The following is a 124,478-nucleotide window of genomic DNA, read 5'->3' on the forward strand; positions in this document are numbered from 1 at the left end:
CGTGAGGATTGTGAAAGCAATAAGAACCGATTGAGGGCGGTAGGATAAGAAAAGAAAAATAAAAAATTACCGCCGGGAAAAGCGAGTAAAAGCAAAGAGTGAGAACAATAAAACCAGCCCGCAAAATGCATTATCGTTTGCGTGAATTAGTCATGTAATGAGCACAAACATGTGGAAGGACAGAATGTTACCAGCAGTGCCGCAGGTGTAGCCGACTTAGTAGGCAGGTCTTCGGGTGTATACATACCACCGAATCCATAATTTGTAACGTGTGCATAAACCGTTCACTACTCGTTAGGCTATATTTGACATTTTTCCATCCTTTGTCCGAAAAGTTCTAGGAATTCAATCGAAACGGGGCAAGCATCGTACCCACGTGTGAGGTAAAATGGGCTTTACCGGTCGCAAGTGAAATTAAATTATATTCTTATTCATAACGACTAGTGGTAAACTATTCCTACGAAATGGTGCATAATGATGTAGTGGAGAGATGTGCGTGCAGCAGTGTAACTAAACCAGCTTTTCAGTTTAATGCATTGAATCTTTCTTCCTACAGATATCCGAAAGGAATGTATTGGCAGGAGACAGGAAACGTTGCACTTTTTCGTTTCGGATGGGTTGGAGGGAAAAACGGTCCACGTTTTAGCTATATATCGGAGTTTTATTTCCTTTCGCGTTTCCATACCCTTACACGTCTATATATTTGCTGCCGTGAGATGGTGTTATGTATATGTATATATATATATTTTTTCTTGCTCTTGTATAACCGAAGCATGGATATAGATTAGCTATTCTGATTTTCATCCGGACAAGACATCATGAAGCGTTTGCGATGCAATTAGCGAGTAACTAATGCTATAACTAAATAAAACGAAACTCAACAACTCAACTAGGATTATGATAAAGATTTTAATATTTACAATAAATAGAAAACCGCATGTGAAGTACCGCGAACCACGTTTTACGATCTGTGCGAAGGAGAAAACCGATAAAAACAGTAAATTCACGAAGGCCACTCTAAAGCTCAAACCAATAATTGAAAACGTGAAATCTGAAGGGAGGATGTACAACAATAGTCGAACAGTTCATCATTCGAAACAAGGGAATAAGGCCGACGAAAATTGTTAAATGAAGTGAAGATGAGTGAATGTGTGACGTTGTGGTGGCAGCTGCACTATTTCGTATTGTTTAAATATTGCATAGACGCACGTTTACAAACAGTTGGAAGCTACAATGGTGTAAGCACATGCTTAAGCGCTCCTGCGTACAAATCCGATCGAACACCTCCTTTGCCAACAATGCCGGTTCACCCATTGTCAACCATCTGTTGGTTATAGTTTCAAAACTAACTGCTTCGAGACCCATGCGCTTGCTAACCGCAGCAATATAGGAAAAATGGAAAATTACTTTGTTCCCCGTGGGGTCCTTGGTGTATCCGATTAGTCCTACAGGGGTTACCACATCGTAAAGGGTTTGTTTGGTTGCTAGCGGTGCTTTTCCACACCGGGATCCTGTGGGACAATGCTATAGGGAGCTAATTTTAAAACATTACCAAAATATACACAACAAACTAATTGCTGTTGTTGTTCTGCTTTCGACCGGTTCTAAATCGCATTAATTCTAATTCACTGCGGCGCATAAAAAATAAAAATCATCTTCCGTCTACGTCCCATAAGTACATTCCCCAGCACGATTGTTCCAACCGCCCTAAAATGTTGCCCTTCCATGCTCTAGCAATAGGATCTCCAATCTACGGTTCGCAAAGTGTTCATAGTTCAAGTTAAAATTATAATATTCATAGCTCATAGTGTCTAGTGGATCCTTTGTACAAAGTAATTTCGATTATCCTCTAACCATTGTGAAAATTATGGAGCGAAAGCGCACTTTGAAGGGAACTTTCGAAATAATGATGACATTGCACGCGAGTGGTCTGAAGTATGAAATTTTCATGAATGCAGTTGTAGATACACAAAATTTGGAGATCCCTGCTCTAGCAAAAAGTTAAAAAAAATATAATAACAACGGTAGCCAACATCTGCTCGGGTAGGGTTGTCTAGTTCCTATACTCACTATACTATCGTTCACACTCACAAATTGTACGAAGCATTTACTGGCGTTGGGTTTGGTTTCTGAGTTTTGTAGCTGTCCGTTCCTTTCCACATACACACGGGTGTCTATGCTGCTGTGTTGCAAAAGCGATCAATATTTGTAATAATATAATTCTCTATCCTTCACGTTCCTTCAGAAGATACCGATGAAATTCAGATCGAATTTTTACCATTTCTATCCCTAGCAGTAGTTCATTGTTCTGACTCTATCGTGCTATACGTTTGGTAGCGCAGTACTTTTACCGCTCTAAAACGGGGGTAAAATAATTCCCTTATAACCGACGTTTAAATCCTCGTTTCCCCACAAATTCACTCTTCAAACCGATCTGAAATCTGGACCGGTACTCGAGACAAAATTGATGGCCATACATAGGATAAAGTCGCCGTGAGCTCTGGCAAGGATTTGTTTTTTAATTTAAAAGAGCGAACATTTACACTGAGATAGATAGATCCACGTCACGTGTTTGTGATGTAATACAGTAAGAAGGAATAAATGTTGATTCTAAGACTGCCATTGGCTCCCAAATCCAGGGTAGTAATGAACCACACGTGATCACGGCCACACGCAGAAAAGTCGTCCCTGGTGCGCATCTTGGATGGCTCAAGGGTATCGACTGATCTGAACGGTGACCCAGATAAGCCCGAAGCTGGAAGAACGTAGATGTTGAACACATCTGCCACGCGTCTTTGCTTCTTCCGTCTACTGGTGGCCTCGCGTAAAGCTAGCCGTGCCTGCTTAGCCTAATCTAACCGAATGTGATGTCCGGTCACTCTGATTCACTCGCCGTGTAAGTCCGTTAACTACGATCTGTGGCTGCCTGTGGACGCAGCTCAGTACTCCCATCACCCACGATCGAGGAGACTGATCCGTGGCGCGATTGGGTTCGTGGTTTCAGCGACTTTAGCTGCGTTGTGCCGTTGTACTGCACCGCCACATCTCCACAGCTGCTGAGCGGGTGGTTATCAAAGGGCACAAGGGGCCGGTATTCGGCGACCATCGGTGTCGTAGAAGGTGCGTGTAGTTGCGGACTGATCGGGGTGGCTATGCCACTGTCATCGCTGTTACCTCCTAGTGCCCTCGAACCTGATGACGGCAGTCCAACTCCTGCACCTGTAGCGATGGAGCCCGCGTGCTCCGGACTGGTGCTGTTACACTCGTCCAGTTTATGCAGCCAAAGGCTGGCACGCTGCTGGCGGATCTGCGTGAATGAGTTCTGGAAGTAGGATTGCTTCTTCTTCGTCGGCGTGCCGGCGCCGTCCGATTCGTTCGCCTCTTCCAGCACGTTCAAGGCTAGCCCGAGGTTGCTGTTGAACGAGATCGACTTGCCAATCTTGCGGTCTACGAATATTGGCGAGCGTTTTTTCTGATGTTGGGCAGCCGCCAACTGGTGCTGCTGTTGCTGTTGCTGGATTTCTTGCACCTGCTGCAGGATGCGACAGACGTCGTTTGGCAGAACGTAGTCCGACCGGGTGTCGACGGTTTGTTCGATGAACCGCACCAACGTGTGGACGGTGTTCTCGAGCGTCTGCACTTGCGTCTGAAGCGACTGGATCTGATCCTGCTGCACGAGGCGCGTCTTCTCCAGCTGCATTAGGCTGGACTGGGCGAACTGGAGCTGCGTATCGAGCTGCTGGTGTTTCACCTTCAGCCGATTGTAGCTTTCTCGGTGATGGTTCTGTGAGGTCATTTCCTCTTTCAGCACATTATATTCGACCTGGTATTCGATCAGCTGACGCGAGAAATCGGACCGGCACACATTCCGAAAAACCTTCTCCATAACGTCGGCATCGTTTTTGGGGATTACGTTCTTCAGGTAGTTCATGATGTCCTCGAAGTTATCGCGCTGCAGAAGCGGTTCCTTGTGCGCCTCCAGCAGGGCGATTGCGCATCGGAATATGACGTCGAATGATTCGAGGAACAGCAGATCGAACACGCGCACGACGAATCCCAGCGGGAAGTGCGAACTGAACACGGTCAGTATCCAGGGGGCAGCGTACAGTGTTGGCGAGATTTCATGCTGATCGAACCAGTCGTACAGCTCCGGGATGTGGTCTTTTAGCAGGCGGGAGAGCTGGTACAGCTGCAGCTGGAACTGCTTCATATCCGGCAGATATTTGGCACGCATTTGCCGCCGGAACATAAGGTGCTTCAGCAGCTCGAATGCATCGCTTTCTTCGAGCTAACAAGAGAACAAGAGATATTAGAGGTTAGCGAGCTCTTCTCAACGGTGATTACCTTCGCACAGCCACTACTTACATGTAACAACAAGACGGCACAAATAAATCCCAACCCTTGGCAGTAGCCTAGTTCCGGGTCGAGGATGGAGTACGCCTTTAGTAGGTTGAACAGCGACAACTGTCCCACTCCTAGCGCATCCTTATAGTACTTGTGATCCGGGAATGTCCGTCCTGTTGTGCGTGGGGAAAAAGGGTGTTATTAGTTACCCGCAGGTCGTTATCTTCACGTGGCTTCAAAATTTCAACTTACCTAAATCGATGAAGATGGCGTGCTGGTGCTCGGTCAAATTCTTCAGCAGCACATGGTACGGGGTGTTAAAGTTTGGAAAGTTTGTCGTATCGATCGGTGCGGGATGGTGTTGAGCGTGCTGCTCGGCCAGATACATCCAAATTTCACCCCGTCTGGACCGGGGTACCCCGTTCTTTATTGCCTGATACAAAAGTGCCTGGTTTGCTCGTGTTGTGGGTCCACCACTCTTGTCCAAAAGGGTATCCCACTGTTCTGCTGATCGCTTATCGCACACTGTTATCTCATCGTACTCCAGCTTGACACGCCGGATCTCGTTTGATTTGATCTCATTCTGACGCGCCTGCAAATGAGCATTCTCCTTGTCCATGCGGTTGAGTATGATCGTCTGCTTAATGCCGACACGCCAAAGCTCACGTAGCTCTTCCCGGGTACGCTTCTTGGCCGGTGGACCGTTCGAGCGTAGCGGTGACATGTACTCTTCCGAACCGGATTTCATGTTCTTCGACGGTGTTACGACACGGTGTAGCATCGCCTGGCGCCAGGAGCCCGCATGACTTTGATCCCGTGGACTGTTGCCCACCTTGATGAAGCTGAAACGCAACCAAACACGTTAAGCTCGGTTAAGCTGATCCAGTTACGCATTTACGCCTTCTACTTACATATCCATCATGGGAGACTTCAGTTGGGGAGTCGTTCCACTGCCAAGATCTGAGCTTTTGCGGCTCATGGAGGGACTCGACCCGATGGTGGATGCTCTTGCACGCGTTACCGGCTCCAAATTGCCGTCTTTCAGTTCACCAACCGAGGCCGAATCCTTGAGCCCACCGCCGGCCAAGAAATCGTCCCGACTGGTACGTCGCTTCAGCAGGTGATCGAACGAGCTGGTCAGTGATCGTTTCGCCTTCATGAAGATGCCACTCCCGCCGAGGTACTGGTTTAGGAACTCCGTCCTGTTCTCGACCGTATCGTGCACGTGGCGCTGCTGCTTTGACTCGCAGTGTGCCCTCAGCAACATCATCAGGAACTGGTTCTGCTCACCGATGCTGTGTCCGGCGGCTTCTTCCGCTCCGTGGTACTTCTCCATCAGCAGCCGCTGCTCGTCGTCCGTGAGCGTCGTGTCGATCCGCTTGAAGATCATGTACTGCGTTTTCTTGTCGCTTAGGCCTTCGGTGTCGGTGCACAGCTTGTGATACCACAGCATCGGACAGTGATCGCAGGAGAATATCTGCGCAGCCGCCTTGTCCTTCTGTTTCTGCTCTGAGCAAGCGATAAAAGCTTGCGATATTGCCACCACAATGTCATCCGCTACCTGTTCCGACTGGCACTTAAACACGTACCCGATGTAGCCATCATTGTTCACGTCCCGGCAAATGATACCGAAATGGTCCGCATTCTTTTGACCCTGGGCGCAACTGGCCACATCTCGGAAGCCTTTGTGCAGTAGCACTTGCTTACGATCGGGACTGATCAGTCGCAGATCTGTCTGTCCGATCAGAAACACCATCGTTCGGTTCTGCTCGACCACCGGTATTGATCCGATCGATGCCGAACGATCACGTCGCACTGGAGCGCTATTGTTGCCAGCCGAAAGCCAAAGTAAAGAAGGAAAAGCATTCGATTAGCACAAAGTCGAGGTGAGTTAAAAGCTGTCGGTACATGCAAAAGTAAATCCACTTTACTGAACTATACATTGACCTGAAGGACTTGCAAAACTATACACTAAACGATGATGTTGTTAGTTTAGATTGAATGCAAGATGTACAATTAAGGACACAGTCCGTGGCGTAAGGCATATGCTGAGGAAAATTGCACGGTACATAACTTGAGAGTACAACAGAATTGATCATAATATGAATATTTTTGTAAAAAAAACTCAGTAATGCAAAATGTGACACAACAACAACAACCAGCTACCGGGTAAATGAAACAGTTAAACGAGTTACAGAATAATAGTATAACAACACCATACGATGGAGATGAGAAATGAACTGAGTTTAGAGTAAATTAAACAAAAGCTGTACGTAAGATATTTCTATGGTATATACAAAACTGTGATGATTTGTGTTCAGTAAACAATGATAATCGAACGAAAACGTTTCGAACTAGTAATCAGCGGCACTAGAAGCAGTTTGTTACGGCAAACATTGGGACGCATCATCACCGCCAATGGACGTTCATACTCCATACGAGTTCCGTACATGCAAATCAACCATCATCGAAGCGCAACTGATCGAACTAATATGTAGCAACGGTGAATTCGAATGACTCGGGCCGCACTTACTCCTCGTCTTGGGGTGACGACGACTTGCTCTCTTTGGTTGATACTGCTGCGATTGATAGCAATGGCGGCTGTGGTTGATTTTGTTCCTGCTGTTGCTGTTGTTGTTGCTGTTGCTGCTGCTCTTTGGTGAAGTTTTCCTCAGCTTGAAGCGAGCCTTCTTCGTTGCCCGACGCAGTGCTTTCCCGCACGGAACCATCCTCGCTGGATATACGAATGTAAACGGGATGTAGATGGGTTAGGAAGGAAATGAGTGCCACCAAATGAGTGTGGTTGTGTGTGTGTGTGTGTATGTGTGATGATTGATTAGAGAGGCGACCTGGTTGGTGTGCACACGTGAGGGTTCTAGCATATCTCCACCCCACCACCCCCAAACACCAACATCTCGCTTTAAAGACGAGTTACTTGAGAGCTAATGGATGACCGTGATCTTAGGTGACCTCTCGTTGACTTCGCAGATCTCCACAACGTGCACGCTCTAGGCTGCTGCCGCGGCCACTTCTAATTGCAACCACACGCACACTATCACTCCAAGAAGGTTGCGAATGCCCCGCACCGGTTTCACTTACATTTTCCGCGTCGGAAGATCGAACTGGCTCATTCGGCGTCCCTGGAAGACTTCGGGCGGGTCGTCAGTTGTCGGTGGCGTTACCTCATTGCTCCTGTCCTCGCCTTCTGTATCGGTTGCTGGTTCTCCTCCTACCGGTGTGCTTTGCTGCAGGAACCAAACAACACACACACATACGTCATCGTCAGATTTACAGACTCACCGTCATCAGTTACTCCCTCAGACGCTCGTGACACAAAGGGAGGACTACATACCTTCTTCGTAGCTTCCTGCTGCTGGCGCAGCTTTTCCGCATCGTACGCCTTGAACTTGGGCAACGCGTCATCGATGAAGGTGTACGGGACGCGTTTGTGCGACACCTTGATCTTGCCGACGTACAGCACCTCGAAAAACTGCGAGTTGTTGGCGGAGATGTCCGGCAGCGAGGACAGGCTAGACGAGATGCTGCTACTACCGGCACCTCCTGCTGGGATGTTTCCTCCACTGGCCGAATGATTTAACCCACCCGAGTAGCTCTTGGACGTGGCCAATCGATTCGATCCCGCACCAACACCCACAGGACCACCATTCTGGTACTGTTGCTGATGAATCTGATGGTGTTGTTGCTGCTGTTGATACGCCAACGTGGGGCTGCTATCGTGCTGCGCGTGCCGCATCTGTTCCGACAGCTTCAAGTTGGAGGCCGGCGTCGAATGGATGCCCTGGTTGCGTAGGGCTTTCTGCAGATCGTTCTGATTCGCACTGGACGAGACGATACTCTGCGGTATGCTGCCAACCGAACCACCTCCGATCGTGGCAGGATCACGCATTTGCTGGATCAGTTCAGCCATCTGTAACGGGATGCAGGAGTACGGGAATGATCAGGAACAAAGAAATTACCAATTGACACACGGACACCCACAAATACACTCATGGAACGTGCGCATGTGTGTGGTGAAAAGTGGTAATAAATGCGAGTGGGCAATATTCGCGATCGCGACACCAAAGATCGCTCACGATCGAAGCTGCTGCTCGTACCGACCAGCACACGATACTGCATCAGATAGTTAAGTGCGAACCACAGGTTTGTCGTTTAATTAACGTACTCTCTCTCTCTCTCTCTCTGCCGCACCTGATTCGTTCGAACCCTTTCGGGATCGCTACAACGGACTCAAACACACGGTACGCATGCACGTGTGGATTGCATCGAAATGCAAGTGAGTGCACACGTCACAACAGCGCGCCCATTGTCAGGGCGGTGTTTTATGGCTTTTGTGTCGGGGTTGACGATGCATCACAAAACCACACACAGCCTGCAGTTGGAGGGCGGCAACTGATGCAATGGAGTCTCGTAACCTTAGCCGCCTTGACACGTGCGCTTGTATGGTCACTATTTTCGTGTGTTTCGGACGCTAAGTTGCTGAAGTTGATGGTTAGTTTTCGTTAGTGAGATCGATAAGACTGAACCGTTGGTGGGGGACTCTGTGTTTGGTTGGTGTTTTTTGGTGCAAAAGATTTACGCATCTCGGCAGGGCATTGGGTTTATTTATAACCCCGCACGGAAGCGCACCTCGATGACACGTATAATTGACGCTCTAATGCGATCGTACAGGGGTTTGTGTTTGCTTTTTACTCGCTAACCAAACAGCCCGGGGTAGTAGCAAAAAAAGAGACGGCTAATTGTGCCGTTCGATAGTGCCGGATGGAACAACAACGTTGTGACGCATCGCGAAAGGGGTGGATAATGATATATTGGAAGGGCGATGTTTACTCTTCACCACGCGCAGAAGGACGTTGGAAGTGAATGGTTTTTGTTTTCAAAGTTCAAACTTTGCAGCCGTCCAAAATGCGCACGTTTCCAAAACATGATTTGTTTAGATGCAGCTGAAGCGAAGTCGATCAGGTGGGAGGACTTGTGAATGACTTATGATGTTCTAAAAATAAGGAAAGCAAATTCAAAGCTGAGCTCTACCAACTTTTGTTGAACCTTCGTTAAAGGAGGTGTTGAACATCCCTTTATTCCCTCTATTAAACTCGTTTATGCATGTAACCGATTCAAACATTCGTTTGTGAGCGCATTCACTAAGTCTCACATCTTCAAAGCCTATTCACGAAAAACGAGACCATGTAGGAAGACATAAAAAAAAGCGTTCCCTCTACGGACGGAAACAACGAAAATAGCTAAAATTGAAGCCTCCCGCTTGAAAGGTAGCGATCTAAGATTTCGTTTAAAACAAAAGCTACATCGTCTTCATCCCATCTTTCCACGAAAAGCTGAAACCGGCAATAGCCCAGACACGACAATTCCCCCCCCCCCCCCCGTTTCTGAAGCAGTTTCATAGAATTGCCGCGTCTTTTGCGCTTCCGAGCGTAAAATGAACACGTTCGCCACGTTGAAGCGAGATTGGGAAGGATCCCTGTCTGCAACCGGTTCCGGGGCGTGATGATGCGAATCATAAAAACGAAAATCCTGCAACCATATTGCTGCTAGAGTGGGGAAAATAATGGCTCTTTCCCAGATGAACGTTTGCAAGGGTGAAAGGTAAAACCAATCCCCACGCACACCGGTTTCGGGAAGCAAGGACTCCACTTTCTGGCAATGCGTTTGAGCCCGTCGGTGTGTATCGGTACGCCAACGACACCGTTGCAGGCGAAATGAATGGTTGTGATTTAATTACACTAAATTGAATTTCCATTGCTCGCACCTCGAGCATGGTGGTGTCATCTATTCACCACACGCGCAGTAGCAGCGATTTATCATCGTTCTTTGTGGGGTTTGGTCGTACCAAGCGCTTGGCATTTTGAGTGGGAAATAACGAACAGAAATTTGAGTGAATATGCAAAATCGCATTGCGCAGAGGTTTTGGTACAAGTGATGTATTTAAGGAACAAATAATATGTTCAGAACTAGTCGATTAAACCAAGTGTGGATGATGAAGATGTTCTAGTGAAGTGTTTTCAGCTTTAGTTTGCTCAAAAAAGTCCCTAAACCTTCAGCAATCAAGCAAGCTTCATTCAACCATATATCCCACACCCCATTGGCCTGACCGCGGTGGTCGTTCGCTTCTTTTAATAACCACACTACGACGAACGGTTGAGAGATTATGCTGTTCCAACCCCATCAACCCTTGCATACCCGTAACGAACCATTCGCTCTTGGTTGGTTGGAGAGAGAGAGAGAGAGAGAGAGAGCGAAAAAAATCGCTTTTTAAAGTTTTGCCATCATGAAAACTTTTCCACATGGCATGCAGGAGCTCCCGGGTTTTCACGCAGCGACTCAATTGGGTTCCTTCATTTCCACATAACCCACCGGAACCGTCCCCCCCCCCCCTTCACGCCACGAAAAGAACCCCACCCCCGCAGGTGGATGAAGCACAAGGGGAAATTAAATTCCTGTTTTGCGTTGATATCGTTCATTTGATTTTGCCATTTTGCCCTGGGACGGTTGCCACCGTCACCGCCGGTGCCGGTTATGTGACACTCCGAGCACTGGCGATCTGTTCCGTTCCCAGCCGTTGTGTCGAAGCACTGCAAACACCGTATTCGTCCTTGCAATGGACGGAACCCCGTACCGGGTTGTCGCCTACGACCTCCGGGGTGGGAAGATGTTAAATAAAAACGGTTTATTTTTAGCCATTCGGGAAGCTTTCATCATCTCCGAGATGGACGAGGGTTATTGGGATGACCCGGAAGTCCTCGAGCACACCAGCGTTGGATAGTGTGTGGGTCCTTCACGAAGCGAGAGAGGCTTTTGCACCTACGCCTGTTCGAGGGAAGCTTCACCGGATTTGTGCCGAGATTTCCGAGCCACCCAGCCTACCTTCAGCCCGAGACGAAATAAATTTACTGGTTCTGCATGCATTACCGCTGCCGGTCAATATTGAATATATTACGCCGAACACGGGACGACGGGTTCGGATCAAAGTGCCGGGGGAGAGGGTCCTTTTTTAGTAACACCTTTCACACAGGTAGTAGTGCCGTGGTGCTGGCGTTGACCTCAATTAGGAACCGGCCGGGCTAATGGTCATATTAGGCTAGTACGATGATGAAGGTGAAATTACACATTGCGATGGCTGCAAGAAGCGACAGTAGGGAAAACCGAGCGAAAGGAACATTTCGCTCGAGCCGAATGAAAAGTAGTTTTTTGTTTTTTAATGGCACTCGCTTGTTTGATCAAAACCAGGTCGCGCGCAATCATCACTGGTGAGGTCATTTTTCAGTGCAACGCGGTGCAATATTTAGGTAAATACATTTCGAAAAGAGCCGTGGGTAATCTTTGTGCGATTATGCTTAATTTGAGGTCACAATCGGTGTACATACAGCGAGTGTATAGAGCAAATTAAAAGACGATTGAGCATTCAGAGGTAGAGAATGGAAATCGCAAACTTGTTTTAAATTTTTAATCGAATATGAACACAAACTCTGTTTAAAACAGCGACCCGTTATTACAACAAAATGAACAGCATTAATCGATTCGCCCCAAACAATGGTTATACTTTGCTATGGGTATTTTATTAATCCCTACTCTTCTTATCGGCAAGCGTCCCCGGCGGATTTAATTTGCTGGGGAAAAAAGCTTCTGCAATAACACACACACAAAAAAAACAAGCTGTCAACTTTTTCCATTACCTTCGGGGAATGAGGCCGCTCGCGATTATTCATTTTCCCTCTCCATAGCGTTCGAAGAACAGGCATTAATTAGAAAAAAATATTGACATAAAAACCCGGCCCTTTTTGCTACTGGTTGACCCATCGGGTACGGATCCTTGCCCGTCGATAGGCATCTCGAAAGATTTGCATTCTTTTTTGCTATCGCGAGGCATTTTTTATGCCTTTTGTTGTCACCGGGAAGCATGTCGAGTGATTTAAATATTAATCACACTCTCTGCACAGGCGCAGTTCCTACGGGTAAGTGCATGCTACAGATTCGATAAGCGTACTGAATGCGTGCCTGTGGGCAGGTTTGTGCGAATGGTAAATGTTATACTGATGAATCATATCAACCCCACGACGAAGGCGCCTTTTGACGGACGGACCTGCTTCGAAGACGATCGATTTGGGCTTGCCTTGTCTCCTGTGGGCCGCGTGATTGAGCATCTTTCGAAACGGCTCTCGTACATGCTTCCCAGGCATGGTTCGCACGGTTCCTCGAATCGGTGGTCATTAAATTGAGATTTACAATTCGGAAACCATCTGAATGGAGTCCCGCTCAAGCTTCCAGCTCAAGTGTGAAGCGAAAATCACCCTTAGAAAACGTCCTTCCACTCACAGACCGGGAAGGTGAGAGATCATTATTTTTAGATCGAACACAATTTCGACCATCGTGTTGGAGTTGTTTTAGTGGTGTTGGGTCTCTCTCTCTTTCACTGAAGGAGTGTGAGTCAACATACGCGGTGATGACAGGTTTATTCAGCTTTATTTATTCTCCTCTGCTCGACACTCGAAGGATCAATAAAATCGTCCTTTTCCACTCTCGCGCATTCTTGCGCAACCTGCTCGGAATGGGAAGAATGCAAGCATGCCACTAGAATTGGAATGCTTCAGGTTATTGAGAAACAAAACGCACCGTCAGAGTCACATAATCGTTTGCTACGTTCCACGTTCGTCCGTCCGGCTGGAACGTGTAATTATTATCAACTGCCCATTCCGGCGTAAGCGAACGTGCGCCGATAGGTCGGAACGCTGAGGGAAGCCAATTTTCGTGGCCATATAATAATTGGCAATGCTTTTGATCACATATTTTCAATCCAACATCTGGCCAAAATTCACCATTTTCTGAGAAAACATTAATGACACATTCTAAAACTGAACACTTCGTGGACATTTTTACAGTGAATTTTCCCGTGAATGAAATTAACAGAAGAAAAACTCGCAAACATTGCATGGAAGCTTTAATCTCTCACAAATTGGCGGGGATTTTCCGACTTCATTTATCCAACAAAATGTCGTACATCGCGCCAGTGAAACGAACTTCCTAACGCCAACGATCGTTCGAGCAGCTCGTCAGCTGCTCGTTGGTCCCGGTATTGGTGGCAACCGTCACGTTCCGGTGTTGCTACGTGGTGGTGTACGTATCAGGGGTCTCCGTACGGAGACAGCCAGGCACCGGCGACCGCACGGTTGGAGCCCATAATCCTTAATTTCGTTCGTTTGGACGTTTCCGACCCGACTGGCTGTTTATGTGCGCACCTACCGTTTGCGTTTGTCCAAATTGCATTTCGGGCTGTGAGCGAAGGATTAGGTGAATTTTCAGCCACCGTTTACCACCGAACCATTCCTGGGGGACCGGAAAATGGTGGGTTTCCCGCGGTATATAATAGCTTCCCTCGAAAAACCGGCTCTAATGAGCGAGCGTGAACAGCGGCAACGGCAACGCGTGAATTCTCTGTGTGTTGTATGCTGAATGGGCTGGCTGAGCAGTTTGAAAAGCATTATGGATATAAGGATTCGTAGCTGGAATTGTCCGCTCGAAACGGGCTCGAAATACAACGCCCGGCTCGACGTTTTGTCTAATGGGATAGAAGAAAAATTGCTTCAGGAGTGAGCAGCGAGTGCCTAGCGCCCGGCCGACGCTTGACTGACACGTTCTTAATGAAGGTGTTTTTCATATTGCTTTTTTTTTGTACTGTCTGGCACGAGTGATATGATAACTTTCACCGTCTGGGTGGCATGAGTAGGCGCATGATAAGGGTTAATAATATACTTCCGAGGGCGCCCATTGCCCATTGAAACAGCTTGAAAGCGTAAGCGAATAAAATATATATAGCTGCTAATTGAAACGTGAAGCAATTATTCTTCCAAACACCAGACAAATTATAACAACGAATTGAAAGGAATGGATGGAGCACGGCATGGGAAATCTAGCACATTGATGCTTTTATTTTTGCAACAACCATACCACATCCGGAATCGCTTACTCATTAGTATCCTTTCGGACATTCATTAGCTTTCAAGGTAGCCGAGGGCGTTCGGTCAATCACACCGTTCGGATATGCCTCGTGCAGATTAATGCAGATTAATTTATATATATGCGGCTGGCTGCCGACGAGCCGGAAGTTCCTCGTCATCTCCTCTTCACCACAACTCACCGAGAGGCGTATCGGTGAAAGATAAATTGGATGCGATAAAGGTAGCACCCTTGCTGTACCCAAGAGGGTTCATTTTAGGTATTTTTTTTTCGTACTTCATCAACCACACAATACCTTGCGCGCGCGCACACACGTACGATCGGGAATCGTAAAGTGTTACTATTTTTGTTTCGTTTTTTTTTTCTGCACAATACTGATGTTTGGGTCTCGCTCGTGGGATGCGGGATACCAATCATCTTTGATCATAGCCCGGATAAGACACGTATGAGGACGTGCGTGAATAGCGGGAAAAAAAGGTAACCTACAAGAAAGCAGAAAAAAGAACGTAACCACATCGGAGACCGGAGTTTTGCACATCCGCTCGGCTCACCGGTGCTTGAGAGCTAGAGGTCATGAATAAATTATACCGTTTTTCGGTGTTTGATCGTCACCCCGCGGGATACAACGCTCGCCGATGCCGTTGTCTCGCGTTCTGTTGGTGGATTCTTGCCCGGAAACATAAAATAAAACGGAATCAGCACAAAACGCGCCGCGAAGAAACCACGCAAACGAATGAAACGAACAGGAAACTCCGCTATAATAGCGAAATGAGTAGCAGAACGATTTGCAAAACGGTACCGTGCCCTCGATGCCAACCTTCGAGTAGACGATCTCTCAGACGCTCGACCCGTGGCCGCAGGGAGATGAGCTTTATTGCCTCGAACCGTGCGGTTTGGCGAAGGATACCGCAGTGCGCGATTACACTCATCGATTGTGGCCTAATATAGTTCGTTCGATTGCTGGCCATCGATGGGAACCGCTATTTTCTTCGTTTTGAGTAGCGTGGTTTTGCACCGATGGAGGCGCCTGGTGGCGTGTCGATGGAGGCGCCTGGTGGCGTGTCGATGGAGACACCTGGTGGCGTGTCGATGAAGACGCACACACCCACATTATCGTAAGGGCAGCTACTTACGTTTTTCTTCATCCGATAGGACGAAGCATCACTCCAGGAGGTAACCATGACGTTGTCCTTGCACACTGGTAGGGTAAACATTTTCTGGAAGGCTCTATCTTTTACCGGTCACTAGCTGATTGGAACAGGATCACCTCCTCACACACACACACGCACGCACGCTATCACCCAACTGTAAACGGTCACTGAGAGCGGACTACTGTGGGACTCAATCAGTCCCAATTGTTACCACTTAAGCGCAACACACGCTTGCACACGGGTGGCGCTTGCGTCCACACCGAGTTCCGATCCCCACGGTGGACGGAGCCAATTTTTATTGATTTGTTTACTCCGTCACGAATCGGTGCTCGGTCCTGCACGGTCGCCTTTCTATTGCACTTGATTTGTTGGGGCTTCCCTCGTGGCTGACTTGCACTGTGCCGGTCGTCCCGACGCCCGGTTCTCCGGTGGCTTCAATTGGTCTTCTCCACTATGTAGCCGGCTTTGGCCACCGAAGCAATGGTTTTTTTTGTTTGTATTCGGTGCGAAACGCTTCAAAGTCGCCACCAATCGATCAACGCAACCTATCCGACTGTGAGTGGCTAGAGCCTTGGCAAAGGTAATGGTTGAGAAATATTCCACCGCACCGAAATGGTTACCGGTACACTACAACACACTGAAGCAAAACAAACGCTGTGAAGCAAACAATCTCGAACATATCCGATTTGAGCAACACGCATCCAGAGATTGGCATCGTGGCGTTCGAGCAAACCGGTCGAGCGGCGAAACGTTGGCCTGATTTGATTGGCTTGTTTAAAAATAATCCCACCGTCGGGCCGTGTGCCGTCTTTCGGCGTGAAAGAAAGGCGACAGAAAATAGCCAAACACACACACACACACACACACACACAGAGATGCAGGGAAAAAAACTCTCTGCTCTCTTAGCACGTCCACCGAACTGGGGACCGTTGTTACATTGTTTTTTTGGGGTGGATTGGAAAAATCGAGAAAAAAGCGAACGATTGAAACCTTTTTAAAGGTTGCAGACGTCCGTCGTAGCACTTCCGAAAGTGGAGTGAATCAAAGGTCCTACAGGAGGCGACAATCGATCACACCTCGTGCGATCGTATTCGAATGCGCTCTTCATCAAATCACCACTCAAACAACGACCAAGCTTTGGGTGCGCATTTCCCAACCGGAAGGCCAATCAAACCAGCAAGCCATGCATGCCGCAGATACGATGGGCAAAAGGGATGGTTTCGTAATGGCGGGTGACACCGAGACCACTGTCTCAAGGGCGAGCTCACAACGACGGTCAACACCGACGTGATACGAAACGCACTTAGCGTGATTAGTTTTATCCTCGTTGCGGCAACTCACACAGCTCATTATCGTCACACTTTACCGTCGCCATCGGAGCTTTTCCACAATAGGGGTTGGCTTTCTTTTTCTTCTTCTCTCGTATATGCCGCCACTCTCCGGAAGCGGTCCGTTCCGTTCCGATTAAAATGGCTTTCCGGCACGCCCGCACTCGCACAATTGCACCGGAAGTGTGCGGCGTCCTGTGTAAACGCTGTGCCGAGCTGCTCAGCTGAAGGACGGTTGCGTTGCCTACTGGGCCTTTTCCGAACGAATCTGGGGTAACAATTTTCCGACTGTTTCGGTTTCGACCTTTCCGTCGGTCACGTTTTGCCGCAACCGATGTGCTGGCGGCGATGGGAAACTTTCGACTAACACTCGCCCGATCTGCATACGGGTGAGCGATCGTAAACCATTCGGCCATCTGTCAAACCGCCGCTAGTGTGGGTTTTCGTGGTCGTACGGCATCGCATGCACACCGTGGCACAGGACCAACGTATTTCGCGCGCGCCATCATGCGCTGACTGCGTGTGTTGCAAACATCGCGCACTCTGCTTTGTTGGACGATCGATGCTGCCCGAGGGAAGCGGGAAAACACGAACAAGCTGGTGGGAGGAACTTGTGTTTACGTGTTGTGGGGTTTTTATTTGCGGTGCTGGTTCGTTTTTTCTTTCCCCGTTTTTGTATCACAAGCACCGATTGCATCCCATGCCGTCAAATAGACGACGTGAGACGAATATGAGCAAGCTTCCATTTAACACGATCTCACCACGACTCGACTACGGGACCGAGGGAGAATTGTGTTGCGCTGGTAAGGACTCCTTACGAGCGTATGCACACAAAGCCATGTAAAATGTTCAAAACGTGGGTTGAAGTAAAGACAGATAAGGTGGCGAAAGAAAAAATCAATCTTCGGTTCTTTTACAGCGTGACGAAAATAGAGTGCTTTATCTGCAAGATGCATTTTCCGAGCCATGGGTGTATGCGAGAGTCATTTTCGGCGCAGTATCCATTCCCTTTAATTGCGGGAAATCACTTTCAGCCTGTTGCACGACACGCTGCTGCACCAATGGTGCATCGGCACGGAATGCAGACTGCATTTATCCACTTCTTTTCATGTAGCATCATTTTTCGTTAGTTGGTTAGCGTGATGGTATCAACAAACGCTAGCTATTGTATTTGTTAGTTGTTGTGAATATCATGTAGAGTAAATTTTTCTTGTTTTTTCTTCGTTTCAATAAACATTGCACATGTTGTTGTTATCTCCGCAACAATAGTTGACCTCATGAAAGGTAAGGTAAGAACAGGTTCTGTGAGTTTATGAAGTTAAGAAAAAATTTACCAGTAAATCCATTCTAGGCTTGCTCAAATAACAACAGAGCAGCAAGTTAATCCTACCCGTGTTGCAAACTGTGTACCCAACTAGATTTCATAGCGCAAAAACTAATCTCCATGATGGTACAAAGATAGCGAAGATCCAGCGACGTGACTGCTCTTGGGTTCATTTGCAGTTTGCTACCGTTAGTGAGCAACCTAGCCCCTATTTGAGGCTAAACTTCAGCGAGAGCCCGAGGGCGCTGTGAAGGTAGCGAAAAATTACACCTTTCCAAGCATTTTAAAGCAACCCAGACCAAGCTCCGTTGTATCCTCGCACCAAAAGGACACGACAGTGTGGCTTTATGGCATCAATTGAAGCGAACAATCAAGATCGTTCTAGTTCGCTATCACGCTGCGTGAACAGTCACCAGCCGGAGGACACGAAACGGGGGTCGTCTCCCAGTAGACCGACGGTCAGATTTCGCGTAACGTTTGCAAAGTATCGCGGTGTATCCTCTCGCTCGTGCTTCCCACCGAGGGGGGGCTTCTAAAACGTTCAGTCACGCAGAGGCGAATTAGCTTTTCTTTCCTCCATCCATGAACGTAGGAACGGTGCGTCATGCATAGGCTCACGGCATGCGCCAAAAATCACGCTCCCGAAACCACTTCAGCCAGCCACCCGGGGGTCGGGTTTCGTTCTTTCGGCCACTCCTTGAACGGGAGAGTTGCTGTAACACACTAGCACCCATAGCAGTTGCTGGCGCACCGCAGCAGGACTTGCTGGTCCGCTTTGTGGACGTCCTGCATGCACGAAACAGCTGGAAGTTGAGCAGCCCCAGGATGGAACAGGGAAGTCACGCGAAGTCATGAACTGGGTTTCGTGCCGATTGACATTTTTGGTGAATTTGTCGGTTGGTTGGCCAACCGGCACGCCGCGCGCCATGTAGTCGGCAGATAAGCGAGATACAGCCAAGCACAGGTGCACTTGCCGGGAGAATAGGCCATTTTGGCGTTGAAAATCGTTCAGTATCATTTTATAAATGACTGCCCATTCTTCATAATCACCGTAAATCTGTGCTGCAAATGCGCTACAAGACTAGAAAGCAAACGAAGAGTCTTCGATAGCAACATTAGATTGCGGATCCTTTGCCCTCTAGCGGACACTAGCTGAATTAGCGATAATGAGTCCGTGACGGTCACCCTGAGAACGAGGGCTGCCTTAATTCAAACCACACGCTGCTATAGGGTTACTCGGCCTTGAGATATCGATGGCAAAACATGCCGAAAAGCATCACCCTTTGGGCTCTGTTTACGGAAATGGCCCTGTTTACCAACCATTTTGTGATAAAGCCATTCACTGGAGAATGTCAGCTGGCAAAACAGCGGCGTGTTTGTGACAGCTCGACCAGCTGGGAGTGAGAAAGAGAGATAAACACGCCTAATGAGATAATTACCATACGAATCGTCTCTAATGAACGTTGGAGGACGCTTCATCCTCAAACCTACAACAATCCGCCTGATGTACCATTAACACCTGGGTCGCATTCCATCGCAAACCGTCCGGTCAACGAACCATCCCAGGTATGTACATTTGTACGCCCCCAATCGGCCAACGAGTTCCGCATAACAGGCACACCAAATAAACCTCAATGTGAACGACGAATCCTGGAATAGGTGCGTGCCATTGCGTTGATAAGTCCTTGCCTCCACCGGGACAACGCAACAGGCCACAGACATTGACCTTCTTCCCGGTCAGCCGGCCAGGTGCGTGGGCACCCTTGGCAGGCAAGAATTAGGAGCTCGTGGTTGAGGAACGTGTTTCAGGGTACTAGCAGGGAGATTACGTACACAACTGGTGCCAGTGTAAGCAGTTTTATGAGCGTATATTAATCATGGTTTGAAGCTTGAACAACGTTATAACGTTTGTTCGTTGTTGAATCGATAGCGAACTTGGTATGGGAAATTTATTAACAGTTCTAGCAAGAATTCTGTAGTGAATCCTGGGCGTTGAACATGTGATAAAAAATATCCAATCAAATAACGCAGTCCCTTTAACATGGACTACACCTCCATTACATTCAAATTATTTGCCCATTTAGTTGCACCTACCTGTTCGTGCTTTTCACATTCGTAGAAGTGTATGTGCAGCAGCGGATCCTGTGGGTTTTTCAGCAGATACACCAGTCCAAACTCGGGCCCGAAGATTTCCGCAACACTATCATTACCGATCGTGATCGGTTGCGGCCGAGTGCTGGTCGCTTTCGGGATGAGAAAATCAGCGTTCTTTTTGCCTTTTTCCTGCTTCACGATCACCCTGTGCATAAGACGGGGTGGTAAGTACAATGTAGACAGCGAAATACCCGTTGGGCGGTGGGAAGACTTACCTGCAGTACCCGAGGATGTATTTAAGCTTGTGTTCGAATTGCAGCTCAAAGTCCGTGTTGTATGCGGCCAGTACACCGTCCTCTACGCCAACCGATAGCTGAAGAAAAGAACATACAAAAAAACACCGTAGAAAGAAACATACGTTAGTGCAGAAAAGAGATACTGAGGCGAAACGCGATTCCCCCTGGCACGGGCCCAAGAAACGATAAATCTCGATAAACTCCTAACGAACTCCTGTCGTGATGGGTGTAGGCTCTCCCACCCTCAAACTATGGTCGAGCAGACTTGCGGGAGTCCCTTCACATGCGCGCGAATTCAATGTGGCAATTGCGAGTGGACGTATCGATAGCATGGCCAGTCAGAAGCAATTTGCCCGGCTCTGTGATGTGGTGTTAATGACAGTCGATTGGGTGCACTTTGGAATGGCCAATCTCGAGCTTATCGCTTCTGCTTTTTCCACCTCTACCCACTACGCTACTGCTGGACTACGTTTCTATTTCTGTAAGCTAGTCTACAAATAAAATGGCTGGCGTACTTGGATATGTTCTATGTTTTATGCCGATCCTGATGGACCTCGTATCTATAGCACTGATCACGACCACTCTAATTGAGAGGTAGATCATCTAATTGAATTTGAGCTAAGCTATATTCACGATCTAGTGTCCATATCTAGTGAGCTAGCGATCTGAATAGTTTTAATACGTAATCTTCCTGCCGGATCATAACCTCAAAAAACCGAAGTAAATCGATCCCAGGCTCACTGTACAAGACAAAACGCAATGAATGTAGCAAAGCATTAGTAACACTAAACCAGGAAGGATGTACATGTCATAAATCCGACACATGTCACTGGCATACACCTGACATCTGTATAATAAACTTTGCTAAATCCTCAACCAACTCTACCCATATTGTATCTCGTCGTACGACGTGGTGTACGGCGCATAAAGTTCTTCCTTCACTTGCTCTCACCAGAGTTACACGCTTCGATGCGTCTCCAAGTTGGGAAGTTTAATTTTAAGTGACTTTTACAGCCCCACAGCCGTTCGTCTCCACACGAGTCCGTAGCTACCTTTCAGGGATCTTCCCACCGGCAACGTTCCCATCTCGCTCAGGGAGGCTAATCCACTGGAAAAGTTTATGGATACGAGCTGCAATAAAGTGTGCAAGGGTCGCATGGTAAGCGGCCAAGGTCCTGAGACGAAGCAGTCATTTCTTAGCTCTGAGCAGCTCGAATGCTGAGTGCTCCTTAGAAACCGGTACCGGGGGTTTTTCATCGCATTGGCGAGCCATCGCTAAATGCTTTGCTAGTAACACTCCTGTGCTCGCCATACGCTATACAATCGATAACGAGGACATTTGCGGCGAACAACATTCTTTTCTTTGCCTCAGACCGGATGGTCTATCCCGCCTACGTCGAAACACCATGCTCCATCCTAGTCCATCCGACGAGAAAATGAGCGAAAAATGCCCACTCGAGCAAGAACCGGACAGATATCCTGAGCACCCGAGCAAAACGCCTTCCGGACGACTCGGTCGGAATCCTAACGACACTAGCGTCAACCCAGCGGCGCTAATTGGAGACGGGACGGAATCCTTCCGGCCCCGGATGATGTGCCGTGTCTCGATAACGGACGAAAGTGTGAACGAGCCTTCTCCACCGGTGGTACAGAAAGGCACTTCGGGTGTTTGCCGGCGTTGGCAAGTGGTGGGATTCGTTTTTCGCCGGACGGCCCATTCCGGCCAGGAGCACTCCCAGGAGGACAATAAATCCGCTCACTTCAAAGGCATCGGTTCGAAAGCCTTTCTGGATGGTATCCGTCGGTTTTCTTGCCGTAGCAAATGGCTTTTGGGCCCGAGCGACATCAAGCGGATGCGAGGCAGATGAGGAGATGAGGAACTTTTTTCTCCAATTCTCGGTGAACGGATGTAAATGGATTTTTTTTTATTCTGGGTCGACAATCAACATTGCAAGAAATGCGGTCGGAAGCTTAAGGATGCGAATTGAAAACAGCAAAATGTTTTATTCCCATCACAAAGCTGCTATATACAAGATATACAAGCTAACGAAGGTCCAAACAGCTGAAGATCATGTTCCAGTGGAATTTGAAGTTCTCAGCATCGTAACACATGCCAAAAAGAAAGTCTATATACGCAACTGCATGACTAATTATCAAAACAGGATATAAACGACCATCAATTCTACCTGATAAATTGGCGGTTGTTTCAATCCGTTCATCAGTAAACTCCTGTTTCCATCAACAACCTAATGAAGAACTGCTGCTTCATAAACGAGCTGGTTTTTGAATATTTTCCATTTAATTAAACCTGCCCAGCACGTTGAGCACTTGTCAATCTTGCCGTGGATGAGCTCTCAGTACGCCTACTCTAGCGCAGGTGGGTGGGTTTTATCCTTATTGCGCTATTTCACCATACCACCCACTTTACTTTCGCTTCATTACAATTTTAATAGTATTTTCGCATATGAAAGCTCTTTTCTAGGTGGTAATTAATTTTCGAAACGGGGAGGTGGCCCTCCGACGTATCGTGCATGTTTCCAGTGAGCTGTTGGTGCATATGAAACGGGCAAGCTTCCGTTGAATGTTGGCAGGACGGTTTCCTTGCGCTCTGGTCCCATTACAGGTTCAGCTGCCGTTAGCTGGGCCTTGAGACGTGCTCGAGGATGCTTCAAGAACCGCGCCAACCTAACAGAGTTTTGTTCGGTTCGTTAGGCAACAATGGTCGTCCCGTTCGCTCAGTGGTACTGCCAGCAGCACGGCCCAGGATAAAAGGCGCCTTCAACCACATCCCTGGATCTTCCGGAAAAAGCTTTGGCTCTTCTCTTTCCCATGGCTCTGGCAGCAAGATTTGCTCCCGTACACTGGGATGAAGCGGGTTCTAGTAAATGCTGATTGCGCGTTGCCACTGGCTTGATGAATTTATCCATGCACACTACCCAAAATGGCGCATTCTAGCGGTGTCATCCGTGAAACAATCATTTGCGCTTGTAAACAGCCCCCGGGCGAGAAGCGAGTTTCGTAAATCTGCGACACTTTTGAGCTTCGGCAGGATAGCGGCAGTACTCCGAAACGCGAGCCAACATTTGCTTGCGTCGTCACAAAACTGGCGTCGGGATAATGAGCTTCACGCCGCATTTTAATGAATGCTAATGTTCGCTCCACGAAATTACCATTATTGACACGTAATTTTAACGGCGCCTCGTGCGATCGCACATCTTTGATGGTAGCGCTTTCTGCGCAAGCATTTTAATTTATTCCATCACGAGATCACCGCACCAAAACGGTCCCAAAAGGCGGCCGCGTGCGCGAATCAAATCCGTACAGATTAACATACTTATCTCGATTGCAGGTGGCGTAATATTACGCTTGAGAAAAAACGCTCCTGTTCTGAGGGAAAGTTTTAAAATTCGACAACGCAACGAATGGAGATTCGTTGTTCGTTAATCCTTTTTTTCTGTTCACAAAGCGTCTTCTAAACAGACGAGTGTCAAAAATTTAAAAAAAAAAAATTACAACTCAAAACGCATCCCCCATGAGTTCGGCAAAAATGTCCCTTTGTTCGATCGGGTGAAAGTTTTCCCATGCTGCTCAGAGCCAGAACGTATGGCATGGAGGTTGGCAGGGTTGGATTGCTAATAATTGATGAGAACGTAATCTCGTTAGGCGGATGAATGAGTTTTCCCCACCCCGAACAAACGACCATCAACACACACACACACGCGAGTCAAACAAACCACGGGAGCCATGGAGTCGCCAAATAGCTCAATCGCGAAATGCGTACCGTTTGCGAACGCATTTCCGATGGAAAATCGATATTTTCCATCGACCTGAAAGCGACGTGCATGTTAGAGGTTCACTTAAGGGGGTGGTTCGAACCCGTCGGAAGGATACATGGTAGTAGCGCGGGTTGATTTTTTATGCTGTTGGTTTGTTCTGTGATAAAGATTCTGGTGGACGGAAGTGGACGATGATGGACAAGGATGTTCGCATTAGTCGGAGTTGCCGAAACGATCGATCCATCGGCCGGTATGACTGCTCAAAGCCAGCCCCAAGGCAGTGTGCCGGTTTTCCGCACATGTGGTGCCACAGACCCATCATTGTTTTTGGGTCGCAGCATTTAAGCTTGTCCAACCAGCGAACCATGAAGGTCGCAATGGTCCAAGGAACCGATTTTGGTGGCGTTTTTGCAGACCAACCTCGGAAACTCGGACCGGTGCTGGGGTGAGCAGCTACAGTGTTGGTCACATTAATCGCGGCCCGCTTACCGTTATGTAACTTTCGTGGTTTCTGATGTCGGCGATGGACCACGGCAGCATGGCGGCCGAAAACCGCGGATCGACCGACGCGGATCCACGCCATGTAAGCGTCGTCAGACGAGTCTTCATGGTGGCGGCCGTGGCGTTCCGGTCCAGCTTTGTGGTGTGGTGGCTAGGTTGGTGCCGTTGTTACTGCTGTTGCTCCTGCTGCTGTTGCTGTTTCTGCTGCAGTGCTTTTTTTGTGGTGGGTTTCGTTGCTGCTGGCGCAAGGGCTACGGAGCAGGCGGTCGTTCCGCGTCAAAGCGACAGGGTAAAAGCTTCTAACACAGAGTTACATGCACAGCTGGCGAACACAAACACTCACAACATCGATACTATTCCGTAACACTCGTTTCGTGAATTCACCGTGCACAGGAATCGCTCGGTATTTGAAGGATTTTTTTCACACACTCACAGGACATCCATAGCGCTGGTGCAACTATTTCACTTCAGGCTACACTTCAGACCACACTCACTGCATTTCACTGGATCGGAAATGAATAAATCTTTCAGTCGTCATACACGAGCATAAATCGATCATTGCTTATGAATCTATGTAAAAAGTTATGTTTTGACGTTGCAGTGGTGCGCCTAAATGTAGGCTTACGCATTAGCACTGCATTACTTTTGGCAGGTAAAAATTCAAAACATTCATCTGCTAGCGACAGATGAGTGGACTTAAATTTTAACTGCCAAATTAAGCGTTAAAGATATAAATGGAGGGTGGGGTGATGATACGCCCTATAGGCTGGCTGAAGCATTCTTGAACGTAATTGGTTTTTACACCTCTTTCATTTATCCCCCAATCGGACGGAATACTTATGAATTGAAGCATTGCGTGGTGTAAAAAAATGCAATAGAAAGTGAGAAAACGAGAAACTTTTCCAACGAGCGCAGGAACCAAGACGTACGGTTTTAATTCACCTTCACAACACTCCTCCGGAACCGTGGCGCACGCGAATCGATCAAAGAAAAGCATAAGCATTTTCACCCCACAGGGTAGGGAGAACGGGAAAACGCATAGAAATTGCAAAGTTCCCTCCTCGGTACGCTGCGATGTTGGATATGATTAGGGTGAACGGTGCCATAGGCAGAATGGGAGGGCAAATCTTATTTCCAGCCCCTGCTTATAGCATACAAAACGGCACGGAACGAAAGGGCACATAGGTAGTTCGGTCAATGCTGGGGTACAGAAAAATCAATCCCATTCGTCGTCTTGCAGCTACGGCACTCTAAGGGGGAGGTTAGTACGTTTCCTTACACTCGCCACACAAGACCGACCCACAAACGACCCACACTAACTCGGAGATTTTCTCTTCCCGATACCGATTATTGCAATTTTTCTCGTAAAATTTCTCGCTGCCCAGTTTCACCCACGGCACTTATGCGAATTCTTTAGCATAGGCAAGAGGGAGAAAATTTTCACTGCATCTAATAGTTGGCACTCCTCACCGAGCCCTTTTCGCACTCCGCGACACAGTTACACGCCACCGACACACTTGTGCAGCTTTAGCTTGCCGTTGTTCTGTGCAAAACATTAACGGGCAAAAATTTTTATGCTGTGCTATGCTTATGCTCATGCTCGTGAGTAGTGATGTGCGTGACTCGTGGTGATGGGCGCGAGTAAGTCGGAGCATGGTATGGCCGGAGCAAACCAGCCTAATAAATATTTGGAGACGTTGATCTTTATGTTATTTGCTAGTTTACGAAATTCGCCATTCATATGATTTGTTGTCTTTAACTTCATTAAGTTGATTCTGCTATATGCTTGAGAAGGATATCAATTCAGTTGAGTAAACTAGGGCCAACTATTTGGCGCTTCAGCGTGGCTTGAAATATGTAAAGTCTGTAACTTATACATGCTTTTCTTTGTTTTTCACTTAATTTTAAGAAAAATCAAATCTTTGACGAAATTATCTTGTTTTTTATATCAATCAAATAGCAAACTGAACGAGACAATCTCGCGGCGTTTGAAAGGACTCTCAGCCATACGTTGCATGTCAGAAACATAAATGTCAAAATATACATAAATAGCATAGTGGATAAAATAGGACAAAACCATGGAATATTACCCGTTGAATGAACAAAAATGTATGAAAAAAAGTTGTAGAAGCTTAATTAAAAGGTAAATTGTCCTTTATTATTCTTCTTGTAATCATATTAAGTCGTTGTGGTGTATAGAATCTCTTAGAGAATAATACATATTTATTGTCTATTGAATTCCTATCGAATATGTCAAATCAAATGACTAGTGCTTGAGCCACTGTCCTATGGTCTGCCATGGCTTGCTTTGCTTGTCATGTGAGTGGGGGCTTTGCATTGGAGCATTTTCGTATCACAACACAGTTTGTGAGCATCTCTATTGCGTTCGAGGACGATTTCTTCTGCTTGCTTGCGTAGTTCGGTAAGAAAATTTCTGAGGCAGGATGAAAACCACTTCGTAACATTGTCCAAAAATAGTGCAAAGCGGTAAATCGTGACACTTGGCGGGTAGTTAGCAAAATGCATCAGAATGCACAAGCTGCTGCTCTACTTTGGAGCCCTCCCACATAAAAACCTTCTCGCTCGCAATGATCAGGGTGCAGTGTCAATACGGTGTGGTGGTGTTGGTACAGTTCATTCGGTGCATATGCATTCCGTCCACGAAACCATCTGCAATCGAAAAGCAAAGAAGCGAAAGTAAGTCCCTCCGAAATGCATCGCGATGCAGTGGCAGCTCGAGTGTAGCGACGGCATTCGGACCCGCTGCAAGTCGTCACGCAAATAACAACAACAAAAGCTGCCCGCAAAACAACAGCTGGCGCAGTATATGGTGTGTACTGCCTTGACAGCGAGCCACAGTGGTGCCCTTGTTTGTCTCTGTCTCTCTCTTTCAATCGCCCAGTGGGGGCTCCATTCAGCCCACCCGATGACGGCACGAGTGCGCTCATGCTAATGCTGCGATTGTGCGTGAAGTAACGAGCGAAAGAAATACGTACTACCAGCCAGCGCTCTGTGTCCTCATTTTGCTTTATTCGCGGTCAAAATAAGCAAAACAACGAGCGAAAAAAAAGGTACACCGCAGTTAGTTCCGGGCTGGGTTGGTGTATGTTGCTTCTTTGTTTTCAATGCTCTTGTCAAGGTACGGGGAGGAAATGCGCAAAAGCATTCAAAAATAATCGTTCTTGTGCTGTACTAATTGAAGAAAACACCAACACCGAAAGAAGCCTACCGCCTCAACCGAGCCGTGCAGCACAAAGCCCTCATTTTTGCGTTCTAGTGTCTTCCCCGTGCAATTGTGCTATTTTTCGTAGAGCATCGAGCATGTCGGAAGATGGAAAACTCCATCTCGCAAAGTGTAGGCACTGTGTGGTTTACGGTGTGAGAAAAACCGTGTGTTTGTGTGATGTTTGTGGTTGCAATTTTCTGCCTCTAGCTAATGGAATTGGAAGTGCCTTTACGCAAGTGCTAAAGGAGTGATAACCATAGATCCCGGCGTGTGTTGCTTATCATCTTCGTCCGTTTTTCTCATTTCAGCGCGTTCTATTTCGCATCTTCTGCAGCCTTGGTGATTGAATCATTGTTGTGTTGTTGTGTTTAAGCTCAGTGTGTTCGTGTATATGTATGTTTTGTTTCCCTTGTGTACTAAGCCGTCCGAACGAAAACGGGAAGAAGGAAAATAACGCAATTTTCCTACCCCCAAAATGTGCCCGTGTAAATCCATCCCATCGCTGCGAAGATGCATTGTTGAGAAAAGCGAATAGCGCCAGCATCCGTGTCATGTGAGAGAGTGCTGTCGTCATTTTTTTCCTCCGTTCTTTGTGTGGCCTGTTCGATCCGTGAGGATTCAGTCTGTCAGCAGGCGGTGGAAGGGCCACGAAAGATGTCATTGCACACTCGATGCGATGGTGCGAGAATTGTGACAGTGCGACAACAACAACAAACGATATCGTCGTCCTGAACGTGCGAACGTGTCCTGGGAGTGTAGGAAAGGTGGTGTGCAACGAGGCGGAAGATTGCGGGGTGTGTATTGTAATCGTTGGGCCGCGTTTTGGGGTGGCACATGCAAGGTCAACACCGGGTGGCGCCAGCATAAAAGGCGGTCGAAAGATTCTAGCAGCAGCTCGTCGCTGGAACAACCATGGCATCGTTGAAGGTTGCCGTACGGGTTCGTCCCTTCAATCAGAGGTAAGTGCGCCCTCAGGGCTAGAAATGGCCGTTCCGGTATGCATCCGGTTCTTGGAACTATTTTTCTCCTAGAGGAAACCGTTTTTCTACGCTGGAAAATTTTTTTTTGCACCAGGATTTGCACATCTGTTTTGCAACTACGAATATGCAATCATTTGTTAGTCTGTCGGAGCCCCAAAAAATTGAATAGAACAGATATTCATAACCCATAATTATGGAGGCTTAACTACTCCAGGAGATCGTATTATTTGATCTTAGATTATAGAGCACATCAAACAAGCAATTAAAGACATAGATATCATTTCATATGATACTATCTGAAGCTTGAATTATTAATTAGTATTATATATTTGACAGTTACAGAAGAATTTGTTCTAATTTCTTGTGTACTGGGCCTGTTAAACCTATTTCTTTCCACCTCTAAACAGGGCTGGAACTGTGAAGCTGAGCATCTAACACACGCAAGCTCCCATGTTGTTTTCAATGCCGCATGCTGTTGCCGTGTTACGGGTTTACATTTCCTCCCCATTTTCAACCGTTGTTAACCTTTGCTCGGTTTTCGAGTTTGTAGTTTGGAGCTTGGAATCTACACATCATTATCTCTTTCTATCTCGCTTTTCCACACGCACTGGGAACTCTTTCTATGCGCACGTTTGTGGTTGCGTCATGTGGCCCGTAGCCAATCCCGCCCGGTTCGTTTTCGGTGGCCCATTTTCCATGGCCACTGAAAAAGAGCCCCGCACGTAAGGCACGAAATTAGCCAAATTATTCCATTACGCCGGCGGATTACGGGCCGTGCAGGCTCGTGCCTTCTGCCGCGGTTGAAGTTATGCCGAATGTGCGAGCCTTTCCTTCGGTGCGTGGAAAAGCGCATCGTCAAATGATTGGCGTACGAAAATTGCCCTCACATGCGGTGGATTTTTAGTATGTTTTTTTTTTGAGAGAAAAAACACTTGTAATATTAAAAATACGATGGAGGGTCTCAATCTTGCCAGTAGGTCACGCAAATCGTGATGATGCTCGCCAGACCCTCAGAAGGGTAGCAAAGCAAAGTGCGCGCGTTCGTTTTATTTTTGCGCGTTGCTCTAACGCCACCGACGGTGATGGCACGTGTTCGGAGGAGCTTGCGCAGTTTCTTAATGATTCTAAAGGGTTTCCACAAGCCTCAACCAATTTAGCACGCTGGGACAGCGCGATAAAGGTGGTACTTTTTTCTGTGCTTCTCCAGCTACATCATCTAGCACGTGCCTGGCGTGCTACTTGACGCTCACGTTATATTTTCCGTTATATTTTCACGCTATACGCGAGCGCAATAGAACCCCCGTATCGTGGGTGTTGGTTCATGCGAAGATATTTTCCGGCAATTGTTTGCTGTTTCCCGAACCTGTGCCGAGCTGCATAAATTATAATCTAGGAACTATTCAGACCGGTTGCTCACGGAACTACCTCTTTCCATGGTGCGTATAGCCATTATCTCATCGTGTCGTCCTTGCGATAAGCCCTCGCGGATATTTATAAACTGTTTGTTGACGAGTTGTTTAATTACCGTTTGCTTACCTCGTTTCAACCCACAAAGGATTGGGGTCGAGCACTGGTAGCAGGTAGGCTGTGTTAGGGAATCTTCCTCATACGATATTTAGTTAGGTCAACGGATACCCCCCAAATCGCGGTATGGTTGTTTTACTCCCGATGGAAAACAGCTTATTTCTCACGTTCTACCGAAGCTCTCCTGTTTCGCATCATTGCAGGTGGTGGAGTTCTTGAATAGGGTTGTTGATATTTGCAACTATAACTTCGTTAGGTTTACTTTCATTGGATTGCAAAATTAGCCAAGTGACGCATTTTCCACGGATTCAATTTTCTCGAGACGGAAACAAGCTTGTACGCCATTTTGTCGCCTGCCAGCATGATGCCATCGCAATCCTCTGTGCGCTATTGGAACGGCTCCAGCGCTCGTATGACAGAAGATTATCAGCCACGTTTAAGAGTTGACAGCGTTGAATATGGTTATCAGCGCATTGCAATCAAACACGGCTACTCAAGGTTGCGTTTCACTAGGAAGATTAAGAATATTGGCTTTGTGAGTGTTGTTTTTTGTGTGTTACACGTCTGACCGATTTCGCTGTTGAGTATAAAAAATGAACACAAGATTTGCATGTATGTTTGTGCTTCCGTAATGCAATTATGTCGGCCCTGATTTGCGTGGCATAAATGTGTCACGACTGCTTGTAAGTAGCCTTTAGCGACATTGGCACGCTTATGAACCTTTGCTCTTTCGATGGAAGGCTTAAAATGGAACGTTTTCATGCTTGCAGTAAAGAAGGAATTATGGAAACATGTCTTCCTTGTGTGTTATACGGAGTTCGATAGATTACTCATCGCTTAAGCTTAAGACGAATCCCTGATTAAATTGTTTTTTTTTCTGCTTGCTAATCTGCAATGGTTTTTTGTTTGTTTCTTTCGTGCTTCATTTGTGCAATCACATATTCGAAGTTGATTTTTTTTAAGCGCAATTGAGTTTTTGCCGACACATTGCTGTGGTATTTTTGTTTCTAGGCTCGCTGCTACACTTCGTTAGTGATGCGAGACGACCATCAACATGCGATGCTGATAACAATGTGCCCTATCAAGAACTCAATTCTCCATGCCGTCCCGTGTTACCTTCACACCCACAGCAGAGCGAGAAAAATGGAACGTAGTGCCTCAGGAAGCTCGATGAGTCATGGCTAAGCGTTCATTGACTTTCTTTGGAGGTTTCCAGTGGGCTGGGAACATTAGAACATTCATTCATATTTCTCCCGCTACACGATGTGTGTGTGCTTTGTTCCTTACGTTTCCTTGTTCCTTTCCTTGAGAATGAGACAGTGAGATGCTATTCCTACTCTCATTCGACCCTTCGCCTCTGGAAGATGTCTTTGTGTTCCGGCTAATGGTAGATTGACCATTTCCGGATGCTGGCTGTGGCTTTTTGATTCGTATTTCAACCATCGAGACATTGTCTCGCATGCTAAAACGATATCGAATTCAATTCAAAATCCGACCGACCATTTCGTATGAGGTAGAGTGTCCATCACACGAGCATTCACACTTAAAAATAAAATAAAACACTTGACACCCGTTCCGTGGCGGTCGAACATCAAAAGCGATGACAAAACCACCACTAGCGGATACAGTTTCGTGTCAGGTGCAATCGTCCGTGATGGAAAATGCAAAACCGCAGCAAAAGGACGCTTGGGTTTGTTTAGTTTTGTGTGCCTGCAGTACCGGCGGAAATGGATTGCGGTTTGTTGCAACAAGTACACGGCAGGGATTGCCCATTACACAGCTTTTAATGGGTTTTGACGTTGAAATGCTGGCAACATGTACTTTAATGATGGCGAGTGGTGTTACTGGATATTTTGTAGAGCTAGTTTATGCCTCTGTTGCTGACGTTGGTCACCTGCGAACAATTAGATCATACGTTCTCTAGTTTTTTTTTTCAATTAATCTACATTGTTATAAACGATTTTGTCGACCACGTTTCCAGGTGGCTTGTTTTGTTCGACGGAATATAATGGAAAACTTAAATTGAATGTGATTTCATCATACTCCGAACTGCACGAAGTTTGTGCTAATTTCTTTCTAATATACATATTGCCAATCCGTTTTGATAATGCACCCATCAGTCAGGCGATTACTAGCGTGCAGCCCTTTGGCTACTTCGCGTTAGTTGCTTCCGTTTTGTGCCGGTTCGATCGACAGTTGCGTGGAATTTTCCGGTTTTCCGGCACCGCAACGCTTCGCTGATCGACGCTTGGCCGTACATCACTTACATTAAACCGAAGGATGTCTACCGATGTCCGGTTGAAGTGAAACTATGCTTCTCAGCGGTACGTTTCGCATGTGTGACTCGGTGCAAAGTTCGTGGTCACGGCTCACTGCCCGTTGGTATGAGCATAGTGTATTTTTTGCGTGGTCTTTGAAATATATGGGTCGTCGAAGACAGGGCCAGCAACGCGATCGTAACGGCAAGATGATTCCCTTGTGTGGTGTGGCGACATTGAGACGTTGGTTGTCGAAGGTTGCCCCGGTCTTTCAGCAGAGTGTGGACTTTCGTTTTTAACTGTTTTTGTTGTTTTCGGCCAACCACATCGGAAAGGTGGGGGCTGGTTTCGCGATGCTTTCCACGCCGCCGCATGACTCACGGCATCATTTAACGTTGTAGCGCTTTAGCGGTGTTTAGTCACGTTCCCTTATTCGAACTCTAGTCTAACAGTAAAATGTTGTGTTCGAATATGCTCACAACAATTGTTGGTTGTTAAAACTCCCAAATCTTTTGGGACCGTAGCATTTTCAATTCCACCTAACAAGATGACTATGATCATGTGCGTTGTTTAAATTTTCCACCTAAGCGGTACGCTGGATTCGTGAAGCTCCGTAACCAAAGTTGAGCCGAAATAAACGCGGCTGTGCGTGTGCCCCAATCTTTTTTCCAGCGTTTAACCGCACCGAACGATCGTTTGGAATCAGATGCGATGGAATGTTTATTTTCATAATAGCCACCGCCTCGAAATGATCGGCTTTTCGACTCAAAACGGTGGAAAAATGATGAGGCGCATCAAAATGGGAGGAATGAGTGGAAATACATCCCTCGCTAATCGCGAGCCCTTTTAGCGCGAGCGGGCCCGTGTTGGTGTACGTTTACCAAACACTGCCAGACGGAGATAAGCGTTGAAAGGCGGAAATCGGCCTCTTTAGGCCACGATTTCCGACCCGATGCGCTTCCATGCGGTTGGGACGGGAAACGCCGAAAAAAAAAAATAACACTTTCATGCTCTGCTTGAAGGCATTTTGTAAAAAAAAACTGACTGCCAGCTCGATTAGTGGGCGTTTATGTGCGGTATGTGCTTCCCTGGCCCACGAAACACTCACTCCAATGGCAGTGAATCATTTCTGCTTTCGTCCCAGCGTCCCACACGCTGGTGCGCTGGTGGTAGTGTGTGTGTGTTTTTTTTATGAATTTTAATTTTCACTTTCCACCACCCGGACGGACGGCACGTGCCTCCAACGCCTGGTGGGGTCTAGTCGAAAGCGAAGTTTTACGCGCAGCATGGTACCAAACGACGAGGAGGCTATTTTCATCCACTGGTCGAACTCCGGCGGCCTGGTGCAAATGCAATGCGTGAAAAGAACTATAAATTGCCTCCACTTTTAATGTGCGAGCGTTCGGAAACTCGAGCTCACTCGAGGAATCGGTTGCATAGCGAAGAAAACTCCCTAACAACAGTGTACATTAGCGCATAACTTCGATGCTAACTGTGGTGCTTTGTGTGTTTAATTTTAATTAGCAACATACTTTTGTGCTAGAGCGTATCACTCATAAAACGGAAAATAAGCAGAACAGGACTGTAATTGCTAATGCGCCTAAGAAAATCGTTTTCTAGCAGAAGTTTTATGGTATAATTATCAATTCTGAGAAAAGAAAGACGCTGGCAACATTGTTCTTCCTTTCCACGAATGTTTTACTTGGCCATTAGATAGATGATTAGCATAATTTGCATTAGGAAAACGGAATGCATAATTTTTCGAGGGATTTAGGACATGATATCATTGAAGAAATGCAGCATCATTTATGTCAATATTGAAGTGATGGGGCATAGTACAGAGAAACTTGTTTGTTTTGCATTCTATTGGCTTTGAAGATTCATCACATTACAATCTTCATTCAAAACAAAGGCATACCTTCTTCATAATATATGTTTAGCACATTTTTTTCCAATGCGATCAGTTACTGATGGTTTCAAATTTCGCGACTAAACCTCGGTACTGGCTGGAGCATCACGAAGAAGCAACGGCCCACTGAACTTTAGTTTTCGAACAACGTAAGCTGAGGCTGGCGAAAATGGTTTCATTTTCCTTCTCGACTGGCATATGCCACACGGGTCTTGGCTTATGGTAGCTGCCGTCACGGGGTCTTGGTTGGTCACTTGGCGGGCTGCCGGTGGTTTCGGTTCGCCGATTTCACCAACCGATTTGCCCTGATGCGGAAATGCAATTGTGGTAAGCAACAGGCAACTACGCCCTTAAGCTGACTGGAGGCTCGAAAGGGAAGAAAAAGCCATGCAGAAGAGCTGTGTGTCGTACCGTTGGAATGGTTCATGGCTTGGAAAAGGGCTACACCACTCGGAGACGGTGTCCGGTTTCCTTTCCGATGGTTCTGCCCTGAATGCTGGGACCGCTTTCTTTACTTCTGGTCAATCGCCACCGTCCGGTTAGTGCCAGCTTCCTCCGTGAGCGTGAATGCCTCCTCATATTCCTGCTCTGTTGTTTTTTATGTCGTTCGGCTGCTTTTTTATGCAATCCGATTGTTGCAATTGTGAAGTGCACGGATAGGAACGGCGCTACCGTTTCGCGGTTGGAAGGAGTATCGGATTCGATAGCTTGTGCAAAGCCGTAAGCCACCATCAAACGGGCTGAGGGTTTTTTTTTCTTTGCTGTAATTTATTTTATACCAGACGCAACACTTGGGCTTATGCTTTTTGCCAGGGGCATAGGTGCGATTGTGACTGAATGCTGGTCGTAACATAATTGTTCCAACGTGACAAAGAGCGAAACTGCAGGCACAAACATAACAGGAAATAGTAGGGAAAAGAAATAAATACGGCGAGACTAAGTCTGCTTCAACTGTGGTGTGAGCCTTGAGAAGTAGAGCATGGAATGATGAGTTTAAATATATGATTGCACAACGTGTATGCTACGTTTATTTAATTTTCATTTCATTCTTATCAACGAATCGCGATTTGTTGAACAATTCGTCTAATTTTAACGACCCATGGAATCAATTTAGTACGTCTTTTGCATGCTTTGGCGCTGGTGAGACTTCTAATAAAGTAACTTCCATATCACCTACCGAATTCATCTGTTTAAATATGAATGCTCTCCTGATCTATTCACCTTTCCGCTGATTGTGTAAGCAGCCCTGAACACTGATGCTGTTATTGCAACATGTTGGAAGAAAGATAAGCTCTGCGCTTCGGCCCGCAATAAATGTTTCCGTTTAATAAACAATCTTCAACTCGCGTAACCTTTGAGGGTCCCGATTTTCACCCTCGCGAATTGTGCGAATCTCACTGATTGTGCTTTGGCGGCGATGATTGTGGATTTTCGTACCAGCGATGACGCAACGTCTCACGACCTACGAGAGAAGGTAGTTGCCCGGTGCATTTGGCCGGATCAGACGTAATCCGTCTGCGTTTAGCAACCTCGCAATGACTGTGGTTGCTTCCGGATTCGGTTCGATCGTTAGCAATTTTAATGGTTACGACAATTGTAGCGATTTCAGCATCTAGCGTTTATGTTATTCGCTGATATCGTATGGGAAATTTGATACATTTTTCTTTTTTTTTTGTTCACTAGTACGCCCCGAAATATTTGTCGCCTAGTCCATGATGCTGTGTCGTGGAGAATGTAATGTTCGAAATAAAATTTCCCTTCTCAAGAGGCACAGCTTATAATGTGTTATAAAAACGGCTACACACGTGATCGTTTGCGTTGATTCGGCGGTTACTTTTTTCTCCATCAAATGTCTCCACCCCAGGACTTCGTCTGGCAATCAATTAGCGATCAAACGCTACGCCTCCCTGCGGCCAGTCTCTATTCGAATTGCCCTCCAGCGGTAGTTATGTTGCCGTCGACGAAGCTCGTTATCAGAAAATCAGCAAAAAATCGAAGAAGTTCCACGCCCTCCACCCAGTGGCGAGCTGATTATCAGTCTCAACCGTCGATTATGAATCACGCGCACCGCGCTACCAATCTCTCCAATCATGCGCCAGAAGAGGAGATTTGCGCGCTTTCGGCGAAAGAAAGTGTATGTTTTGTTAACATTTTTTTTATTTACTTTTGCTTCGTGCAAACGGAAATGATTCGTACAGCAAAAAAGACACCTTGCCGTCGGACGGGCAGCAAAAAAAAATCCGAAACAAGATGAATCGGTAATGAATTATCGCTAAATCACACTAAACTTCCTCGTGCCTTTTCTGTGCGAGAGAAGGAGCTTGATTGAATGATGAGGTGGATTTTTACCCTCGTTTTTTTTTTGGTATTTTTGTTGGCCAACCTCCCTCGTAACGAGAAGAGAGCGGGACTCAACCGGCAATCAGAAGTAAGAAAAATAGACAGTTACGAACGGAACAGCGAGCCTCTTGGTCGATGAAGCGCAAGAGGTACCGGTGTACTTTCTTTTGGCCTAGCTCGGCTGCCAGTGAATTCGAATCGCAATGACGGCGGATTGAGAGAGGACTTTTTCCTTCTTCTTTTGCACAAATCACTAACAAAATCAATCAATCACAGAGCATCGCAATTTCTCAGCGAGATTGTGAGCGGATGGTGCGATAACAACGCTCTTTAACGAAATGTAATTGTGCGATTTGATCGTACTTTCAGGTTTCGTTTCACTTTCATGATGATTTCCCATGTAAATATTCATATCAGTAAATTAATGTTGATTGATGTTCCGATGACGTTTATAATTGCGTCATTTATGAGCTTAATCATTTTTCATAAAGAAAATAGTATAATTTATTTTCTTTGTTTGGGAAAGCAATTAAAAAGTGAATTCGTAACAGTTTCCCGGTATCCCCGGTATGATTCCTGCACAGTACGGAAATTAAATAATCCTTGATTTCATCATAGTTATCCTATCCACATGTGGGAAAATTTGAGGAAATATAATACAATCTTGTTCCTATTTCTCTCCCCAGGGAACATGAGCTCGGCGCAAAGCTCATCGTGCAGATGGATGGCAAGAAGACGCGTCTGTTCAAACCAAAGCTTGGTACCGGTAATGGCGTGCGGGGTGATCTTGCCTCGCGAACGGCCCAGGATCCGTTCAATGACTTCACCTTCGATCATTCGTACTGGTCGGTGGACGAGCGGGATCCACACTTCACGCCACAGGACACAGTCTTCGAGGACCTGGGCACGGAGATCGTGGACTGCGCTTTCCAGGGTTACAACGCGTGCGTTTTTGCGTACGGCCAAACAGGCAGTGGCAAAACGTTCACAATGATGGGTACAGCCGAGGCGCAAGGATTGATTCCACGTATCTGCCGCTCGTTGTTCGCTCGCATGAAGCTCGGCCAAGAGGAGGGCACCGGTTTCAAGACGCAGTGTTCGTACTTGGAGATCTACAATGAGCGGGTGAAGGATCTGCTAGGTCCGAGCAGTGCAGGACACGGATTGCGCGTACGTGAACACCGAACACTTGGGCCGTACGTGGAGAGCCTGTCACAGCATCCGGTGTCGGATTATGCCGAAATTCAGAACTGCATGATCCAGGGCAACATACAGCGGACGACAGCGAGCACGAACATGAACGATACGAGTAGTCGAAGCCACGCGATCTTTACCATCACGTTTGTGCAGGCACGCTACCTAAACGATCTTCCTAGTGAAACTGTGTCCAAGATCCACCTGGTCGATCTGGCGGGAAGTGAGCGAGCGAACGCGACCGGTGCGACTGGCCAACGCCTAAAGGAAGGAGCACACATCAACAAGTCACTGGTGACACTGGGCAGCGTTATTTCGGCGTTGGCCGAGCAAACTAACCCGACCAACAACAAGCGCGTGCTGTACATTCCGTACCGAGATTCCATCCTCACGTGGTTGCTAAAGGACAGTCTAGGTGGGAACAGCAAAACGATCATGATTGCGGCCATTTCTCCCGCCGATGTGAACTACAGCGAGACGCTGAGTACGCTGCGATACGCGAACCGAGCGAAGAACATCATCAACAAGCCAACGATCAACGAGGATCCGAACGTGAAGTTGATTCGGGAGCTACGCGACGAGATCTACAAGCTGAAGTTGATGATCGCAAGCGACAGCGGGGCAGCACTGGAGCCCCAGCTCAAAGCACTCGAGGATCTACAGAAGAAGGAAGCACAGGAGAAGGTGCTGACCGAGGAGTGGGCGGAAAAATGGCGCGAAGCGCAGTCGATTCTTCGCGAGCAGCGATCGCTTGGGCTGCGTAAGTCGGGAGTGGGCGTTGTGTTGGATTCAGAGATGCCACACTTGATCGGGATCCACGATGATGTCAGCACCGGTGTGACGTTATACAGTCTGAAAGAAGGCGAGACGACGATCGGAACGGATGAGGCAACGTACCCGCAGGACATAGCGCTGACAGGGATCGGGATTGCTCCCGAGCATTGTCGGATTGTGCTAGCTAACGGAAACGCTACGATATACCCAAATCCCAACGCAACTTGTCTGCTGAACGCGTGCATCATTGAAGTACCAACGGCGATCAGCCAGGGTGACATACTGCTGCTTGGGCGGACGAACATGTTCCGGTATAACAATCCAGCGGAAGCGGCCAAAATGCGACAAGACAGCAACCACCAGCAGCGATCATCCCGTCTGGATCTGTCGCGATTATCGCTAATCGCTGCCTCGAGGGAAAATCTGTGCGCGAGCTTCCTTAGCGACGACGACGGTGGTGGTTCCTCGCTCAACCTGTTTGGTGGGGCACCGGGTGGCGGTGTACCGTCACCACAGGGTGCTTTCCGGTTCCGGCAGTATGCTCCGAGCCGGGAGGACGCTGAGCTGCAAGACGAGCACCGAAAGATACTGCAAACGATCGAGAACGCGCTGCGACAGCTGAATCTCGAACGTTGTCGGATGCACGATCAGTTCAAGCACAAGATTCGACAGTGTACGGAGGAGCTGGAGCGACTTGAAAGTACCAAGCGCGATCGGTTGACGATCCTGGATTGCCGGATCGGGGAGCTGATGGCTCGCAAGGAGATGGTTTTGTGGGAGCAGAGCAACGAAAAGACGCAAGTAAGGAAGCTGCCGGATGGGAGAGAAAGAAGAGCTTGGTTTAGTTCGCTATCGATTGTAATTTACCTTTTTTGTTAATTTTCCTATTTATTTCATTTTGTTTTTTTTTCATTCGCTCGGTTACATCAATTATCGTTCGGTTTTTGTGTTGTGTATCGCTTCCTTACACACTTCCGTTTCCCGTCCACTCGTCGATCTTACTGCCCTCGAGCGCAGGTAGATATACTAGTGCGGCAACTGTCCGCTCTGCAAACGCAGCTGGATACGAAGAAGCGCGACTTCTATGAGTACGTCGCGAAAGAGCTACAGGAATTGCAGGACTGTGGCCGGCTGGATGAGGTAGTGAACTGCTAGCTTTATTTATTGTTCATTTTTATGTCTTCATTTTGCATTTATCATTCGTCACATTTAGTTGTTAACTTGTTTTACATCATCATGAGTTGTGTTTCATAGAGAACCTCTGCTACCGTATGCATTATGTGGCACTACATTTTTATCGAATTTCCTCCACAGGCGAGTAGCGAGTTGATAAGAAATGCACCCCAAACGGAAGACTATTCCGAAATCCTGCTTCAAATATCACGCTCGCTAGACAACTACTCCCAGCAGTACATACGCGAGTTTGTACGCCGTAACGTAAGCAATCCGCTTCACGCTACAATAAGTTGATTATGAAAAATATTAATTGATTGTATATTTTGCATTCAGCGTGACGATATCAACAAGTACGAGACGGAGCTCAGCGAAAAGGAGCAGCTCCTGGCCGAGAGCTCGCAAAAGATTACCGAGCTGGACCAGAAGATTCAAGAGCTGGAACAGCAGAACAAGGAATTGCTGCAGCAACGCTCGCAACAGGAGCTGGATCAAATTCAGCAGAAGAAGCTTTCGTAAGTTTACGCCACAAGTCGATTTTACACGCCGTGTTTTGAGGTGTCTGAGCGAAAAATGTCTTGACATTCTTCCAGGATGACGCTTAATCTTACGCACACGAACGGCAACACGGATGACGAAGTAGAAGCCGAGCAGGCTGGCCTCCTGTTGATGGCGAATCGTGGGAATACGCTGGAAACTTGCGATACTTTCCACACGGCCAACTCGGACTGTTCCTTCGTGTCTGCGCTTAACACGCCCGCGCTGGATACGCTGAACCACCTGATACCGACACCAAGCTCGACGGAAGACGGTACTGAGTCGGAAACTGGGGATCGCGAGGACTACGAAGAGGCTACATCGAACGGCGTGCTGCACAGTGGATACGGCGGTGGAATGAGCGACAGTGGCGTTAGTTTCGAAACTAATAAGGCGATCGATACGGCCACTGCCTCTCTGCCGGAGGCGGATGACATCATGAATGAAGAAAACGGCCATGGCAGGGGTAATGGCACGGCAAAATTGCTGTTTCAGTCGGACGATCACTGTCTGCTATTAGCTACCTCGTCGACGCCGAATTCGAAATACGGGAGCAAGAATCTGCCGACGACCACGACCGTAATCGTGACCGATGCGAAAGGGCTCTTGCAGCAGTCTCCACGTGCACGCCGGAAATCATCCGACTCCGAGGAGGAACGCAACACGAACTCCTTGCTGACGGCGACGGGTGTACCTGGCTCTAACCGGATGAAGCTTTCGTTGCCAAACCGAACGCGCAGCAATAACAAAAGCAGCAGTTTGCGTACGGAAATCTTCGACATCCGGCACGGTGGACATCCGCTGCGTGTGAACAGCATCAGTAGTGGCACGGACGGAAGCCACGAAGAAGAAGAGGAAGAGGAAGAAGAGGGCCGCGAGAATGGCAGGCGGCACGGGGATGAAGACGAAGAACGACGGTCACGTGGGTCGTCCATCGACAACAGTTCGATTACATCATCGACGGCGAATCTGATCCTGTGTGAGATGAGCCATCTGCGAGAGAGCATCGCTAGCAAGAAGGCTGAAATAATGAAAATTCTCGAAACGAACGGCGACAAGCGGATGCTGGACGGCAAGATTGGCGAGCTGCAGGACTTGCAGAAACGCATCATCCAATTGGAGATAAAAATCCAGGACGTGGAAAAGAGCTGCCTGTCGGATGGGGAACTTCAGCTCGATTCGATGCGAGACATGCCGGAGAGCTTCACCGATAGCGACGATAGTCGAGTGGGAAATTCGTGCATCTATCCTGGCTATCTGAGGGCACGTGATCAAACAAGTATCTATGCGCCCAGCGTTACCCGTTCGCTACCGTCGATGGAGGGAACTTATCGTAAGTAAAACTGGGGCTGCGTTTCAGCACTCCTAACTGACCGACTGACTGCATTATGCACGTGTTCTAGGTTCGGACCATCTCATAAACATACCGACATACATCATAAGAGGCGCAGGAAAGCAGACCCATTATGAGTACGAGGTGAAGATTAACCTACCAGACGAACGGTGGACGCTCCTGAGGCGGTACAGCCGCTTCCGTGAGCTACACCTGGTGATGAAGAAACTGTACGGTGATAAGGTAAGAAATGTATAAGTTGCTTGCCTAGTCGACGGCGTCTAACCTGTCGTGTTCAATTCCGTTCACAAAGATTGCCACCATACCGTTCCCGAGGCGTGAACTGTTCGCATCGAATACGGAATCAGTGGCGAAAACGCGACGTCGTCAGCTGGAAACCTACCTGCGCCTGTTGCTGGTCGTGTGTGCCAAAATACCGCACTGTCCTATTTACGAGGGCGAAGGACGTCCCGGGTTGAGCAAGCAGACGCTGATCGAGTTTCATTCCTTCTTCAAGAAAGGGCTGTTTGAAACTGGCAAGCACGGCACCGGATAATGGCAGAAGTAAAGGATGCTGCCACAGCTGTGCGTTTTATTTTTGTGATGTAAAAGACTTGTAGATTTCTAGATTGAGTGTACTTGTTTGGTGTTTTTATAGGTCTTAAGAATCCGTACGTAGCTAGGCAAAACAAAACCCCATTTGATAGTGCTAAGTTAGATCAGTTTCCGTTGGTGCAATTATTAGAAGAGGTTTAGCAAATTGGACGCTCACCATGCGAACTAGAATGTTAAATGCGTCTGCCCTTCAAGGCATGCAGAAAGAAGCCTGTATCACAAACAGAGAGATGTCGAAAGTGGGTAGGATCGAGAGAGAGAGAATGGTATCGGTATGCAAGTTTTTTACAGTTCATCGTATCGCAATCTATGGTTTCCATGGTTCCTTTCGATGTATAGTTTATGTGGCCTTTAATTGATCCATGGTGTCTTACCCATTAGATTCGATAGTGAAGTAAAGTGCATCGCTGCAATTAAGCTCAAAGCAGAAATGACAAAATATTGACAATAACCGTTTTATATTGCACCGGATTATGGTGCTGAAACGATACAAAATTGCAACGCTTCTTGCATTGCCGCCGTCGTTGTTGCTTCGCTTCACCGGACTTTATCGAAAACAAGATAAAGCGTTCTTTGGTTGATAGCAGCTCAATCGACGGCGGAACAATGTGGAAGAAGTTGACATCACAAATCGGACATGATTCAATCTGAACCAGTTGTACATACCATCCACCACGCTCGCTCGTGCATCTCCGCTTATGTTTATTTTTATCAAGACGAATAATTTGAGAGTAGACATACCGTGCTCTTACGAACAAGATAATTCATCCATTTCTCCACATTATATCCTCTTGTCAGATGCAGTATAAATAGTCGAAAGAAGACACCTATTTACCTGTAGTGCTCTGGTAAACTCTAACTATACCGCAATAGAACACATCAATTGTCACAAATCATAATCGCATCATATCAGCGCAACGTACAACGCGTGTAAAACCCTTTCAACTGTGTTCTGATTCGTAATAACGTTCATCAATCGAAACTAACTGTGATTTGTCTTTTCCTCTCCGCTTAGATCAGGCATGTTGTACACTTCCCCAGTTAATTAGTTGGTTAAAATGTAAGCCACAACCGAGGCGCGGTACAGGCAATCAAGTGCTTTTTTTAACGGTTGAGCTGATGTTTATGCCTTTCCAAATGTTTCTCTCTATATTCAATTCATAAATTGTATAGCTCGTAGAAATCATGCATGCATTACAGTTAGGTAGGATTCAAGTTGTTAAGTGTATAAGAAATGTATTTCTAGGAGCAGCACTGCAAGCACATACTAGTATCAATTCTTTTGTGCTGCTACCGAAGACACATCGTGAGTGCTTCCTGTTCGTGTTTGATTCTTATAATAGTTTGTAAAACAGTTTTGAAAAATGTTTTCGTTTCTTCTTGTGTTTTGATACTGCATCCCGCTTGCTATTGTTGCTAAGAGAGCGCAGTGCAGTTCGAAAAAATGGGCATAGTATTAAGTAACTCAGGAGCTTGTTTATATCGGAGGCCTGTATAACTTTTATAGGGATTCATCACTACCATCACTGATACTTCGGATTAGCAGATAGCTAATATTGTGGAATTAAAATTGTAGCGAAAACGTTGGTCATTATCCATTGATTTAGATTTTGTGGCATCTGAAGTGTAAAGTGTTAGACATAATAAACCCAGACAAACACGTAAGAGCAATCTATACAGGTGGTTCATGTTTTTCTCTCTCGATTGCTGGTTGGCAATGTGGTGTAGAAGAGATACAGATCGGGATGAAGATTAAAAAAAACATAGGATAAACGAAAGCAAAGATTCCTAACAACAAAAATTGACTGAAGAACTTTTGGTTTTTATGTAGCAAAACGAAGAATCGAATAGCATGCACATAACGAAGTATCAACAATAAGCGGATAAAGTCGAGCCCAAGACGTCGACGAAAGTAATCAAATTAATGGCTATATTTTACAAATTAGGAAAGAAAAAGAAGTGTTACTTTTTACGTAAAATGTAGTATGCGATTGCATGTTCAACTGCAAGCAGAATTAAGCCGAACAAAAAAGCAATTCCTCCTGTTGCGAAAGGTTCTACATTATTGAAATTGTATAGCATTCTCACCTAGAACGGAAGTTGCTGGTGTTGAGCTAGTACACAAAGCGTTGGAGGAGAAGATGATTGGGTAAAAAAAAATGAAATAAAACCAAAAATCAAGCGTATAGATACAAGGCATTGTCTCAATGTGGCACAGACAGCGAAATATGTCCGAAAACCCAAACACCCCGCAACTGTAGAAGCGGGTGAGAAACATAAGAGACGACCCTTAGCATAGAACGTTGACACGGTTGTCGTTGGCTGGTGGCTGGCGAATTCCCGATATCTAACAAACAAGCCGGTGGGTTCATTTGTTGCCGTGGGTTACCCCACCAGTGCGTGACCGAGTGGGGTCGAATGCAAGGGTACGACATTCAGCCAAACAGTCAATCGGAACTGGCCAGGACTCTCGCTTTTGGGTAAAGGGTGCATTTTCCACTCGAACGCAAAAGGTCCTCAGTGAGCATATGTGTCATTTCGGTTGATGAAGTGGAGCAGTTCGCATCGATTCCGGATCCTGATAATGTGAAAGTTTGGTTATAGTTCTATTAAAGATGACAAAATAGTGCATTGGAGAGGAGTTTGATGTGTTTCTATTAATATAATAAGAAAAATACGAAGAATAAGAATAATAATAAATTCTATTACAAACTCCAACTAGTAAGTATTTACTGTACATTCAAGAGGAGCCTTTGCACGAGGATTCTTTTTCGAATTTAAGATATTTATTACAGTTCAGATCTGATATATTTTGCTGCTTAAAGTTATATTATTCGTGTTGAAGAAATGCTGACAAAAAAATTGAAGCAATTGATTTCGTGGAAGCATGTGAAAACAATTGAGAATTGAGCGCGTCTGAAAATAGATTTTTCCTTCCACCATCTGTGGGACCCTAACGCCGATAAAATAGGGTCACGGTTGGCGTAACTGTCCTGCCGCCAGCAAATGATTCCGGTCGCCCCTGCAGACATTGCTCGCTGGTTCCGGTCCGGTGAACTTGTACCCCAGTGGTCGTACCAGCAGCGCGTGTCCTGCATGTGCGTGTCCTGCTGAAGTTCGTGTGGCGTGTTGCGACCCTTTTGCCGCAAACCGTGCTTTCCTTCGCGGCTCAAATTATCATTTTTCAAGGATAAATTCTTGCATTTTATGTACTACTTACCGCCCGGTACCTTCCACAACCGTCGATTGGTTGGTTCGTCTATGCGAGGTGCATTGCCTCGACGAACGATTCGTGAAAAGTAAACCGAGCGTGCTGTGGCCCGTGTTTATGACTTTGTTTGTGAAGGGTGCTGAGGGCTCAGGTTCCACTATCGATTTTGTTTAGTTTTTGTTCCATTTCTTACGGTTCGTTGTGTCTTTCTTCGACGTTAGCTGGCAAAGCGTTACTTCCCACGAACGGGCTCGGTAAAAATACAAAAAGAAATCCCCAACGGTGAGCTGTTTGCTTCCAATTGATTGGCCATTAGGCTTGCCGTTCCCCGCAGCGAAAGCAACAGTGCTCGGTGGCTGCAACATGTATCCTAGCACCCTCGTGGGTGATGGTGATGGAGCAATGTTCCTCTCCGATCGACCGCCACGTGCCGGCTATCGGCGTGAGTTCGAGGAGATGGAAAACCGCATCCGGAAGTGGTAAGTGGCGGTCCTTCAACCGGTATGTTATGCTGGTCCTTTGGTTTACTAACCAGAACGTGCCTTCCGCATTAGCGAAAGACAACGGGCGGATCTGGAGCGACAGTTTGCCGAGCTGATGCGCGAAAGAGCCGAATGTGAACGGACCGCGGTTCGGGCTATGAAACAGCGGCAAAAACGTATCCAGGAGGCGGAACGACAGCGAGCCGAACGTAACGAAAGCATCCTGCGGATGCTGAATAAAATCGACCAACAAGCGGTATCGCTGGCAGCCAAAACGGATCGATTGAAAATGTTAAAGGTAGGTCAATGGGTTGCTGATGCTGATGATGGATGGTCATAATGAATCCGTCACTTCTCTGTCTCGCCGGCAGACGCAATACGAAATGTATCTCATGCGCACGTGGTCAACGCCTGCCTTGACGTATCCTGTCTACAATCCGCCCATGGTAACCGCGTCTCCCGCCATGGCAACGCCACTGCCACATGGTCAACCGTCATCAAAATCTGAATTTGTTCAGTATCTTTCGGATCTAACGCATCAGCAAACGGCTAGCGTTAATCCTATTCCACCTCCGATGGCTCTGAGCAACTACCTCGCTGCACAGCAGAAACCTTACGTTCAACCGGTTTCATCATACACTACGAATCACGAACGTTCCTTCTCAAGAATGATGAACGACTGTGGAGCTCCATTGGAACAGCACACTGCAAGGGATGGTTCTTCTCATCTACTCGTGGGAGGAACTAGTGCAAAGAAGTTTGAAATGTCGAATGAAGATTTTATACGGTACATCGACAGTGAAGTGCTAAAAGAACCGATGCCAACGATTAGCGTCGTTGCTCCTTCTTCGGAAGGAAATAAGGGGAAAGCATCGAGTGGAGCTTACTTGGAGGATGGCGGTTTGAGCGAAGAGGACCCCGTGGTTGACCTATCGAATAAACTGGACACACTCAGCATTTTGCAGGAAGAGGAAAACAAACAAACCGTGCCGAATGAATCTACGAAGGATCAAAGTCACGAGCATGATGCTCTGCAACCGGACCCTGTTCATGAAACTGGTAAGAACCAACAAATGGTCCATTATAGCAGGACGTTGGATGTTTTTTACTCTCGTTTTTTATATTCTATTTATTGTAGAAATCGATAAACAGCACGCCGTGGAGAATGCGAAGCACCAGTCACTGCAGAAAGCTAAAGATAAAGTTGAGGAGGATGATGCTGATATAAAACAAACGGAACGTGTAGTAGTCGATGAAACCGTAGCCAAACAATTGGAGACGCTCGTGCAAAAAGTAAATGTTAGTCCGGTAGCAATGATTGCAGAAGAGAACGCCCAAAGTGATCCTGCCAGAGAACATTCCACTCAATTGTATGAGACTGAGCATCAGCCTCATTTAAGCGACGGTAAAGATAACGCACCTGAAACACATTTCGTTGAACAAATGTTGGGAGAACTTCAACATGAGCTACCGTTTACAGTTGCTCAAGCTGAAAACATCCCATATAACAGCCAACAAGAAGTCATAAACGACGAAAATGGTACACAAAGCTTTAACGACCAGCAAACTGGAAAGCCTGAGACTAGAAGCCAATACTGGAATACTGCACGGCAGGTTATGAGATCTAAGGCGATGGTACGCGATCAATCGGACGTTCCGCTAACGGAAGGCGACCAGAACATGCCTATTGCGGCTGATGATCAATATTTATCGACATATGAGGCAACACCTAGTGAACACCAACCAACAAACCAACCTGACGACGAAGGACAGTTTGAACAGAGTCATGTTGTCGGAAATGCTATACAGGACGCCGTATACGAAAATTCGGCAGAACCAATCCCTGTAGATTCAAATGCATCAAACTTTGTAGACGAACCAACCGATGCTGAGCACCTCGCCGGAGAGCAACAACTGACTTCATCCCAGCAAGAATATAACACTGAGGGAGATGGTCATGCTGTAGAATATCAGGCGGCTCATTATCAACCTGCCCAACACAACGATGGTCAGCAGTCGACTGATTATCAGTACGTTGAATCCGATGGCCAGCAGGCAGGGTATCAAAGCGAACAATTTCTTGAAGGAGGAGTGATCCCTGAGCAGGCTCAATATCAATACCCCGAAGGTGTCGATCAGACTTCGAATGCTTATCAGCAGCAAGATTCGTACCTTGGCCAACAATATCAGTACGACGGAAGCACGCCGTATTACGGAGAACAGCAAGGTTACGAGGGTCAGTACTATGGCGAGGAATCGCAACAGCAACAACAACAATACTACACCGAAGAAACTCACGACCAACAACAGCCTCAGCAGGAACAGCAACATGACCTGCGGGGCGATCAAACAGTGGAACAAATGCAGGAGGTCAGACAGACAGTAGACTATTATGCGGATCATCCGAACGAGCAGAATTACTACCCCGCACCAGATGAGCAGTATAAGACGGCAGTACAGCATCCTGTGCCGCCGGAACCAATCGCAATAGCTGATGAATCAGTAGCAGCTCCATCGAAAGCCACATCAGACGTTCCGGCGGGCGATATTTCGGGCGTCAGCGATTCCAACGCGTTGAAGGAAAAGCAAGAGAAGCCCCCAATTGCGGATGCTGATCCTGGATCGGATGTACCAACGCTTAGCACGGTGAACGATGAGAGTGATTTCGATTTCTCTACTCAGTGAAAAGTGCATTTTTAACATTGTGCGGTAGTGTAAGGATAGATTAAGTTCCATCTCAGTTTGAGCGCGTAGAATGCAAAATCAGAAACCAATTTACGACTATTACGAGGATTGAGGCCACGACTCTTTAGCGTAATGTTCTGGTTAGTGCTATGCTCGTTGAACCTGGTGATCATTATCCCAGCGGTAAGAGCGAACGATCGGCTATTGAACGCAACTATTCCACTGCACTATGATCTACACTTAGAAGCTAAAGGATTCGGACGTGACGATTACACGTACCGAGGTAATGTATCGATTCGCATAGCCATTGTACACGATACCGATCAGGTGGTGCTGCATAACGTCGGCAGCACGTTGAACCGGATTCAGTTGATGCGTTATGCCGACCGTGAAACTATACCTCACTGGATACAGGATACCGACTCACGTGCGAATGAACAGCTGCACATTCGCACTAATCGAACACTGAGCAAGCTGAATGATGCAGAGCTTTTGCTCACGATCACCTTTAACAACACGCTTCGTGAGGAGCGCAAAGGATTCTTCGTCGCGTTGAAATTCAACCCCGAAAGGATGCCATTGCCAGTAGCAACGACACATTTTCAGCCCTGTTACGCGAGGTTAGCTTTTCCCTGCTTCGACGAACCAGCCCTCAAAACCACCTTCCAGATAACGATCGTCAGCGGTGCCGACTTGCTGGTGGCTTCGAATACACCGATTGAGAAAATTACTCCACTGCCGGGGGATCTGAAAGAGGTACTATTCGAGCGTACTGCTCCAATGCCTACTTATCTCGTGTCGTTCCTAATTGCGAACTATACGGGTGTGCACACCAAGAGTCCTTCGGGAGTGCAAATCGGTATATTGGCGGCACCGGAGGATCAGGAGCAAATGAAGTTCAGCCTGAATGCGACATCCACCCTGCTTACGAGTTTGGAGCAGTACACGGAGCAAAACCTGGGTCTAGCGAAGTTAGATCTTGTCGCCATACCCCATCTGCCCAATGCCCTAGAAAGCTGGGGTCTCTTTACGCTTGACGAACAGTTGCTGATGCTGACCGAAATGGACCGACCCCAAGCGGAGCGCGTTCCGTCGTTACTCACTATCAGCCACGAGATCGCTCATCAGCTGTTCGGTAATCTAGTCGGACCGGTGTGGTGGTCGTACTTGTGGCTCAGCGAGGGATTTGCGGCGTACTTCGAGATCGTGCTGGGAAACAAGGCTTACCCCGATCTCGTACCACTTGAGGAGTCGTACATACAGGGACACACACGAAGGGCTCTGCTGGAGGATGTGAAAGCAACTCACCCACTAACGATGGACGATCTTTCGGGCGATCCGGTGCATCTGGAAACGATCTTCAACACGATCACATACAGCAAGGCGGCAACCATCATACGCATGGTTAACTGCTCCATTGGGGAGGTTGCTTTCAAGCGAGGTGTGTCACAGTACCTCTCGACGCATCGTTACGGAGCCGTTCAGCCGGAAGATTTATATAGCAGCTTCTCGGATGAGCTTGAGCGAATTACACCCGATCAGCCCACTGTGGAGCAAATCTTCCGCAGCTGGGCTGACAAACCCGGTTATCCTCTGGTATCAGTTGAGCGTCTTAATGCATCCTTCGTGCGATTGCAGCAAAAACGCTTGCAAAGACAACCAGCCCTACCGGACGTCCACTCCCGGTGGTTTATTCCAATTACGTACCGCACTAACAGCAGCGGTGCGAAGTTCGAATATCAACCCGCATTTTGGATGAAGGAAAGCGATCAGCAGCTGGTTGTTCAGCTCGAGATGACCCAGGAGGATGTGCTGATCGTGAACCCCCGCCAGATCGGATTCTATCGCGTGCAGTACGATGAATCTGGTTGGAGGAACATCATGACTAACTTCTACTCACTACCGGCGCTCGTGCAAACGGTGTTGCTAGATAATGCGTTAGAGCTCGTACGTGTCGGTCACCTTGAGCTCGAAATGTTCCAAGAGTTGCGACAACTTGCCAATATATCCCAATCCGAGTCAGGCTCGGATTCCATAGCATCCCGGAGCATTCAATATCTGCGGATGGCAGTGTTTTCGGAACATCGGTTAGCAATCGGTTTTGTCGAAGAATTTTTTGGAATCATCAGGAAGCTTAGGTTATCACACTTCCGGTTGCAAGGCATCGAGCAAGTGACCGAGTTGCTAACTCAGACGATACGCAGCATATTGCTTAGGCAAGTAGGCACGGATGCGGATTCTCCGCCAATGCGTTGCCAAGCTACCGTAGATGAACTGGTGTCAGAGTTGCGCACACTAAACGCTTCTGAACTGGAGCCTTGGATGGACCGTTTCAACTGCCAAATCAAACGTTCAAACGAAGACGTGCTGCCCGCGTTCAAGCAGATTCTACAGGATAAAACACTCACTGGAGTTCCTCTTTACGAGGTGATGCTGAAGCTAATGCATGCTGACTCTAAGCGATTTCTGGAGCCCGTAGTTCAAATTCTCTCCACCGAGAATCCGGATGCAACTGCCTCGGAAAACCTGGCTCGACAGCGGTTACTTTCCCGCTTGGTTCGAAAGGTCACTGACCGCGTCCAGGCTGGCGTGCTGCAGAATCTGCTTGTGATAAACTCCTCCATCCTGCCAGGGAACTTCCAGGAGCAGGCCAACTTCATGATGACGTCGGCCATCACCTGGCGTACGGTGTATGTGCCAAAACTGAGTCGTCTCATAAACGAACTAATGTACTGGAGCGTGAAAGCGAACACTCTCGAGTGACGTGCGCGTCCCACGGTGGCAATCGAGGCGGCAGGTGAATTAATGAAATGTGTTTTTCGTCCCAGCTGATGGAGACGTTCGTTTGTGGCGATGAGTGTTCTTGTTGTACCGAGGAATCCTTGGCTTCCGCGCCACTAACAGACACTACCTGCGGGAAGCGACAGTTACGGACAAAACTTTCGCATATTCAGCGGTTCAATCAACGCTCGCTATGATGCTTTCCTTCGAGGGCAAGCAAAGCGTGGCTCACTATGTTTGTTTCACTTATTTTAAAGTCTAATAAAACCAACGCACAATCAATAAGCTAACCTATTGCGTGTTTTCTTATCAAAATTACTTTAACCAGGTTAAAGAAAATCGGTAAAATGTACAGTGCACTTATTTTTGTTTCCTAAAAACTTCAGAACATCCAGCATAAAATTTTTCCTCCAATTCAGCAGCACCCGATTTCCTATTTTCTGGCCGTCACTGTGTGCGTATGCACGGATATTGGCGCCCCAGCTCCGATTCCTAATTTATGTGCACCGTTTCGATTAGCGCTCGTGGCTTACGAACGCATCCTTTTGCACCTTTGTGCCGCCATAGGTCACGCCATAATGTCGACCGGCGGCGTGGGTGTATTGCGATATTGCTCTTGATTGTTTGCCACGTGGTTCGCTGAAGAAGCAGTTGGGAAGCATGGACTCGGACGGATGGTAGCGGAAACAGCTGCACAACGAGTGGACACCGAAGGATCGACCGGATTGCTCCGATGGCCGGACGCTGGCGAATGGTCATTACATTAGTCAACAGCAAACGGTCAACGCTCATGTGGTAGATAATCGAGATTGTCGTCATTGGACCGACCGTTGGAGTTGGGTTATCGAGGAAAGGACGAAGGCGTTACCCCGCCAAGGACTATCAAAATGGCCCGGGGGGCAGTATAAAAAGTGTCCCATCGGCCGGCGCACGGTCTCATTCGTCGGTGAACAGTCGCTGGGTGTGCGGATACCAACCAAAAAAAAAAACCGGCCATTTCTTCGTTGTGCAGTTGCTCTTATGGCGAACGGATTGGTTCGCGCTGGTTAGGGCTGCAGCCCCAAGGTGCGTGATACCAGTAGAGTACCATTTGCCGTGGTTCAAGCTGGCCGGGACACGCACCATAATGTGGTTACCGTTGGCGCTGTGCGTGCTGCTGGAGGTTGCCGAAACCGTGAGTGCGTCCGGTGGGCTGGACGATGCCCTTGAGGTAACGTTCAGCGAACGCACCCGGGCGGATTGGGAAAAGGTGTGGCACCAGGAGAGTCATTCGCGCTGCCGAGAGAAGCTGATCCGCCATCTGTATTGGGCGTGCGAGAAGGATATCTATCGGATTTCGAGACGGAGCGGAAACGACGGTGTCGTGAAACGGGGCAATGCGGACGGGAACACGGTCGAGGACGGTGGTGGCAATGCGTTGATTCAGTATCCTTGGGCGATCGAACGTGAGCAGGCGTACTCGTTTCTGCGCACTAGACGCACCGGAAAACGTCGATCGGGTGGTTCCATAACGGCCGAATGTTGCACCAGAACCGGATGCACCTGGGAGGAGTACGCCGAGTACTGTCCCTCGAACAAACGATTGAACCAGTACCGGCGTAAGAAGTGAGGTGGCGGAGTCCTTGGACGACGGGGCAATAAGGCGGACAGGATGCATGCAGGTGGAGTCGAACGGGGTTAATTCTCGGTATTCTTGATCATCGCACGCAGCATCGGTTGTATATGGCAGCATACTGTTTTCTTTTTGTAATTGTACTTATGGAATAAAGGAACACGTACTACCTAAAACTGTAGCTGTGAATGTGTGTGTATGTGTGTGCGAGTACGTGAATCAATCGGACACAATCAGGAATGAAAGGATCAACAAACAAAGGCCCCTTTTCTGGTCTGGTCCTTGATATTTTACATCCACTTTAGTTTTGCATTGATGAAGCAGGAAAGAAAACATAGATTCCCCTACTTCATGATAATCCTCCTTGCTTTAGTCTTAATTTACTTAGTCTTTTTCATCTCCGCTGCCACGTTGCCTTCCGTTGTCCTCAGGAAGGACACTTGGTAACAGAGCCAAAAGTACACTACGCCTACAGCACAGTATACGCTCGTCAATAGCAGCGGCAAAAATGGCAATCGTTTGCCAAGGCCGATTGCATCGTGGACGAGATGTTCGTACGCACACAGCACAGGAAACCCGGCCAGATACAGGAACTCCACCGTTCGGAAGAACGCTTTCTGGTGCAGAAGCTTCAACAGCAGCACACTGACCGCGGTGTACACGGTGTGCAAGCTAAGTTTGACGAGCGTCAGTTCCGGTTTGAACAACAGCGGAAATAAGGAGTAGTGCGCTACCACGCCCAGAAAGACGGTCCAGCGGGCATCATTCTTATCGCCGATGGCCAGCAGCGTAAGTGGGATGAGCACCATCAGGATGGCCTTCTCGTGTACGTGCCAGCCGAAGAGAAACGATGTACAACCACACAGGACGATGGCCCGTACGAAGCAGCGACAGAGATTGGGCGATGATAGTGCCGCCTTGAAGGACCACAGCTTCAGGACGACGGGAAGCATCGCTAATCCGGTGAGCACGAACGTCACCGTGGGGCTAACCGACGGAAGAACGGTGTGTTCGAACGTTTGCACCAATCCACTCGTGCTCGAGGATGTGCCGTGACGTCCGAGGGCTACGGCCAGCGCTTTATCGGCGGTGTTGTACAAGGCCCAAAAGTTAGGCGCCCAATAGGCATGCGTGAGACCGCGTTTGAAGGGAAACAATCTGGAAAGCACCTACCAAGGGTGGAAAGGGAACCGCCAAAATGTTGATGAAGCGGGATAATAAATTCGTATTAGTACCGGGGTGCGATTAATGGCTTTGGTGGGGCTTACCTGTGGTATGTGTTCGTAGAATGGTCCGAATGAAAGTAAACAAACGCCCGTTACGACGGCGCCTAGTTTGATTAATTTCATTAGCGCTTGTCCGGCGGTGGAATTACGGAGACAATAAAAACGCAGCAAATACACGACATAAACCGGGACCACGTAGATGAAGATGTGTTTCAGATTCAGCAGCACGGCAAACAGCAGGGCCGATTGAAGGGGCCGATTTTCCATCAGTGCCCCAATGCTCAGCAGCAAAACCCCGAACAGAAAGCCATTGTACTGGAAGTGGATGTGATCCACCATAAGCAAACCGGCGTTACCAAGGAGTAGCGCTCCACCGATAAGGACGGAACGGGAAGCATTCGGAGTACTGGCGGTCATTGCCCGCAGGCAGCGACGAACTCCGAGGGCGTATATGACGTCCGCTACAATGACGGAAAATCGCTGGAAAATGACCGTCTGTTCCGAGGCGTAGTTGAGGTTCTTCACTTCAAGCATCCGTGGGTCGAACGATTTGGCCACGAGGGAAAGCAACCATTCGAAGTAAGCGAACAAAGGCGGATAGTCGAGGGTCCATTCGCTTGTTGCTTCGTAATACCATCGCGAAAGTGGTAAGCTGTGCGTGATTGCAAGCCAATTTCGATGTACCTCAAAGTCTGTAGAACGGCTGCAAAAGCGAGCATGTGCTTATGATGTTTGTGCTACCAAAGATTATGCTGTTTTACTTACTAAGCCGGTATGAACAAAAGCTTTACACCAGAAACGAGCAAAAATATGTGCCAAAACATTGCATTACAGTTATGTTAAAGTAACGGAACGGACTTCGCTACCCTATTGCGATGTAGTTTAAGAAACGGATAATATATAATAAGCTTAATTTAGATTTAGTTTTAAGTTGTTCATTTAGTTCAAATTTAAATATATACACACCGCACAAACTGATGATTTTGATTCAATTTACGTATTTCGTGCCACGGGAATTGTTTTGATTGTGTTGCGTTTAAGAGCGTAAGCCCAATACTTGATTATCACTAACGCTTCGTTAGATGAAAAACGTAAACAATCAAGAAACGCTTCATTTGACCTGCCTTTTTGTGTGGCACACGTGGTTGGTTGAACAATGCCTTCAATTTTTATAATAAAAGCTAATGGAAACTCTCATTCATTTTAATACAAAAAAAATAGTTTTATAATCTGCCAGGCTTTCATAATAATTGTAGTCATTGACACAACTATTCAAAGTTATCTTTTCAAAACGGAACATTTGCTTTTAGCCAAAACATTTCGACGGAGGGTTTTTTAAAATTATTATTATACTGCTCTAGATTAAAGATCGGCTACGTATCAGTTTGCACTAAAACATAAAATGCGATCAGCAATTTATATTTTATTGATCTTTTTAAGATCTTTCTTGATCTTGAATCTTTCTAAGAATATATGCATGTCCGGTATTGCGAACACATATATCTCATAAATGGCGCTGACCAAACGTTTGAAACATTTCAAATCTAATATATGAAATGTTTCAAGCATTTTGCATAGCGCTTTCTATGAGAAAAATTCCAACTAATATTTCAAAGCGTTGATCAGGATGAAGCGTTTGAGATATTTTAAGCGTTTTAATCTTTGAATTTTTGTTACCTTCTGACTGGTATGCTATCCTGCTACTTTTGGGTAAAATTTTGTGTTTAGAGGAAATCTAGTTTTTTCGTCAGCCAGTTTTTTTTGTTCCTTTTATTCCTGAATTATAATTTGAGCTAATCTCGGTGTTATGTACGCGCTTTTAATGACCTTGTCCCTAGCAAATACACGCGTTTGCAAATCCACGTGGTCCTGTTGTTTGAATAATTGGCAATAATTTTACAAACTGTTGATCACTGTTTGAACAAATGCGTAGTAGCAAACTGAAACGTTTCCAATTTTCTTCTGTTTTGCAATAGTTTCATCAAATTTAATTATAAGCGTGGCTATTAAACATCGTGTAACTAAAAAATACAGTTAAGCCAACCTGATCAATAAAATATAGAGCGATGAAATTGAAAATAAACCAAACATGATATAATATTCTGTTCATGTTTAACCTGATATATCAACCTAAATATATAATTTTTCACAAAAAAAACGGAAAAAGTGCTGTTATCTTATTGCTTTTATTTTATGTGTATATTTTATTTGCTGTGAGTGCGTAGGATCCTTTCTAACTTATCACTAACCATGCCCTAACTTATCTGCCCTGATGGGAACGCAGATGATGGAATCATTTAATAATCATAAATAGGTTATCCAATCTCATTTTCAATTCAAATAATGAGGCCAAAGTAAAAACTCAAATTAAAATGAAACTAGAGGGTGTATTTTTGCCATTAATTTTAAATAGAATTCCGCCGTTAAACGAATCCATTTTTCAGCGAATGTTTTATTGTTTGTAGCCACGCCGATTGCACGCATCGATTCGTCAGCTCACTTTCCTTCTCATTCACACGCCATCTCATTGGCTATCGCTCTATCTCCTTCCACCAGCAAATTCCCACGCAATGTATGACGCTTCGTTTGACTGGTTTTGTATAAATATGTTGGCACAAAATGGCACAAGTTCATCTGCATCTGTAACCAAGCAGCTGATAATGGCAGTTGAGTGCAAATGCATCCTCTATCTGACCCCGGCAGCTACTTCTTATCGACACCCGAGCCAGATATTGCCCGTCCTTCGCGGGTATCCTCGTTCCGGGCGGACTCGCTCATTGTTGAACAGCCAGTAGTAGTTTCCTTTGAAGAAGTACGTTTTGCCTTCCGCACGATAACACGCCAAAATGCCAAGGTTACGTTCGTGAGGAAGAGAGCGAATACAAAAAGAAAAACAAACCGCCCCGATTAGAAAGGTTTTGAAGGTCTTCCTGCATTGGTTTTCCTGCTTTTGGTGCCTTTGGTGAAACGTTCATCACCCCTACGTACCACTTGCGACTGACGTGGCTGCGTCGATGTTGTTCGGAATTCCAAACCACCGATCCATGGATGATGGATAGCCTTCGTCCATCTCACCCGCGGTGTCGTTGTACCGCCAAAAGCGATCTCCAGCAAACAGGTACGTCTTGTTGTTTTTAGCTACCAAACACACACACACGAAAAGCGAATCGAAAACCCCTTACTCAAGCACTGTTGACTGAGAGAAACCACACGAAACTACTTACGCCAAACTAGCGCAGCATCCAGACGCTTTAGGTCCTCCGGAAGTCCGTAATCCGTCAGAGGACGTACCTCGGGTTGGAGAAAGTTAAGCGCATCAAACACCCAATAGAATCGGCCGGAAAACAGCACGATCCCGTTATCCTCACGCTCGTACACCGCATCGATATGGCTGACGGTTTTTGGGAAACCTCGGAACACCTGCCAGATCCGTACCGGGTAGCCATCCTTGATGCGGTACTTCTCCGTCAGACGCCACAGGTACGCACCCTTGAAGATGAACATTTCACCACGCAGGAGTCCGATCGCATCGAAGCTTCCACTGCAGATGTCCGGCACGGGTCCAAAGTCTGGAAGCTGCGGTGTCACTTCGGGAGGTGTTGACGAATGATGCCGCCTGATGTGATCGTCCACCGTTTCGTAGTCACCGACGAACGTGATCGGCATGTCGTACACTTCTGTCGTTGTGCTGGTTGGGGTCGGTTCCGTTTGCGTTGGAATTTCGGGATCTTCTGCTTCGAGATCTGGCAGACGGGGTGCAGGTGTCACAGTGGAGAACTCGTCTACGGAGATCACCGATTCGGTCGTGTACATCCAGTCTGGATCGTCCGTGATGTGAGGGTTTTGTACTGTGAAGGTAGTGAGGAAAACCGGCAGCAGTTATACCCAAATAATTGGGAGCTCCTTGCGGAAACCTACTGTAAAGCTGGTACATCGCCAGGATGTCGTCGTAGTCGAGCGTGCCCTGAGCAATTCCCTTGTAGTACGGGAACATAAGCGACGAGTAGACGGGTGAATGAGCCAATCCCAACGAGTGACCCAACTCATGGATAGCAACCGAGTAGAAGTCCACACCCTCCCCGAGATGTGTTGAGTTCTCTTTCCAATTTTCGTCCTCATCAAAGTGCACATCACCTCCGTACGCGTTCATCTCGTACGGGTAGTACGCGTGCGCCAGAATGTTACCAGGACCATCGAAAGGATAACTGCAAGAAAAGGAATCACACTTCCAGCATGCCTCTAGAAGTTCCGGACGTTCCGACGTTCAACTCACTTGTCGCCATGTGCGCCACTCCCAAAGCCAACGATGATGTCCGCAGATGGGTCGTAGACGCGCACAAACCTTAGCTTGCTGTACTTGCTCCATTCACCGAACGCTTTGGCCATAAACTTGGCCACCGATTCTTCGCCAACCTTCGCGGACCAGTTCGCGATGCTGTTGGAAGAAAGCCAAAGATGGACAGGTTGTGGGAACTAGACGTTAGATCTTTGTGTCAGGTGCATTAATGGCATGCCCGGGAATGTCCCAAGACCCGGAACGACCTCCGAATGACGGGACGGAGTGAACCGTGCGTTTCGGTTGATGAATCGATGAAAAATGCTAATGTCCAAAAGGGCACCTGTCCGGGAGGGTTGATGTGACCGCCCCGAATCATCAAATCGCCTGCTTGCTCGCTCGGGGTGCTTTCTCGCTGGCGCACGCATGATCATTTTCAATTAAAGTGAAAGTTTTACCCGCCGTTGGTTGTGGCGCTGGTTTTTGCTTCGAATGGCGAGGCAGCCCAGGCTTCCCGGGAGCGGATAATGAATGGCCGTACCAATTAAACCGAAAATGGCCATCGAAGCGAAAGCTAATGGGGCGAACCGAATGTCTGTGTTGGGTGCACACGCACACGACGCTGCTCAATTCCGTGTTCGATTTTTTTTCTTGTATAGAAAGAATGAACTGACTAACCCCGAGCGGGAAACGGGCTGTTGTTAAGGGTTTTGTTTGGAGGTAATTTGTCCTTTTTTTCCGCCCAACAATCTCGATGAAGGAGCTAAAAATGAGTGTGAATGCCAACGAAAATATCCCGCAACATGTTGAGCAACATATAGCGCTGCCCCCTTAAGGGTTAAACAAACGATCGGATCGCCGATCATCGATCATAGATTATCCGTTGATGGTTGAAAACGAACATGATAAAGCGTGCAGACGTCGCAGGAGAAGGGGTGAATGGCACAAGCAATTTACCACATACACACAAACACACACACAGATGATCCACGAAACTCTCCCATCTTGAGGTCCCACTCTTTTTCATTCCCTTATGAGCGATATTGTCGATCGTCGGCGTAGTCGACGAAGTTTTGAGGAGTCAAAGTAGTCGACATAGCGTTATTATAGGTCGACGAAGTGGTAGATCGCTACTTACAAGTATGTAATGCGCCGCTTACGCCACCCTTCCGATCCGATCACGTACCGTCGGTGGCGCGATGATTGATCGTGCTGCATTACGTCGACTACGCCGCATCGTGGCGCTGACATCAGCTGTGATGGCGAACCGGAGGGTTTGCAGGTGCAGTTTGTTGGAAATGGAAAGACAGAAAGAGAGAGAGAGAGAGAGAGTGGGAGAGAGAAAGTATTGTAAAACTCGCGTGCCTAGACTCAGGGGGCCGTTCTGGGGTCAAGCATTACGTTCCGGTGGTAATAATAGGAACTTTTTGAGGCAACAAATGCATCCTTATCATGCTGAGGTATTTCGAACACTTTCACCTTTAACTTGCTCTCCAGATGTGACATGCTCTACGAACGATAGAAAGTCACTTGAAATCAGCATAATGCAGGTCTGAATCATTAGAGAATGTTGCTCTTTTTTTCCCTGAACGACAACCGCAATAATTTCCTTACAGCCCCATCAACATCTCCCGCTTGTCTGTTTAACCCAATTAGCTCTCTTATCATTATCAAACCGGCTAGGCTGATGACGATGGCCCTCGTTCACTCGGCATTCACACAAGAGCCACTTTCGCGGTCTAAATTAGCTCTACCATCCACAAAATAGCTTGCAACCCTGGAAAGCAACCCCCAAAAGCACCGTCTCGTTTCTCACCTCGATCGTACGCTGATCCAGAACACCGGTCTGGGGTAAGGCACCAAACTTCTGCACGTGTTTAATCGCGTTCACAATCGCCTCACCGCTGTAGAGTGCTTCCGCTTGAGGCATGCCTCGTTCGAGATACCCAAAACGTCGCATAAAGTCGATCTGCAATAGACCGGAAGATCGCTCAGTGAGATCGTGACGTTAAACATCCTGCAGTAGATGTGGCTACACACCATTTGTGTCGTAGGAAGAGCCGGTGCACTGGCCACCCAATGAGCCGCATAAAGACCACCCACTATGAGCCACAACACCACCAACCGGAGTTTCATCTCGTGCACAATTATTCGCGACTGAAACGGCGAGACCTCAGATTCGATGTTGTTCGCACCAGCAGCATAATTAGACTGGATGCTGGATGCTAATTATTCGCTCGCCAATCGTTCTCGCGACAGCTTCCAGAGGCGTATCGCGGTTCGAGAAAGTGCGCCCGGCAGATCCAATTAGTCGGGAGGTCGTCCGTGGTCTGATTGTTGGCGTATGATCGCGTGAAGATTCGATGTGCCCTCTGTTTGGTGATGTGCCACCCGGAGAGGATGAGATCGCGTACTATTTTCATTGTCTCTCCCGCGACGAAATGTTGCTTGCTGTGGATGATGATGTGTTTGTTTGGAGGCGTCTGATCGGTGCATTGGAAGGGTTTGGTTGCGTTGCAGAATGCAGATGATCGTGGCTGGGAAGTCGTGTGTCTCGACCTTGGTCACATGGCTCATAAACGCATCGTTGTGGTTCGAGGTTTTTAAATGGGCTTGCATTTCTTCCAGTAAATAAGAATCATTCTGGGATAAAATGGAGACACTACACTGCACTATTGTTAACCGAGTCAGCCCGGGATAAGGCTCTTTGCTCGGTTGTTGTGAGGAAATGCCTTTCAGCTCACAAATAATTATTCAAATCTAAATACAGCCAGGTCGTTCTTAATTAAATAACAATAATACTGCACTATTGTGATGCATCTATACTCTTATTAGTAAAAATCCAAACTGACACACTGTAACATTCTTTAAGGATAATAAGAAAACAATTCATGAGCTCTAAATTTGTTGCAATGGTTTTTATAATATAAAACCTGCGATAAAATGATAAATTTGCGATACAATATTTACGTAAAATTTTCTCATTACAGTGAGGTATTTGCCACATAAATTTTCGAAGAAGACGATTTAGCACGTCACTGCCTAAATTGTCGATGCCAAAATATACATAAAGTAAAGAAAGTAACAATGCCGAGCAGATAAGACCGACAGCTAGTGTGATGAATAAAAAAAAACCTGTCACGTCTAGGTGACAGCCGCCTGTGGGAGCATTTTTTTTGTCGACTTCACCACATGCAAGATTTAGAACCACCCGTAGCGTATCGACGAAGCACCCCAAACACGTAAACGAATCTGCACCGTATCAGGCAACACTCCAGCTCGTGGTACAAGGATACGAAGGCATGGCGCATAGACAGACAGGCCGGTGTTGCCGACAAACGCGCGTCTTCCGCCGACACCGGTGAACGTGCGAGCGAATGAAGCGATAACAGTACAGTTCCCCACTTCGTTACCCATAATTTACTGCAACCAACTGCCTGCCTGCAACGATGCCATGCCATAGCTGGCGGCATCTTTGGCCACAATTTAGCACCATTTATCCGCGCGAGATCGCGGGTCGCGAGTCGAGCGATAGCGCGAGTTATCATAATTTGGGCGTTCATTTTCGCTCACCCCATGGCGCTTCACAATTGCCAGACGTTGCGCGGAGCACGCAGTTTTCTCACGACCAGCAAGAAAACTAGCCAAATTGAGCCCCGTACGGGTTGGCTTTCGGAAGGTGCAATGGGGGTGTGGGTTTTTTTTTGTGACGATTTCTTTTGCGAGCCGAGCAAACGCCGGTGCCGAATTATGCAAAGTCCAATTCGAAGGAGACGATTGTTCGCTTGAGAGCGGTGGCAGCTTTTCCACGCTTTCGATTTTCCATGAACATTCCCGCGTCGGGTGGATTTCTTTTCTTTTTTGTTTGAGCAAGTGAGTTAACTTTTCTTTTTTGCTCCCTGCCTTTTTTTTTACTACGATCTACCCGAGCTCAAATGCTGAGTAAAACATGATTTATTGTTTGGACTCGGAGAAGGGTTTTTGTTTGGCGAAACGCTACCTTTCTTTTGGGAGGGATTTCAACATTTTTATAAGCTGGCCTGTTATCTGTGCAAGTAATTTTACAATTCAGTTAGTCCTTTAGAAAAGGCTTTTTTTTTGTTTATTAAGTTAACCACCAAATAGACTGCACGTTGCGACAACTGATCCATCCTTCCTGTTCGACCATTTTTTAACCTTTTTTTTCTTGGCGTATCGCATCGTTACTCCATAATTTCATTACCGTGAACAATGCTCTACATGCGACAGGCACTTGCCGGATGCGCCGTTTCGATGCCGATTGTCACACAAAACGTGCAAAATTTATCGTACAAAGTGACAGAACCGAGAGACGGCGCGTGGCTTTGTGAATTGTAAATCCTTTTTTGTTCTGGTGATTTTTTGGGAGCAAAAAAAAAACCATACGCCCACACACACACATCTCTCTCTCGCTCTCTCGCGCGCTCTATCCGTTGAAGATTGGGCCGCCAATCGAATCGGCAGTGGGCGTCGTTCCTGTTCCGTAAGCTGGCAGCTTCTGTGACAGGAGTTTTCCTCATCAACACAGCCACCCAGTTGTTCGCTTTGCCGTTTATATCCTTCCCCATCCAAGGCCCTAGTCCCTAGCTGGGTGGCAGACGGACGTAAAAGCGCCCCAAGGAACAGTGCTATTTTCAATCAACTTTCCACCCGAATATGCTATCACTGCAAGTGATAACCACCGACGTTGTTCCGGTATTGGCGGAATATAGATTGCACCGGATGGAGTGTGACTCGGATGGAAGTAAGTTTGCGAGTTTGAGGGATTATTCTTTTCGCTTCCAGTGAGGAACGACTTTGGGAAGTCTTTTTCCGGCTTTTCTGGCAGTCTCAGCATGAAATATTAGGCAGGAATTTGCATTCGGCAGGGTGCTTCGAAGTGGTTGATAAATTCAAAAATAGTTGACACCGATTCGTTGCTGTCAAAATTGTTCCAACACATTTAGGGTGGCTTTGCAATGAATCATGAAGAGAAAAGACGAAATAAATACACTGCGAGTAGAGGGAAAATTTGGCACAACTCTCCAGAAACGACACCGAGAATCGAGGCAAAGTGTATATTCATCCTTAGCGCACAGTCCCATCGCAGGATGGCCGATCCCGGGTTGAACCGTACGGGAGTGGAATTCGAAATTGAGTCGAAAAGTTTTCTCATTGCTCCCGTGGGTCGATTTTATATTGTATTTTTATTTTTATGTTGTTCTTTTGCACGCTTTCCAATGCGGCAATTGCCGTTGGTGCCCTGGTGGAAACGCACGCAGAACTTCCCGATCACTTTGGGGTGGTGGTCGGACTCTCCCACGGTTACATCCGGCCCTTTTGCCTGTCGTCGGCAGGAAAGCATCCCACGCGGGAAAATGCGAGTGTGGGAAAGTGCCGAACGCCTGGAATCGTCACCGCCTCGGCGGGCGCATTTGCATTTCCATTTTCGAGCACGCCACGAACCTTCGCTCATTCCAGCGGCAACCCGTCAAATAGACACGGTGGAAAAGCGCGATGGGTCGGAACGGTACGCAATTCCTATCCTGATCGCACAAGGACCAGTAGCGGGGGTGGAAAAGAGAGCGAGAGAGAGAGAGAAAGATTTATCCCTGGGCGACTTGCGTCAACCGGGGGCCACGTGGTTCCACGGGATGGAAACCGCGGTTCGCACTTTGGGAAAGTTTGGCGCCGTCTCAAGCTGCCTCGTGAGAGCCCCATTTTCCTGGCCCCATTTTCCAATTGTGATGTGAGCTTTGCATTGTTTGGCCACACCACCGTACCGTGGAGGTCCTTCAGCCCTGCCGATACCATCGAGGGAGAGTTTGACATTTCGTCCTGCCCGTCCACTCGGGCGTGCGTTTTGTTCTTCGAAATGCCAAACAGCAATCGGTTTGCCCGCCATTTGCCATTTGGGACCGTGACCAGGTGCGGTGAACGGAAATGCGGTGTTCGTACCACCCTGCACGAGCGGGAAAAGTGAGCTTGCGTTCCCGGAAAATAGCGTTGGCTTAAAACTGGCCACTCTTCGTGCTGTCATGAATGGCGCTCGGTAATGTTCCGCTTTTCTTTTCCGGAAAATGGCACCATCACAAACGGGGGCTCCGCGAAAAGAGCGTCCAACTCGGTTGTTCGGGAAATGTTATTTCGTTTTCATTTTTTTATTTGTTTTAGTGGCAGACGCGCTCGTGAGTCGCAAGCTGACAAGTGAAAGATCCAGCGCGAACTGCCCTTCCGGTTAACTTCCGACTGCACAATTACATACCGAATGTGCTGTGGTCGAATGATGGTATGTCGTTTGAAAATTCTACGAACTCACCATACAGATCCTTCAATTTGAGTGGAGCTTCTTATTTGTGGCGATGGCAAACAGCAAAACAAAAAATGGCCATTAGACGCGGCGGTGCCATTATCATGATTTACGAGTGCCATTACAAAATTATACTCGCGCAAACGGTAGCACCCCGGAGGCAGGACACTGCTCAGCAGACTGTGTAGCATCCCTTTTTGTCCTAACGTAATTAACGTTTGCATTACGTTAATTAAAGCGCATCGCATTAAGGACACTTGAGCTTCCGTCAGCGAATGAACTAAACTCGGATGCGCATGCTTCATAATTTTCTTTGGTGAGCTTTTACTTTTTGTCTCAAATGATTCTCGGTACTTGGGGCTTTCTACTTGCCACAGGGCTATCGTGTTATCATGAACGATTGTAGAAAGGATAACTTCGAACAAAATGACTTGCTTTTGAGAAAAGCACAGAGCGTTTTTGACAGCAGAGAGGAAATTGTTCTGCTATAATAGGTTCTCCTTATTTATCAGCTTAATGCTAAGCTGAATTCTTGAGCAGCGCTACTTGATTGCAAATTTCTCCGTGAGATTGTTAATTTGTTCAAGAGTAAATAATTTGAACGTGCTTCATTCAAACGTTTGCACGTTATCAACCACCAACATCACGGCACCGTTTGATGCTTATTTCGTTCTGGCAAAATTCCTTTCACCCGCTTGTCGTTGCTAGGCAATCTAGTTACTACGCCGCTTCTAGCACGAACATGGTTGCTATGGTTGCTTTTTTTGTGCCCTTTGCCTTTTTTTTGCTCAGCGCTTAAACGGGCCGCCCAAACGTCGAAAAGTTTAATTTCGCATTTTTGTCATTGCTCTGCCGGATCGCGATGGTGCGTGATTTCATTTGAAACGAAGAACAACATTTACCGACCAACGGTTTCGGTGGGCCGGGAAAATTTTCCACCCTTGCGACGCTAATAATGCGCTCCAAATAGCACCACCGCGGACCGAAGAGAGCCAATAAGCATTTCTAGTGAATTCCGTCCGCCGATCGCCGTTCGGACCATCGCAGGATGCCAAAGAATACGCTTTCCTGGAAGGTCACGGCTTCGACAGCTCGCGGGTCCAGCAATCATCAGCTTAGACGTCGATTAATGGCACCGAATGCACGCATGGTGGAGAAGGTTAATTAAGGGATGGCGGAAAAGAAGTTTAAAATGCGTGCGTAGGTGGGAGGGAAGATTTTCCACCCAACAGCGTATCACGATCAGCCGTTGTGCGGAACCCAGCCAACATGCAGCTTAAACGTTCTCGAGCACATTTCCAGTTTGCTCAGGCTCGAAAATAGGAATAGATGCCTGGTGAAAAAGCCTCGGAAGAGCTCAGCTAAGAGCCCCCTGTTGGAGGGTCCCAAGAGGCCATTTAAATGAATTCCTCGGGCTCATCCTCCATCCTCAGCTGGAGACCTGGACTGGACGTACGAGGCCGCGTGTGTGTCAGAATGTGAAGATGAATTACCTTTTAATACGCCGTGTAACATGCCGACGCGGCCAAGATCCGAAAGGCCGCCGCCGGTCGTGGTAGACCACATTCTGCCCGGTCATTATGTTGGAGCGATGTGTTGCTGCTGCTGCTGCTGATGATGATGATGATGATGATGGTTTGGATGGTCAGTTGCAGGCGCAACATCGGTACGGTGTGGAAAAGCGCCCGGTGACGGTGGGAAATAGCTTTCCTCCCATTAGGGTGTTCTCGGGTCGCCGTTGGTGAAGCGGACGTTAATCGGCTGAGATATGGCTTTATCGTAATCGAATCATGCTGCATGAGCTGACGAGACAAACGCTGAGCACAACACAAAAATGAAGCACCGAATTCTGGAGGATGCACATTTTCATCTGGCTTGGAATGGAATGCAAGCGCGCTTGAGCGAGATTAAAGTTGAGATTAAAGCTTATGTGTTGTATGTATGATGCATGAGGTGGAAAGAAACTCGTCGAATTATTCATGCTATATACATTCGAGCGAAATGCTATAGATGTTCGTTAAATAATTCCTATCTTGAAGAATGTTTCGATAACATATGCAGAATGCTAAAGTCGCTTCGAGCAGTATGGAATTGAACAGAAAAATATTCATAACCCTATAGACGGGCTTGGCTTGCATTAAAATGATCAAAATGAAGCTTTTATCACATTACAAATTAATGACTTTTTTTGTGTACAAATTTACATTATAGCGGTACATATATACTAACCAAAAAAAAATCGGTTTATGGCCACATTTCCAACCATATCGTCTCGTTGCCATCTTTTGGACGCAAAACAAAAAAAACACGGCAGCATAATTACGGATACCATCAGAACGCGAGCAACCGATTGCAGCATAAAAGCGAGGCAAAACACGACGTCTGTCCGAAAGCTCGATGGCAGCTGAATATTCGATTATGCCCGGGCAGCATGAATAATTTTGCACCTCTCACTTCGGGGTGAGGGTTGCAACAACAACAAAAAAACGCCTCGGCCAAAAATGTCACCTGCCTCGGTGCCCTTCAACCGTGGGTCATGGAATTCGATGGCACACGGGTGGAACCGCCAATTTGGCGCGTTATTTTGTGTTTTTGCGGCGGCACCAAAGGAAAGCATCGAAACAACAACAAAAACAAAACCAAAAAAAGAAAAAGAAACATGACAGACGCGAAATAAGAACCGGTCTCGCGAGGAGGAAATAAATTAAGCATAATTAATATTTTTACCAAAGCCCTTTGCGAACGGTCCGCTGTTCGTCCGGCATCCTGCCAGGACTGCAGGTTGCGTCCGTGTTTAATGTGTGGTTGATCGGTTGATGCCTCGCTCGTGCAGGCACATTCCTCGGGCCGGGCAGGATCGAAATAGGGGCACCTTTTGGAAAGGGCCCGGAACCACTTTTGAGCGCCCTGGCAGAGAAGAGCTATTTGGGGAGGTCAAAAATCATCCGTTGCAGGGCAACTGGCGCCAACAAGCATCCTCTTGGCCACACGTGTGTGTGTGTGTATCGGAGAGAAAGAGAGAGGGAGAAAGGATGTTTGTGTGCGTGGTAATTGCCCAGCCCATACCATCGCCCAGGGCCAGGGCCAGGGCCAACGGATTCCGAAGGGCCGTTTCGCGTTCACTTTGTTCTCAATTTAGCGAATCGCCAACCAAGCCAGCTCTCGGCTCCTGGATGCTTACCTCCCGTTAATGAGAGCCCCGTGGCCATGGTGGACCGTGACGCAGCAAAGGACTCGTGAAGGATCGTGACGATGCAAGCCCTTTTGAAAGCATTGCGCCCTTTCCCGATCGATGGATGAAGCGCTCCGGGCGAATGTCGGCTGCCAATTTTCGGTCCGATCGGTTGCGAGTTTTTTGCGTGCCGGGTGCTGGTGGGTAGGTAGTTGTGGGGATTTCCCTCCCCCTCCTCCCCATCCATCCGGGCACATAAAGGACCCGGATGGACAAAGGGCGTTGGGTGGCGTGCTCGTTCGAAAGAAGATGACGATGCGCCGATCGTAGCCGCAGGGATATTGGTCGAATGTAGAGTGAGAGTATCGTTCATTATTTGAGAGTTCGAAAACAGTTATGGTTTTTGTTTTATGAATCGCACTATAGTGTACATTTTACGCCATTGTTTGCGCTTGATGTTTTACGCATTTCTGCAAAAGGATTGTATTGTACCTGCATTGTATTGTGTTGTCCCGTCGTGTAAAGCTCATGTACTTGTCCCAATTTTACCAAAAAAAAGGGCTCTATCAGACACAATTTGAAAGGAATAAGCGTCTGCATTGTGCAGATAAGATCCAAGCAACACACGGCTTCGTTAGAAGTAACAGGCTGTAAAAGGCACTTCCAGCATCAGGGATAAAACGGTCCTGTTCCTGCTGCTCGTTAAAAAAGATTACATTCCCAGCCAGGGCGATTCGCGCCCGCAATACGTCCGTAAGCTTGCAAAAGGCAAAGCAGCGTTTCAGCAGAATTGGCCTTTTTTTGAATAACCTCCTAGAACGCCGACCTCCCGGTGGGCACAATCTTTGGCGAACAATTATCGGACCGGTTGCTAGGAATGCTCCTTTCGTACCGCTCGACGGATTGCGCGGGTTTTACTTCCCATTCAAAGAATCGCAGGTATGCAATGGGCTGCCTCAGGAGCATAAGCTCTTTTACGCGTAACGCCACCTGAAGGCTGGGGGTTTAGCTGGGCATCCGATGGGAATTGGTGATTCCAGCACAATAAGAGATTGATTTAGGGGTGTTTTTTCTTGTGGGGAGCTTTCCAAAAAACCACCTTCCACCAGGCTGTTGCGTATCGTGTGGGTTTTTTTCTTCTCAAAAATAAAAGCACTTGTTTCGATCGCTCAGCCCAGCTAAGGGAAATTCAATAAAACGTTCAACCACCAAGGCCATCCTTGGTTGGGCTTCTTAGGGTGGAAAATTTCGGTGTTACTATTCCCTTTCCCTTTAAACTCCGAATTGAAGCGAGCTCGGCTGGGGAATGTAATATTGCGTGCCAAGTTCTGCACTGCCCAGCCGCTTTCCATCCTTCCGATTGACAAACCGTTGCGGACCCTTTTCGTTCGAATTGCCGCAATCCGTGGTCAATAAATTCGGCAGCAACCCTTTCCAGGGGCTTGCTTGTCCCGGCGTGTGGCTTGCGATGGAAGAACGCCGCATTCCAGCAAGCGCAACCGCAACCTTCATCCGACCCGGGAACCGTTCAGTTCGATGGGCAAGAATTTCGCCCCCAATCTCAAGGGTTTCCACCCTCGACCCAGGACGGATAGGAAAAAAAAACAACGACGGCACGGAAGAAAAAGAAAGCAACATAATAACGCCGTGCCCGCGAACCGTGTCGGTCGCTTGGTGAACATCAATCACGCGAAACCGAAGGGCAAGGTGGGTTGGCGATTCGGGTTGGTGGGATGAAAATTTAATTTTCATTCATCATCAACACATCACCGAACACCGACCGGGTTGGCTTCTTCTTGGGTGGATCATAATTAATATGTCCGCCGTGCGGTGATGAACCCACCGGCCCCCGGGGTTCATCTGCCCTGAAAGCTGGACACGCTATCGAGTTTCCCTGCCATCGCACACAAAACCGGAACATGTGCGAGCTCTCGTTCGACCTTCGCAGCCTTCGCAGCCTCCGTCAGAAGGTGGCCAACGACGTGACGAGCTTTTCCAGGCTGCCTCTTGCGGGTATTTCCGTCCATTTCGCCTTCTATAGCGGTTTGATTTTAGGCCAACGTCCTCGCGCTCGGCGGGCGCGTTAGCGTGCCCGTAAATAACCGTCTCCGGCTGACAAGCTGACGACGGGACCGTAATCCGAAACCCACCGTGTTCCTGGGGTCTCGCGTTTATACTCCCCGCGTTGGGTGCTCGGTGGTGGTTGGTTCGAATTTCCACTAAAAGCACTGCCGCCTCTCGAATGTCACCGGTGGCGGTTCGAAAGAGACGGCAGTAAAATGCAAAAAAAAACACACACACACACAGAGACACAGACACAAACAACCACCCAAAGATCCTTACGTCACATTCACCCGATAAGCGTCCATTTGGGCCGCGGTGTATCGCGCTTCCACGGGACGACACTTGTTAGGTCGATCCCGGGGCCCGATCTCGGGTTGCGTGTGCCTGCACGGAGCCATTTTGCTTCAGGGGGGATGTTGTTTTTTTCCCTCCTCTTATTTTTTTTTTTGGGAGGGATCGCGAGTGCTTCCGAAACCAGGGCCACCCGCCATCATCCTGGCACCGGGTTTGATGGCGAACGTTGCACGCTAACGGGGACGTAAATTCAAAGCATCGAAAATCCCATTTAATGCTTCATTCGGGGTAGGAGTGAAGGGCGATTTTTTCCTGTTCTTGTTGCTTTTCTTTTTTTTTCATTTGGTCTTCGCTAGCTCTTGCTCGAAGGGTGAAGACACCCCCACCGCAGCGGTTACTTTGCGAGATTGGAAAGATAAAATATTTATGCGCTTGCGGTCCCGCGAAAGGGGTCGACCCGTCGAAACCATCCCTTTGACGTTTGATGCGAACGGGTGCTGAGGACGATTTTGTCTATTCAAACGGCGAATCTCGGGTCGCTTCACCTTGTACGGAGACGAGCGATGGCGGCGTGGGAGCCTAAGCTTTCTTCCTTGCCAAAATTCGTGACGTAATTGGCGGTTCTATTGTGTCAACAGAACCGTCCATTTAACCGCCCACCATCGTACTTCGCGATGTCGAGAGTCCTCGGTGTAATTGACTGGGGTCCGAAAAGAATAAAAACCACCCTCAACGTGAACGAATGAGCCCGTCCACGTATGGGGCGCGATCGAAAATGGAAATCCGCAAACACTCGCGAGGGAAGGCGAAACGATGAATATAATAAAAACCGACTCGCGGATTCTGCACGTAAAATTTGGGCATTTCGTGGGGTCGCGGGTAACAAAAAAAAAGGGTCAACCATTCGCGACGCTGAATGGGACCCTCGCTGGTCCCGGTCAGCTGCTTTCGCCGGTAGCACCTGAAGCCCCGAACCGGTTATGGGTGCGAGCATAAAAGCCCGTGGAGAGCCGGTTCCGAGCGTTCGTTCCCGGTGGATTGAGCCGTCGGATGAGTTGCAGGACGACGAAGAAAAAAAAAAAAGAACGGGGAAAAACACACTCGCGCACGCATCTCGTGCACGAAAAATGGTCGGATTATACTTTCAATAACCGGATGTGCCGACTGTTTATGGTAGAGGTATTGTTATCTGGAAATGGGCATGGTTATTACGCGAACAGCGACCCAAATACAGCATGGCTCTTGTTCGCGGAATGTGCGCTTTGGTGAGGAGAAAACACTTGTTTTTGTTCTCCCGCCGCCGTGGTGTAGCAACGAGAACACGGCTTTCAGTAATTTCCCATTACGAAACGGTGTATTATTCCTTGCGGGCAGACAATGCCAATCAATTTTGTACAACGAAAAATTAGACATGTTGCCGGCCAATGATGCCGAACCAACCTATTAGCTTGATGGGAGCATTAGGTAATTGATAAAGGCATATATTCAGGAATACCATCGTGTTTATGGAACAAAGCTAGCTAATCTTTTGATGGCGCATCCTTACAGAATTTTCGAGAGCTAGTTTATTTGAAAAAAAAAAACGGGATTATGTTCAATATTTGAATGTAGGTACATAGGCCCTAATACTAGCTGAAGGACTTGATTTCTTCTAAAATATTTCGTTCTATTAATACTCAAAAGCAATCCATTTTTTCACGAATCTGCTTTTCGAATCATTTTTTTCAATTATAAATTCTTTGCGTGATTTCTCGCATACATATAGCTTAGCGGTTTTGGTATACAGACCAAATATTGGTCTATCAGAGACTGTCGTCTGCCAACCGCTAATTGTGACCTTTATGGCGGACTCATCAACGTCCTGTTTCGTCTCAGTTTGGATCTACCACGCCTCTTCTGTCCTAAAAGGACTTTGCGGGCAGGGCCGTTTCGGTGCCATTCTAATGACATGATCAGCCCACCGGAGTCTGGCGAGTCTCATTCGTTCCTGGACAGCGACCATTCGTCAGCATTCATTTAGTATTCGTTTTAACTTTAAAACACATGCAATTTGTTTTCCTATTTGTTAATTTACCATTTAAACTCACCTAGAAAAGATCTCTTTTCAACCGTTAATTCAAATCACACTGCTGCTGAAGATCACTGCGTATCGGCATGCATTGTCAATCCGTCAACCGTTGGCGCAGAACAGCCGACAAAATTGTCCCGGCATCCGACTGCGCAGCCGTGGCTTTTCGGATGAGGTTTGTGTACAAACAAAACGGTGCGCCTGGGTTAAAAATAAGCATCACGCCTTGGTGGTGGCGGTTCGCGAGCAACACCGTTCGCAATCTGTTGTAATCTGCCAGTACGAAACGGTCGACACTCGAACCGTCCTGGCTCAATTCGGAGCTACAGTGAGCAGTGTTTTTCAGAACTTGCGTAGGTACAGAAGCTGTTGAAGATATTCGCTCAAGTTTCACTGCGTTCGATTGACTCCATAAGATTTAGCGAACGGCGGATACTTCGTTTAAATCTACGATCAAACCTACTTATGTAAGGCAAGCGCAAAATTTTGGCGAACGAAAAGACGATTCCAAGGGCACGACGCGCATGCCTACGAGGCCTTCCCTGTTTATTTTCGCTGTACGACAATACACCACGCGAGTCGATCGCTAATCACCAGCGGTAAGACGTAAATATACCGAGCCGTAGTGTGCAGGTTTCCGATTCCGAGGATCGCTATGCGATTTTCTTTCACTAACCAGCTGGAGTAGTGCAGTTTTTGTGGGAGAGTGTGATTGCCTTCAGAAGCACTTCAGTGCAATCACACAGCTAGCAGGATGTCGAGGAAGCTAGCCGTTCGTACGCTCGCAGAGCTAACACTAGCCGAGCTGGCCAGCATGATCGTAGGATCCATCAACATAATGGTCAACACGAGCAAGGAGTTTGGACTTCCACCAGACTATACGCTGCTGTGCGTTGAGGTCAACTCATACCTGGAGTGCCTCGGGGCGACCGCTAACATTTATGAGGACCTATTGCGTGTGATCCTCTGTTCGGATACACTCGACGCGTCGATACGCTTCTGTTGCCTGCAGATGCTACTGAATTCCAGCGTCCAGAGCCTGGCAACCGAGATCTTCCCACTCGCGTACTACGAGCGTATCCTGCAGGTGATCGCGGCCCAGGGACGTGGTCTACGCCGGCTCAATATGAAGGGTGTTTGGGTGAAAGAAGAATGCCTGTGCTTCATGTACGAGATCGTGAAGAGACTGCCACGATTGACCAGCCTAACGATACCGCACATCGCGAACGACAACCTACTAAAGCACATCGCCGACTACAGCCGGGATCTGTGTCAGCTCGACATCAGCGGAGAGACGGACATCACTGAGATCGGTATCGAGTACCTGTGCTATGGTGAATGCAAGGAACGCCTCACTTGCGTCGACATCGGGTCACTTGGTGAGGAGAATATCTGCCACACAGACGTGGCATTGTTGCTGGCCAACCTGCCCAACCTTCGGACACTCAAGTCGTACTCGTTCGTTGGTCGCAGCCTGCAGCACATCCTCGAGAAGCAGAACGCCGCCTTCCGATGTCGACTGGTGTACGTGCACGATACGGGTACGTGTGCCGCCACACTGGACGCGATTGTACGTGCTTGTCCGCAGCTCGAGGACGTCTACCTCGATTCCCCTGAAGTCGGCATTCTAGGAGGTTTAAGTCCTGTGAAACGTTTACGCCGGCTTAAGCTGTATCGGTTCAGTTGCCACGAGCTGCTGGAGCTAGCGAACAGCGTAGGACCGACTCTGCGTCAGCTCACCGCCATTAAAGGATATGGGCCACTGGAGCTCGATCGGCTTGTTCGTCTTTGCCCAGGTCTGCTAGAACTCGACCTGTACATGATGGACTCACTGTCATACGTCGGTGACGATAGCTTCATCGACCTGCACGGACTGGAGATTCTGAACAGTCCGATCGCGAGAGCGAGCCTGCGTCGGTTCATCTGCCACACGACTTCACTCCGGCGACTTGCCGTCGACACCGTCACCTTCTCGGACGAAGACATCAGCACGATGGTGATCGAGTATGACTTCAACTGGCTGGAGGACGTCTGGTTTACGTCCGCACCGTACCTCTCAATGGCTTCCGTAGAGGTAAGCAGAGCGCTTTCCAAGGTTTTTGGCAGATCCTCACAGAATTCACTCTACTACATTCCTCAGATTCTTATGGACCGATGTCCGGAGCTCCAGAGCGTCGGACAACTAAGCGGATGGGCCCTAACAACAGATGACGTGATGCTTCTGCGCGGGATCCTGCGAAGCAGCAACTCCTCCCTGGTACTGTCACCAGCAAGTATATTCCCGTGACAAGCGCGCGCATTATGAAGTCCCGTTTCTCCGTTGTTCTCTTTGTCCCATGTCATCACGCGGCTCCTATCAAAACCTTCACCCTTGGATCCCTATTCCTACTTCTTCACGTTCCTTCTCATGCGGGTGATGGCGGCAGGTGTTGAAGACGTTTCAGCCACGCCGGAAGGCACCGTACGCCGCCTCGTGGGTGATTCTGCGACGCGACTGACAGCGAAGCGCAGCAAATACGAAGACACCATTCGTCGAATGTCCTCGAAACCAGCGGGAATGGGGATATCTTGTGCAGAACCTGCAAAAGCACGTACTCACGGCACACTGTTGCTCTTCTTGTTTGTTCTTGCCCATCCGCCTCTTCTTCCAGATGGTACAGTCACTCTGACACTCCGATCGACCGGTTCCAGATCCTGATCCTTCACGTCCTACCGAGCCCTTCGCGAAGACCTAAGTCCCCCGGCTCCCGATGATGCACCTCAAACCAATTGGTTTTAATTCTGGACCAATCGTGCCCTGCTCCAGCTTTCACCCCTGCTAACGAGTCAATAAACGAGAGATAAAGTGTAGCGTGTCCGTTTTACCCAAAACCTCGACCCGTTGCCGTTGCGAATTATCGTCCATTATCGGTGGTTTCTCTCGGTGTGGCAAGCCTCCAGGATGGGAGCATTCGTACCGAGGTACCGAGTGTCGTCGCTGGTGGCGGTAGCCGTTTTATCGCCCTTGTCCTCTTCTTGGCGGCAGCTGATTGAGCGGTACGGCGCTTTGTCAAATCGGGCGTCCATAATCGGGGTTGGGTGAGCTCGAAGCTGGTGTCGAGGTACAAGAACGTGCGCGTTGAGAAATCATGGACGCACGTCGCGAAGAAGCCTCTCGTTCTTTATCTCTCTCCGTGCGTTTGTTTCGAGTGATTCTTTGCTTGGTTGGTGTTCCAAACGGATGAAGGATGAAGAAGAACACTGCACACGGGATGTTGCATTGCGAGATATTCAACTCGTTGCACACCTGCCGTTGTTCTTGGGATGGCGAATGTGAGGAAAAGGTCACGAGAAAAGGAGATAAGAGAGAGAGACAGTAAAAAGAAGGAAATACCTGGATGGTGTACGAAGAGCGTATAGCAACACCGTTCGACCTGATACCTGGACAAGGGCAAGGGCAAATGGGGTGACAAAAAACGGGAAGTCCTCCACATCGGACCGGCTGGCTCAGGGAAGAACAACCCGAACAACGGAACCGGTCTGAAAGAGCAACAGTTCGACGAATGGAGCTTTCGTTTTTTTTCTCACATTTTTCTACAAGTTGTATCATTTATAAAAAAAAATGTGTAAATTTGTACGAGAGAAGTTAATCGTGTAGTATCTAAAACAATTTTGAATGAAATAAAAAGTTTCGTTTTTAACGATATGTAAAAGCATTATGTGCCTATCAAAGAATCAGATGATTGATAACTAACAGGAGCTGACATGAAGTATCAGAAGCGACTGAGATAAATTGCAATATCACGTTTTCAAAGCAACAAACCCACAAAAGCACGATTGAAACGCAGGGTAAAGGGCCATCAGTTCCATTTGCTCATCTTAATTCCCGTTAGTCGGCTGGGTTCAAAGGCTGCTCAACCCTGCGGTGGAAAATCACAAGCAACGGCTCTTCGCATCGGGACGGCAAACGGAATTGCAAGCTGCAATAAAGTCCGGCAACACGGTGCTGCATTCTAGATGAGCAAAACCCTCACCGTTCGTTGGTTATTTATGGTACTTGCAGGCACCTTGGCTCGAGACCACCTCACGGGCCATGGCAGATACCTTCGAGTACAAAAAAAAAGTAAAGAAACCCACCACAAACCGACCCAAAGGGGTTGGCGCTCGCGAAGGGAAAATCTATGAAATAAATTTCGCTCAAACACACTTCCCTAGCGCGCGGAGTTAGGCGATTAAGGGTTGCGATGGCGCAGCGTGCTGGCCTTGAACTAGTTCAGCGCGGGCTCGAGCGAAATTGGAGGAAATTATCTCGCACCTAATGCTTCTTCGCCAGCGCACGGGGTGCATTTGTGGGGTTGCGTGCGGGTGCAATTAAGCGAAATCCGAAACCGATGCAGCTGGGCGAGAGAAACCCTCCAGGAAGTGGGGCATGAGATTTATGGAATCGAGCAGCTCCACACACACACACACACACACGCGCACGCGAGGACGGACAGACGGCAATTTATTCGCGGTGGTGCGCAATAGTTCGGATAGCGCGGGCTTTAATTTACGTAACGAGGCTCGAGGACGTCAGACTGAGATAGGGTGTCGTGAGACCTTCACCGGAGGCCCCTGTTACGGGGGCATAATTTACGGACGACCTAACGATCACCGAAAGCTTTGTGCCACCTGCAGCTTTACTGCGTCCGTGCAAAGGTCACACATCGCGCCCTGCTTAGCGAGAGCGTGCGAGAGTTGTCCAAATATTTGGGCACGTCGGTACACCTCAAACGGTGGCTTCAACATCGACTACGTTACGAGCACGAGGCTCCATCAGCGGGAATGGTGCCTCGAGGCGAGTACTTCTGACGATCGCAAGCTTCGAACAGCCCGAGGGTGATGAAATGTAATTTTGTAAATTACACGAGAGCGCGGAGAATGATGCCGAAGCGATCGAGTAGCGATCACTTGATGAATCACGACGGCAAAAATAAAAGAAAAAAATGAGATGTATGATCACGAGAAGAAATAGAGATACAGCACGATGCACTCGGTGTTGGTGGTGAGGCAACACTGTGTCCAAAGCATTGCCTGCGTTACGAGTTTGGTGCTGGAGAGTTTGGACCGTAACGCCCCAGAATGTGGCTGTTGAGCAAGAGCACGAGTCGAATTTTGGAAGTTCCACAACGCTAGAGCACATTCTCGCTCCAAGATGACGCCACATACTCAAGAATACGAGTATCATCCAGAAAGTTGAATCGCTCCAAGGGTCTTTGGTAGGATCTTTAGCCAAAAATAAGTGAGCAACAGGTGCATATTACTTCCAACACCAGGAACACCAGGAACTCTAGTATATCAACGAAACCACGTTGCCCAGCAGTACGCGGCTTACGATCGAAGATCTTTTCATGGCCATCCCAGTGTTGGTAAGAATTGGAAGCATCTCCCTCCAAAATGCACTCTGGGCTTTCGTTCATCCGACACAACTTCAACTGCATCAATGAAGTATCAATGGCGTTTTGGTTCGTTCAACGGTATCGAAAATGTTTCACCGAAAGACCAAACAGGTCTTCGAAAGGGCAGCATCCGCTCTCTATCTCATTATCTCTCTTGTTCTCTTTCTCTCTTTTATGCCTTTTGAGGTTCCTCTCGTTTCGGCTGATCTGACCGCTATCGGTTCGCTTGCGCCTCACGACGCACCAATTATCGCGCACGGTTCCGCGGGCCAGAGATCAGAGAGAAACGATGCGTTAGAACCTTCGAGACCACCTTCGCGAGGGGGCGTCTGAAGATGACCACGAACCGGGAAACGTACACCACTGGAAGGGAGTACGTACGGCGAAAGTTCAACGATCTCCCGATGTGGGGTTGGGTTCGATCGAAGGGATCGAATAGGGTCGCCTGGTGGTCCACGGTTATAATAGTCGATTGTGCCGGCGGGTTGGAATGGTTCTTTTGTTTCTTGGTCGAAGGGCCACGAAAGGGTCTTGGAAGATCTCGGGGAGCTACGCCATTCCTAATGCCCCCAAAAAGCTTCCCTTGCTGGAGAGAATCGGTGTATTGATTCGGTTCGGTCGGTTCCGGACCATTTCGTCCCGGCTTGGCAGCTGCCGTCCGGTGGTGATGGTGGTTTGTTTATGGACAATTATTCGTCCCTCTGCCCTTGGCTTTCTGAGGGCTATAACAAAAAGGAAACGCTTTGGTTTCGTGTGCGGGTTTTGCTTTTGTTCGATTTTTTTTCCAATGTTCAGGCTGAGAAGCTCCAGCATTTACCTTAACTTGATTCAATAAAACCACGTAGAATTACATCCACAAATAAAGACATAAACCCTAAAGGGCTACTTTCCATTTTTGGAGACTCGCGGTCCAATCAACCTGCAGCTCGTCATCATCATCGTCCCACCCAGGAAGGGTCTCATTCATCGTGGTTTACCGTACGCAGACGCGATAACGCTGCTCATTGGTCACTTAGCACCTTCAACTCGCTCGGCCATGACAACATACCGTGCCGGAAGCTGCGAGTCCTTCAGATCGTTCGAATGTCCTGCGGATCGGGTCGAGCCCTGTCAGCCGTTTTTGTACCGAATTCGTTCCATTCCTTCGCGACGGTGAACGCCTCGCAGGTACGGTGGCTCAAAGTTGCTTTTTACTGCGAGGCTGTAAACAATTTAGAGCGAACAAGATTAAATAACCCAACCGAAGCCGTATGGTGGCGGGAAACGTGCCACGGTGGGTCTGGGCCTGAGATCGTGTGTCGAGATCTCCGCGAGCCACGCTAAACCGCAGGGGGCTTTAGGTGCTTCATGCATCTCGCTTCCGCCCTTTGGTGCGCTCGTTCTGATTCACTCGCAAGCTGGCTGCTTCCTAAGCCCATCTACCTGCCGGATTAGTCAGCTAGAAGGAAAACCTTGAATCTCTTGCACCACCGTTGGTGATCCTGGTGTGTTGTGGTGTGGTGTGCTTAAGGGGTGGGTTTTTGAGAGGGATGAAGTGAGTTCGCACGGTTCATACCGTTGCAGGGTTGGTATACCTTGCACAGATAATTATCGCTTGATTTTTTTGTGGCATCGATTGAGGGAATTTGAACTAAAAATATGATCATATGTATTACATCTCAAGGGCGGTTCAACATAAATGAGGCGATGAATTGCTAAATATGTATTGTTCAAGTTTTTATTCACTGACAAACTGAAATAAAATCATGTTTGAGGGAGTAAATTGGACTAGGACTTTAAAATATTAACCAGCTTGTAGAATATATCAAGATTAGCTATGTATGATTGTTTGTTTTACGTAAAAAGCTTAATTAACTTCAACAAAGCTAAGTAAAACTAGGGAAAACTGCACAAAACCCACCCCTAAAGTGCCGGAACTCGTCGAGTAGCCCTTTTTCCTTCTGTTAGTGCGAACACGCACACTATCGGTGAATGAGCGAGCGAGAGCTCCCAGCTCATTTCCTAGCGAGAACGAAGCACAGAAAGAGAAAGAAATATCAAATTGAGCGAGAGACAGAGAGAGAGAGAGCGAGAGCGATGAAAGATGGCCGAGAAAGCCTTCCGCTTCGCTCGCGCAAAGTAGGCAATGACCGCCCGGCGAAAAGCAACCCCCTGTGTGCTGATATGCTGCTCAAGGGTGAGTTTTCGGTGGAACCGGCCGCCATTGCGGGTTGCTTGGGGTGCGGAGCTTGAATCGCACACAAGGTGAGCGTGTGGTTGTGCGGTGTGTGCGCACCAGCAACAGGTCATCACGGTTTGGGCTGGCTGCGCAGGTCTTGTTTTTATTATTACCAGTTTCTTCTCGTCATTTGGTCGCGCAAGTCGTCTCACGAGCGCGCGCGCGCGTGTATACTTTCGGTGCGTTTTCTCTTCAGCGCAGCGGTAGCGCTTTTCACGCGCGATTTCACGAGCTAACGCGTGCATTTCGCCTGCATCACGCGTTGCATCGCAGCGTGTGGAAATCGATCGGGGAAAACTCATTCAATTTGACGTATGTTCCGTGCTCGATCGTGACGGTGATCGATCGCTTAGTGTTGGCGTGTATTCGTCGTGATTTTTGGTGAGTTTTGGCTGCTGCGAGTGGATGGTATATTTTGTGACCACCCTCATCAACTCCAGCGCGAACAGGCGGAGGTCTTTAAAGAGAGTCGTTTTCCCTCCCCAGCGAGTGGGGCTAGGTGTGTGCATGTGTTGTGTGATGGTGCGAGATGGTGTGCTTTGGGCTGCGTAACCAGCGAACAACCTCCCTCACCAGTGGAGTCAGTGGAGCCGAGTGAGGCAAAAGCTCCAAGTCTCCGTCGGTGTGCGTTTGTTCCATTTTATCTGAGCCCCGTTTCGTTTCGTTCCATTTCGCCCGCCTGGATGCTTGGGGGCTTCGGCGGAACGTGTGTGATCTTGTTACCTTCATTTTTCCCTCATTTCTTTGCTGCTCATCTCGTCTGCTGCTGCTGCTGCTGTTGCTGCCTTGGTTGCTGTTTATGTTTGTGCTTCTTTTCTTTTTTTCTCAGTTTTAATGCTTCACCTGGCTCGTTCTTTATCACACTATCTCTCTTGCGTTTTCTTTCCGTTTCACTCGGTAGCGCTTCTTCATCTCGTTAACTTTTGTTTTATCTCCCGGTGCCCGGTGCTATTCTTTTGTTTCTATTCTTGCGTTTGCTTCGCTCGATTTTCGATCCGTTTTCTCATCTCCGATTTCTGCCCTTTTTGCTGGCCGCTGGGCTTTTCTAACTTGTTCTTCTCGGACTGGTCGCGAGGAAGCCAAAGGAAACCTCACAAGTTCCTTCTCGGCTGCGGGTACCTTTTTTTTCCTGTTTTTTTCCCCCCACTCTTCACAACCCTAGCGCACGGTTGCCTTTCTGTTTCACCTTTTTCCGAGATCATTTTCCTGTCCGTTTACTGCTATTTGGGCCAGATTTTCTGTTTTCAAGTTTTTTCTTCCTCATTCTCTCTGCTCTGCTTGTCTTCCTAGCCATCCTTTTCTCTCTCTCTCTCTCTCTCGTTCTCTACTGGATTTCTTCGTTTGCGTCGCCTTGTGCGCTTTGATTTCACCTTTTCTGCTTTCTTCTTGTCTGCTTCCTTTCGGGGTTGCGAGATGCATTAGAGTTTTCTGTGCTGGTTCACTCCCATTTCCCTTCTCTTTTTCCTTTCTTTTCTCTGCATCCATTACCGCGCTTTTCGAACCTTTTCTTTTGCTTTCCGCAGCGAGCACTCTGAAGAAAAAAGCTTCTGCGGCAGGGTGAATGTGCATTCGGTAGAATTTTCTCAGCAACAAACGACGCAAATAAGCAAATTCTTTTTGCCTTCGTTTCCCCTACGCGTGCCAGCGGCAAACCCATTTTGATTATTCGATCCCCCCGCCAGGCCGATTGATTGATCGATGCCGTGCAGATAAATTCCGGTATCATTCATCAAACCGACGGAGGCTCCGTTTAGCTTAGCTAGGAACAGGAAGCGACGTTTCGAGACTCTGCGCCTCGGTAGTTCGCTAAAGTTCCACACGGTGAAGATGCTTCTGCCCCTCTGTTTCGGCTGGAATATTAATTTTGTCTCACGGCTCTCACGGCTCTGTCATTGCGAAAAAAAGCGAGGGCCAAACCAACAATCCCAAGGTCCCCTTGTTCGTGTCTCGGATGCACCAGCCCAATCCCCCGTCAGCTGTGCAGCGTAGGGGACGTTTATTCGCTTTCGATGGGAACCACCGAAAAAACCTTCGAAACCCCTTTGGCCTCGGCTTGTCACGGCTGGCTGCATCCGATGGGAACCGCGGGTCGGTCGCTCCATTTTCTCCATGGGAATCTGTAAAAAGGGGTGCCGTTCGCTAAAGGGGGTGCGCCATGTCCGTTCATCGAATGCACCTTCGTCACACACTTCACACACATCCACACACGGCTGGGTTTTGCAGATAAAACGCATCCACACACGGGGGTTGTTTGATAAGGGCGAGAGTCACTCCCTCCCAGAGTTTCCTCATTTATCACCAGTTTGTGACCAGGTCCCAGGAGAGAGGGTTTTTTTTTGGGAACAAGCCAACACGCTGCGAAACATGCCTTCATTGCTTCCAGCGACATTAAACAGCGCCGTGAGAAACGGGCCGTGCGATAATTGCTCTCTTTTCCCCCTCTTTTTTTTTGTCCCTCGGTGGTGATGTACCGCGAATTGTTTACAATCTGTTAGATTGCGTTACTGTTGCCACAGGTCTGCCTGGCAGCGAACACCTGGCACCTGGCATTCGGGAACACGCTCGATGAACCTGTTGACAAGTGTGCGCGAGCTTTTGTCGTGCAGCTTTTTCGTCCTGTCTGAGCTGTCAAATGATTGACGCGTTTACGAAATTCGGCTACTGAAATCGCACGTTGATTAACATCATTTTCGGTTCCATTTTTTTTCCCTCACTGACAGGTGTGCTTCGATTGCGTAAGTCATCCTGCCTCGCTCACTCACCTGTGTGTCATCACGGTTAACAAAGATCGGCGTGTCCTGGCGCGTCCTGTGTAAGATCGACGCATGCTTCTACGCAAACATAATTCGAATAAGCTCGCGTCCTCGCGTGTACGCTTCCATGTGATAGTGTGTGTGTGTGTGTTTGAGCGCCGGTAATTAATTATACTCGTGAAATAATGATATAAAAAAAGGGATCCCGATAACGAGCGATAGTGGGGTAACGAAGTAATAGCAGCAAAAATAACGGAGCAAATCAGCGCCAATCATTCGTTCGATCTCGCGAAGTGCAAAGCGGAAGCAGATAACTGCACGCGGTCGTATCAAAAGCGGCCCGAGCTCGAGCTTTCAGACCGTGTGGACCAGTGTGCTTCAGTGCTTCGGCAAGTGGTTTTCCATTCATCGTGCTCCCTATCGTGTACGTGTGTGTGCGTGTATGTGCGGTAAATTGGAAATGAAAAGTTAAATCCGTGCTCGTGCGCGAGTTCCCCACAGCACGCCTTCGGGAAGTGGAAAAATCAGTGACCGGAACCTGACCAGCGGAAGCGGCGAAAACGAAGCGGTTCTTCGGTTTCCCGGTAACGGCCAAGTGTGTGATTCCGTGCACGATTACTACGTGCCCGTGCGGTGGTTTGGTGCATCGTGAAATGCACCCAGCACCGGTGCACATTCGCTGGGTGAAGTGAACAGGGGTAAATCGTGAAAAAGAGCCCTCGTTTTTTTTTTGTTTTCCTCCCTGGGGTTCTGCATCGGTTGTGTTTCGAGCGCGATTCCACCGGAACCGGAAGCGCGATAGACACGAGTGGCAGGTGTTTCAATGCCACCCCAGATCCTGCCAATCCTGGGCAGCAGTACCGGTGGTAGCAAAAGCAGCAGCAGCAACAGCAGCAGCTCGAAGATGCAATCTCGCGACCATCCGTTCAACAGGTCCACCCGACCGCTGTTGGAACGTCGCGCTCAACCGCAGGTGGTTGAGTCGAAGAAGCAGTACATTGCAGTTTTTGGTAGTACAATGGTTCCGACCCGTGGCTACAACGATTTCAATCTGATCAGTCGCCAGTACGAGGCGTTAAATTCGACCAAAGGCTACCCGTACGGGAGTCCTCCCTCACCGACGCATGACTTCCAGTTTTCGGACATTGCTCGACAGCAGCATCACCAGCGCACCGTGCATCAGTACACCGTCAACAGCAATAACAGTGACGACGAGGACGACTACGACGAGTTGGTGTATCACCACAACCAGCTGAACGTTGGGGGTAAAGGTGTTTCTGCCCAGCAACAGCTGCGACGGCGGCTTTTGGATGCGGCTTCTCCGACGCCAATGCCACCGGCACCACCTCAAAGGACGATTGGGCTGGTTAGGCACGCGCAGCAGTCTCACAGGACTCCACCGCCGCCACCGAGGCGAACGGACTCTCCAAACCAGACACCGAACGCTGTTGGTCCAGCCGACATCGATGGGCCGTTTGTGTTTGGTGTGCATCATCCCAATACGTTTACGCCGGCCTACGACACGAAGGTGGTTAAGGATCCGCTTCCTCGCAGTCCCGACACAAGCCAGGTAAGGCGGGACGAGATGGCGAGGTGTACCGCTAGTCCTTCGCACAGGACATCTTCCGCGATCTTGCAAAAGAGGTACGGGAATGTGTCCCCGGTGGGACGTTTATTGTGTCGAGTCGAGCCAACAAAGCAATCACCGTGTGTGGTACCTGCGCCAATCGGGGTTTTTAGCAATCCCTGCATTCGTGAAGGTCGTTTGAAGCACATCCGCGACGTGGGTCCGATGGATATGGTCTGGTCCGGTTTGGTGTCTACCCGTTCGAGCAGGAGTTAGGGCACAAGTTTGCACAAAACAAACGTCCTCGGAGTCAGCCGCCGCCGGGTTTTGGCAGCTGGAACTCAACCCCGAAGGGTTCGTAATTTATGAGGGTTTCAGGCCGCGAAGGAAACGATCGGTGATGACACCGGGACCAGGGAGACGTGTGTCAGGCAAGGAGAAAAAACCGGGCTGACTCATAATTGAGCCCCATTCGCGCGTACGGGTAAGAATGGGATCGCTTGTGCTTTATTGAACGTCGTCCCTCTTATGACCGGGAAGTCCGTTTTAAGCTGTTTTTTGGGTGCATAGTGGACATGCGTGGACAAACCGTGGGAAGACGAAGCCTTAGAACGTGACGTAATCGTTTGTTTAGCGTACGTTCTACCGTGTGTCCCGGACAAACGGCGTAGTGCTGTTCCCGGTACTTGCGGGATCTTGTGCAACTGCAACGCTCGCGACCGCGCTGGTTTAGAACGCAGTTGAGGTGCGATAACGTGGCTCGGGACGTTCGAATTTCGCACAGCTCTTATCGCGTTCGGTGCAGCGTGCTATTTTCGGCCTTCCGGACCTGGTTCGTGGTGCGCTGGTCACCGGGCTTGGTCTTATCGAACGTGTGGTCCTGAGTCACGGCGCCGAACCAGTTGCAGTTGTTACATTGCGGCAGCGTACAAAATGGGCCGATATCGGTCCGTTCGTTTGTGCGATTCGCATGGCTTTATCACGCGTCGCTGTGAAAACCGTACGGTACGGTGTTTGGGAACGGTGTTTTATTGCACCGGTTCGAGTGGCTCCCGGTTTTCTTGTTTCTGGCACGTCTGTTCTGTGCGCACGTCGTACCGGGAAGCGCATCGAGTGGGAAGGTTTAGGTGGGCCGCCACCCAATAAAGGATCGGATGGCCACGAGTTTGTCTCTGATTTTGGGCAGCAAATTGCAATTTCGCTCCGTCGGTTGTCATTCGCGGAGAGAGTCGACTGCGTTTATGGGTGCATTTTCAATTTTTAATCATCGCACAAGGGGATGATTCACGAAAAGCGTTGTCCCACGTACCGTATCGGAAGGAGATGTGTCATCGGGCAGAGAATAGACCGGTTTGGCGGCCCTAATTAAATGTATCATGAGTGAGGAAACATGCACATGAAACGATGATTCATTCGGAGATGCAAATGTAAGTAAAGGGTCCCTCTCTCAATTCCCGTGATGATGCGGATCGATGTGTTTCAAACGTATTTATTTCGTTGTTATTGCCCATTTGAGGCGATGGTCAAACATTTACCCGTATCGTGTCGGATGCACTGGCGCTATCGTCTAACTCGCACCAGCAGGTTGAGCCTGCTAACAAAAATATACCATCGTTGGCCAACATCCCCGTGGGCTTTTTGTGCCTTTTTCATTCTCACACAAACTCAATCCCCACGCAACACCGCAACACGTCTTGTTTGCGTTGCTGAATCGCGGATGTTTGCCGGGATTTAGCATTCGTGAAACGAAATCACCGCTTGTCTACGGGCGACACGGGGCATTTGTTTGTTCCCGCATATTATCACCTTTATCACGAGGGTTGGTAGCTCAATGCGCTTCCTTCGCAAACGAATTATAACTCCCCCTTGGATACCGGGTGGTGGAAGGCGCAAAATGACACACAATTAATAGGTGGGAAGTTTTTGGGTCGGGTGCAAAAAACCTCACCCGCTATTGATTGTCAAAATGGTTCCCGGTTGGCTAGCGAAAAAAAAAAAGCCCAAAAGAAAACCGGTCGCGCCATTTTCCAGACGTGGCTTTAATTCATTTCCCCACGCCGAGTCAAGGCTGCTGGTAAATATGGCGGCTCCCTCATCGCACCCAACGCCTTGTTTATCGTGCTAATTCGCTGCTCACCCGCAGTTTATCGCAGCTCGGTCGGTGGTGACGCCCACGGCTTGCGCTGTAACAGCCACATCAATTGTCGCATGTGTGTAAGCCGCAAAACGATACCCGATGCCGGTTTCATCCCGTGTTTGCTGTGCCATTTAGGCAAAAGCGTGGAAAATTCAATCCCACCCGTGTGGTTCCGGTGGACCGAAGGAGAAAGGACCCCTTTGGTGGTAATTATGCTCGCACGCCGAATCCTAAACACTTTCCACCGTTTGACTCGCACAATTTCGCGCGTAATGAGGGAAACAATGAGCGGTGGCCATTAGTAGGTGGTGTGTGCAGGTGGTGCTGGCGCGTTTGCGGCAAGTATTAGGTTTCGTTTCCGTGCCGAAATCCTGCCTCCACCGTGGCTAATGGGGTGTATTGTGTTGGCAAGGACGAACGCGCACACACATACACACCGGTTGCATACCCTTCAGGCGCCCGGAAAAGCCTCCAATGTGGCCGCACTCTCGAGCACGTTCGTCACAGCTGGCAATGGTTGAAATTTCGCAGCTCCTTCACGAAAGCAGGCGTGCTCGCACGGACACGTATTCTGCACCACAAAACCGAGCGTCCTTGAGGGAAAGCCGCACTGTATCTATTTGTGTGTCGTTTGGAGCTTCTTTTTTTTTCTTAGCTTAGTCCTTGGCAGCGTTTGATTTGCATAAGAAATTAAAAGGCTTCCAGGCACCGGGACGTGGTGGCTTCCGATCCGGTATGAAGTGCCACCGAGCCATCATTGGACGGCATTGCGCCACGAACGTAGGTAAACAGGGCGTACGAGCGAGATCCTGGCGTTGTTGCCGTTATTCGGGTCGACCAGCGCGTGCTGTTGCCGAAGAAAATTCGTTCCGAAACGATGGAAAATGCGCCGTGTCCGCGTCGTAGTGGTAGGCTTTCGGTGACTTTCCGACCGATGGTAATAAGGATCGCGGAGTGAGTGATGGATGGCTGGAATGGGGGAGCGTTTCAATTAAACAAGCGAATCGGCATTTCGGTGGGCAGGTAAGTGGGCCAGTGGCGTGTGGTTGGAGCTTTTGCAACACCGACACGTGTGGCTGACACGGTCCAATTCGTAGCGGTTGTGGCTGTCGACACCGCGCCTGAATCGCACTCCTGGGGCCTATGTTTGTGCGCCGTGTTTGTGGTAATTTTTCCATTTTTCCTCCCCGACGTGTTTCTCATGTTAAGCGCAATTTTAGCGTACCGTTCCGGGAAGCCGATGAACTGGAATTGGCTATTAAATGGCGGTTCCACGCTTCCTCCCTGCTTGGGAGCTGGAAAAGCGATGGTTTTGGTTGCTGGTTAGCTTATTGTTGCTAAACCGCGGTCCATAGCGGACTCGGTTGTACGTAGGCCCGAAAAACAGTGGCCAAAGATTGCAGTTTCACCACGGGACGGTGAAGCCGTTTGAGTGGGTTTTGTATTTGGAGCTGTGCAAGCGAAAATACGAACAACGGTTGGTGTAATTTCAGCCCACGAACCGATCGGTGGTACGGTTGCTCTGAATTGATCACAATGGGATGTACGCAAGCTAATAACAGGCAAAGCACACGTACTAGTAGGTGTGTGTCCATTTCATAAATTGCTAGGTTTGTACAAGTTTGATGCAGAGTTGGGAAAATGAGATGCCAACTATCTTTCAGATGTCATTACCAAATATGTCCATTTTTAACATATCTTGTCCCGCTTGCCTAGTGTACCGTCGAATTGCATATAAAAATGATAATTTGTTGAATTAATATGAGCTATGTTTATTGAAGACTCGTTACAAATGGTGAACTACATAAGGATTTTTTGTTGTTAATCTATTTTACACTGATGGTATGATCAAGCAAGTTTTATTATCGAGACATACTTTGGATTTTTTTGTAATTGTATGATTACATGCCCGGAACAAAAGCTAACGGTGTTGTTTATAAACCTAAGGAAAAAAAGCGGAATTCCACTTCAAACTTCAGGCGTATACATTTTCCCTTTTTTTGTGCGTCTCTGTGCCGTTATTGCCCCAGGGGGCGAAGAATTTCTCATTAATAAGTAACGAACGCTTCGATCGGCAAGCCAAAAGGGCTCTAAACTCGTGGTTCCGCGAGTTTTCCCCACCGAAGACCGACTCAATTGTGGCGTTAATGATGATAATCTCATTTGCTTAGAATTTAATTCCATCATAATGAGAACGCGCCACCGCGTACGCTGGCCAGGGCTCGGAAAAATCGAAACATCCGCGACGAGTGCGTTTTTACTTCGTTCAGTTCCTGTTTTTGTATGTTTTTCCGCCCGTCTACCGAATGCTCGGTCACAAAGGATAATGCCGTCGTGGGTAGAAAAACGCTCGAGGAAAGTTAAAACTTTCGTACTTCTGCTTCGCCGATGGCCATCTTCGAAAAAAGGGCCAGGATACTCGGAAGCTTTTCAATTTTTCAACCCACCATGAGCCGACGCTTTACACTCGCGTGATTTAAAAAGCACTCTATCTACCGTACGCCTGCGGACGCACGAGAAGTATTGTAACGGATGATCGCTCTAGCGTTGCCAGCAAATGAGTCCTTATTTATCGCCAGCCTCCCGGGAATGGGTGAGAAAGAGAGAGAGAGAGAGAGTTGAGGCCGTTCGGCAAAACGGAACGACTCCGGTGCAATATCCGGGCCAGGGTGGCAACATTCTCGAGGCACGCGAGCGAGAAAAACTCCGTTGTTGGGAAAGTAATTTTTATAATCTGATTAAAGTCCGCCCCTAGCCTGTACCAAGCCTCCGGCACCTGTCGTCCTTTCTGCGTGCTCGCGAGCGTCCTTTCTTCACGGAACGACATGGTCGCTTTCTTATCCAGCTGATGAAATGAATCCCGCTGTGCGAGAACACGGTCGATGGCAGGTCCTGATTCGCAGGCTCATAGAGCTTCCTTACATGCCTTACACCGCAGCGTACGTCGTTCTTAGTTCCACGATCAGGCACCGAAAAGAAGCGATTCAATTTCCGCCGCGACGCGCAACGTAACTGGGCGTGGAACGCGGAACCGAGTGATAATAGTTATCGCAGTTTAAGTTGTTTAGACGCTAAGTGGATTAGGGTACAAGTGTGTTTCGTGGCCGGCCAGCTACAGCCTCGAGAACCGACCCGTGATTTGTTGAGGTTTCGCTTGCTTTGGTGCCGTGTTTTTGCGACGTCCCACAAATGGAAGCCCCCAACCCTTGGTAGAAAGAAAACAAGAGAGCGAGAGAGAGCGAGAGAGAGAGAGTGAGTGAGAGTGAGTAAAGGTGAGTGTGAGGGCTGAATTGTGGTCAGCTTCCTAGCGCTCCGAGATGGACGCGGCCGGTCGGCGAAAATCGCCGCTTTTAAGCAGATTATCTTGACGGGTAGGAGGGCCCCGGGGAGGGGTGGAAAATGTTATCCTGCCGATGACACCGGTAAGCTAATCACGGGCGGTTCCAAAATCAAATAAAAGGTCCAATGTTAATCGCACCGCAGGGCCGTTTTCGTACAGGAGTAGATGAGAAGTGAAGCCCTCGAGTTCTCGCTCTCTGAAAGTGTGGTTTTTAGGGGTGCCTTTGTGGGGGGGGGGGGGGGGGGTAATGGCGTCGCCGGTCCACGGTCGGGCCGCGGGCTCTCGAAACCGGTTTGCTCGGATTGAAACGGCCATATTTGCAGGTGGTGGCACACGAATTGTGGCAGTCATTGCGACGCCATTCGAAGGCACCTTGTGGTAGTGAAGTTGGATTTTGCACCGTCAGAAGTGGCCGATTTAGCTGGCAGCAGCTTGAGAGATGCACACCGAGCTGTTAATCATATGTCGCATGTGTATGATGCATACATAGCATGTCGTAGTTTGCTTTGATGTAAAGCTCTTGCACCCAACATCTCAGCTGGAAGGGCAGCTGCACGAGTGATGTTTCGTTGGGTATAACATCGAGTTGAAAGTTTCAACACTACAAAAAGGCGTTTTTGCTGGCAAAAATGTGGTTGCTACGCAATCATAAAACTGTTACTACGGCTTCCCAACGAACTCAATCCTAAACCGTTCTCTTGTAACGTTTATACCTGCCCCATATACCAGAGTCACCTGACTGTGTACGCGCGCGCGCGCGTACTATAAATATATCTTCATCTTTTTTCGCATGGGCCTAAGTGATCGAATCAGTGTGACCATCTTCACATGATTTGCGTTCCCCCGCAGGGCGGATACATTTACCATACTTCAGGAATTTCCCAGCCCTTGAGACATTCTCTCTTCCCGGATCGTTACGAAGCCCCGTAAGGTCCCGTCTGACAAAATCGATTTCTTTTCTCCAGCGTTTTGCGTGAAGGACGCTGCAGCACCTCAAGCCAAGCACAGGCCTGCCTGATTGCTACGTAGTATCTTGCCCGATGAGCCTCATAGGGTAAAATTCCTCGAACATTCGTCGCAAAGTGGTCTTTTTTTTTATGCTCTCAGTGTGTTGAGTGGTTTCCCTCACCATGGCCGTGGGTTATTATTGTCGACTTTTGGGAGCTTTCGCCCACCGGTAGGCCGGAAGGCACGCGCCGGAATGTGAAATTGCGGTGGTTTCGGGAAAATTTCGCGCCCACACGTTCACTTCACCGGAAGCTCCACCCTCGATAGAAGCTATTTGCATATGTGTGGCTTGTTTGCGGCACGATTCAATGGCTGGTTCTTCCCCATCTTGGTCGCGGCTACGAGGCAATTCTTTTAATGGACTTTTTGCCTCCCGGCGTGCTTTTGCGGATCCTTTGGTGGCATTGTTCGTGGTCGTGGAGGACAGTGAGCATCCTTTCTAAATAATTGCCACCTATCTTGGGCGAGAAATGAGACCGAATACTGACGCTAGCAGGGTCAGATCCTTGAGGGTCCTTTTAGCATCTGGTATGGCGAACGCTCACCGTAGAAATCTCATTGATCTAACGGCACGTTAAAGTTGGAGATTTCGTGGAAAGATGAAAATCATCCACAACAGAAACGAGTCAGCTGATGACTTCGGTATGGGTCGTCACGTGCAGTGAAATGGCATGCATAGCCGTGCTTCGTATTCATGTGAATACGCGATCGTTTCTGCTCCGCTGGATGCTAAATGCGAACGCAATCCCTGTCTGTGCATTCTGAGATGCATTCGAAATAATGACAAGTGGCTTCGGGCAGAACGAAAGTCTCCATGTTCGGTTGTTGCTGCTCTGCTGTGGTGCTTCTTGAGCAGATTGATAACGGAGCTGCTATGCTCCAACGGATGCAAATGTGCAACAACGTGTGCAAGCATGCAGTGAACAGATTTGAAGTACATTTTGTACATGGTGGAAAGTTTTGCCATATTTTATTTCATTATATCAGTAATATAACTGTCCATTCTGACTGTCTCTGTTTAACACAATGAGCTAGAACACATGAAACCAAATCGTTGTTTTTTTTTTGTCTTCAGGTCTTTAGTACTACCACATATGATGTGATTTAATGAAATTCTGCACAAGCTCGTTTGCGGTTAAATTTTGGACGCATTATTTATAAAGTACATGTACAACATTTCACACAGTACCAGTTGAATGGCAACGCGAGCTGTTCACCGTAGTGAGGGTTAATTAAAAAGACCGAAGAAAACGGAAAACAGAAAGCTCTAAAGTGCGATTCTCACTCGCTTTTCTAAAGTACGTTTCGAAAAGGGTGGTCACATCATTCCCACACAGGCATGCGGCAAGGGAAAATGTACTTAAGCATGCGGAAAATAGCAAAGCACAAACCGTACGGTTCTTACCGTGTTGGCGAGTTTGCCAATGCAGTCGAGACGCGTCCGGGTGGAATGGCAACGGAGAGCCATCGAAAGCTTAACAATCACAAAATGCAAGCCATTGTAAGGGCTGCGTGTAAGGTCAGCAACCGAGCCGGCACCGGGGTAGTGATGTGGATGCGGTGCTCACGTGAAATATGCTTCAGTGAACCCCCTTTTCCGGACCGGAGAACGTTCGCTAGAGGAAATGTAAAAGCCAGCAATCCCTTGGTTTGTGCTTATTTTGCCGAGTATTTACGCAGAGCGTTTGCCGTTTCCCTTGAACGTTCCCATCAACCAGCTCAGGTTCTAATTTGCGATGTGGGAGCTGTGCGCTAGGGGAGGAATAAACTAAAAGTAAGGAAAAAAATCAACGCCTAGCAATACACAACAAAATGGTGGGAGAGTGGGAAATCTCCCGTAGGTAACCGCGACGACCGCTGAGCATAAGGGACCCATAAGGACCCGGTACACGCTCTTAGGGCTCGGTGGGCTCGGTTATGGGAGCTGTTTGCGCTTCGTTAGGGCTCGAGTATGGGAGTTGCAAGTGGGCTCACTCCCAGCGCGCCCTCCAAGGACAGGATGGAAGCTTTCGGTGATGTTGGCGTTAAAAATGACGACCAATTTTGCCAGCCACGGCTGAGTTGAGAGTTTGCTCTGGGCGTACGAGTGGAATTACTAGCTTCCGGATTGGGGATGTTTTTTATGTGAATTTTTTTTCTCTACCATGCAGAGCAGCATTACGAGCTGGATTTCTTTGCGGGAAGTAGGTCACAGATCTAGCGAAGGATTCCGTTCAAATATTCGCGCACCGTTTCTGAACCATGTGGGCGTTTGTATGCGTGTGTATGGGAGGAAATTCACCATTCCGAGTACACTGAAACGAGATCGCACGTCGTTATTTAATTACGCTGTTTCGTACTTGAACGCGGAGAGTGCAATCTGCTTGCGTTCAGGATTGCGAGCAGCTTCACCAAATTGTCCCACAGCATGTAATAATGTTTATGCTTCGCGTCGTAAACGAACGCATGTATTTGGTACTGCAAAATTATTTCATTTTTCTCAAAGTTCCTCAGCCGCATGATGAGATTTTGATAGCTTTTCCTGCGGTATGGAGTATGTCACGTGGTACGCAGAATTTGCAACATTCAAATTAGCATATTTAAATTTGAGCATAATAAGCACCCGACAAAACCACACACTCGTATCCTTTGGCAGTGTATCGACCCTATCCTGCGCTAGAAGCGTTTTTTGTGTTCAATAAAACAAATTAGACTTTGAGTAGAAACACGCTCCAAAAACGTTTCAGAAGCGAACTGTTCATTTTCCACTCCACGAACGGTATTGTAAGCCAATTTTCCTGCACACTATTGCTCTTCCGCTTGGCGCTGCGAAATCGTCAGCAGCAAACGATGTGCAACAGATGCGAACGTTGAGAGCATTTCGTTGATGTACTCGCTAAACAAGCATGCTAAATGGATTGCCGAGTGCCTTAAGGTGGATTAACTTCGCCAAAGCGCCTTCGTCTCAGCGCTACTCGCTACATCACAAGCCAAGAAGGCACCTTCGTAGCCTCCCGAACGGTGTTATTGCTTGCCTCGGTTGCTTCTGACATGGTCGCTTTCTTGGAACCCGACCATTCGCATCCTCCAGTGATTAGCTGATGAAAGGTTGCGCTAAGTTCTCGGGCACAACTCTAGCAAACCGTGCGAGCTAAGATGGATTTCGCGAGAAAATACATCCAAATAGTGCGCTTGATGAGATGACTTCGAGCTGCTGTGTAGCGCTTTGGAGCGAATGATCCTTCGAAGAAGCTCAGCAAATCGGAACCAATTCAGTGCAGCTTTCTCAGCCTTGTGCGCTTTAAGATTGAAGCTGTTTAGCCATCGCACTCTGGGAGGAAAATCTTTCTGTGCAGCAGTTCCATAAGGACGATCAACTGACGCGTAAATGTCTAGTGCATTTCAGCTACCTCCGTTAGTTCGTTTGCTTACAGAGCTGGCTTTGAAAAAAAAAGAAACCTACAAACATGCATCGAACGGAGCCTTTTTCTTGGTCCCACACTTTCATTTCTTTTACCATGCGACATTCCGATGGCAATAGCAATTCTGCAGTAGTGTCACCGTCCAGCGCAAATGAAGAAAAACCTTTCGGTCACTAACTCGTCTGGCATAATCCGCCCGTCCGGATTATTCGCTGTAACTTCGTCGGAATTCTTCGCGACGCTCTGGAAGCGTCTTAACATTATTTTATCAGTGCGTCGTCGTCGTCGTCGTCGTTTGCAGTGTCGAAATAATGTGGGGAAAGCGAGCAAAAACGGGACAGCACCGCCTGTCCGAAACCGGGCCAGTTATCATTTAATCCCGGCTGTCGCCAATGGCCAAGCGGCCGCTGACGTGACCAGACATCGCACGTACCAGGCCAGGGTTGCAGGGCTACCGGCGCCCAGTGACTTTGTGCGTCTTTGTGCTTCGAAAGGCACCATGGATCGGTGTTGCACCGGCCGCTGGGTTCGTTCGCAAAACTTTTTTTCTTGGAAGCGTGGGAGTTAAAGGTGGGGGTGGTGTAATTTTCAACCGGAAAACTAATGATGAATCCATCTGGTTCTTTTCTCTGTTTTTTTTCTTCTTTCATTCTTTTCGCAGCACGGCAGCGATACCAGCTCGAGCGAGAAATCACGTCGCGCCCTGGTCAAGGAGAAGAAGAACTCAAAGCGAACAAAGTCCGGTAAGTGAGTGAGTTGGGAAGGGAAAATCGGAGGTGTTTTTTTTCCCAGCGCGCATGAAAGTTTTCCAGCCTTAAGGGAGGTTCTTTAACAGCTTCCGGAAGCGGCCCCGGACGGGTTGGTCCCGACGAATTGCATACCGCCGGGAATGGTTAATGGGATTTTCCAATGTATGTGTGCGCGCGCGCGTATGTGTGTGTGTATGTGCATTTTTCTTCACATGCAGAAAGCTAACGTCTTTTCCCCCATTTGCATCTAATGGACCGGTCGCATTCAACGCTCGAGCGCCCGACCATTGCACTATTTGCAATTTATTTTCTCCTTCTGCATCGCTTCGAATACGATGAAAAGTCGAGTTTTTCGACGAGTAAAATGGACGTCCTCGTGGCATTTTTCAAACGGAACGCGCTTAAGCCAACAGGTATTGAAACTACGATGAATGTTGCCGCATCTGTGGCAGCAAAACTGGGCTCAGAGAGTTCCAGAGTCGGATGGGAATGCAATCTGTTGCATGTCGGTGCATAAGCCCATTCGGGGGTTGATTCGATCCGGCGAGGAAAATCCATCTGGGAGGGATATTTCGACAGCTGTAGTAAAAGAAATACTCTTTCGTTCCGTCTCGTGCTCGTGTCTCGGAGCAGGAAGTCACATCCGCTTCTAAATCAAGGAAGGAAAAATTAATCAAAGAAAACACACCCAATCATCGCGTCAAGGCTTGCGGGGGCTAACGGACCGGAACGGCTCGTTATTAATTAAAATTCTTTCCATTTGCGATCGGACACCGGGAATAACAAATCTCTGTAGTAGGCACCCCGCAGCGTGCCGGTGGGAAAATCAGGCAGCAGAATTCCTGCCACCGGAAGTACCCGCCTAATGATGATGGTTATTAGATGCGCCAAAATCGAAGGACGAAATGGGGTGGATGTAAGGAACAACAAAACAAACCCCAATTCTCGCCATTTCTATCACCGGTGACCATATTCTTTGGGTTTTTATCATGCGATTTCCAGATGCGTTTCCTGCTGGGAAACGAAACCGTACGCCATGTGACCGGAGGCCGAGATCGGGCTCGAAAAGCGAAAGAAGGGCATAATTTTTAATAACCCCTGCCAAAGGTCAAACGGTGGTTCCGTGCAGGATTTCTTTTTTTTTTGTTATCGTTTTCTTTTCGCCCTTTTTTTTCATTTGTTCTCCCAAGACTCGCCCAGAAAGGGACCGGAAAGGAACGGCCAGCACCAGATGGCGTTACGTTTGCCTTTTTCCTTCGCCTTCCTTCCTAAGCCATGTTAACGGGTCGTTCTTTTTTTTTCTCTCCTCTCTCGAGCTCCTGTGAGCCTGTGCGTGCGTGTTTTGTTGGGTTCTGGGAAGATTTTGCTTGATTTTTGTTCCCATTCCCTGCGCAACGATGCGACGTAACCTTTGCCTCAAAGGTCGCACGGAGTAAGGATGGCAAGGACACACAATGGAGCGATTCAAAGGACGTAGAAAAAAAACCTAAGGGCAATCGGTCCACGCTCACCCGTGGGATTTGGTTGTCCTTTGATTTCGTGGATTATTTTATCGATGCAAACCTGCTGGCTGGATGGACTTTTCCACTTCTCCTTCGGCTTTGCTCTGTCTCTTTTGTATGGTCTACTAAGGGGAGAAGAAAAGTGTATGAAGGTTAGCTGTTGATTGAAGTTTCGCCTTTCGCCTCCATCGGAATGCTGGTTGTGATGGTGATTCCAGGCATTCAGCCTGCGGGAGGGACACTTCCTTAGGCAGCCATTTTTTATGCTCCCCGTGTGCTCCAGGATTCAGCCGGGAAAACCGTACGCTAGGGACGAACTATATTTTCCAACTGACCCGTCCCTCCGGAAACGGTACCGAAAGGACCCAGGCGGGAATAAATTGACCCTGAAAGAGAAAACATAGCGGTATCCTGAGGGACCGGGTGAGTGCGCGGGTTGTGAAATCATAAGCTTCTTGCATTTTTCCGTATTTCTCTTCGAAGGAATGCGTGCGATTCGGAAAACCAAAAGCTTTACTAAGCGGCATCGACCCGGAGAGCGGGTGGATTTCCGGTTGTTTTTGCCCTGCATCCTTTCGCTGTTTATGATGGCGGCTGAAAGGAACCGAACGCGGGGTTTGTTCGGAACACATTTTCATGCAAATTTTTTGCCCATTTCGCTTTACGCCATCGATCATCGTCTCCGGTGGTTTGGCAGCTAGTGCGATTGTTTTCCACCAATCCCCGGGGCTTGACCCGACGATCGGTGGCTCGTGGTCCTTGGGGAGAAAACAAGAGGATGGAAAACAGTCCAACAACTTCCGGGCCACGGTCATGGAGCGAGTTGGGCTGGTCGGCCGTCCATTTTCGTCCTTTCTCGAAGCAAACTTTCCACGTCATTGGTGGGAGGTGATTGACATACGGATGGATGAAGACCTGCTCTTGTTCTCCTGCAATCCACACCCTCTCGGACAGTCGGTTCGGTCAGTCCCGCCGGCAGTGTTTTTCTCGATTGATTGAGTTCTCCTTTGGCAGTCAGCTTTCCGGTCGCATTTTTGTGTGCAATCGATCCTCCGGTCACGTCCGTCGGTTTGGCGCGGTTGATTCCACGCTCGTTCGCATGCTCCTGGAACCTAGCCAGCCAGAAGCTTCCGAAAACGAAACCGAATACAAAATGACAAAAACTAGCTGGGGCTGCTCGTCGTTTGGCGCTTTGAGCTCAGCTCGCAAATCGATGGCACAGCGCCGAAATCCCCGTTAGAAAAAAACGTCTCGTGACAATGTGCCAACTGCTAGTAGTGGTCGCGTGCATGAAGCGACGGCTCGTCTTTGACTAATTAGCCAAAAGTGGAACCAAACGCGCGCCTGGTTGGAGGGCTAAATTCAATTCCAACTCAGCTGTCTGGGCCGCCACGCGCACCAGCCAACCGACGTGTCGGAAGCTTTGTGCTAAATGATGTTCGTCCTTATCGTCCTTTTGGTTTTTCCTGTCCGTGACGTTCCCGCAGCCCGGAAGGAGTGCTGGCGGGTTTGTGGTCGGTCTGTGGCGTCTGGGACAAATTAAAAAGAGTTTAAAAATTAATTTGTTTCTCCCCGCTGCAATTACAGTGCGCGAGTGAAAGAACCAGAGAAAAATGGCAGACAGTTTGACCTTCTTTTGTCGCACAATGGCGCCCTCCGAAAGCCCGATGGCCAGCGTAGGAATGGGAAAGCTGAAGGACGAGCTGGAGAGACGGAGAAAGTTTTTCCAATTGCCAACTGCAATATTTCGATTCCGTGCTGTGCCGTTCCGTTTTTGATTTCATTTCCCGGCCAGTGGTCAGTTCGAAGTGGTGGAAAAAAGTGAGACCATGGAAAAGGACTGCTGTCTTTCGTGCGTCCCGATGGCTTTTCACCGCGCCCGTTACAGGATACCGGACAAGCGGGACAACCAGTGGAAGGTTGGCTGATGGACGGCAACAATGTAACATGCCGTGCTCCTGCAGCCCGCCCGGAAGGCAAATGCGGAATGCAAATTCATTCCCAAGGAACGTAACATGCAACGTGGGCGTAGAGGTCCGGAAACGTTGCAGCATGCTGCTGCTGCTGCTGCTTTGTCGTTGGATTTCGACCACCTTTTCCGCGCTCGCTGCTACTTCTGTTGCTAGCAAAATTGTTTTAAATAGCACAAACGGTACAGAACGCGACGATTCCGGCACGAGCGTTGGCCACGTTGGGAAGGAGTCGACTGTGCGAGGAAAAACACATCACTCAATGTAACATTTTGAGCTCGATGTAAAATGTAAATGAGTTGAATTTGAGACGGGAAAATTCGACATTCAACCGAGAAGCGAGTTATGCTTTTCTGTTTAAATTAATGAGCTTGGTTGCCAAGAATTTCACATCGCATTGTAGTCCCTTTAGAAGGGCAAAGTATTACACAGCAGGTATATTTTTATGACGTGCGAAAATAGGTTTTAGGCTCGCTGTCGTTTATATAATCGCTGTTCCCCACTGCACTCGTTCGTTATGATCACCTGACTAGAAAATGCGATATCATATCGTACTGCTTGACTAATCCGACATATAATCTCCTTTATCGTTACAGAGAAAAAAGAAAAGCCGAAACAGAACCTCGAAAAACGTCCCTCTAATGAGAAACCACCACCAAACGTAAAATGTGTCCTGGTTGGAGATGGCGCCGTAGGCAAGACGAACCTCATACTGTCGTACATTCAGGATCGGTTCATACATGAATACGTACCGACCGCATTCGACAAATACAACGGTAAGTGGATTAAGTTTCATATAGAACCGTTCTGTCGATATATTGTACGATCGCTTTCTGCTGTTGGGTGTGATAATGCAATGTCAGCCATTTTTTTTCACTTAACATAAGTTGAAACAATTATCTTCATGCATCGCGCGTGCTCGTGTAAAAATGCTTAAAAGACCATCAAAGTAGGGATGAAAACGCCGATGTAGTGCGGATTGCATAAGTTTAAGGATGATACGCACGTTTCGGAACTGATTTCCCGGAAGTGGGTTGGAAATGTCATCGTCAGCTTGCGGTTTTCAGCTCATTACGATCCAATTGTTTCGATTTCGCATGGTGTGAACGTGCTTTACACCACTGAGCCACGGACGGTTATCCCGAATGCCGGAAGCTATTCACACGAACGTCCGGATGTGGCACGGTGTTACCTACGGACAAAGAAAGCGACAGCGAACATTATGGGCGTTGCCAGCGGTTGGTCAACCACCGGAAGTAGCCCGTACTGGACTTATCCCGCGTTCAACCGGTGGCAAGGAAATAGTGCTACTTGTGAAATTGCCAGTCTGTACCTAAATTACAAACTATCTTCCGTTTCCTCGGCAAAGGTCGGTTTCATCTGGGTGCTCTTGGCTTTATGGAAGTGAAATTCCGAGTGTCATCGGATGCCATCTGGTCTAGCTGCAGTTAAGCGTTGGCTGCTCGTTTGAGGGAAAATTCATTCATTGTATTTTTTCTACGGAGACTGTAGCATAGAGGGCAAAAAACATACCGTCTGCTGCAAGTGCAGCTTTTGTACTACTTCATAGTGCTGGAATTTCAATTTGCAACATGTAAAGCTTACTAGGCTACTAAACTCACGGCCTTTTGTTGTTTATTATCTGCAACTGGAAGTCACAAAGGCATTAAACAAGTATATATACAGTGTATTCAAGCAATAGTGTCTAAATCTCAGTGCAATGGATAGTGTTGTTTGCACTGAGCATTGGAAGTCTACTCGATGGAAAAAGGATTGGCTTTCTTTACGTTTTGCATACCGAACGGAACCACTGTTCGGGCGATGGTGTAAAACATTCCATTACACAACCCTTCCGTTATGGTCATTTCATAAAAGCGTTGCATTTTTTCTTCCATATGCGAATGAATTTGCACTGAGTTACCCATCAACGTGTCAAAGCCGGGCACAATAAACGTCAACCCCGTATCGAACCATGCACCAGTCACACTTGTGACAGGAGGGATGAAAGGATTGGTGGGAGCAAAAAAAAAAAAAGAAGGTGAACAAAAACGGGCGCACAATTTATTGAATTTATATTGAGGTCAATCGGTGGGGCGCGCGCGATCAAAACGCCCGAGCACAAAACGGGGCTCGGGACGGTGGCGTAAATTTTTAATTTTGAAAATGAGTTTTCTTGATTTCCCTTTCATGTTTGTGCACGGTTATTGCCTCGACGATTTTTTTTTTGCTCACTTTAGCTTTTTTTTTCCCCTTCACTCCACACGGAACTCGAACGGACTGGCGCGCCCATCGTCACCCATCCTGGTCCAACCGTTGGCTCGATCCGGTTTTATCGTGGCGCTAAAGGGAGCTAAAGCCACATCCCCCTCCCCGTGCAAACTCCCAAACCCCCACTATGTCCCCTTCGGTGGCACATTGACGCGAGCGCCACAATGTCTCCGCGAGCGATTGCATGCACCCGGCGTCCGGCGCACGCATGCACCCGGCAAGCTGCATTATGCAGCCCGATGCATCTATGCGAGCGGGTGTGTCGGCTCCATAAATATTCATAGTGCAACCGGGTGCGCAATTTCGCCGTAGGTTGGGCCGGTTTTTGCTTTTTTGTTTTGGGGTTTTGTTTGCATCCAACCCATCTCATCCACGGGCCGAACAACATTCGATGGGTGTACGGATCGAACCTGTTTCATTGCCCTCTCTCTCTCTCTCTGCTGGTTTTTCACAATCCTTTCGTGCGTTCGAGCTCGCCGTTCACAGTTTGCTACTTTTCATGTTACCGCGTTTCGGTTATTACATTCGCTGTGTTGTTGCTGAACCCACCAGGCACCCCCATCGGGTTGTTTAAGGGGTGCGTTCATTGCCACCAACATCACCACCATCATCGACTTCATCATCATCATCGCGAGCGTCATCGTCTTCGTTGCCAACCCAGGCAGTGAGGTTCTTGTGTGCGGGTGTGAAACGAATCGTTTCAGCAATGTAAATTTCATGTTACTGCCGTTACACCCTTTATCCCTCTTGTTTCACGCGGATGTCAGTTTAATTAACGCATCCTTTCTAAGTTTCCTGGACGCGCCCCCACCCGGTGTATGGGGAGGAAGCATCGTAGTGATGGGATTTCATGGTTTATGGGTGGTTGTTTTTCGTGGGATTTTTTTACCACCGGTTTTTTTTTCCACAAGTAGTCACAAACCCGTGAATTGTTCACCGACGGCATGATTAGGTGTACTGGTTGGAATGCGCAACTCGTGAGTAGCTGTATTTGCAGCGTTTTGTTTTTAAATTGATGCATTGGTGGATGACTTCGGGTGTAATTAACAAACATAAAACTTTTCCAAAAGCTTATTAGAATTTTCATCATTCTTACACGTACATTGTGGGACTTCGGTTTCCTTAGCTAACTTTTTCAACTCATTTTGTTATTAAATATGTTCAGAAAAAAATAAAGAATTTGCTTATCATTTTACTTTACTTATCGTACGTTGTACGATCGATTCACAAATAGCTTTCAGTATTAATCTGCACTTCTGCAAAACATTCAGCTGTTGCTATGCGTACATATCAAAGAGTAGCTTCTATGTTTTCCTTACCACGTTTGGCCGCGATCCTCAATCATGCGTTTTGATTTAATATACGTCCATAAACGTCTACGAATGGTGTTTTATATTACGGTGCAATCAAGCGTTTCGATGCCGACCGATACTGGGCGAAAGGCTTTCCTCGCCATCGGACGGGCATCTGTATTTTTTTTAGCTACATTTCGGCTCATTCCACTAGCGGCAAGACGAAGCTCCCGACCGATGCGGAGCGGGAAATGGTTCGGGAAAATATTTGAACAGCGCCTCCCCCGCCGAGGGCGACGGCTCGTGCGAGGCTGTTTGCTCAAGCGCTATGCTGCGTATGCGTATGATAAGCGTGCCCTTGAGGCGCATTTCCCAAACGCCAGGCGCGTGTGAGCTCGATCCGTTGAGCTAAACCGGGGCAAGCTCCTTGTCGTCCGGGGCATTCACACACTCGTTGCTCGCATCCTTGCCCTGGTGGCGGTTTACCGAAACGAAACGTGATATATACACCGGGTGGAAAATTCCTCTCCAAACAATTTCGATACCGCAGCGGAACGTGATTCCTCGGTTCCGGGTGAACGGGGCCGGCAAGGATCGTGCCACCACGCCTAGGCCCGGTGGTTTCATGCTGCCACATCAGCAGTGGGTGGGACATTATTTTATGCTTTCCCGAACATTCGGCTCACGAATGCAACGTTGCAAAGGTAATTTTCGCAAAAAAAAGAAAAAACTGTACAGCCATCCATCCAGCCTCTTGAATGTTTCAAGCTGCAGTGAAGCTGAACTTCTCGATCAAAGCCCACGCGGTAGTGCGCTTCACTCTTTTTTTTGCGGTAGGGCAAAGGTCGTGACATTTGACGCTTCTGGCTTTTGGCCGCTTCCGCCGGTGGTTCTCATATCATTGGGATTTGCGCCGCAGAAACGGGGCTCAGCTCCGAAAGCAGCAACGTAAATGTAAATTTAATTCGGATCCACGGCACCCTAAACATACACACACACACACGTGCGCGCTCATCGGGATGAAATGCAATCAACGTGGTAAATTGAAAACAGATGCGAAGGAAAAAAAAGTCGTCGAAAATTGGCACGGAAGGTAAATAAATCAGCTCACACCGAAGTTAGTTGGCGTGTTGGCGATGGTTGGCGATATTTTCCTTGAGCTGCCTGTGCTGCCACACATCCTAAGCACGGCCCTTCAGCACGTGCCTTTTGAACCAGCGGAAAGCACACCAGCATTCATCATACGGAAAAAGCGAAAAAGCACATATTCAAATTTATTGAACCCATATTACCTATCCAGGGCAACAGCGGGGATTGGCACCAGCAGGGTGAAATGAAATAATGCCCCCGTTTCTTGCTGGTGAAATGTACACCGGAAATAAACCGCTTCCAGGAGGGCGAAGGATAAACAGGGGAAACAAATCGAAAAATAAAGACGAACCAAAAAAAAAAAAGCTCATAAACCAAAGCGCCTAAAACGAAAAACATTCGCACACCAGTGGCATTGGGTGGGATGAAAGAGTACGAGAGAGAGAGATGTGTTTGTTTCTCTCTACTATCTTTCTGATACCCATCCCATTGCTGCCACAGATCCCTGCGCGCTTATCGACGATATTATCTCTGCTTCGGCTCGTGGCTCATTTTCGAACTCACGTCACGTCGCGCCGATACCGATAAGGCGCCTGCTACGATGCCGTGGTTGGTTGGGGTGGGCTAAAATAGAAAAAAAATGGCTGCAAACAGCGCTGGAATGGCGGGGACTGGCAGTCGACAAAAAAAAGCTGGCAGCGGGAGGGCTCGTGAAATAACGCAAACACGCCCGAGATACGTATATATACGTATTTATATATTTCGTTAGAGCGAAATCGCCACCGCCGTCGCTGGAGATTAAGACGGATGGATCCTGCCCGCGGGCCAGGACCTGAGCTTCCAGGAAATTCAGGGGGCGTCTCGGAATCAACAGGATGGGCGGGTGTCCGTAATGGAGCTGACCAGCGGCCGTTGGGGATTTGTTTTTTTTTTGTTCTCTGCTGCCGTGCTTCACGACACCCGACCCATTTCGGCCAGCTGTAATTGAAACGGAGGGGTTTTTCTTTTCCGAAGCGTTTCGGATTCCGTTTTTGTGCGTTGCGGGTTCGGTGGTCATTAAGCGTTGGCTTGTGGAACCGCTAGAGCTTGTTGTTGTTTATCTGCGAGGCGCTTGAAGATTCCGCGGGTCCTTCCGTGCGCTGAAGGGTCACACAGAAGCGCGAAGGATAATATTTCATAGATCGCCAAGTGGACCTGCGGTGAGGTCAAAGCCACAGCGTCTGTTGATGGACGGCAGAAGGTGGGCCTTGGATTGGATCTCCCACGCAACATCGCTGGCTGCTGGGAACGAACCCAGCTGGTGCTGGAGTGGCCTTTGATGGGAAGTAAACATTCAGCCACTGAACGGCGGCGCTCGTTGAAGCGATTCTATCAAAGCCACCTTCATCACTTATCGACGGTCAAGGAGCTGTGGCTGGTATTAGGTTCGGTTTTGGATAAAAAGAGGAAAAACCCACAAACAGGTTAGAACAATAAACAAACAAAGTAGGCCCTGCCTGTGGGTAATCTAGATAGGTTTTCTAGCTCGAGCGTATCAAGGAATTACCATGATAAATATTGTTTGTTTTAAATAAGATTTTGCCGATTAATGTGTTGCCTTTGGTTCACAAATAGTGCGTGTAGCAACGTACTAATCATTGAAAAACTGAGCGCAGATAATGAATAATCGATTATTTTTCCACATAATATTGATTCCGCATACATCGGTGTTTTATCGATTCACTAGCTCTCATGTTTGTTGGTTTTTTCGTTAGCATTATTGCTTTTTCAGTTTCCAAGAACCTTATAATGTACTTCTTAAGCTCTCTAAAGCATGGAAAGGCGTAAGTGAAAAGCCAACCAGCACCTCTTCTTTCCCGAAGGATGTACTGCCAACGTTCGAACTCAACCCGTGGGGAGCGTACGAAAGCGGTAATGTACTTTCTCCACTCGTCACAGACAGCATTTACCACCCAACCGATGGCCAACGTTTCGTCCTCTCTCATCAATCAGCATGCATCGATGCACCCGTTTATGCAAATGAGTATCGAATGAAATTGTCTCTCGTCTGGTTTGGTTCGGGACGGATCGAAAGAACGGAGCCATTTTGTTTCATTTTTCATTTTGCTCCTAGCTGTGGTGCGTGCAGTGGTGTGTGTGGGTGATACTTCAACCGGCTTTTCCTGGACGATGCTGACCATGGTCCGTTCGGATAACGAGCTCGAGCTCGGACGTTCGAGCGAAATAATTCAATACCTGTTCCGATGCAATCGTATTGTGCAACCGTGACCTAGCATGCCTCTTGCAGGCAAGGACTCTCCGGAACGGAACGGTCAAAGGGAATGGGCGGTAATTGCATCGATATCATTCGCAAACCGTTCGGTCAATGGAGGTCAGGTGATCGGAGATGTCGAACCGGGATCTATTGGGTTGGCTCGTTTGCAGGAATCGAGCTATCGAAGGGCTTAGCCTGGTTCAGCAAGGACCTGCTAGCTTAGAGGGCAGAAAATGTTCATAATTAAGATATCACCCCTCACGGGTCACGGATCGCGGTAAAACGGTGATGTTATTTATCTCGGGTGGTTAGCAGACGCCGCCATCAAAGAAAACCCCGTAGGCAAGTGTTCGATCTAGTAGAATCGGGTTGCTCTGTTTTCTCTAGCGTGATAGCTTTCCGAGCTTTTTTGCTGGTTCGTTCCGGAACCATGAGAAGGTTGCTCAAGCCGAGCTTATCTTGCTCCACTTTTTATGCTTCTTTTTAAAGATTCTTCGACCATCGTCTTTTTTATGCCGTAAGGCCTTTTCACGAAAAGAAAATTATCCGCACGGTGTTGAGTCTTGTGCAGTATGAGTAGAGTGAGCGAACTGCAAAAACGGCTCGTTATGCTCGACAAATGGGTGGTGGATGTTTCTACGATCCGATTTTTTCTCTTGCCTTTCGATGCCTGAATGTTGGCGCAATTTGCCTAGTGAAATAAATTTTCCACCATTAATGAAGCATATCAGCAAGCGAAGAAGCGTTAATTTAATTGACACGGAGTTTGGAAAACGCTTAAAAATTCACTCTAGCACGGGAAGCGAATGCTGATTTTTTTTCCATCACTAAGCACCCTAATGCCGAGCCAAGAGAGGACATTCTTCGACTTCTCGCATCGTGGCTGTGTGTGTGTGACCTCGCTATGAAAAAAAGCAGGGAAATTTTCTAAACTTTCCTCGCCTGATGTTAATGGAAATTTATCGCCGAGGCATTGGCCGACACTCGGTAGGGGACAACTTTTTTTTTGAATCAATCCGATTTCTGAGATTATTTCCCATTGGCGATCGGACCTCCTGGGGCTGGGTCTGATAAAGTTGTGGCTGCAGAGGGAATGAATTGAAAACCACGCTTCAAATGGTTCATTTTATCATGATTTCCTTCGGTTTTTGTACGTTCGTTTTGTGCTCAAAACTCACCGATCAAGTCGTAGCTGACAGCGGTTTCATTAGGAGGAAAATATCGACAACTAGCCGATGGAGAAAAATCACCGACCGTCGGGCTCACGTACACTCCGTACCACAATGGGTATGATGCCACCTGCGCCAGTGTTGGCGGGACCTTTTCGCTCCTTCCCGGAACCCATCCTTGGGAGGCGGTTCGAAACCGAGAAAGGGTTCCTTCTGGGCCGGTTTGGGATCGTTATTTAGATTAAAATATGGAATTTGGGGTTGTTTTTTTTTATTCCCGCACGAAGTTGGCAATCTCACAAACGGCCGTGGGCGGAGAAAGGCCCTTGATTGTGGCTGGCGCGATAAGCGAACCGAAGGGTTTCATGTAACGGCGAGGGCGTCGTGTCTTTTTATTATTATTATAATGTTTGGTTGCGTGTATCTGTTCTCACCATGCCAACCGTGGTTCGGTTAGATGCCTTTTTTTTTCATTCTCCTTTCTCCCATTCTGCTGCTTCTATGCCTATTTTGTCGCGTGGGAGGACCCGCAGCCTGCCGGGCAATGTGTCGATCATTTTACGGTCATTCCGGTAATTGGAAATAAATTTTAAACTTGATACGACGTCCGCACTGCCGGTTGCCGGTTATGCTGGCTGGTAAAAAGTTGTCTCATCTTGGGCTTGGGCCACTGCGAAGAGCCGAGAGTTCATTTCGCTGTTTCCGCCTTTCCTTTATCCTGGGATTTTTCCTCTATTTTCCTTGAGTCCACCGAAGAAGTTCAGGTCGAGCGTGGATGCAGCGACATACGCGTTGTTGAGCTGTGTTCTCCAGGGTTCGGTTGCTCCAGGCAATTCTCAAGTCCACTCGTGTCTGAGCCGACATCATCCTCACTTGAGCGAGTATCCTGCTTTTCCACTCGTCTAGCAGGGTTCGGAGTTCCCAGCATGCTCGTTCTCGTTCAGATGGGACAAGTTCTTGAATTGATGAGCTTGAGCTGGCTAGAGTGTCCTTCGCTTGGAGCAATCCGTGGATGCGTTACGTTTTGCTTTCGTTAATACGCCATGTTTTTTTTATGCTTCTTTCTTTCATTTCTCTTTTCACCCTTCCAGTGGACGTCAGCGTCGACGGGCGGCCCATCTGCGTGACACTGTGCGATACGGCCGGGCAGGATGCACTCGATACCCTACGCCAGTTGTGCTATCCGGGCTCCGACGTCATCCTGCTTTGCTTCTCCGTCGTCCAGCCGGACAGCTTCCGTTCACTCGCTACCAAGTGGGAACCGGAAGTCAGCAAGCTTAAAGGTGTCTCGCTGGTTCTCGTCGGCACCCAGTCGGACTTGCGAAACGACCAGGACACAATCAGCAAGCTTCAGGTAGGTTGGCAACGCTAGTGCCGAAAAAGACACCTTATTGCCGGTGCAAGGAAAAGCGCTAACATTACGCTGCGATTTGTACGTTACAGGCACAGGGTGAGAAGCCGGTACCGTTTTCGTCTGCGTGGGATTTTGCCCGGAAGATCGGCACCAAATACATCGAAACATCCTCACACAAAAAGGTAAGCATGCTGAGACGGATGTGTTTACTTGTGATGATCAGCATCTTCCGTTTATTTTTAACCAATTCGGACGTTTTGTGGTGTGAGCAACGGTATGAGGTTACAAATTGATTTATTAGGTTGAAATTATTTTCTGTCTACACTCACGAACATTGAACTTGGACCAATGCGAGCTTTAATATACATTCCCCAAATATCCGTTTGTCTTTCGCTTGAAGAGACCGTTCAACCTCGAGAGGTCATTGTTTCATTAGGTGTGCTAAAATTCACTCAGACAAGCTCTAGCCATACACGGAATTACAAGTCATCTTAGCACCGTAACGAATGGCGCCGAAAAGCACACACAATAACCTAAAGCAACCGCCCCAAAAACACGAGAACCAGTTTGAATCTGCAACGACGCATATAAATCATGCTGTTCGATTCACGTCCGGACGTGTCCTTGCGTGATTGGTGTTGCTTTCGATCTGGCGCATGTTGACGACACGTGCTTGAGCACTCTAACCGCCACGCCAACTTCGCTAGTTCGACCTCCACAGCCTGTTAGAGACAGTCTGTATTTTGTTTTTCTTCAGCATATGAATGTCTCACTTCCGCGTTTTGCTTCGTGCAGGACGTAATGAACTCTGCGGATGCTTTTTTGGGGAAGGTCATCGTTCACGGACGACCGAGTCGTTTCTTCCATATCCACCTGTTCGAGGCATCGCCAGACATCGCCATCGACCGCTGTGACCACGGACGCAGAGATCGGTCGCGGTTGAGCGGCAATAAAACAAGTTGTCAACGAAAGCGAACTCAGTGGTGGTCGAAACGGTTAGCAGTTGGTAGAAACGGTTATGGTGTTCCCTTCTACGACCTGCTGACATTCGGAAACAGTTTGCGCGAATCCAGCAGAAGGCCCCAGAGGAGAAGGCCACCGTTGAAATACAGTTTGCTCGATATTTCGGGTGAAAACCGTTTGTCGGCACAGGGCAGGTTTCGGTTGAGTGGAAGACTACGATGGAGGCCAGATGGATGTAACTGATTCGCGCTGTCAGCCAGCTTTCCGTTTGGTCGTTCATTGCAAGGCCAAATCGTGATAGCGGATGGCTTGCGGAAACCATCTCGCTTGTGGAGCGTGACGATGGCTTACTTAGCTGTAATGGCAATAAAACCGTCTACATTGCTTGATATTTTATGCCAATCCACTTTATAGCTCTGGCGTTGTTGTGTATTTTCAAAGTCTACTTTACAGTATTTCAAGTTGATAAAACGATTTGTAAATCTATAAATCAAACGGTACAAGAGCATCAGTTTTATATTCGTGTGAAACCCGCCTTAGCCTAATTTCTGTAATGTTCTACCATAACTTAACACTATTTTTGATCTCATTCATCACAGGAACATATCAAAGAGGTCTTCGATACAGCCATTTGGGACGCGATGCAATCACAAGAGTACCACAGGCGAAAGCGACCCCTCTGGAAACGGTTATGCTGCTTTACCTGTTAAAGCTGCGATCCAATGGAACGCGAACTGGCAATGGATAAGCACACTCACCGATACATACCAAGACTGGCTACTCCTGCGTCGAATGGTTCGTCAAGCTACGCTGCAACAACGCGAAAAACCCGCGCTGCAAACCGTAGCTGAGGTAACCCTCAGGGCATCACGAAACGAATACGAACAATCACGACAATGAATAGCTTTGCTTAGCGTTAGGTTAGTTGTTTCCAATTGTATAGTACCGAATTAGGAGAGAGACATAAAAGTGAGATAACGAATAGCTGATAACTTCGAGAAGGGGCCAACGCAGGAAATTTCTACTTGTGAGCAACATTAGAGATGAGCACACCTCAGAAAATGGCGCAGCTGGAAAGTATTAACATGTACTGTTGATTGTTTGACTAGCGGAGTTTATTTAATAGCAACATGTGCCTTCCTTGGCGGTAGAATATTAGATAGCAACGGTAATAACTAGTTACGAGTTAGCTCTTTGCCTACGCATCGATTATTATCTTTTATATTTTACTCAGAGATTCTACGTAACACGGTGATGTATATTATATAAGGATCGACCTAGCAAACGGCACCACAAACAGATGTGGCTCACAAAACAGAATAGTATCGTTTTGCATGCAGATTAGATGAAACGGCTCGCTGTAGTATCAGCGAAAGGCGTGTACTTACGGCACAATACTGTCATCACTGATCAAATAGGCAGTTAATGAACATGAGCAATAATGACTGAACCAGCGTGCATCTGTGTGTTCGTCCTTGTTCTTAGTCCGAAAGCCGCCATAAGCGAATGCTCTCGCTATCAAACTCCGAGATGTTTCATGCAGTATGCGGGTTGCATATCATCCAGGCGTAATGGTCGTCTTAAGCAACCAAATTCGCATCGGACCGTATCATTGGAGCATCTCAACGAATCGATTACGAGTCACGAAGGCCAGGGAGCACGTTGGAAATGCGGTGAAACGAGAGAGAGAGAATAGAACACAATCCCACAATCTGAAACTTTGCATACGCTTTGCCATCAAGCGCTCAACACACCATCAAACAATGTGGTAAACAGGCCGGATAAAACGATCCGATTGCATGCGCCCAGCCCTTGGGGGTGGCTCGAGCATTTCCTCTGGCGGAGCCCACGCGAAACCACAGAACAAGCACCTCAAAACTCCTCCCAGGGCAGCTGGTAAAATCGGCGAGGGTCGCATCAAAAAGCCTAATGGTGGCGTGATAGAGTAGCGAGGCACTCAGGACGGCTGATTCCGTTTGAGGATCGATCTCATTTGCATTTGCATTTCGGCGTTCTAGCTCGGGACAGGACTACGGTTCGCTGGGGAAACGGAACGCAGCCAGCAAATCCCAAGGATGTGCTTGTTCGGCTGCCACACCGCACGCTAAAGGACACGATTAAACAAGCGAACGACACGGAACTTGGGAACAATTCACCGCTACGACAGCTGTCACTATCCGGGTCTAGGGGGCTTTTCCCATTGTGTTCGCAGGACCTCTCGGTGCTATCCCAACCCATCCGAAACACCGCGGCTCTCTTCTCCACGGCAACCATTCTAACGGTTTCGACGAAAAGTCAATAAACTAGAAAGCTGAAAATTGAGTTTGCACCCGCTTTGCGAGTGTGGTCCCGGTGGTGACGAGACGAGGGTGACACGAAAGTTTCCTACTGCGGTGCTCTAGCCTTCGCGTACATTCGCGGTGTCTGCGTCCCCGGAAAGCTTAAATAAGACACTGCATGCCGGTCCGCTATTGGCCGCACACTCACACACACCCACACACAAAAGCACGAAGTGAAAAATAGCACAAAAATGACACCTAGAATGGGAAGAACAGTTTGAACCCACCATAACACTATTCCGCTCGGGGTGGAGGACACAATTTCGAACATAGCCAGCAAGGACACCCCAGCACACAAAGGCATCCAATCGAAACTGGACCGGACGAGCACGAGGCTATCTCGTGCCATGCCGCGCGATAGGAACCGATTGAACAGAAAATAAACTATCATCAAAACGGTGTCAGAGATAGCTGTCCGAAAGGACGAAATTTGGAAGAAAGGACGCAAAGCAAGCAAAGGAAGAAGAAACGGATTAGACTCGGATTAAAACACAGCTCCACGGAATTCGCTCGATGCTACCTTTTTGTCTACCGAAGTCGCTTGCAGGACATCGCCCACCGGAAGCGGTCTCACACGTTGAGTGTGTGTGTGTGCGTCGAGAAGGTGCGAACAGGCCAGACCAGTAGTGATACTGCAAGAATAATTGTAGCTTTGTCGACTAACTAAGGGTGGAAGCGTGGTGATGGAGCGAAAGCTTGTGCCATTGTGGTGATACGACTGGGTGGCTTTATCCTTTCACCGTCCCCATATCCTGGGGGTATGAGTCCTTGAGCTGCGGATCCAGTTTTCTCTTTGCTTTGGGCACTTGACCGTTAAGCCATTGGTTGATGAGAAACGCGCTTTAAAGTGTTGCTCTGTTCAGCTGGTTGTGTCTGTTAAAGCTTTCATTTATACTCTTTGTAGGTGGCAATCTCCAAGCTCGAGAGGATTGAATTGTCAGACGTCATTCGCACTTCCATCAAGGATCAAATGAAGCGGATGGATTCGAATGATTACATTGGCAAAGAGCGTGGAAAAGCTGAGCGGAGCAATACTACGAAAAAAAAAACACACACTTTTTTACGATTTCTTTGTGAAAGTAACTGATGCAGAGTGCATGGTGATTTTGCGAACAGTTGGTGCCAAGCTGTTGCGAGAATGGAAAATGTGTCCATATCACCTATCGATGATTGATCAATGGTTCCAGTTTCCACATATTCCTAGAACCATTCGCACGAGTGAACGTGTCGCTGTTTACCGACGATTGTTCATTCCCTACTCCAGCCGAAGAGAGTTGGCACTCGTTAACTCTCGTTTCTTATCGCCCACACTGGCACTGGCAGTGTTGCGTCAGGATCCTGTGGCATTATCCTGTGGCAGCTTGAGGGAAAGTTGCCTCGCAGGACGAACATGGAACAGCTGCACCTCCGAACAACGTCTCAGACTTTCACCGCACCAGCAGAGCGGAGTCTGGTGCGGCTCACTTTTTCCTCGTTTCGAATAAATAAAACCCGATAGCCCGCGGTAAGTACGGTGTGCCTTCACCACAGCGCTGATAACAAAGACGCACCAAAGACGCTCGGTATAAAAGGGCTGCGATGGCGAGGTGAGATGAGAAACTTGACGAGTCTAAAAGGAAAAGTGATGAGACAATACATTCTGGATGTTGCTTTCTGCCAAACGGCGGGCCCAATTCCGCTGATCCCGTGGGCGATTGTTCGGAACACTTTCACCAGCTCAAGGACGATGGTGGGAGAGCTTATTCGCTAGCAGTGAAGATACTCGTCTGTCTCCAGTGGCTGCTAGCGATACCTCGCGCGATCATTTCTTACCCCGAAATTGTGCGAGCGCGCTTCACAATGTTCTCTTCGGGACGAGATTTCGTTGGCATCGAAAGGGCGAACCAAGGCGAAAGCTGCGCAGCTTCTGCAAAATAAATAACAATAAGTACCGTTTAAATTGATTCAAAAGCTGTGTGTCAAAAGGTGTACATTCAGCTCAGCACGGCACAAAGGCATCACCGGTAAAGCTCGGGCCATTTAGGGATTCAATGGGTTGTTGATTAAATAAATAACCCATTCCGGTTATTCCACAAGAACGAAAATACATCACAAGCAAGACAGCAGATTAATCTTTGTAGCTTCACATCGAACAATAAGACCAATGACGTCGTGTCGCATGTTGGGGGCGCTGAATGTCTGCCCTACACAGCTTTGATTTTGCTACCATTCAGATAGTCTTCTAGTGATGATAAGCGCCAATTTTACTTTGATAATGTATTAGCTTGCAGGTTTAGAATCACTTTTGAGAATATTGTGTTGTGCCAGCTTCAACAAGGTCCATTGTTTTCGGTTTCATAAGCCAATAATTTACATTACACATTATTCATTACCCATAGAATCTAAACAAGCTGTTCAGAGATTTGCTTTGTTACTCACGCTTAAAGTTAAAGTAGAAAGTTTTCAAGTACCAAATACATTCTTTACTAATCAATAAACTTGACACAAACAATAACTTACTTTAAACTTCTAAAACTGATAAAAGAACACCACGTCAGCCAGCGCGCTCTCATCATAATAGCATCATGGCTAAACATTCCAGGCAAACTATTGCCTGCATGCCGCCGCAAATAGAACAAGCTTCGATTGCTTCTCATCTACCATTCATGTAATTGGTTGCAAGGGTGCTGTGGGTTGGTTTGAAACACCCCTTGTTAGCCCACCACCCACCAAAGGCACAACAGTTGCGCGTTAAGCTGCCATTTCAACTCGCGCTCCATCGTGGCGCGAATCGATTCTAAATCCTTATCATTCCACCAGAGCAGCCTAATCAACCAGTCGAAGCACAAACCGCGCGATTCGCATACTCATCTCCGATGGGATATCGTGTCCGCTCGCACACACTTGCATATGGTGGCTCTCAACGTATTACACCTTCCGCTACGGGATTACATCTGTCCCAGGATAAAGCACGCACCGAGCATGGAACGGCCCTTCGATGTGGTTTCCCATTTTGTTGCAGGAATCTCCACGGATTAGTGGACGAGTCGGACGAGTACTTCTCATGTGAGCAGCAGCTTGCAGTCACCCAACGGCTTTCAAATCCACCACCGCACAAACCATGAGCGAGTGCTTTATGCTTTGCATCGTTGCGCGGAACTACCGGAACGCGCGTAATGCGGACTACACCGTTCCAGCAATCCTGGCGCTTCAACAATCGATCCGAGATGGATGTACTGCTGCAGCTCAAGCGGTTCTGCTCGCAAGGGAACTGGAAACTGAAACTGGCGGCTCGAGCTTTGGGTGGGAAAACTCGGTTTGCTGGTAATTTTCTCGTTTTCTTTGAGCGGGCAAACAATCAAATCGACTAAATTGAATTCCGGTGCCAGCGCTGAAGCCCGGCCAACGACCGACCGGCGCGAAATCGAAACAATGATCCGGCAGTCGGCAGGGCGGGAACCGAGCGGGCAGCCCTCCCACTTGGGCGGGTGTTTGTGTGTGAGCTCGTGAGGAAATGGAGAAAACATTTCGATTCCAGTGGAAATCAAATAATCGAACACAAATGCAATTTTCGAATTCCCTTTCTCACCTGCTGCTTCGTCCTCATCTTTGGCTCACATTTCTTTTACGACCACATCACGCCATCGTTAGCGATGTGAGGTGGAAAGTGCTTAGAAAAAAAAACTGCTGCCGTTTTTGTTTAGGCAGTTCATGCACGGTGGCAATTTTTGTCGAGGAAATGGGCATTATGGGTTTTAGGATTCGTGTGCATTTGTGCTGCCATGTTTTTCCTGCCAAAGGGTCCTGATTGACGGGTCCGAAATGGTTGCTTCAACTTGAGGAAATAACCCCATTTGGTAGTGGTTTTCCACTGAAAATCCGCCATGTTGAAATCCGTGCATCGGTGGCTTCAGCACCATCGTTAACCGGTTGCGGGAAAGGCTCAACTCTTTCCAAACAGGAAGCAACAGGATTACCATTTCCTCGTTGCATTGTTTTCCAACAGATGCGTCCACATTCCACAGTAGCACGCTCGTTCTGTTGAGCACGCTCTTGTTGAGTTACAGAAATAAGAACACGCCGAAGATTCCGAAGTTTTATTGCACAAACACGTACCAACCCACAAATAGGGTTTTCCTTTTGCAATTTTCCGCAATTGCCACAATCGATGGCCCACCAGCAAATAATGCGATGCCCACGCCTAACCTCAAATACGGCTGCCATCGAAAGATGAAAAAAGCAACTCCCATCGTGCCTAAAAGCTCTACTCGGTGGCGTAAAAACACCATAGCTCACCGGATTGAAGGATGGAACGTGGAAAAACCTCGTCCAACCCTGTTGCTCATCCAGTTTTGCCACAATGCCGAAAGAAAGTCACTCCGACCCCGGGTTCCTGTTGCTCGCAGGAGAACCAGAAGCAGCTTTCAGCTGTCTGGCGCGTGGGTGACTGGAGAGTGTGGGCAGGACTATCGAGATTTTCCCTGTCAAAGTGTGACGTTGGGATTATTCATCACCCCCGTTGACGGGCGTAAAGGTCACCGAAGAGTCTCATCTGGTATGCGTGAAGCGGGCAGTCGATTAATTTTGCACCACTCAAACGCCCGACACCGAACTGAAAACGATCCCGGCGCACGGAACAGGGATGGGGGCCATTTTTTTTTGCGTCATTTGACCACGAAGTTAATTAAGAAAATAGGTCACTGGACGGGTAGCAGCTGGCAGAACGGAATTGCAGACGGTGATGGCGTTTTATTCATGAACCGTGAATGGTTTCTTTCCATCAATCAGCGTTGACTTTGGGGGCTCAGTTTTTCATACAGCATAGGCTTGACGGTCGAAGCTGGAACATTGGGTTGCCTGTCACACATCTCACGTGCATATTTTGCTAAAAATGCCTTTTTGTATTTTATTTATTGTGTATAACTGTGAAATATACACATCGAAATTCTATTTCATGAAAAAAGGATCACAAACGCTACAGTTTAACACATTCCAAAAAGGATTCATAACTGGGTTTGCTTATATTTTTCGTCAAGTTTAGATTTGTTCCTCGAGAAAAAAAGGCACTATGGATTTTCCCTTACTCATTGTGCAATTCCGCAAAACCGATGGATTTCCGAGGGATTACAACATGATTCTCGCTAACGATAGGCACCAACTCACTGAGCGCTGAAATCCCGAGTAATCCCGCTGTTATCCGATTCGTTTTCACCTCAGCGTGATGAATCGGACGGTAAAAAGTAGAACAACTGCATTAAGATGCATTCCAGCAATGCGTTGTGTGCAAGAAAGAGGTAAATTAATTCCAGCGTCCTTGCAGTTGTATAAGTAATGCCTGATGTTATGACGTGCAAGCTTTATGTAAATCAAAACCCTCGAATCGTTCACCAACCAACGAAGTGCACAGCGCAAACCGAGCGGTCGGGAAATTGGAAAACCAAAACGTTCATCATTCGGGAAAAAGTAAATTCGAAAAAGTAAAAGCAAGCGCACGGTGCCCTAAAAGGGACACGGTGTGTGGGTCGAAAATTGCTTTTTCTGTTTCACTTCGAATCAACAAACCGAGCATGATTCCGTGCGGTGGCTTTTCGTGCCAGCCCCATGGAAAAAGGGCAGTCATTCGTCGCTCAAGGCCGAACGAGTTGCATTTCCTGTGGCCGTGTGCATGTTTGAGTGTTTGTTTGAACCCGTGGTCCGGTACCGAACGATCGACACTGTATCGCAGGAGGCATTATTCACCGATAATCAAACCAATCATCGGTGAAATGAATGCAATCGAACATTTCGACGAAACTGGGACGCCACCCACCCCACCACCATCACGGATCGCTATTTTGCCCTTCCGGCCCTTCCGGGGAGGTCCTGGCACAGGTTCACTTCCGCTCCGTGCCAAAGGTACGCTCCTGCCCCTCGGTACGCAATCGCAACGGGCGCTTGTTCTTTGCGCCACCCCGGAAATTGCCGCTATCTGGGTCGGGGCAGATGGCGCAGCCGAGCAAATATTATTTATTGCCCCGTTATTGACCTTCCCCAGGGCGAAAGTGGCCCCGGTTGGGCTGGCATCTTCCAACCCTGCGGTTGCTGGGTGCGCTACGGACACTTTGTGGCCCCGTGCGCCTCTCGGACAAAGCACGAGTGGTTGGGAATGCCGGCACGTTGCCGGCGCGTTGGCACAGTTGGTGTGCTCGTAAATCAACAGGAGCACCAAACGGTCGAGCTGGCCAAAAATGGGTGGGAGGTGTCTCGATTTCGCCAGCGCACCATCGATTTCCGGTCCAGCTCCTGGTGGGTCATGAGCTGGGAAAGCGATGGAAGTCGGACGTCGGTCGTTGCGCACGTTTCTCGCGAAATCGATCATGGCGAACGCAAAAAGGACCCATGCGTTTGCTGTTTTCCGAACCATCGAGCCCGCGAGCGTGGGTTGACGGGAAGCTGGGAAAGATCGGCTGGGAAGAAAGATGGCTGCGACGACATCCACCCACTGAAGGCGGAAACGGACGATTTCGTGCCCATGCCATTCGGTGGGTCGTTGCCATTGCGTTTCATTTCATCTATCGTCAGTTCGGGTGCTGGCTCAATGTCCCTGCACGATGGTTTGAACGATGGGCATTGATTAGCTTCCAGCAAGCAGCACCGTGCTGACTGTGGTTCGGCATCACGGCAGCAGGAACCGATGCGGGATCTTTGCACAAAAATAGGAGCAAATAATGCAGCTTTCGTACTTCGTGCTACTTCACACACCATTTGCTGATGGATGTTGAGAAAACCGGTATGTAAGAGTGAATAAAGTAAATGAAGTGAGCTAAATAAGAGGTGAATGAATGAAAGAAGCAAATAAACGGAAAAATGTTAGAATTAAACCAAAGTGTGATGTGACATAAAATTGTAAAATAAACTGTTGTATGAGCTCATAAACAATCAACTGACAGTAAACAAAATTACATTTAACATTTCATGTACGTGTAAAAGCTTATATTTTTGTTTTACGGTTTCTTTAATGATTGTGTGGTATGTGTGATGTTTCGGTAAATAATATCGGCTTTTTTTTCAAGCCCACAGTATTACATCAAACAATAAATGAAGCATAAATTGATTAAGTTCTAAGCTACATTCGTCTCATTTGACAAACAGCTACAACTCAAATCCGGTGACACCGCTATACAGTGTAACTCTTTGATGTTTACACTGTACACTTCAGAGCATTTGTGGCTTGAGAAGACTTGAGAATAAAACTTGCCTTTTTGGAATGGCTTCCAAATTAAAGCTAACATTTTAAGACTTCACATCAATCACCCAATGGGAGCACGTTTTACAGGAGCTCGTACAGTTGACTGTATATTACAACGCGGCTTCATCGCACTGCCTCTGTCAGGGCCATGATCAGGGTAGATTTATTTCATCGTTCTCGCACCCTGCTACCAGATGCCTTGACGCCACCCACGGCAATAATCCCTCGAACTCGAAAAACCGCGCCACTATCCATCGTGGGCGGCTACGTGCCCCATTCAGACGGGCGAGCTTTCGCTAATCCCGGTCACGTAGATCCGTTCTTCTGGATAATTTAATTTTAATCGGATGCCGAATGGTGGCAGCGTCGGGCGTTCATTCCAGGCGCTCGATGGCCGAGCTGACCGGAACTGGAATGCGTTGCCACAAGGCATCACAACCAGGGTTCGTCCTGTTTCGTCCTGATACAAAAGCCCTGCATTGCCCGAAGGACGGCTCCATTGGGTGCGCTGTAAAAGCGGCACAGTTCGCTATTTGCATGATGGGAAAATTACGCCTGATGGCGAAAAACCCCATCCTGCTAGATCGCTACTCCGCCTTTTTTTCCTGGTCGGCTTTGTTTTGCTTTGAAAGCTGGCTCCTGTTTGGTGCCTCGAGTTCCCGAAACACGGACTAGCCCGTCCATCTTCGTGGAATCGGGCTGAGCTCCATCAAACGGCCACGATGATTGGATGCCATTCGGTAGGATCATCATCGTCATGTGCCACACTGGCCAACCTATCAAACCCCGGCTCGTTAAATGATCCGAAAAAGCTGGGCAAAGAGCTGGTGAAGTGGTTTACAAGAATCGAGCCTCACCGTTCTAGATTGTGGCGCGATTTGCCGTTCACTGCCACTAGGAGACTAGGAGAAAGATAAAGCAAAGTCCTCAGAGAGAGGCTTCCTGTCCGGTTCGAAGTACCAAAACCAGGGCGTGGGCTGGGATTTATAATTTAAGCAATTATACCATGCTCCCTGGTCGGTGCTGTGCTTTTTTCAGGAAATTGTCAGTGCGTTTCGTTAGGGTCTCCGTCTCCGCAAGGGTTCGATTGCATCCCACTCCGTATGGGGATGGTTCCGATTTCAGAACCGGGTGGCGTCAAAACCCTACACCAAACCGGTAATCCGTCGTCCCTGTGGTGATCTGACGCTGAGAGCAGGATTACATCTCCGTTCGGGCCGACCGTAGTGAAAAGTTTATTGCTTTTCCTCACCCACAGTCTTTTCTCTTCCGTTGCGTGTCGCTAAAGGCTTCTTTCTCTCTCTCTCTCTCTCTCTCTCTCTCTCTTTCTCTTCCTTTAAGGCTCCCCAATATCTCATCGTTATCTCCATTCCATCAGGTTGCCTCTCAATAAACTTAAGGCAAGAAGCTGACCAAACTAATCGCCAGTCCCAGGAACTATAAAACCCCGGCCTGGATCTGCCCCGAATGCGTACACCGGTTGTCACCGGAGAGCTACCAGGAAGTTTTCCCCGGCGGTGGCAACCCAAGCCGGCAGCGATGGCCGATTTATTTATCCATCTTTCCGCTCGATGAGACAACCGATCGATAAAGCCCGATTTCAATCATCCGCCTCCAGCCGGACGGAAAACTTTCCGCTTGCGCAGGCAGGATAGTTTACCGCCCAATGACCCCCTTCGTCTGCGGCGGGTGGCGTTGGGAGGATTCTGGGGTGGGCGGGAGGTTTGGGAATGATGCTGGTGGGATGCTGCCCCTAGGCGCTGGTCGGTGCGAGAGATGTGCTGACGAAGGTGCGCCGGTTGGGGGTTTCTGTTTTTTTCCGAACTCCTTCCCTTCGGATTAAAACGTGCTTTAGTTCGCTATCGGTATTTTGAGTCGTTCACAACCCGCTTCTGGAGAGAAAGAGAGGGGGTATGTGTAATGTAGCGGAACGAATGTGAAACGTTTGCCCGTTCTATGGCATATTTTTATTATGCAACATAAATGACAGCTCGGTTGCGATGGAGCAAAGTGTCAAACTGAATCGAGAAAACGATCTGCTGCTATGGCAACAACTGCATACGACGTTGAGCGTGTGAAAAGGTGTTTCAAACAGAGTGGGCTTCCTTCTTTGAGCTCTGAATGACATATTTCACTGTAAATATGCTTCCTAAAATGCTACCCTTATCAAGATCAACCGATAACACCCACTCGATATTGTTGAGTTTTTCCATGTAAAAGTTGTAAAATTCAGAAACCTTATCCGAAAAGCGTTTTTTGCTGCAAAGTGGAGCTTCAACTTGCAGGACAATTCGTCCTTCGAGTGTCACGTGGTTCCTAGGCTGAACGAAATGTTACAAACATTCTAAAGAAACAATTACCGAATCCGGTCCAGCAGCACCGACGAGGCAGCCAGCATAAATGTCATCCATCCGTGAGCGTGATGCGATTGATTCAAATTTCTTCCTCCCACTCGGCAGCGCTTTCCCAGCCGGATTTCCGTCTCCCACGCCACGTCCCCTGCCACGCTAGCGCGGTGGATTGTGTCGTTCTGTGGGTAAGCCATCAGGCCAGGATTCGCCCAGCATCCCGCGGTGTCATTGTTGCGCTCCGCGACGCACACTCCCGCCAAACCGGAACCGGGTGCGAAGTGAAGCGTCCGAATTTCATTCATCTTTTCCTCTTCCGGCTCGCGCTTACTCAGTCGCGGCCCTCGCTGTCGGCGCTTCCCGTTCGGCAGGCTCGGCGGCACAGGAAGCCATCGAGTGTGGTGGTGTGCGTTATGTTCTACGCTTGTCGCTCTTTTCCGCTAGAAGCAGCTTGTTCACCTCGCTTGTTCACCCGTGCAGCTTTGCGTGCTACAACAAAACCCCACTACGCCATCATCCGGTCACACACACACGCAAGTGTGCAGAGTTTTCACCGTTTTTAAAAGCTCTCTCTCTCTCTCTCGAAGCACGCACACTCACACACTCACAATCGGCCGGGTACAACTACCGGTGCAAGTGCTGGATTCGATGGGAATCAAAACAAAAGCCCCAGCGTCTAGAGAATCCCGTCACGCGAGGCTCGAACACACGCGTTGGGTGGATTCGGTCCAAACACCCACACACCCTTAACGGACACCAAGTTCGGTATGCCTGCTGAAGGTGCGCATGCGGCCCACCAGACTCGAGATTTCCACAGACTCACTTCGCCCTCGTTTGCCACCGCCATTGATTCGCCCACGCGAAAGCTTCACCCAGCACAAGGATGCAGCAGCTGCCACGAATAGTGCCTACCTTTCAGGGGCAACCCGACGGATAGCAAACGGTGGGAGGCAGTCCATTCATTCAACTCTCGCGCCCATTCGGCAGCTCGGCGAGATCGGCGAAAGCTCGCGCTCGGCTTCATCCTGGAGGTGGTTCGGGTGTGACTTCGGCATTATCGGGGCTGCCTATGTTCTGGATTTTGAGGCGCCCAAACAGTTGGCGAGTGCCAGTGTCAGTCTACGCAGTGCACGCGGCCAGTGTGGAAACATTTGCAGGGCTTTGCATTCCCGAATTTTCCGAACAGACACCACACCGCTGGTGTTACTGGTGGTACTGGTTTCAAGTGTGACAGTGAACTGAGCGAGTATCCTGACCAGGACTGTGCGAGAGTCGCATCAATCGTTCAGCCGACCGCTCATCCTTCGAGTGGCTTGATGTAACGGCGCTTGCGGATCTTTCGCAGCAAGGACTAACTGTTGATTCTACCCTCCCGGAGGGGTTTTCTGTTGCATGAGTGTGGTGCTTCCGCAGGAATTTAGTGCGCGTTACAGTTCGACATAATTGTTCACCCGAGTGTGTGCAACGCGTTTCGAGGTCTGTTTTCACGCGCCTTCGGAACAAGGCACTTGCACGAGCGATAACAAGTGGACACACGATGCCACCGGTTGGTGTGACGGAGTGGTTTTAATAACACTGTCCACCCTCTCTAACGATCCGGTTGATCGGGCTCGGCTCAAGTGGCCGACGGTGGCAGAGACAGCAGCAACACGTTGTTCGGCTCGCAACGGAACCATGATCGGCGTGTACTGCCGTCCGTCCGAATGGTTGAATTGCCGTGCAATAAGTGGCGATTACACGTAGTGTGCACTTAAAGCCCGAAGGCCAAACATCCACGCCGTACCGTGAACCGATAGCCGTACGCGGAGTGTACGCGTGCCGAGCACCTTCGTAAGTGGCACTTACACCGGCTGTCCTGGAAGGTCCTTTTCCTGGATTCCCTACCGGCAAGCCACACAGGCAAGCATTTGGTGAGCTCGGTGTGAAGCTGCACGCCACGGAACGAGGCGTTGTGGTGTGTACAGTGGTACAGGTGTGAGTGTGTGCGTGTGTGGGTGAGCGTGTTTGTGTGCGGTGTGTCCGTGCCCGTGCCCGTGTTTGCTGCGGCGAGTGTATGCGTCTAGGCGTATGTGAGCGGAAAAACAAACATGAAGCTGCTTAATCGTCCCCGAACCCTGGTCTGTCATCTTCTGCTGGCGATCAACATTCTGACCGTTGGTTGCACGAGTACGGTTGCCGCCGATGTCACCATGCCTCCAGGTAAATTGTCCTATCCCCCCCCCCCCCCCCGCCCCAGCATGGAATAGCTCGAGTACTTCCACTCGGCAGGATGTGCGGCGCCTGAAAGGGCTGCAACACGGCAAACAGGCACCGTGCGAACCGGCGCCGATTGTCCGTTACGGCGAACGATAGGGTCTATATATAGCGGACGATCGATACCTTCATCAAGGCTTGTGTGGGCACGTCGAACCTCTCGAGATGGGGTATAGACGGGTGTTTCATGGGCCACCTATTCCCACCCAGAGTACTTTCTCGCACAGCACCACGCCATTAATCCGTCGGATTGCTCAACTAGCTTTGAGTCGTTATTGCAATACGGCACCGAGGGAGTCATTAAGCAGGGTGTTCATGTGGAAACGCAAGCCTGACGATAACGATATCACTGGGAAATTTGTTGTCTCCTATTTAAGCCCATAAAATTAAACCCCATTACGTTTAAGCCCTTATTTAAACGCTATTATAATAAAAATCTCACCGATTCTTTTCGTTTGTTTCTGTGAATATGGACTCATAATTGGGAGCAATCATACGCGTGCTGTATAAAAACACTTAACCTGAACGTGTCAATCCAATTTGTCAATTTAGTCCGTAAAACTCGAGCGCGTTCAACCTTTTGCACGGATGCACCTGCGACGCTGAGACGCCGTGGCGACGGAAGTAGAATTAACACCGTATAAGTAAGTGCCCTCCCGTTCTGCTAAAGCAATCAAGCCACCAAAAAGTTGGCCTGATGTGCGCCGGAAACACGATGCGAAGAAAAGCGATGCAAGTGGGGAAGAAGGAGCGAAAAACACGACAAGACAAAATTAAATTTATGTTGCGCCTCCACCCATCGTGGTGAAAAAAGACCGTGATAGTACGTGGAAATGGGGTGGGCGATAGGGGCTCGTAAAAAGTTCGCGAAAATAAGCAGCTTACGACTCGCATTCCAACAGTTTGTTTGCCCCCCCCCCCCTTGGCGGAGAGTTAGAACAGTCGTACAAGTTCACTTTCAAGGTGGTGTGGGAGTTCAAAATTAATCTACAAAAAAAAACGCGCACTTCGACCACGCGTGCGGGTGCAAATGTAGGAGTG

The 124,478-nt window shown here is 48.1% G+C and overlaps 8 protein-coding genes across 8 annotated transcripts; 5 read left to right on the plus strand and 3 right to left on the minus strand.

The window, feature by feature from the left end:
* Positions 1 to 646: 646 nt before the first annotated feature.
* Positions 647 to 24,906, minus strand: LOC128721615 (TBC1 domain family member 4). The gene is made up of 10 exons (XM_053815385.1): positions 24,787 to 24,906; positions 20,501 to 20,598; positions 20,226 to 20,430; positions 7,697 to 8,272; positions 7,444 to 7,589; positions 6,878 to 7,078; positions 5,256 to 6,167; positions 4,597 to 5,186; positions 4,366 to 4,517; positions 647 to 4,288 (listed from the first exon to the last, which is right to left on the minus strand). The coding sequence occupies exons 1-10, from the start codon at positions 24,904 to 24,906 to the stop codon at positions 2,906 to 2,908; spliced, it is 4,383 nt and encodes a 1,460-aa protein (XP_053671360.1). The 3' UTR covers positions 647 to 2,905.
* Positions 24,907 to 28,936: 4,030 nt separating this feature from the next.
* LOC128731647 (kinesin-like protein Klp98A) lies at positions 28,937 to 42,602 on the plus strand. Its single transcript, XM_053824779.1, has 8 exons — positions 28,937 to 28,983; positions 37,722 to 39,804; positions 40,021 to 40,143; positions 40,318 to 40,440; positions 40,513 to 40,691; positions 40,770 to 42,046; positions 42,117 to 42,289; positions 42,360 to 42,602. Exons 1-8 carry the CDS (start codon positions 28,937 to 28,939, stop codon positions 42,600 to 42,602), a joined length of 4,248 nt encoding a protein of 1,415 aa, XP_053680754.1.
* Positions 42,603 to 46,235: 3,633 nt separating this feature from the next.
* LOC128721955 (uncharacterized) lies at positions 46,236 to 51,802 on the plus strand. The gene is made up of 6 exons (XM_053815765.1): positions 46,236 to 46,351; positions 46,427 to 46,652; positions 46,726 to 47,413; positions 47,493 to 47,759; positions 48,321 to 49,035; positions 49,168 to 51,802. The coding sequence occupies exons 1-6, from the start codon at positions 46,236 to 46,238 to the stop codon at positions 51,800 to 51,802; spliced, it is 4,647 nt and encodes a 1,548-aa protein (XP_053671740.1).
* A 1,144-nt stretch (positions 51,803 to 52,946) lies between these two features.
* On the plus strand, positions 52,947 to 53,573 carry LOC128731462 (probable insulin-like peptide 7). The gene has a single exon (XM_053824586.1). It carries the CDS (start codon positions 52,947 to 52,949, stop codon positions 53,427 to 53,429), a length of 483 nt encoding a protein of 160 aa, XP_053680561.1. The 3' UTR covers positions 53,430 to 53,573.
* A 143-nt stretch (positions 53,574 to 53,716) lies between these two features.
* On the minus strand, positions 53,717 to 55,482 carry LOC128731461 (probable dolichyl pyrophosphate Glc1Man9GlcNAc2 alpha-1,3-glucosyltransferase). The gene is made up of 3 exons (XM_053824585.1): positions 55,424 to 55,482; positions 54,701 to 55,361; positions 53,717 to 54,601 (listed from the first exon to the last, which is right to left on the minus strand). The coding sequence occupies exons 1-3, from the start codon at positions 55,480 to 55,482 to the stop codon at positions 53,813 to 53,815; spliced, it is 1,509 nt and encodes a 502-aa protein (XP_053680560.1). The 3' UTR covers positions 53,717 to 53,812.
* Positions 55,483 to 57,368: 1,886 nt separating this feature from the next.
* LOC128721959 (matrix metalloproteinase-2-like) lies at positions 57,369 to 61,070 on the minus strand. Its single transcript, XM_053815770.1, has 8 exons — positions 60,975 to 61,070; positions 60,751 to 60,903; positions 60,073 to 60,188; positions 58,932 to 59,093; positions 58,577 to 58,863; positions 57,883 to 58,506; positions 57,647 to 57,796; positions 57,369 to 57,481 (listed from the first exon to the last, which is right to left on the minus strand). The coding sequence occupies exons 1-8, from the start codon at positions 61,068 to 61,070 to the stop codon at positions 57,369 to 57,371; spliced, it is 1,701 nt and encodes a 566-aa protein (XP_053671745.1).
* A 12,523-nt stretch (positions 61,071 to 73,593) lies between these two features.
* LOC128720425 (uncharacterized) lies at positions 73,594 to 75,337 on the plus strand. Its single transcript, XM_053814093.1, has 3 exons — positions 73,594 to 74,913; positions 74,980 to 75,096; positions 75,266 to 75,337. Exons 1-3 carry the CDS (start codon positions 73,594 to 73,596, stop codon positions 75,335 to 75,337), a joined length of 1,509 nt encoding a protein of 502 aa, XP_053670068.1.
* Positions 75,338 to 84,050: 8,713 nt separating this feature from the next.
* On the plus strand, positions 84,051 to 110,000 carry LOC128720333 (uncharacterized). The gene is made up of 6 exons (XM_053813999.1): positions 84,051 to 84,797; positions 95,342 to 95,423; positions 99,498 to 99,677; positions 108,065 to 108,327; positions 108,417 to 108,509; positions 109,890 to 110,000. Exons 1-6 carry the CDS (start codon positions 84,051 to 84,053, stop codon positions 109,998 to 110,000), a joined length of 1,476 nt encoding a protein of 491 aa, XP_053669974.1.
* The last annotated feature ends 14,478 nt before the right edge of the window (positions 110,001 to 124,478 follow it).

Source organism: Anopheles nili, chromosome 2 (genome assembly GCF_943737925.1).
Source record: "Anopheles nili chromosome 2, idAnoNiliSN_F5_01, whole genome shotgun sequence".
In the NCBI taxonomy this organism is placed as follows: domain Eukaryota; kingdom Metazoa; phylum Arthropoda; class Insecta; order Diptera; family Culicidae; genus Anopheles; species Anopheles nili.

Coding starts and splice junctions, on each gene's coding strand:
- LOC128731647 (XM_053824779.1), top strand. CDS start 28,937: ATGGCATCGTTGAAGGTTGCCGTACGGGTTCGTCCCTTCAATCAGAG. Junction 40,144..40,317: donor ACTGTGGCCGGCTGGATGAG/GTAGTGAACTGC, acceptor TTTCCTCCACAG/GCGAGTAGCGAGTTGATAAG. Junction 40,441..40,512: donor GCGAGTTTGTACGCCGTAAC/GTAAGCAATCCG, acceptor TTTTGCATTCAG/CGTGACGATATCAACAAGTA.
- LOC128731462 (XM_053824586.1), top strand. CDS start 52,947: ATGTGGTTACCGTTGGCGCTGTGCGTGCTGCTGGAGGTTGCCGAAACC.
- LOC128720425 (XM_053814093.1), top strand. CDS start 73,594: ATGTCGAGGAAGCTAGCCGTTCGTACGCTCGCAGAGCTAACACTAGCC. Junction 74,914..74,979: donor TCTCAATGGCTTCCGTAGAG/GTAAGCAGAGCG, acceptor TACATTCCTCAG/ATTCTTATGGACCGATGTCC. Junction 75,097..75,265: donor GAAGCAGCAACTCCTCCCTG/GTACTGTCACCA, acceptor TGATGGCGGCAG/GTGTTGAAGACGTTTCAGCC.
- LOC128731461 (XM_053824585.1), bottom strand. CDS start 55,482: ATGTTTTGGCACATATTTTTGCTCGTTTCTGGTGTAAAGCTTTTGTTC. Junction 55,362..55,423: donor CTTTTGTTCATACCGGCTTA/GTAAGTAAAACA, acceptor TCGCTTTTGCAG/CCGTTCTACAGACTTTGAGG. Junction 54,602..54,700: donor TCTACGAACACATACCACAG/GTAAGCCCCACC, acceptor CACCCTTGGTAG/GTGCTTTCCAGATTGTTTCC.
- LOC128721955 (XM_053815765.1), top strand. CDS start 46,236: ATGTATCCTAGCACCCTCGTGGGTGATGGTGATGGAGCAATGTTCCTC. Junction 47,760..48,320: donor TCAGCCTCATTTAAGCGACG/GTAAAGATAACG, acceptor GTCATGCTGTAG/AATATCAGGCGGCTCATTAT. Junction 49,036..49,167: donor GATTTCGATTTCTCTACTCA/GTGAAAAGTGCA, acceptor ACGACTCTTTAG/CGTAATGTTCTGGTTAGTGC.
- LOC128721615 (XM_053815385.1), bottom strand. CDS start 24,906: ATGAAGACTCGTCTGACGACGCTTACATGGCGTGGATCCGCGTCGGTC. Junction 8,273..20,225: donor AATGTGAAAAGCACGAACAG/GTAGGTGCAACT, acceptor ATCCCGTTACAG/ATGGCTGAACTGATCCAGCA. Junction 7,590..7,696: donor AGCAGGAAGCTACGAAGAAG/GTATGTAGTCCT, acceptor TGGTTCCTGCAG/CAAAGCACACCGGTAGGAGG.
- LOC128721959 (XM_053815770.1), bottom strand. CDS start 61,070: ATGAAACTCCGGTTGGTGGTGTTGTGGCTCATAGTGGGTGGTCTTTAT. Junction 59,094..60,072: donor AAGCGGCGCATTACATACTT/GTAAGTAGCGAT, acceptor TTCTTCCAACAG/CATCGCGAACTGGTCCGCGA. Junction 57,482..57,646: donor AGCCACGTCAGTCGCAAGTG/GTACGTAGGGGT, acceptor ATCGTGCGGAAG/GCAAAACGTACTTCTTCAAA.
- LOC128720333 (XM_053813999.1), top strand. CDS start 84,051: ATGCCACCCCAGATCCTGCCAATCCTGGGCAGCAGTACCGGTGGTAGC. Junction 108,328..108,416: donor ACACAATCAGCAAGCTTCAG/GTAGGTTGGCAA, acceptor TGTACGTTACAG/GCACAGGGTGAGAAGCCGGT. Junction 108,510..109,889: donor AAACATCCTCACACAAAAAG/GTAAGCATGCTG, acceptor CATTCATCACAG/GAACATATCAAAGAGGTCTT.